Source organism: Stenella coeruleoalba (genome assembly GCF_951394435.1).
Source record: "Stenella coeruleoalba genome assembly, chromosome: 3".
Classification (NCBI taxonomy): Eukaryota; Metazoa; Chordata; class Mammalia; order Artiodactyla; family Delphinidae; genus Stenella; species Stenella coeruleoalba.
In genome coordinates, this window is record NC_137148.1 from 173780576 (window position 1) to 173912717 (window position 132142).

Consider the following 132142-nt stretch of genomic DNA (forward strand, 5'->3'; position numbering starts at 1 on the left):
CAGGAAAAGAAAAGCGGAAAAGAAAAACCTCAAGCCCAAAAGTGCGTCCACCCCTGGGCTTGGCAGCATGAGATTTGAGGTTCTTGGATCTGGATTTAAAGAGGAACCTATGTCCTAAGGCGGGGGCTCAGGACGGTCCGCAGTTCCCAGGGCCCAGGGCCCAGGGCCCAGGGCAGGGCAGGGCAGGGGGTGGGCGCCCGGCCCCAGGCTCAATCCTCATCCTCGCTGGCATAGATCTGGGCTTCCCAGCGCTCCGCCATGGCGTTCTTGTGACGGGTTACCCGTGTGGCCTCCAAGACCTGCAAGAGGAGGCACGAAGTCCCCATCGGGGTCCTAACGCCCCCAAAAGGGGGTCCCAAAAGGTCCTAGCTCCCCTCGCTGCTAACCCATAGGAGAGGCCTAGAGCAGGGGTAAAGCAGGACCATCCCCTCCTCTGTTCCAGACCCTCTACTCCTGGTAATAGTGCCAAGGAATGTGTTAACTCACGCTGAGCTCCACGGTAGGGAAATGCCCGGGTCTGGCATTTTGGACTCAGCTCAAAGAGGGTCACAAATGTATTCCACGAATCCACTGAGGTAGCTGGCCTTCTACGCATCTCAGATGAAATGCCTCCCTCAAAGAAAATGCCCCTGTCTTGGGCCGAGTCAGCCCCAAAACCATCTGGTAAAGAGGCGGCACATGGAACCTCTTTCCACAATCTATGCTCATGACAGGCATCAAAAGCAGGTCACAGAAAAATCCACCTCAGGCAGACACTATCAATCAAGAAGGTATCCAGGGAAGTCCCCACACCCAGAAGAAGGGCTTCTGAGGGCCCTGACGCAATAGGGCAGGGGGCACAGATGTGGGAGGGAAAGGCTCAGGTCCTCGCCCCCAGGAGCACACTCACCTCCGAGTTGACTTGGTCAGTGGGGTTGAGGCCGGCATACTACAGGAAAGGAACATATGTCAGCCCCCAGGGCCCTCTAGCCCTGCCCACCCCAGAGCCCCCCTGGACTCAATACACAGCCCCCTCAGTCACCACTTGGGGCAGAAGGGAAGGTCTTCCCTGCCCACCGTGGTCCCCCCAATCACCCCAAACTCAAAGCCATCCACCATGCTGCTCTCCTCAGTGAAGCCTCGGTCCGTCATTTGCACCTGTTTTCTCTTTGTAAACGTCATCGTAATAAAGACAGTTGACATTTATGGAGCTCTTGCCGTGGCCAGGCCCTACTCTAAGGTTGGAAGGGCGCTGTTCTTATTATCATGCTCATTTTACAGAGGAGGAGACTGAGGGTCAGAGAGGAGTAGGGTCTTGCCCATCACACCGCTGGCAAGCTGCAGGGCTGGGCCTTGAACCCAGGCCCCTGGGCTCCACTCTGCCCCAAACCTCTGGGCCAGTCTCTGAGCACCAGATTGGCGAGGCTGGAGCTGGTGTTATTCTCCATGGTGTCAACAGTACCCGCCCAGGGAGGAGAGGGCCTCACGGTTAGGAATGTGGGGTTTGGAGTCGGGCCTGGGTTCAAGTCCTGGCTTGGGAGCTCAGACTGTATGACCCTGGGCATAGGCGACTACGGCTTTCTCCAGAGAACGGGCCACAGGACATCCCTCCAGGGTGTTAAAAGCACAGTGCGTGCAGAGCTCTGAGACATCCCTCATGAGGTGTGGATAATAATCAGAAATAACAATGATGGTAATAACACATGAAAATAATAAGGGTGATTTTGATAGATTGCCACAGCTCTCCTCCTCCAAGCGGAGCTGCCTCTCAGCCTTTGGCTCAGGGGGACAACCTCATGGTGGGGACCCTGCTTATGTGGCCCAGACATGAAGAGAGGCCCAGTTTACCCATCGTGCACCACACGTGTGGGGGACACAGGCGCACAGTCACGGGCAGGGCAGTGAGGGAGGCAGGTGTCAGACCCAGCTCACCCTTGAGCCTTACCTGACCTTCCCTGGCCCTAATGGGGAGCGTCAGACCTTGTCCAGGCCTCCAAGTGCATGGCAGGGCTCGAGACTCACCCACTGCTCATTCTTCTTTCTCTGCCTGGGGGCATCCTCAGCTGAGGCCTCTGCCGTCCACGCCAGGCCGGAGTGCAGGTGGATGGGGGTGAAAAAGTGTGACTCAGACACCGAGTAGCTGTCCGTGATGCCTGGGGTAGGGAAGGAAAGAAAGGGCATCAGGGAGGATCCCGGGGTCTCCTGAGGGCAGAAAATTCGTCAGACCCCAGCCCAAGGGACACAGAGTCTGGCTAAGAGGCTGGACCAGTTAAGGAGATGGGTGAATGGACAGACAGAGCAGACAGCAGGTTGCAAAAACTGATAGACAGAGTGACCAACATAGCCAGTTAGGAGAAACTGGATCGACAGATGAGCCGACCACACAAGGAGAAAAACATTAAAAGTCACACGGGGGGTATTTCGCCTTGACAGAAAAGGAGCAATCGACCAAGAGGCTAGGACATCTGTAAACCTTTATGCACCTAACAACAAAGTGTCCAAATGCATAAAGAAAAAGCCCAAGGCCAAGTTATTTCTCCAAAAGCTACTGCTTAAGCAGACAGACCAGCCGACCGGGGTAGTAGACGAAGTCCCCCAGATGCCCCCCAACCCCCAGCCTCTCCTGGCACCCTCACACTCCTCATGCCACCCTCCTCTGCTCCAACCTTTGAGACTCTGAGCAAAGCAGCCCTTCCCAGGACCCTGCCTCACCAGATGCGCGGGAGGAGCTCCTGGAATCTTCGTCACAGCACTCGTCCGGAGGCAGGGAGAAGACCTCAGGGTACAGAGCGCTCCGCCGCTCGTCAGCCACCTCCCGCTCCCGCCGCAGGACGCTCTCCACCTCCCTCTCCAGCAGCTCTGATGACTGGGACTTCTGTAGCCTCAGTGCCGGGGCCCCAGCCACCTCCCAGCCCCAAACTCGGGGGGCCTCAGCTTTCTCAGGCTCATCCGGGACCCCGAACCTCAAGGGACGCAGGCGGAAGTACTCCCATCGCACGACACCCCTGTTGGCACACAGGGGTCCCCGGGGAGGCTCCTGCTTTGTGCTTGCAGGCTTTGCAGAGGATCCCGAGGGATGCCTCTGAGACCCCGTGGCCTTTGGAGAGCCCACAGGCCTGGCCTCATCGGCAGAGAGACCGCTGGGCTTGCGGTAGGTGTGGAAGGCTGGGGGTTCTCCCGGGGGCGTCCGGGGGCTCAGAAATGGCTGGTAGGCATCAGGTGGGATGCGGTTCACCTTCCTCACCTCTGGTGTGGGGCTGGCTGCACTGGCATCTGGGGTCGCGCTAAGGATGGAGTCTGCGCTGTGGACTCTCCTGAGGATGGGCTGGGGGCCTTCGGAGAACCAGTCGGATGTGGACGCCCGGCCCACCTGCAGGCCCTCGCGCCGGTGGTCCTCCTCGCGCTGCGACCCCTGAGCAATGTCCCGCTGCACGTAGAGCGACGGGCGCCCCCTGTGCGGCCGCGGGGCCGTGGCCGGGCTCGCCCTGCTCAGCAGCGGCCTGGCCGGGATCTCCAGCAGCTCCTGCTGGCTGGCCGCCCGTTGCAGCCCCCGCTGCTCCCGGAGGTCTGCCTCCCGCTGCTGGGCCAGCCGGATCTCCCGCTCAATGGGCGTCTCCTTGGTGGGTTCCGGGGACCCCTCTTGGGACCAGGAACCAGGGTCATCCGAGGCTTGGGCACCAGAGCTGGCGTGTAAACCGTGGACCCTCTTCTCCTCCGTGACCACCTCCTTCTCCTGAGGCTTGACTGGGACGACATACCCATTGACCAGGGGTGGCCCGTTCAGGGCCTTGGAGGCCTGGCTGGCCCCAGGTGGTGGGATCCGAGGAACCCCCGCACGGGCGTGGGCCGCCCCGGGCGGAGCGCTCCTCTGCTCCAGGCTCAGGAACTGCCGCCTGGCTGCCAGGAAGTCGATCTGCTCTGTGTCAATCATGTTCTCCTCCAGGGGCGTGGACTGCGGGCGGCCGGGGCTCCTGGGCTCCCCGTGGTCAGGGGTGCCATGGAGCATGGCCACCGTGTCGCTCTTCCTGACCGCCTGGTCCTGAATGACCGCCCGGCGTTCCCACTCCAGGTCACGTGGCCGCCAGGGCGGGGTGTCCCCAGCCTCCAGGTGGTAGGCCTTCATCTCCGTCTCATCGTCCTCCGGGCAGGGCAGCTGTGGGGCCAGCCGGCCGGGGAAGACATGCAGGCTGAGGGGTGTCCCCGTCTGCACCATTTCCAGAGAGGCCTCGTGGTCAGCAGGCCAGGCCACTGGCTCATCCTGGCCCCAGCCTCTGGCCACGGACCTCACGTCCACCAGCTCAAACGAGTAGCTGGTGTCGCCTTTGAAGGCCATGCCGGCCACACGGGGTGAGTGGGGGATGCTGAAGATGGGGTATCTGGTCACTCGGTCCATGTTCTTGGGGTCTCTGCCCACCAGAGGATCCCAGGGTGGAGAAGATCTGGGCTCACTGAGGGAAGAGAAAGACATGTCAGCCACCAGGTCAGAGCACCTGGGGGGAGGTGCAATCCCACTCCCTTCAAGGGCAAAGTCCTGGCCAAGTGGCCTCTGTGACTGGCCCAGGGAAGGGTAGGTGACCCAGCCCTGCCAATCAGAACATTCCACCCTTTGGCCTCTGCGATTGCTTCAGGGATGGACATGTGACGCAACCTGGCCAATGACGTGAAATTCTGGGACTTTGCAATTAACGTGGAAAATTGGACCCTCTTCCCGCTGGGCTTATTAGGCTGGTTGGATGAGGCCGAGAGCTGTTGGGGGGCCATATGTGTCCTCCTGTGGACGCACCTTGCTTAAGAGCACCCCCAATCCCAACACAGCATCCTAAAAACTTTGTTTGAGCTCCTGGATCCAGCCACACCTGAATCCCTCGGTGCCCCCGTACTGACCCAACGACTCGGCCCCTGTGTGTCTAACATTTGCAGGTACCCCTCCCACCTCCTCTGCCAGACACTGCACACCCTGCAGGGTAAGCCTTCCACCCAGTTCACCGCTTCCAGACCCAGGGCCACCCCTAGACAGCCTCTCTCCCAGGGCACACACACCCTGAGGTTCCTTCTGTGATTTTTTCCATCTGACCTTTACAGATGAGCCCAGTGGGCCTGCCCCTCTCTTGGGGATGTCAAGTGGGGAAACTGAGACCCAGAGAGGGGTGGTGACGAGCAGACTCCCACACCCTCGTTCTCTCTCCTGCACCTGTCCAGCAGGACACCTTGTCCCATCCCAGACAATCCTTCTCAGCACCATAAAGCCAGGCTGGGCTAAGGAGCGCCTTGGACCTTGTCCCGCTGGGCCGGGCGACACCCTGACCCAGTGCTCCAGGGGGCCCAGCCCCCCTCCCAAGAGTCCCGGCTCCCTCTGAGCACAGCTCCAGGAGCCGTCGTGAAGGCCCGGCACTTGCTCTCACACCTCTGTGACTCCTGGCACCCTCACACCCTGCCCAGGGCTCTCAAGACCGCCATCCGGCCTCAGGCCAAACCCCCAAAACTCTGCAGGCACCAGACCCCAAGGTCGACCCTCTTCCTCCTCCCTGTGCCAGAACGACCCTTATTTTTGTTCCTCCACAGCCTTATTAGCTACAGCCTACAGGACACCTCCTCCAGGGAGCCCCCCGCCCGCCAGATTGTCCCCACCCTCAGAACCTGTGGCCTGATCATCCTGTGTGTACCCAGCCCGGCACAGTGCGGAGCCACCGTTTTACAGCTGAGGAGAGGAACTCAACACCTCAAGCGACCATGGTCCCCCGGCCTTGGCCCCCCGGTGCCACCAGAGCTATTGGGTCCATCGCTGCATTTTTACACCAACTTGCTTGTGAAAGCTAAACATGGTTTTAAAAAGAAAAATGCAGACCCTCCCTGAACATGAAGTCGATCATGGGGAACCATGTTACACCTAACGCAGTATCACGCAATCTTTCAAATATTGAGACTATAATTAAGAAAACAATATTAAAAAACAAGCAGGCTTGGGTAATAAATCCCAGTCAAGTGGGCAGAGCCTCTGTCCCAATGATGAAAGTGGCTGGGGGTGCACATCTCTCTGAAGGGAGAGGGTTCTATTTAAGGCCTGTCACCTCCCACCTGAAGCCATCAGCCAGGACCCTCTCGCCCTCCCAGTGGGCCAGGTGAGCACCCCCTCCCCCAGCCCGGAGCTGGTACACAGCAGGTACACAGTGGCTGGCTCTCACTCTGGGTGCTCAGGGCCCAGGGTTTGGGCTCATTCTAGCCCAGACCCGGATGCCCCTCCAAAACAACCCTCCAGCCCCAGCCCACCCTGGACGGCAGGTCTGGTGCCCGCGCCCTGCAGCTCCCCTCGGGGGGCAGGTGTGGCAGGACTGACTCAGAACCATTTGCCTAGTGCGGGGCCAGAGGCTCACCCAGCAGGATTTATAAGCCACATTCCGGGAAAAAGAACCGCACGCCCAGAGGGTGTCAAGTCTGCCTGTGGGTGGGGCAGTGTGGGGGACTGCTCCTTCCGCAGCCCATTCCTTCTGGGTGATTCACTGAGGTCAGCGGGGCGGGGTCCCCCTCGCCTGCGTCCTTGGGCAAGTCTCCCTTCCGACCTCAGTGTCCACACCTGGACAGTAGGCAGAGTCCAGAGCACGCAGCTGCCACCACGAAGGGCTGCCGTGAAGACTCGGCGCCCTGTCCCTGGTATACAGTAGGCGCTCGATAAATGCTTTCACGGCAGTGGCTGATGTTATTATTTATACCCTGGATCCACCACCGATCTCGAAGTGACCTTGGGGCAGGCATTCCCTCTCAAAAAGCCTCAGTCTCCCTGTCTGTAAAGTGGGACGTTGCTGACCCCACCGCCGGGTGTGGGGAGGATCAAGGAGGCCTGAGTGGGTGCCTGGCGCAGAGAAACCCTCGGGGAGAAACGCCCTCTTGGAGGCTTCGTGGACTCCGTGCAAATGAGTAGCAATAGCGCTCAGAGCCTCCCAGCTCCTGGTGGGGGTCCTCGTAATTGGGCATCTCACACCGGCAGCTTTTTTGCCTCTCATAAGAGCCTGTGACGAGGGGAACCATTCTTCTCCCCAACATATAGCAGAGGAAACCGAGGCCCAGAGAAGGGTCACACCAGGGAGTGACAGAGCAACAGGTTCTGAAGCCAGGGAGTCTCCACCTCCTCCTCCAGGAAGCCCCCCTGGATGGCTCCTCCCCAGCCCCAGCTTTGTACCCTGTTGATACCAAAACTGAAACTGGGTTTATGGTCCCTGGTGCCACACACCTGCTTCCTCATCACCGCGACTGGCCTCCTGCCCTTGGGCAAAGGCCTGCTGGAGGGGCCTGGGGCTCAGCAGGGATGGGCTCCTGGGCTTCTTCTGTCCCTCGGGGCTACGGTCTCCGGGACCCTGGCTGGCAGAGGCCCAACCCCTGGACACACCTGGACACTGGGCCAAGTCTCTGAACCGGCCCCACAGGATCCCAGCTGCCCTCCCAGAGGCTGCACACCTCCCCACGCTGACTGCCCCATCCCCCTCCCAGGAGCCCTCCGATCCCACGGGAGGGTTGTAGGCTGTTCAAGGCCTCCCCAAGCAGGGCGCTGGCTGGGGCTAAGCATCTCCCCAGAAAGCTCCAGAATTCCCAGAACCAGTGGGGGGCCCTGTGCCTCTGGCCCTGGGGGTGCCGGTCAGGCCCCTCACTTAGAGGGTCAGAGATCAAGGCCCCTTGGATTTGGGGTCCTGAAGCCCGGGGTGGAGACTGGGGACCTGGCAAAGTTCAGGGATGGGGCTCTGCTCCCCTGGGCGGGTGCAGCGTGGGAAGGGCACAGACCTGGCCTCAGAGCCAGCCAGCGGGTACAGAGCGAGAGGAGGCCCCCGCCAGCCCCTGGGACCCCACTGAGTCTGGAGGGGGCTGAGGGTGGGGCTGGGGGCTCCCTCCCTGTACCCTGAAGGCCCCGCCGGTGAGCAGATGGTGCTGCTGGCACACAAACGCCCATGCCCAAAGAAGAGCCCACCCCACTCAGGACCCCCGCCCCCCCATTTCCCCAGACTCACCTCTCGGCTCTGAGCCGCAGCAGCCTCCAAGCCCGGCTCTGACTCTGTGGACGGCACAGGGGCCTCCCAGCCCCGCCCTGCCCCAGGTTGCCAGGGGACAGAGCCCCGCCCCGTGAAGCAGGTGCACCCCCTCCTCCCAGGCCCCACCTGGGCTCAAGAAACAAAGTCCAGAGGAGGAGGAGAAAGACGACACCACAGAGTAGAGGGCAGGCACCACGCCCATGGTGCACGGCCCCTCGGGCCCCAGGGGCCCCCAGCCCACAAAGTTGCAGCCGGAACTCACCCAGAAACCTTCCAGCTGCCGTCTGGCTTTCCCATCACCTCTCAGCATAGCTCAGAGAGACGCTGTCCCTTGCCCGGGGTCACATGGCTGGTCCACGAACCAGCTGCTGTTTCTCGGGGTGGGGGGTGGGGGTTCAAGTCCAAACCCCCACTGTGCCACCTGGCTTAACCCACCCTTTGGGGCCATTTCCCCAGAGAGCTCCTTTCTGGGACCAGCCCAGCTCCCTCGTCTCTGGGGGCGTTAAGCTGGGCCTAGGTTCAAATCCCACTTAACCATTCTGAGCCTCTGTTTCCTCCTCCGGGAAATGGGGACATCACAGGGCTGGGAGATGCCCCCAGCCCACTTCTACATAAAGGGCCAAATGAGGACATAAAGGCACCAGAAAGCGTTGGGATGGGCAGGGCCCGGGCCCCACTGACAGAGGGAGGCACGGAGGCTCGAAGAGGGTGGTGGGTGTCCCAGGTGCTTGGCTGTCCTGATTCTTGGTCGAGGTGCAGAGGACCTGCCAGAGCCACGGAACCCAGTGTCTGCGGGAAAGTCAGGCCACTGGGCACAGTGGTCAGTCAACGGGGGAGGGGACACAGTGGATGGGGCTTCTGTCCCCCGGGCTAGGGCTCTGTCCTGACCTGCCCCTTGGCTGACTGTGGGACCCCTCTGAACCTCAGTCTCTTCTTCCATCCAGTGGGCCCCCAGCTCCAAATCTGGCAGGGCTGCTCACGGGGGGAAAGGGCAGACTGGGTCATCCAGCATGTTGAGGGGCACATGTTGAGAGGTGAGGACTCACTCTCCTGCTCCCAGACTGGGGTGGCCTCCCCCTCAGGGTTCACACAGCCCACTGTACAGGTGGGCAAACCGAGGCCCAGAGGGAGCAGCCACTCCTCCCACCCAGATCACATAGTGATAGAAGCAGGGGTGGCAGCCCCCATAAATGCTTCCTCCCCGTGTCCCCACCCATTTCCCAGGGGCTGACTTCTCGGCAGAGCTTAGGGGTGTCGGCCCCCCGGGGGCTGTGAGCCCAGCAAGGGGCAGCCTCAAAGCCAAAGGATGGGGTGGACCAGGTGTGGAACCCGAGGACTCCACAGGAAACAGAAAGGAAGGCCTGCCACCGGAAGCTGCCCCCTTACCTCCAGGCCTTACCTGCCCAGGTGCAGCTCAGATGCCCACAGGTGCCGGTGGGAACTCCACCAACTCCCTCACCCACAGCACTGGGGTGAGTCTGAGGGATGCGTGGGCCGCAGACAGGAGAAACCAGCTCCCTGGGCTCTGTGAGCCTCACACCGGCGGCGCCCTACCCGCTGGCCTGGCCGTACCCTCCCCACGCAGGTGAAATCCAAGAACTCCAGGCCCTGGGGCTGTTCACACTGTTTATTTGCGTCTCTGGGAAAGTCAAGAACATTGGGGCCTCATCACACATTGAAAGCAGAGCGGGCAGCAAGGGCACTTCAGCGGAGGCTCACAGCTCGAGGACTCAGGTGGAGTCGAGGAGGAAGGGGGGGTTCCATGGCCACTGCTCAGGGTCACCTCAGAGAGGGCCTCTCATCCCAGCCACCCAGGGGCAGAGCCGAGATGGGGACCCAGGCTGAGGTCCAGGGCGGCCCCTGCACCCACCCTGCTGAGGTGGGAGGCGGCCTGGGCCCTGGGCACCAGGCTGCAGGTCCCTAGGGGAGGGGCCGAGATGGGGCCTGGTCATCCACAGCCCACACGAGAGGGCCTGTGAGCATGTGCACTAATGTGCCTCTGGGGACGAGTGTGGCTGCAACCAGGGAGATGTGTCTGTACATCTAGGTGTCAGCTGCCCCCAGGAGGGGAGCCCCTCGCCCCTCACCGCTTCCAGTGAGAGGGGGGCAGGCGCACATCAGGCTGGGAAGCAAATGGGGGTCTCCAGCTGCAACCCAGGGGAAGCTCCCTGTCCCAGGTGGTGTGCCCCCCTCCACTGCCCAGAATGAGCCAAGCCCAGCAGAGCTGGCGGTGGGCCTGATCTCTGGGGTACGGGTGGGGAGACCCAGGACCCTGGTCCAAGCAGGCTGGAGAAGGGGCCAGGCCAGGGGCAGTCCCCCAGGGTCCCTGAATTAGCACCAGGAGGAAGGAGGGCCCAGAGGGGGTGGGAGCTCAGGACATAAAGGGGCTCACGTGGCCCTGCCTTGTTCAGGAGGCAGCTCGAAGACCCCCGGCCCAGCCCGGCCAGAAGACAGCACAGCGGTCACGGCCCTCCTGAGTGGGTGGCATATCCTCAGGGCTCCCCCTTCCCAGGTTGCATCGTCCACTGGCTGCGCCCACATAGAGCATTGGGGGGAGGGGCACATCAGGCTGGGGTGTCCAGCGGGGCCCGTACTCCATTCCGAGACCTCGAGCTTGGGCTCCCCAAAGAGGCACAGCCTCAGCCCAACTGCCCGAGATCTGGACCCAGCGCCTTGGCCAGGGAACGCCCCCCCACTTCCAGAGGCTGAGCGGAGACAGAGCAGGCCCCCAGAACCCCTGGCTCCCGGGACCCCTCTCCGGCAGGGTGTCCCCTCAGGGACCTCATTGGAGGTGGCAGGAAGGCACAGGCAGGAGGCCCAGAGGGAGGTGGGCTGGCCTGGGGCTGCTTGGAGGCTCCAGGTCACACCAGCCAGGACCGCTGTGGGCAAGAGCCGCATCTGTGGAGCTGCCGTGACATGGGGGGGCCCTCGTTTGGGGAGAAGCGGGTGTGTCCGTGTCTCTCCTACCAGGCGTGGGTACACGGCTCAGTGGTTTAGGGTGTGTGGGGGGGTGACGGGAGGGGGGAACCCCTGTCCCTCTCTTTCCGGTGAAAGAAAACTCAGAAGGAACGTGTGAAGACACAGCATGTCCTGGGCCCGTGACTGTGGGTGGAGGGTGGACGGGCGCCAGGAGGGCCGGGCCGTGTGGGTGTCTGGTGTGGAGGGCGGGGCCGGGGTCTGGGGGTCCGGGTGGGTCACATAATGGAGCAGCATTTGCAGCGCTGCTTCTTCATGTCGAGGTCCTGGGGGTCGCTGGCAGGGGCCTCGAGCCCCACCTGGTTCTCTTCCCTGGAGCCCTCGGTGGCAGGGGGCTCGGCCGCACTGCCGTTGGGCGGGGCGGGCTCCTTGGGCTCGGCCGCGTCCTCAATGACCACCAGCTCTGCGGTGATGGTGTCCTGCAAGCCCAGCACCTTCTGGGTCTCAGCCTCATCCTCCACATTCTGGTAGCCCATGAAGATCATGGTGACCGGGGGCTCCTGGCCCGGCTGGATGCCAGGAGGGCCTGACGTGGCCTCGCCGGGCTGGGCCTGAACTCCAGTGATCTCCCGCCTGGACGGCGTGGTCCGGACTGCCTCCTCCGACGGCCCCCGGGGCTCTGCTGACCCGGCCGCAGACCCTGCCTCGCTCAGCGTGACCTCGTCCGCCTTGTGGATGAGTTCGTCCACCTCCGAGGAGCTCAGCGGGTGAATCCCATTCTCCGCCGTGCCGTCCACGGCGTGGACCACTGGCATGTGGGGGGAGAGAAGGAGAGAGTGAGCTGGTTCCCAGACAGGAGGGGAGGCCTGGCAAGGCTAAGAGCCACCTCTAGGCTCAAGGGGAATCATAAACTAAATTACACCTTTGGAACCAATTGACAATCAAAGCTCCTGCGGGCATCTGTGGGCACAGGCAAATTGGTGCACAGAGGAAAATGTATAGGCACAAAAGCATGTTAGAAACCAAGCAAGAATAAATGAATCGGGATTTTATTGTCTCGCAGTTTGAAGCATTTCCCTATTCCCCAGTCAACTTGCTCCCAGGTGATTACCTTGCAAAGTAGGTCTGTTTTTTTCCGTCGCAAAGACGGAGAAAATGGAGTTCAGAGAAGGGTAGTTAACGAGCCCCACGTCACACAGCCGGCTGCGGCCGGACCCTGCTCTTTCTACCGGTCTAGGCATTCCTTTCATGAGGACTTGCGGGGATTCTGATTTCCTCCTTCCTTGAGCTCATGTGGACGATCTTGAATTAAAGTTTAGTTCATTCACCCATCTTTCCTGTTTTCTAGTCAATGCCCCAAAGGCTATGCATTTTCCTCTGAGCTCTGTTTCGGCTGCGGTTCATGGATTACTTTACGTCATTCTGTTTCAAGTGTAAATATCTTATAATTTCCATTTTGACTGATTGCCTCTTTAAGCCAAGATTTATTTAGAAGAGCGTTTTTCAATTTGGGGGAGCGGGGGACTGTGGTCCAGGAAAACAGAGTGTAAGACACAACCTTGTAACAGGACATGGTCACTTTCCGAAAATGCTCCACCCTTGTTTGAAAAGAATGTGTATTCTCCACTGGGCAGAGTTTTATGTGTGCAGTCAAGCTTGCTAAGTGTATTTTCCAATCTCTCCGGCTTTTGTCCCCCGTGTCCCGCTGATGTGTCATTTTCTAACCTGTGTTACAGTCTCTGAGGACCGCACTTCGGCACCCGGGAGGAGTCCCAGCTGTGGTCTGATGCCAGCCTCAGATCACAGCCCTTCTAGAAACACAGCTGCCCAGCTGCTCAGCATGGAGGGAGGGACACACTGGACACCCCGGGGACTCGCCTCCTCCCAGGCCAAGGTTCAGGCTTGGCCAGTCTCTGGCTTCTGGCCAGAAGGAAAGTGCTTTCCACTCTCAGTTTCCAAATCCCTGGGGAGGGGCGTCCATGCATCAAGGCCTTGCAGTGACTTCGGGCTCGAGGCCCAGAGGGTGGGGTGTGCCCAGGTCACACAGACCCAAGCTAGGTATTTCCCACTGGCCACTGCCCCAGGGTAGGAATCCGAGCCCTTGGTTGCCATGGAAACGGATCACCTTCCCATTGCTAAGCAACAGAGTCCAGTCTGGCGGGTCCTGAATCCCCAGGGGTTGGGCCAGGCGGGGCTCAGCGGCCAAGGTGAGGACCTTCTGTGAGCACAGACATCTCTGCTCCTTGGCCCTGTGCGGTCTCACCCTTGTCCAGGAAATGGGGCAGCTGGGACGTGCCCGGGAACCACACAGCCCGTGAGAACTGGAGCTGGGATTCTACTTGGGTCGATGCCCCCAAATTACAGCACAGCTGGGCTGTGACAAGACCCCTTTGATAGCATCCTGGATATCCCAGAGGCCTGAAGCTCTAAGAACACGGGGCTTTGGGAATCAAAACCACAGTGAGATACCACTTCACACCCACTAGGATGGCAATAATAATAATAACAATTTAAAAATGGTCAATGATGAGGGTTGTTGAGGATGTGGAGAAATTGGAACCCTAACGCACGGCTGGTGGGAAAGTAAAATGGTGCAGCCACTGTGGAAAACACCCCAGCAGTTCCTCAGATGGTTAAACCTAGAGTCCCCACGTGACCCAGCAGTTCCGTGCCTAGGTATCACCCGAGAGAAGCGAAGACATACGCCCCCACGAAAACTTGTACAGCATAAAACCGAAAGGTGGAAACATTCCAAACATCCATCAGCTGATGACTCGATAAACAAAATGGGGTCCATCCATACGCTGGAATATTACTCGGCCATAAAATATAAACATGGATGAACCCTGAAAACGTAATGCTCAGTAAGAGTGGCCAGACATAAAAGGCCACACGGTGTGTGATTCCATAGACGGCAAAGGTCCGGAACAGGCAAATCCACGGATGGAGAGTGGATTCGTGGTTGCCGTGGTGGGGATGGGGCAGGGGTGGGGCTTCTATCTGGGGAACAGAAATGTTCTGGGATCAGCTCGTGAGGGTGTACAACATGGTGAATATTCCAAAACCCACTGAGCTGTATGCTGAATTGTACGGGTGTCCTGCATCCTCTCTCTCCAAATTCCATAGTCTCACGAGGGCAGCATGTACAGACTCACTAATGGACCCTGAGGCTGAGCTGTGCTAATTCTATACTTGACTCAAGGGACCAGCTCTGGGGACCCCATGTCCTGAAGAAAGCAAATGTTTGCCTTGACTTCAAATGTACTTTTAACATCTTCTTAAAATGTTATCTTTACTAAGGTAGGTTTGCCTCTATCCCTGGCATCACAGCAAACGTTGCCCCAGATGTCCCCTCCCCCGTCAGGTCATGCCGAAAGTAAACAAAAGTTTAAGTGCCAAGATGTTTACGAGATGGCTGTCTAAATTCTGACAGATTTCACAGTTTAAAGGAAAGTTTTCCTTAGTTAAAAAAAAAAAAGTGAATTTTACGTTCTGTGAATTATATAGAGAGAGAGGCAGGCACTCAGGAGCTTCTGCGGAAGGCTGCCCTCTCCTGCCGTTCCCAGCTTCCTTGTGGGTATTTCCCACAGCCTGCTCCCCTCCCAGCCGCTAGAGGGAACCCTAAAAACCAAACCAGATCTCAGCACCGTGGCCCCTGCCACCCCCGCCAAGGCTCACCATCCCCCTCCACACTCCGCATCAGCCGCATGGGCTCCTCTCGATTCCCCAGCCCAGCAAACTCCATCCCACCTCAGGGCCTTTGCACATGCTGTGTCCTCACCAGGCGCACTGCTCCCGCACGCCCACTGTGCCCCTTCTCACCTCCTCTGCCCCCTCCCCGCACTGCTGGACCCTCACTCGGCCCCCTCCGCACCTCTGGGGTTTTTTTTTTTTTTTTGTAGCCTTTACTACAACAGTAACTATTTAAATGAGTTATCTGTGAAATCGGGGTTGAAGGGCTGGGCCCTCTGGCCGGGAAGCACCCAGGACAGCAGGCGCCACTCAGGATGGGCCTCCCCAGCCCAGCCTGGCGCTGGCCACGCCTCCAGGTGGGTCCTTGGATGGAGGGAGGACTGGGCCTCAGGCTCTGGCGGGGCGGTGGCGGGGCGGGGGAGGGGCGCGTACCTTTGGTCTCGTCCTCGTAGACCTTGATGCCCTGAGGGAGGCGCTCCCGGGGGAGCACGGTGGTGCTGGACAGCACCCGGGTCTCCCCTGTCACCTTGTCCTTCTCCACCGTGATCTCCACCGAGTACATGGCTGGCACGAGAGGCACGGGTCACGCCGCGGCCCACCTGCCCATGTGCCCCCCGCCGGGCTGCAGCGAAGCCAGGAAGGGGAGCCGGCAGCGCACAGCCAAGCAGCAGGTGCCCTCGACGCGGCCCCCCCCCCCAGCTCAGCGTCCTTCCCTAGCTCCCCAGTCCCGTGGGCGAGGGGTCTGAATTCCTGTGCTGGTGATCCGAGGACACCCCGGCCACCCCGCCCCGTCTGCAAAGTCTTGAACTGTCCCAGTGACTCACCCTGGCCCACTCCAGCCAGGGCTGGAACGCGGGTGAGCAAGCTCGCGCCCCACAATGTTCTGGACTGCCGCGTTCTCTGTGCTGCACGTCTAAGTCGACTACTGATATAGCGATATTCTCATCTGCTCCACTGTGCAGAGGGGATGATTCCCTCTGGACGCGAATGCAGTCACAACCCGTTAAGGCCATCGCTCAACAGCCAGCATCTGACCCCGTTGTGCAGACATCGTCTGCCCGGGGTCCCCAGCCCTCCTCCATGAAGGGGCCCACATCACCACGGCCAAGACCCCTCCCAACCTGCCCCTCCCAGGTCCTCCCATTTCTCACAAGGACACCTCCGTTCTCCCTCCTCCCTCTCTCACCACTCCCACACCCCCTCCTCGGTCCATCTGCAAATTCCTGGGTGCTGCCTTGAGGACTCCCAGAACCCGCCCACTTTTCGTGCCTCCGCAGCCCCTGCGCGGGGGGGGGGGGGGGGGGGGGAGAAGAGCTGCATCCGCCCCCACCATTCCCCAGCCCTCCCCCATCTCCCCACTGTCCCCCACAGTCCTCCTGGACCATCTGCCCCACCATTTCCTCCTTCATCCCTTCCCTTCATCCCCCCACCATCCTTCCCCCTCCCCGCCATGCCTACCACTTCCCCCCACCATCCCTCGCCATCATCCCCCCATCCCCCACACAATAACCCGCCATCCTCCACCATTTACGCCCCACCTTCACGCCCCCCCCACCCCTCCCGGACCCCCGCCGTCCCCTCCGCCCTGTCTCCCGCCGCCGCCCACGGCCTGTTCTCCCCGAAGCCGCCAGGGAGCGCCTGTGAGAACGCAGCGGGGCGCGTCCCTGCTCTGCCAGCCGCCCTGAGGGCTCACACGCCACCCCCCACCCCCACCCCTGGCCCTGCATGGCCTGACCCGCCCGGTCCCCTCCTCGCCCTCATCTCCTCCCCCTCCCCGCCTCACTCAGGCTGCTCCAACCAGCACTGGCCTCCGCGCGGTCCTACCCACCCGCCAGGCGCAGTGCTGTCCCAGAGCCTTTGCACTGGCGGTGACCCCTCCTGGTGTGACCTCCGCCCCACCTGCATGCCTCGCGCCCTCACTTCGAGTCCTTGTTCAAATGTCACCTCCTAAGTTAGGCCTCCCCTGAGCCCTTTAATTCAAATGGTCCCCTCTCCAGCTCCCCGTGCTCTGCTGTATCCTCTCTGTAAGTTAACCATACAGGCTCTCACTCCCGTCAGAACCCCTGCTCTCCTGGCTGCGTCTCTCCTGCCTGGCTCACAGCAGGTGCTCAGCAAGCATCATAGAATGAATAAGTGGGTGAAGGATGCTCTGTAATCCCACATCCCTCTGAAGCCTGACACCCCACCATCAGACATACAGTTGGGCAGGTTGTGCACTGCTCAAGGTCACCGGCTGGGGGCCTCTGGCTTTGCTCTTGGGCAGGGCTGCTCTAACTGGCACACCCCCTTCTGTTGGCCACCCCCGGTGTCATCACGCCCTGGTCTTCGCTGCCCCCCTTGGTTCTGTGCCTCCAAACTAACTTCGGGGACAGCAGCAACAGGGTTCTGCCGTTCGTCCTGACTTCTGCTCACTCTCGTTACTGGGTTTGTGCTGGGCCCTGGGCACGAGGTCACTACAATCCCCCCCCCCAACCCGGTGCCAGCCGTCATGTGATCAAGCAGGGATGTGAACCTGACCTTGTAGAGCGCTGAGCACTAATTCGGACTGCCCTGCTTGGTTACTTCCAGGGACAGGGTGCTCACTCCCTCTCCCAAGGTGGGCCGACGATGATGAAGGAGGGAAGGTTTGCAGTGAGCGTGCGAGCCTGTGCCCGCCTCCCTCCTCCCGGGTCCCAGGAGCGAGCGGCGAGGTTGGGGGATGGAAGCCAGGAGGGGCATCAGGTTAGAAATGCCATGCGAGGGGGCCCATCTTCTCGGGGAAGCTGAGCTGGCTTGTGACGGATGTGCCAAAGCAGAGGGGGCGCCCGGCCCCACCCAGGCTCAGAGCTGCGGCCTTGGTCCAGCCACCCACCCATAACCACAGCCCCCACCAGGTACTGCTGAGGAAGCGTCTGCATCCGACCTGGCCCCCTGACCTGGACCCCCAGGCCCCCCAGGGCTGACACTCAGCCCAGGACAGTGGCTGGACATGGGTCTGAGCCTGGGGCCAACCCACCGGCCTTCATCATGGTGGAGCCTTCAACCGTCCTCAGGGGGGTGTTGGAGATTCGCTTCTCTGCTCGGGGGGGCAAAAGGGAGAGAGAGAGACAGATTCAGATGAGAAAACACACAGATTTCCCCCCCTGCAAGACATGTGGACACCCCCCGGATACATGGACTCCCCCCAGGCACGTGGTAATCCCCCCAGGCACATGGACACACCCCAGACACGTGGACACGCTCAGGCATGTGGAGACACCCCCAGACACTGAGACCACCCTCCCACACACTCACCCAGACACCTGGATCCTCCCCCTAACACGTGCATGCACCTGGACCCCTCCGCACATGTGTGCATGCCCAGAACCCCCGAACACACATGGGATCGCTCCCCCCAAAGAAAACACACTTCAGCCCCACAGTCCGTTGCCCATCTCTTTGACCCAAATGATTTTCACAAAATCCCTGAGAAGCCTGCATGGATTTTTTTTTTTAATTATTAATTTTTAATTCCACAGTAAGACAAGGAGACATTCTCTCCTCATGAATAATTAACTCATGACAAATCAGGCCAAAGACACTTCTGGCTACCACCTCCAATCCTGGCTGGTGGCGCTCTTTCCATGCCTTTACACACAGAAATAGAGACGCTCAATATATATTTTAAAATACAACATGTTAAAGAAATTTAATATACTTAGTAATATAGTTAATAAACTGTTACAGCTAACTGTATGTATTTAAATGTCATGTGAACATGTGAAGTGTTTGTAGATGTATACACTATATACCTGTAATAAATCGGGGCGGGGGGGCTTTTTTGTTTCCTGGACGGCAGTCTTCTGCACCTGTGTGTGTGGGACCACTGTCTTTTTATTTTATTTTACATTTTGTTTTATTTATGGACGGCAGTCTTCTGCACCTGTGTGTGTGGGACCACTGTCTTTTTATTTTATTTTACATTTTGTTTTATTTATTTTTTAAGGCTGTGCCACGCAGCTTGCAGAGTCTTAGTTCCCTGACCAGGGACTGAACCCGGGCTCCATCAGTGAAAGTGCTGAGTCCTAAACACTGGACCGCCAGGGAAGTCCCAGGACCCTTGTCCTTTTAAATAGCGCACTATCTCCAGGACAGCCAGGACCCTGGTGTCTCAGCCCCACCAATCCAGTTTTACAGATGCGAAAACTGAAGCCCACCCACCTGCCCTGGAGCCCAGAGCAAGTGGGTGTGGAACAGGGGCAGGGCCGGCCAAGGGCAGGTACCCCGCGTGGACAGGATGGACCCACCCCAGGGCTAAGACCTCAGCCAGACACGCCCCGGCAAAGCCAGTTTCCTCACCTGTAACACAGGTGCTGCAGCAGCCCCACCCAGGGATGTTGTGAAAATTCGATGAAATGATATTAAGGGGCACTGGGCCGGCTCAAAGTCGGGGCTCGCTGAGAACAATGACAATGCGAGTCATTGTGCTATTATTTTTACTTTTTAGCAACAATAGCACCTTAAAGTCACCCTCCCCTGCCTGCCATCCCCCATCTGGCCAGCAGAGGGCGCCGGGGCTCGGCCCGCCCCTTCCCGAAGACGTACCTTTGGGCGTGCCCACCGGGGCCTGCAAAAAAGAACGGAGAGGTCAGGGGTGCCGGCGCCCCCTCCCACATGACCAGTGTCCCACCTGCCGAGGCCGGAGCCTGGGGAGGGCCTGGCTGAGAGGTGACCCCATCACAGGGGCTGTCTCCTCCTGGACCGATCCCCCAGACAGCCAGAAAGGTCCCAGCCTGCTCAGAAGCCTCCCGGGGCTCCCAGAGCTCCCAGAACAAAGTCCAACCCTTCCTGGTGAGCCCCAGGGCTTGTGCCAGCGGAGACCTACCCACCGGCCTCTCCTGCCTCCTCCCATCCCTGGCCAGCGTCCCTGGTCTCCTCGCTGTTACATGAGCAGTGTCCCTCCGCTTCGAAGGCCCTTCCTGGATTTCCACTTGGCTGGCTGCTCGCTCAGCCCCCTGACCACCCAACCTAAAGGTGGCTCCCCGACCCCATCCTGGACTGTCCCTCAGGTTACCATGTTACTTACCTAGCCAGGAGGTGGGCATCGTGAGGGCAGAGACCACTCCAGCACGCAGTCTGTGCTCAATCAACCTCACGGAAAACCCCCTCTCGAGTCCGAGCCTGGAGAACTCCTACTCAACCTTCAAAACCCATCTCTGGGAAGCCTGCCCAGCCCTCCCATGAATCAGACACCTCAATGGGGACTCCACAGCACCCCATGCTCCCCCACAATAGGTCCGACCACCTTCCTGTGCTTGCAGTTGCCTGATCATGCCCGTCTGCCCACTCAGCAACAGCTCAGGGAGGCCAGGGCCTGGGTCTACGTCCTCTTGGTCTGCCCCAACCAAGCCTTGGGAAACAGTGAGGGTAGGTCTGTAGGCTCCAGACTGAAGCTATCAGAGCAGCAGCTGGAGAAGGACTGGGGCACACAGCAGGGATGTCTCCCCAGCTGCAGCTCATCTGGGGTGGGGGTAACAAGGGTGGATGGGGGCAGAGGAGGCGTGTCCCACAGCCCCGAGTCCTGAAGACAACAAAGGTGGTTGGGAGGCTTCTACATTTGCCTTAACACACTGTGGCAACCACGAGCTCGGGGTCCAGAGTTCCAGGGTCTGGTTTCACCTGAACCTGGTTGGATGTCACACCAGGGAATCAATGGCTGAGCCCAGGAAAGACCACTCCTCAGCTGTGCGGCCTTGAGCCAGTCTCTCAACCCCTCTGGGCCTCAGTCTTTCATTTATTTTATTTTTTCTGGCTGCACTACGTGGCATGCGGGATATTAGTTCCCTGACCAGGGATCAAACCCGTGCCCCCTGCAGTGGAAGCGCTGCACTGGACCGCCAGGGAATTCCCCGGGCCTCAGTCTTTGCCTTCCATCTAATGGGGACGCTGCTCGCACCTGAAAGGGCTGTTGTGGGGATTAGACAGGTGATGCCTGCTGTGCTCACGAACGTGAGAAAGATGCCAAGCAGGGAAAGACCCTTTACCCGTGAAATGCTGGTTTTCCACTGACTCACTGACCCCCCCAGGACACCCCCGCACGGCAGGGAAACCGAGGCCCAGGGAGGCAAAGCAAAGCATGCTGGTCACGCAGCTGGGAAGTGGCCAGGCTGGGATCTGGATGCGCCACTGGCCACAGCCCCAGAGGCGGCGAGGGCGTCTGGATCTGGGCCAGCAGGGCGGCGCCCCGGGAACCTCTTACCTGCTGAGAATTCAGCACAGCCTCGGCCCTCTGGTCCTCCTGGGCGGGGCGTGGGGCCGGGGCGGGGGCGGGGGTACGGGCAGGGCTCGGGGCTGCCGGGCTCTCCTTGGCGGCGGCCGGCAGCGCATCCGCGTTCTCCAGCTCCTCGATCTCCTGCTCCAGCCTGGGGAGGGCGCACGAGGTGACCACCCTGCCGGGCACTTACGGTGCCTAGCACCGCCCGGCACATCCCAGAAGGGCCTCCTTAACTTGGATGTTTCCTAACGACCTTGCGAGGTGTCCTCCTTCCCGCTCATGGCAGGGGAAATGGAGTCCTGGAGCAGTGCCATCAGGCCGCAGAGCGGGGACCCGAACCCAGGGGCCGGCTGGTCCCTGGATCCCTGCACCGCCCGTGCCACTGGTTACTCCTGTTTTTGCTTCCAACAGACTCTCCTTTTTCCCACTCAAATACATTTATTTTTACAGGAATCTTCATCTCTCCAGGGAAACTGGAAAAACCATGTTACTTTCCAAGTATTAGAAGATAATGGTGCACATAAACCCAGTGAAAACAAGACAGGCATATTCAATCCCGCCTGAAGTGTCACCTGCCTGAGCCTTTGGGCTGCAGACGTCAAAGGCACTCAGCACCCGGGGTCACGTTCTCCTTGAAGACTCAGGACAGACCGCGGGTCAGTCTGCAGCCCCCTAACAAAGTGAGCCCAGGTTGGCAGGCTAGACACAGCTGGGGTCAGCCTGGAGGGCTTCCAGGAGGAGGTGTCCAGTGGGGACACTGAGCAGGCAAAATGCAGGTGATGGAACCACCCGAGGAGTGGGTTGCCCCGTCAGGAAGAAAGCCAAGGCCCCCGAAAGCCAGCCACACAGTAGGCTCAAGGGCAGGCCCTCCCCTGGCACAGGGCTGTACCCAGCAGGGTGGGAGGGGCAGGAGACCACCTGGCCCAGCCCCCGGTGGCCGGTGATTCCCATCCACCTTCCATCCCACCCGCAAGAGCCTTCGGCCTGCTCAGTCCCTACCACCTCTCCCGGGCCCATTTCAGCCCCGCCTCCATCTGGGCACACAGGTCACAGGTGGGAAAACTGAGGCCTGGGGAAGGGAATCCCAGCCAATACTCTCCCACTTTCTTCCAGATGAAACACATCCAGACAGGATCCCAAGGTCCCCGCTGCGGGGCCCGCCTCAGCGTCCGCTGGCTGGCGGGCTGGCCCATGCCTCTAGGGCCTTCCCTGGCCCAGCGGACACTGGAATTTTGGCTGTCACTTCCCTCCGCATGACCCCGCTGCCCCGGGAGCTGAGCCTGGGCCGCCGGCCTGCCTGCCCGGAAACTCCTCCGGGCCTTTTGTCCCAGCCCAGGGCGATGGTCACTTTCCCCGGCCTGCCCCCTCCCCCGGCTTCCTGCAGGCCCAGCTGCAGTGCCTCCGCGGCTCCATCAGCGCCGGGAAGAGCCAGCTGGGCTGGCGCCAGGAAGCCTAGGGGGAGGCCGCATCTCCCACGCTCAGAGATGCACCGTCGCCCTGCCTCCTCACGCCCCGCTGCGGGGTGGAGAGGAGGAGGGGTCACACAGGCAGCACACCCCCCTTCCCCGAGCCTGGGTGGGAGGCTCCTCCCACAGCGCCCCCTCCACCCGGGCACAGGGGCCCGCGGGTGGATCCCACTCCTTGGGCATCTCACCGAGCCCTCCGCGGCTGCCGCGGCCCCACCCACCTGGAGATGGATTCTTCCAGCAGTCGCGCCTTCTGCTCGTCCTCCTGCATCTGTCTCCTCATGTCCTCGTCCCCCTCCGAGGCTGAGGACGGCGTCCCCGCCAGCAGCCAGCGTTCCCGCAGCGCCTTGGACTGGGACAGTGGGGACCAAGGTCAAAGTCAGGGTCGGGGCTGGGGTCAGGTTGAGGTGGCGGTCAGGGTCAGGTTAGGGTCTGAGTCAGGACTGGGATCAGAATAGGGGTCACCTCAGCCTTCCTGCCCCCCTGCTCCGGCCAAGGCCGGGGTCCCTGGACGCTGCCGCCCCCTCCCTGGCCGAGGCTCCGCCCGGACCTTCAGGTGCTGCAGCTGCCGCCGGTCGTCCTCCAGCTGCCGGCGCCTGTTCTCGATCTCCGCCTGCCTCCGCCGCTTCTCCTGACAGACGGACCACGCGGTCAGGGCGGGCGTGGGGCGCGGAGACCCCACAAACGCCCAGTCTTTGCCCACATGGATCCCGCTTTTTCTGTAAATGGCATCCCACTGGCCCCCCCACCTATGCCCCAGACTGTGCCATCTACCTGCCCCCCTCCTGTCCCCCTCCACCTCCCCGCAGCTTGTCCCCCCACCTTCCCCCCCCCCCCACATGCCAGCACAGTCTCTCCCCTGCAGGTGGGCTGCCCAGGGGCTCTGCGAGGGCTCTCGGCCTGAGAGTCCACATTCTGAGGACTAAGGGGATCTCGACATTTTCATTTTGTGGGGAAGTACCAGCAGGCACTCAAGTTTCCCACTCCACACTGGGGTTCTGCGTCCTGGAGCCCCAGGCTGGGTGTGGGGAGCCCCTGAGACCCCAGGTCCCCCCAGCCTGCCCCCACTGGCCACACCATCCTCGGGACCAGGAAAAACTCACTGCAATGGCCTGGAGCCGCTCCTGCTGGGACGTGGTCTCTGCCACCAGGACCCTGGGGGGACAGAAAAGGTCAAGTGAGGTAGGGGGTCCACCCCAACCCTGCTTTTGGCAGATCCAGTTCCAATCCCCACCCTGTGTCTTCCTGCTGGGTGAGCCGGAGTTTCCCATCCGCGGCATAGGGCCATTACCCACCCCCCTCAGAGGCACCAGCCTCCTCTCCCTGCAGCCTTTTTTTTTTTTTTTAAGTCTTTATTGAATTTGTTACAATATTGCTTCTGTTTTACGTTTTGGTTTTTTGGCCAGGAGGTAAGTGGGATCTTAGTGCCCCAACCAGGGATGGAACCCTCACCCCCTGCATCGTGTTGACTTAAAAAAATATATATGCACAATGTGAGAGTTGCAAGTTTTGGTTTTTTTTTTCTTCCCGGACCGGGGCACGAACCCGTGTTCCCTGCATCGGCAGGCGGACTCTCAACCACTGCGCCACCAGGGAAGCCCGGGAATTAAGTTTTATTGGGGGCAAAATGAGGACTGCAGCCCGGGAGACAGAGCTTCAGATAACTCTGAGAAACGGCTCCGAGGAGGCGAGGGGGGAAGCCAGGACATCTAGGAGTTTTGCAACAAGGGCAGGTAGTCGGGAACGTCAAAAGATTATAGTTAATTACAGAAAACCAGGACTTCCCTGGTGACACAGTGGTTAAGAACCCACCTGCCAATGCAAGGGTCACGGGTTCAAGCCCTGGTCCAGGAAGATCCCACATGCTGCGGAGCAACTCAGCCTGTGCACCACAACTACTGAGCCCGCGCACCTAGAGCCCGTGCTCCGCAGCAAGAGAGGCCACCGCAATGAGAAGCCCGCGCACCGCGATGAAGAGTAGCTGCTCCCGCAACTAGAGAAAGCCCGCGCGCAGCAACGAAGACCCAACGCAGCCAAAGATAAATTTTAAAAAAACCTACGTGTCGTAAAATAACCTTTAAAAAAATAAAAGATAAAGAAAATCAGATATCTCAAGTTAAGGAGTTTAGCGCTTTTCCGTGTATGGGAAGATGCAACAGTCTGGGCTCACTGAAACCATTCCTTTGATGTGCACCTCAGCTCTCTGGGGCCAGTATCCTGCCACATCCTGAGCTTCCTCAGGGCTCACCGCAGGGAGCGGCTGCAGTCTGACGGCTGCTAGATGGCAGGTATTCTTTTTAGCCCTGAGTTTCCTGAGGGCTCACCGGCTCACGCTGGAGGGCTGCGATCGTTGATGACTGTGACATCCTTTGTTTATTGATATGGCAGGAAATATTCCATTTATACGTATTCCATTCCATTTATAAATATTCCACTTATCAATTGGAAGGAGGGAGTCCCAACCACCGGACCACCAGGGAAGTCCCCTCCAAGCAGCCTTATTCCCGCATTAATTCCTCCCAACAAACCCTCCTGCCACCCCTCGGGGCAGGGCCAAGGGACATGAGGAGTGAGGCCCAGTCTAGAGACCTAGGAAGGGCATTGAAGCTGGGCTTCTGAGGATTCATAGGAGTTCCCTGGGAATCAAAGCCTGGAGAAGAGTGTCTCAGGAAGAGCAGTATCACCTTTCCGCTCAGACGGAGAGCCTGACCGAGACCGCCCCCTCCTCAGCCTCAGCATTCTCCAGCCCTGGGAGGGACACTTGGGGGAGGAAGGACCCTGAAGCCCCACCCCACAACCTTTGGCCGGCAAAGTCCTCGATGCTGTCCTGGGATTTCTGGCGCTTCTCACACTCGCCTCACCTGGAGTCTCCCAGGACTCCAAAAGGCCCAGAGACAGCTGTGAGCCTCCCAAAAACACACAGCAAAAAAGCAGCAAAGCTGAAATTCAACCCCAGGCTCCCTTCTCATCCCATCCACATTTTGTTTGTTTGATTTTTTTGCTGCGCCGCACAGCTCGCGGGACCTTAGCTCCCTGACCATGAATTGAACCTGGACCCTGGCAGTGAAAGTGCTGAGTCCTAACCACCGGACCACCGGGGAATTGCCCCATCCATGTGCAGTTTTAGCCTTAAACTGGTATGCAGTAGGAGCTGGATAAATGTAAGGTGCCCTTAAAGGGACAGGACCTCACGCTGTTGAGGCTCTGGGGCCTTCTGTGGGGGCACGGGGCCAGCAGGAGGCCCAGGACCTGGAGGATGAGTCATCCCTGCTCTCCTGCATCCCCCCTCCCCACCTGGTGGGGGAAGAGGAGCTTTCAGAGCCTGACACTTCCCTTCCCAGTCTCCGGTCTGGAAGCTGCACACAGTAGGTGCAGTGAAATGACTGGACCCCTGAAGCCCAGAACATCCTCTCCAACGGGCCTCAGAATCACCTCACGCGTCCAGGGCCGCTGTGACAATGCAAAAGGGGGGTGGGGGGCGGAGGGTCTCAAGCCCAAGCGGGGGGCTTTGGGACCGTCCGCCTCAAATCCCCAATGACCACAGGGCCACTCTTGGACGCCCCGTCTCATGGGCGAGGGCCTGGCGGGCACGAAGGGGTTCTGAGCATGGGAGCCACAACCCCCCGCCTGTCCCCCCATTTGCCCCGAGCCCCTTATCTTCACGGGCACGGCAGGCACTGAAATTACAGACCGTGTTTGGGCCCCACCCACTCCTTGGCCTTGTATCAGGGCCACCCCGAGGCCTCCACAGACCCTGTGGGTCTGGCCTCGGTTTCTCCATCAGCACACCCCAGCTCCGGACGCTCCTGTATGTCTCCCGCCTGCTGTGGCTCGGAAGGGAAACAGGCCCCAAGTCGCAGAGCGCTCGGGGTCTACCCCGACCCAAGCCCCCGCCCCCGCCCTCCCCCCCCACCCCCCGCCGGGCGGCTGCCAGGTGGACATCCATCCCGGGCTGCAGTGCCCCAGCCGGCCGCCCCACTAGGGTTCGGTGGTTTCCTGGCCTTGCTGAGACCGGTGAAGTCATCAGGCTCCCACGCCCCAGCCAGGTGACCCCACCCAGCTCCTCCCTCCCGAGGAGGCACCTCCTCCCCTCCCAGGGGCCCAGCAGTACCAGCTGCACCCTCTGCAGTTTCCCCCGTCCTTCCTCAGGGAGGCTGGGTTCAGCTGGGTGGAGTTCAAGACAGGCTTGATCCAGCTATCTGACTCAGTTGCCCTTCCTGAAGGGCCAGGCCAGCTGGATTTCTGGGTCTGCCCCTTCACCCTGTGTGACGCCGGCAGGGTGCCACCCCCTGAGCTCCCCACACAGGCCTGTTTCCTCAACTCTTGCAGACGCCACACTTCCCATCCCAGCCCAGGCCTCCACCATCACCTGCCACCTCCCTGCCCCCCTGACAGCCCACAGCCAGAGGCAGCTTCTCCAAATGAGAATCCAAACCGGTCGCTCTCCTGCTCTCAAGTCCCCCAGGCTCCCACCACCCTTTGCAAAACACCACAAGGCCCAGCCCGCACCCCCTTCCCTGCCCTGGCGCCCTCCACTCTCCCTCCCGCTCACTCTGTTCCGGCCACCAGGACCTGCTGGCTATGCCTGCCCTGCACCAAGTTCATCCCTACCTCAGGGCCTTTGCACTTGATGTTCCCTCTGCCTGCTACACGCTTCCCATAGCTGGAAACTGAGGCCCACAGAGGGCGAGTCACTTGCCCAAAGTCACACAGCTAGGAAGTGAGAGCTGGGGTTCAAACTACAACTGCCCAGCTCCAGGCCACACCACAGGGCTTCCCCTTTCCCAGCCCCAGCGCGGCCTCCAGGGACCCACTCAAGCAGGAGGCAGAGTTGGGGGAGGGGGCATAGCCGCTGAGACCCTAGTGCAAATAGGGCCATGGCGGGCAGAGTTACCAAGCCGCCTAATGCCGGGTCCCCACCCTGACAGGCAGGTGGCCATTCGGGCCAGACACAGGGACACAGGGATGGTTGTGAGGTCAGCTTTCCAGGTTGGAGACAAGGCGGGCAGTGTCCTCGCTAGGGCGGCCAGTCCCTGCCGGGCCAAGCGAGGGCAGGGGAAGGTCAGGCGGACACACGAAGGAGAGGCGCCGGACCAGGCAGAGAATTTCTATCCCTCCCCATCCGCCTGGCTGTCTCAGCCCAGACAGCCCGAGGGGCGCAGGCTGTGAGCCCCACTCAGGTGCCCTTCCCCGGGCCTGGGGGCGCCAGAGCCGCCCCGGGCGCGGCCGCCGCCTCTGGTGATGGATGGCTGGGCCCACGGGAGGCGGTCGCCCTGGCAACCGCGCCATCCCCATGGCAACGCCGAGGCCTGCAGGCGCGCGGGGGTGGGGCCGGCGCCAAGCATCTCCAGTCCCCAGCCCTGCGCTGGGGGCCTGAGGGGCTTCCGGCCTCGGGCGTCAGGGGCTGCCTAAACAGGGTGGGACTTGGATGGATAACAGGGTCTCCCCGACCCCTGCTGCAGCGGGGAGGGCTCCCCGTTCTGGTTTTAGGTGCGTCTGCCCAGGGAGGGGCTTCTACCCGGGAAGGGTCTGAACCCGCCCTCGGTGTGAGGCAGCCGAGGTCAAGCGAAGATAATGTTCAGCATCATAAATCCGAAAAGTAAAACAAAATAGGACGATGGAACCCTAATAAAACAGCAATACAATAGGAACACCTTCCCCAGCGCTAACCATCTTCCGCGGGCGGGCCTCAGCCCCACTTTACAGAAGGGAAAACTGAGTCTGGGGAGGAGCGGGGTCTGTACACATTTGCTCAGCGTCCAGTCTCCTGAAGATCCTGTGAGGCACGTGGGATAATTATGGCTGTTTTATCAATGAATGGACTAAAGCATCTAAATGGTGAAGTGGGGACCTGGACCCAGGCAGGGTCGGGCACACGGAGCGCAGGGTCTCCCTGAGGTCTGGCGCGGGTAGGGGTGGTCAGTGGGATGGTTGAGATGCTCACTTGGGCTCGGTGAGGGAAGCAGAGGCCAGATTACAAAAGATTTTACAAGCTGGGCGCAGAAGCTGAATTTTGGCTAAAACGCATGGGGAGGGTTTAGCGCAGCATGGCGGCTGCCTCCGCTGGCTGTGTGACCCGGGGCAAGCCACGAGCGTCTCTGAGCCTGCACCGGCTCCTCTGGGCAATGGGCCGCAGCTCGCAGCTGCTGGTGGAGGGACATGCCCTCTGTCAGGACGCCCACCATCAGCACGCGCAGGTGTCTGGTCCTTGCGCGATTATTTTTATGGCGCGTGGAGAAAATTCTGGGCTCGAGCAGCCTTGTGGGCGGCTCAGGACTCGGCGAGGGCGTCGGCTGGGAGCGCGTGAGATAATCCTGCTCCAGGAGATGAGCTAATGAGACCCAAACCCAGCGAGCCAGGCAGAGGCCTCAGCGTTTCGGGCGTTTATTTTTTAAAGGCCCAGAGAGGTTACACAACCAGCTCAAGGTCACCCAGCGGGCAGGAGGGACCAGGGGAGGGAGGTGGGAGGCCGGTGTGTGTGTGGGTGACACTTGTCTTTCCAGAGCCCACTCCTGGGCAGCTCCAGCAGGAATGAGGGGGTCCCAGTCCAGACAGGCGAGGAGCCCAGCGCTGGAACATTCCTGTGCTGATTGAAAGGAAACAGCTGACAACGACCTTGGCCACAGGTGGGGGGGTGGGGGAGAGGCAGAGTCACGCGGTGCCGGGTGTGGGGGGTGAGAGGGAGCCCAGCGGCCCCTTCCCCCATTGGGTGGGGGATGGAGTGGGGGGAGGCTGGTTCCCAGCCCCAGACTGGGTTCCTCCTAAGCGCCAGCACCTTCCTCGCTCCAGACCCTCCCGCAGTCCTGTCACCCTGAGTGAACCTCAGCCTCTCAGCACGCAGTTCAAGCCCCTGTGTTTGTCCCTCACCCTTCCCCAGTTCCCTGCCTTCCCCTTTCTCTCCTCCACCTCCAATCTCAGCTCAAACACAGCTGCCTCTTTCAGGAAGCCTTCCTAGGTCTCTCCCCTCATCAGGAAGGAATCCCCCTTCTCGAAGCCCCTCAGCACTCAGCACGAGTGGGCCCCCGGGAACACGGCTGTCATTGGTGAGGTGAACAGCCCATGAGGCGTGGGCTTTCTAGAAGCTTCAAGGCAGAGAGACATCTCCACTCCCATGGTGGGGACCAAGGTTGGAGCAGGTCCCAGACCCAGGGGAGCAAATCTGTTGCCTATTAACCTGGGATGGGGAGGGGTGAGCTGGACCCTGCCCTGGGCCCTCACAACAGGATGGGGCAGCAGGGAATGAATGCGGGCCCTTCGGCTTCAGGCAAATCCAGCAGCAGAGACCAGCCCCAAAGTCCCAAGGTCCCTCCCACCCCTCACTTGGCTGCTCCCACCACCTCAAACATTCCAGGCACGATCCCACCTCAGGGCCTTTGCACTGACCGTGTCCCCAGGCCTGGGGCACTTCTCTGCCAGGTCTCCAAGGGGCTCACTGACTCCCTCGGGCCTGTCTTCAGATGTCACCTCCTCACTCAGGCCTCCTCTGACCCTAATTAACCCCAGCACCTCCCAACACCGCCCCCTAGCCCTCACCATCAGGAAACACCTAATAATTTAACTTATTCTGTTGATTTCTCCACAATGACAGTGACTGTCTCTTTTTGTCCCTGCCGTGTCCCCAACAGTTGGTACACAGCAAGTACTCAATAAATGTCCACTGGGCCAGCACATCAATTAGGGTCCTTCCATTTCCAGTGGAGGAACCCACCTAAGGGTTCCCCACCCTTGTCACATTCCTGCCACCCCCAGGGACCATCTGTACTGTGATCACTTCCTTTTTTTAAAGAAACTCACTGTCACATCTTACATTTATCTAAAACAGGACCTGGGCGCCTCACATCCAAGAAAGGACAGAGGACATGCCCCAACCACCTCGGACGTGACTTACAAATTAATATATAAAGCGATCCAAATGCCCATCAACGGATGATGGATAAACACAATGTGGTCCCTCCAAACATGGGAGCACCACTCAGCCCTGAAAACGGGCAAAGCCCTGACACTCGCTACAACGTGATGGACCCTGAGAACACGATGCTCAGTGAGAGAAGCCAGACACAGAAGGACACACAGTGTGTGATTCCATTGATGGGAAACGTCCAGAACAGGCCAGTCCACAGACACAGAGTGGATTCGTGGTTGTCAGGGGCTGGGGAGGGGGTGGGGAGTGACTGCTGACGGGGACGGGGTTTTCTGGGGCTGATGGAACGTTCTGGAATTAGCAGTGATGGCTGTACAACTCTGAATGTGCTGAAAACACTGAATTGTACACTTTAAATAGGTGAATTGTGTGGTGTGTGAATGATATCTCAAAAAAGCTGGTAAGAATAAAGATATACATAGATACAGCAGAAATGCTGGCCCTCTCACCAAGGGCCTTGCTGGGGCCAGAGCTGGGGTCCTGCCCACCCCACGGGGCATTGTAAGGCCCTGCCAGCCATGCCCCGAGGCTCTGCAGGGTCAGAAGGATCTGAACACAAACTGACCTGGTCATCACCTGCCCGCTCCCTGACAAGTGTTACCAGAAGCCTCCCGCCAAGCCAGCTGCCCTCCCCCCACCGCCCAGGCTGGGCTCCCAGGCCTGCCCTCACTCTGGTCCTCGTGTGTCTTGCCCACCACGGGGCTTGGCTTGGGCTTCGCCTCCCAGTACCTGTCCCAGTCCAGACTGGTCCAGTGATGGGCTCTGACTTGCCCTGAGTTTCTGCTTGAAACCTGTCTGGCAGGAGACAGACGCCACAGCCCAGTTCTCCACTCCTCAGGCACCATGACCTCCACCCAGCCATCTCGTGCCGCGTGGAGACCCCTCTGAAGCATGGCCAGGGTGCACTCTAGCCTCCCAGCACATGCAGGGGCTGGGCCATCTTGCCCTGACCAGGACACCGTCCCTGTGGGCAGCTCTGACCACCACAAAGTTCTGAAGTCAGCGGACGCCGACCCAGACATCAGGTCCTGCCGCCCCTCCCCCGGCTCTCGCTTTTCTCCCCAAGTTGCTCACACTGTCCCTGTCCAGGCTGAGATCTGACTTGCTTCTCCCTGCTCTGGACCCTCTGCTGCCAGAACCTCTTTCTGGTGCCTGGGTAAGAACCTCACTCCTCCCCTGCTCAGATACCATCCATGGCTCCCTGGGGCTCCCCAGCTGGGCACTGTAGGCCCAGAAGGACCTGGCCCCAAGAGCACAAACCAAAGAACACTGCCTTCTCCCAACACATTTCCCACCTCTGGTCCTTTGCACAGACCAGTCTCTCCACCAGGAACACCCTTCTGCCTGCCTGGGTAAGCCCTTAAATATATTTCTCAGAAAAGGTCCATGACAGAATGGACAGGAAACCTTCCCCACACCTCAGAGAAGACCCTCCATGGGCTCCTCCAGACCCAGACCCCTCTGATCCTGCACAGGACTAGGGTGATCAGCAGGGTCTGTTTCTTTTCTTTTCTTTCTTTTTTTTTTTTGCAGTACGCGGGCCTCTCACCGCTGCGGCCTCTCCCGTTGCGGAGCCCAGGCTCCGGACGCGCAGGCTCAGCGGCCGTGGCTCACGGGCCCAGCCGCTCCGCGGCATGTGGGATCTTCCCGGACCAGGGCACGAACCCGTGGACCGGGGCACGAACCCGTGTCCCCTGCATCGGCAGGCGGACTCTCAACCACTGCGCCACCAGGGAAGCCCAGGGAGTGTTTCTTAAAGGAACAGAGGAGGAAATTCCCTTGTGGGACAGTGGTTAGGACTCGGCCCTTTCACTGCTGGGCCCCGGGTTTGATCCCTGGTCGAGGAACTAAGATCCTGCAAGCTGTACGTTGTGGCCAAAACCAACCAACCAACCAACCAAACAAACAAAAACCCAAAACAGATGACAGGCTTCCTGGGTAGAGACAGGATGGAGGGAATAGGGTCCCAGACTTGGAAAAAGGTGACGTGATACTCTTTAAGAAAATCAACCCATTTTCCTGCATCAAAGCCCGAAGCCCTTGAAGATGGGCCCTCCCCATGGGGCTGGGACAGAGCTGTGAGTGGTCCTTACAGGGCCCGATCCCTACAGCACCCACCCTCCCCTAGCTGCACCCCACCCAGGAGGGGCCTGGGTGGGCTCGTGTCTCCATTCACCAGATGAGAAAAGTGAGGCCCAGAGAAGGGGGGTGGTATGACCGAGGCCCATGGGGGGTGAGAAACCCCCTCTCCATGCCCCACTCCAAAGTCAGCAGTCACAGAAGGGGTCCCTGGGGTGGATGCAAGGGCAGATGGCCCCTGGAGCCCAGACCACAACAAAGGCCACCTTCTGTGTAGCCCAGCCAGCCAACCAGGCTGAAAAGCCGATGTCAGGATACCTGGGAGCCCCACAGCCCACAGCCCCCGGATACAGGAATGTGCAAAGACCCCCTCCCCAGCCTTCCCTGTCACCTAAGAGGATGGCCCAGGAGCAAATGCCAACATCACCCCTTTCTGGCTGTGTGGCCTCAGGCATGTCGCGTCACCTCTCTGTGCCTCAGTTTCCCCACCTCACAGGGCTGCTATAAGGACCAAGTATGTCCCCGTGGACAAAGCACTCAGAACAGGGCCTGGTATACAGCAAGCGCTCAATGACTGTTAAGTAAAGAAATCACACCTGCACATCTCAGACCACCTTCCCGCATTCCTGCCACCACCTCTAGTATCAGCTGCCTGTCCCTTCCCTTCAAATCCACTCACTGTTTAAATCCAACCCCTTTGTTTTCAAAGGCAACAAAGTCACATCGTTACCCAGACTGAGAAAACCAGAAGCCACTACCACACACATCAGAGTAAAAACATAAAAAAAAAAAAAAAATAGATACACGATGAAAAGAAAAACTTGTTATTAAGTTCAATTATCACTGGGTACTGCTGCCTTTTAACTGGTTCTGCTTCTCATTAAAGGGAGATTCGCAAGTGTGAAAGCAGCCTTAAGAACCCACTTAGCACCCAGTGGAGACGTTCTCCTTGAAACTGTCCAGGCCTCAGGGCGGTCAGGGCTCTGGGAAGGTCCCGACCCAACTCTGCTCTCCTGCTCTGCTCTCCTGCTCCGTCCCGGGGTCTGAGCCTTCCCCTCACCCGGGAGAGGGGTTTGGACATCTGAGGTGGCTGCTCCCAGCTAAAATATCTTTATTTACCAGCCGGGGCCTGAGGGTCCCAGAGGAGAAGCACCTCACCCTCACGTGGGCCACACAGCAAATCCTCCCCATAGCACATGCACCCAGCTCCGGATCCCCCACCCAGGCCCCACCCTTGTCCCACCTTCAGAGCACCACCCAGCGCCCACGCGGCCTGCCTCGTAAGAATCCTTTCATTCTTAAGTTAATGAAAATTCGTTTAATCCTTAAATCAACGAAAAATTGTCAGAGTCGTAAACGTCTCTTTAAAAGAAACTTTCCAGCACCACCATAAGCCGCCACCATCTCCCGCGATGGCAAAATCCATGGAAACGGAAGGAGGTGGACGATTGCGTCCTAGCGGCTGCTGCCTCCGCGCCTGGAGCCTGCTCTGCCCTCGTGGAGAAGGACGGAGAGCCTGGGCAGGTGTTCACGTAGGGCGGCACCAGATGGAGCCTCTCCCCACCCATCGTCACCCCGGAGTGCTGGGGACTGGAGATCTCGCACGGCTATTTAGGCGGTTAACGCCAAGTCCTGTCCCACGCCTGCACCCAGAAAAGCCAGCGACCTGCCTAACGGTGGACCCACAGCACCATATCTGACCCATGACCAAGAAGGCCTGGGGGCAGGGCAGCAAGCACCCGGGGGCCCTCCGTGTGCTGTGTGACCATGGGCCAGCAGCTGCCCCTCTCTGGGCCTCCATAACCTCATCGAGAATGAAAGGGGGGCTCGAAAGGAAACAATGGGGTCCATCCGGAATATCTCACTCCTCTGCTCTGAGTGGGCGTTTCCTCCCTCTTCACCCCTCCTCCCCCAGGCAGCCCCCTCCCCGGGGCCACACCCTGCCTAGGGCCTGCTGTGGGCAGGCCCACAGGCTCCCCTTGGGCCCCAAGAGCAGATAAACAAGTGAGGGGAACGCAGCAGACTGGTCTGGGCCCCGGCTCCCCTGAGCCCCTGGCTGGGCTCCCGGGGCCGGGCTGGGCCTTTGTCTGGGTTTTCAAAAGCAGAGGACATAGGGTGTCGCCTTCCTGGGAGGGGGGCAGGCAGGAGGCAGCGGCTCCCACCCAGCTGAGGGTGTGGCGGGTCACGGGTGAATCCCTGGAGGAAAGTTGCAGGCTCAGAAAACACACCCAGTGGGAAGGGCAGAGGAGCCGGGCCGGGTGGGCTGGCTGGACCTCCATGTCCGGCCCCAGGCAGGGTGGGGACCCGGCCCACAGTGGGGCAGCTGCTGGCCCTGGGACAGGGTAGGTGGGCTGCGGGACACCAGACACCCCCTTCCCAGCCCCCTGCCCACGTAAACGCACCCCACAACCTCCCTGCATCCACCTGTGGGAGTGGGGGTGTGGGGGGATGCCCTGACGCCAGGAAGAGACGACCTGCGTGGGAAGCGACCAGGCACACTCACTGGGCACCTCCTGGTGCAGGACCGGCTGCCCGGCAGCTCCTCACCCAAGCCCCCAGACCCAGGCTGCCCACCGCATTCGCACGGGGGCCAGCGGGCTCTTGGCTACATCATTTGGGGCCCCACCTCGGGGGACACTTTCCCCAGGAAGACATGAGACCCAAGCTCCCCTGCTGGAAAGCACCTGGTCCTCTGGTCTCACACACATCCCAGACCTGGAAGCCTGGAGAAAAGCCCCCTACAAGCCGGGACTTCGGGCGGGTGGATCCCCGCCTTAGCAGGGGCTCCGGACAGCACTTGAGGCCCTTGGGGAGGGCAGCCAGGCGAGGGAGGACCGGCCGGTGCGCATGCAGGGTGCAGGGCACGGCGAGCTCAGGCTGGGGGTGGGGGAGTGAGCTCACGGCCGGCCGGGGCAGTGGGGAGGGTCGCCCCATCGCCCCAAGTGGACGAGGGCCTGCCCCGGGGGCGCGGGCCGAGCGCGGGCGGAGACACAGCGCATCCCCTCCCCACCCGCGCGCGCGTCCCGGGCCGCCCCCAGCCGCTGCCGCCCGAGTCCCCAGGAACCCGTGGGCCGCCGGGGCCGAATCGTGGGGAGGCCTGGGTCGGGCACGACCCAGCCCGAGTCCCTCCCGGGCTGAGCGGGGATCCCGGAAGCCCCGTGTCACCTCCCTGCCCGCGCGGTGGCGGCGGGAGTGGGGGCCTCAGCCTCCCCGGCGCCCCCGGCCCGAGCGCGTTACTCACTCCATCTCCCCGCCGAGGTCCGTGGGTCCGCGAGGCCGGGCGGCGGGGGCGCGCGGGGAGTACCGGCGGGCCGGCGGGCTAAGGCCTGGCGGCCTGGGCAGAACGGCGCGGGGGCGGCTGCACCGGCGCGGGCATCGCCCCGCGCGCGGCTGTTTATTGTCCGCGCGGCGGCGGGCGCGGGGGGTGGGCTGGGCGCGCGCGCCGCCGCCGCCGCGTTTCGCTCGCGCCCCCTCCCGCCGGCTCCCGCCTCCCGCCGCCGCCCGCCTGCGCCTCCTGCCGGCCGCCGCCGCCGCCGCCGCCGCGCCCCGGTCGCCAGGCGTCTGCCCGCCCGGCCCGCCGGAACCTCCGGCCGCTCCGACCCATTCATTCCATCTCGGCGCGGGGCTGATTCTCCGGCCGAGCCAGTCCGGAGTCGGCCTGGGACGCAGCCTGGCCGCCATCCATCCCACCCCTGCCCGGCTCCTGGTCCGGAGGGTGAGCGAATGGGGACAAATAGCCCGGGGGAAGTCCAGGAGGCCGCTCCGAGGACCACGGCCCTACTGCGGGCGGAAGGACCCGCAGACTGCCTGCGGGAGTAACTGGGGAAGAGCATCAGGGTAGCGGGCACTGCAAGCGCAAAAGGCCGGCGGTGGGACCGAGCCAGGCCCGTTTGAGGAGAAATAATCATAATAGAGCAATTGCTGGTCTTCTGAGCAGTGGCTGGGCTCTGGGGACGGCCCTACAGTTGGATGAGGGTTAAGGAATTGAATCTGCTCCCACGGGGCAAACAGGCCTGCGTGCTCAGAGTGAGAGGGGTCCGTAGAGGGGGCAGGGAGAACTTAGACTTTGTCTTGAGGGCACTGGGGAGCCACAGCAGAGTTTAGAGCAGGAGAGGGGTCACCCCGGTTTATGTTTGTGAAGGCCGCTCGAGCTGCCAGGTGGGGAGTGGATGAAAAGGGGCTAAGGGGGCGGGGGGGGCTTGGGGGCCAGAAAAGGCTGAACTGGGGCCCCCAAGGACATGGCAGAGGCTGGACCAGCGTGAGAACCAGGTGGATTCTGCATGGATCTTGAAGGGGGAGGCTGCAGGATTGCTGCGGGATGGGATGAGGGGTGACAGGCATCAGGGTTCCCCTCTCCAGCCTGAGCTCCTAGAAGGACATGCGGACATGAACGGGGCCTGGGAGATGACAAAGGGGCCTTGGTCGGGCAGCTGGATGCCCAGGTTGGAGTTTGGGGTCAGGCCCAGCCTGGGCTAGACGGGGGGCTCCCCAGGGTGGGGAGCAGGTTCAGGCAGCAGAAAGAGCAGACTCGCTCCCCTGCCGTCCCCTCGATTCCCTGTAGTCCATCTTGGATCCTTCATCTGTGCAGACCCCACAGAGCAGGAGGGAGGCAGGAGCTGTCCCCACCAACGTGTTCTTAGAAGGACACTAGCCACCGGGCCCCGAACACACTTATTCCATGGGGTGGGGGAGGGGGGGTGCAGAGAGGGAGGTTCTTCCACAGCCCTTAGGGTTTCTGTAAAACTGTTCTGCTCAGCTGGTGCTCAGTAAATGGGTGTGTAAAGGGAAAGAGGCTTGGATGAGCTCTGGAGAAAAATGGGGCACGATGCACCCCAGACGGGGGAGGGCGTGGCTGCCTTTCCTCTCACAGGCCTTTGCACCCTCCTTTTACAATGAACATGTACCCATTTAGCAGGAAAACGATGAAATAAATTAGCAAACAGAACAAAGAAAAAGACTCAGAAACATCAGGGGGCCTGGGTTCCAGTTCCAGCTCAGCTCTGTAGGTGCTGTGTGACGCTGGGTCTGTTTCTTAACCTCTCTGAGCCTCACTTCCCTACCTCCTAGGGCTACTGGAAGGGTTGACAGAGCAAACATACACGAAGGACTTGAAACAGGGCCCAGCATACACTCGCTCAGGGATTGGCAAACTTTTTCTGTAAAGGGCCAGATGGTAAACATTTTCAACATCGCGGGCCGGCCGCTCTCCGTGGCAAGGACTCAGCTCTGCCATTGCGGTGCAAAAGTGGCCGGAGGCAGTACATGGCCACATCGTGTGGCCATGTGCCAATAAAACTTTAGTTATAGGGACTTCCCTGGTTGGCGCAGTGGTTAAGAATCCGCCCGCCAATGTAGGAGACACCGGTTCAATCCCTGGTGTAGGAAGATCCCACATGCCGTGGACCAACTAAGCCCGTGCGCCAGAACTACTGAGCCTGCGCTCTAGAACCCGCGAGCCGCAACTACTGAGCCCGCATACTGCAACCACTGAAGCCCGTGTGCCTAGAGCCCGTGCTCTGCAACAAGAGAAGCCACCGCAATGAGAAGCCCTCGCACCGCAACGAAGAGTAGCACCTGCTCGCTGCAACTAGAGAAAAGCCCGCGCGCAGCAACCAAGACCCAACGCAGTGAAAAGTAAATATAAAATAAATAAATAAAATTTATTTAAAAAAAACAAAAAAAACTTTATTTACAGCAGCTCCGGCTGCTCCCGGACATCCTCTGGGCGCTTGGACTCCAGGGGGGTCTGACACTGGGCTCTGTGTGGGCCCCAAGAGCCCACTCCTCCCCTGTCCCTGAGTCGCAAACCCCCTCACCTCTCCCAGCCCTGACTCTAGCTCAGGCCTTGTGTCCCCCACTCCAGCTCAACCACAGCCTCCCTGTCTCCCCACCTCCTCTCTCCTCTCCACTCTCACCAGAGGATCTGCCCCCACCTGCCCTGCTCAAGCACCTTCTATGGCTCCCCAGTGCCCTGCAGTCTGGCTCTCGAGGCCCAGGTGAACACTGAAAGCACCCTTACTTCCCCTGCCCCTGCCGCACACCCCGCTGGGCTGTCCAGACACCTTCTCCGCACCCACCCTGGGCTCCTCCTGGATTCCCCTCCTCACTCTACCAGGGTTACTGGGTTTCCTTCTTGCCCTAAAATCCTACCCCCTCCCTATGCTTCTTGCCGACTCCGGTCACTCCTTCCCCACTTAATTCTGCTGCAGACGATGTCAATTCACTGTCTCTCCACCAGGGCAGGGGTCTGTGTCTTCCTGCTGCTGTGTCCCCTGCCCCCCCTTGCACTCATGCAGTGCCCGCACGCAGCAGGCACTCAATAAACACTCATGGAATGAAGGGCTGCATACCTCTCTCCATCTCCTTTGACGTTCCCCGCAGGAAGAGTGGCGCTGGCGTCCAGTTTGCAGACGAGGGGCGCCCAGGGCACCCAGCCCCCCGCTGAGATCTCGCCACACCCTCAGAGATGCTCTGGGGTCACCTGTTTCCCAGAGGAGGAGACCGAGGCCCAGACAACAGTGGCCAAGCCGCATCCCCACACCCATCCTCCCCCTGTGGAAATCCTGGAGGCTGCAAGGGCAGACGACGTGGACAGCAGTGGTGACGCTCTGCCCGCCACCTCAGTTCACCCATCTGTGGAATGGGCTTGCTCAGGGCCCCCACATGCCAGCCACTCACACCTACTTGTCGCTTCCTCCGTTCTCTGCCAGGCCTTTGGATGCGGGTCCAGGAGAAAGTCTGTGAAGGGCAGTGGTGTCTGTCACCACCCCACACTGGCCAGGGCTGGCATCCAGAGGAAACCTGGCTGGGATGCAGGATGCAGGATTGGGCTGTTTATTCTGTTTTTTTAGAGATTTATTTGCTTCCTTTGGTTTTTTTTTTTTTAATTTTTGGCTGCGTTGGGTCTTCGTTGCTGCACCTGAGCTTTCTCTAGTTGTGGCGAGTGGGGGTATTCTTTGTTGCGGTGCGTGGGTTTCCCATTGCAGTGGCTTCTCTTGTTGCAGAGCACGGGCTCTAGGCACACAGGCTCAGTAGTTGTGGCTCGCGGGCCCTAGAGCACAGGCTCAGTAGTTGTGGCGCACGGGCTTAGTTGCTCCGCGACATATGGGATCTTCCTGCACCAGAGATCAAACCCGTGTTCCCTGCATTGGCAGGCGGATTCTTTTTTTTTTTTTTAACATCTTTATTGGAGTATAATTGCTTTACAATGTTGTGTTAGTTTCTGCTGTATAACAAAGTGAATCAGCTATACGTATGGCAGGCGGATTCTTAACGACTATGCCACCAGGGAAGTCCTGGACTGTTTACTTTTAAGGCAGTTCCGTCCACTCAAGAAATAAGAAGCTGGGACTTCCCTGGCGGTCCAGTGGTTAAGACTCTGTGCTTCCATTGCAGGGGGCACGGGTTTGATACCTGGTGGAGGAACTAAGATCACGCATGCTGTGCAGCGCAGCCAAAAAATAATAAAAAATAAAAAGGAAGAAAGAAAGAAAGAAGAAGTGATTTCCTTGGAATGTGAGTTAACGAGGTTAAAAAGTAAAGTGTGGGGTGTAAGGGAGAGCGTCACCAGCTGACACCTGCCGGGCCTATGCCCCATTCCAAGGACCAACCCTATTCACAGATGAGGACACTGAGACACACAGGGGCCAAGTGGGGTGGGCTCCCTGGGCTCCAACACTGAGCCCGGGGGGTTTCCTGGGAAGATTTTGAGCTTTTCTCAAATTCTCAGGGGCTCCTGACCAAGCCCCATAACCTCTCCTGACTTCTTGAACCTCTGCTGCTGCTTTGGGCTAGGGAAGAGGCTGTGCACTTTCTGAGCGCCGACTGCATGCCCCACTCAGGGCTGGGTGATGAGCACCGACTGCATGCATACCCCACTCAGATGCTCAGGAACTGTGAGCTAATCTCCTCAATATGTAAAGAGCTCTAACAAATCAATAACAAAAGTAAGAGTTCAGTAAAGGGAGCTATTATTATCATCGTCATCAGAAGCAACATTATTATTGTTGACTTGCTCTGACTTGGAAAGCCACCCAAATCCTCCATGGAAAGACCCTTCAAGGATGACAGTCCCGGAGTTCTGGGTTCAAGACCGTCTGCTGTGCAGCCCCAGACCAGCCAAGCTCCACTCTCTGGGCTTCAGTTTGGGAAGTGGAAACACTGAGCTCCACACAGTCCGTTCCTCAGGACTTGGTTACTTGGATCCTTGAAGGACAGTTGCTGGTTTCACAACTGCTTGCCAGACAAGAAGGAAAATACAACGGGCTGTGGGAAGAATCGTCCCTCGGCAGAGGCAACAGGAGCTGGCCTGAGGCTGCAACCCTGGCCCCATTTCCCCCTCGCTGTGCAGCCTTAGTCAAGGTACTTAAACTTTCTGTGCCTCTGTTTCCCCATAGGGACAGAAACAGTACCTACAGCCTTGGTTTGCTCTAGGACTGCACGAGTTCCACACATCTGCAGCTTCGGGTAATACCAACCCCCAGGGGCATGTGGCTGGGGGAAGTGACTGAGGCCTTGGGGCACAGACGAGACAGGACAGCCCCAGGGAGCCAGAGTGGACAGGAGCCACCAAAGTCTCCCGAAGAATCATCTGCTACCGCCTGCATTGACTTCCGAGGGAAATGCGGGGTCCAGCTCTGGCCGAGACCCCGGAAACGACTTTCGCATGGACGTTTCCCACTCGCCTCCATGTTCAGGGCCTGATGGTTTCCCGCAGCTGCAGTAATACATCACTGCAAACTTAGTGGCTTAGAATGACCTTCTCTTACCTGATCAGTGGGCCTATCCGGGCTGAGATCTAGGAGTCTGCATGCCAGCACGGCCGGTTCCTTCCAAACCAGCTGGTTCTACCCCCACCCTGCAGCTTTCAAGGCTGTGCCTCAGTTTCCTTGTCTGTGAAATGGGTGTGATAACAACATAGCAAACTAATTAACACAGGGGACTGAGGTTGGCTAAATACGGCCCCACAGCCTCCGCATCCTGGTCCTGGGACCTGTGGGTATGTCACCTGATGGGGCAGAAGGGACCTTGCAGGTGGGATTGAGTTAAGAGAGATGGGGACGACTCTGGATTCCCGGGGGCCCAGCATCATCACAGCGTCCTTATAAGAGGGAGGCGGGAGGGTCAGACGCAGAGAGAGACGGGAGATGCTGCGCTGCTGGCTGTGAGGATGCAGGAGGGGCCGCGAGCCAGGGATGCGGCGCCTCTGGAAGCTGGAAAAGGCAGGAACCGATGCTCCCCTGGAGGCTCCGGAGGGACCAGCCCTGCCCACGCCTGGATTTAGCCCCATGAGACCCATGTTAGAGTCCTGTCCTGCCTCTATCTCTCTGTCTCCCTCTGTCTCTGTGTCTATCTCTCTGTCTCTGCCTCTCTTCCATGTCTCTGCCACTGGGTCTCTCCCACCTCCACCTCACCTTCTCCGTCCATCCCACGCCCTCACACCCTTGTCGCAATGCTGAGTGATGGGCTGCGAGGACCACCCTCCCCCGCCCCGGCACTGATGGAGCCCACCCTGGTCCTCCGGGCTGGGCACTGCGTTCTGGCGAGGTACCCTCTGTGCCTCCGAGGCGTGTGTGGGGTGAGCCTACTGTGAGCAGCGGCCACTGAGCCTCCGTTCCCCTTCCTGTGACACTGGCCCCCTCTCTGCACAGGGCTGCCCCTAGCCCCAGTCGCTCTCCTCCATGCTGTGCGGGGTCCCCTGCCTCCCAGATGTCCCTCTGCGTCTCCACTTTAGTGACTGATGGCGGACGGGCACGGGGTCTCAGCAAAGCCTCCGCAAGGCAGCACAGGGCCTCTGACCTGTGTGTCCCCTGTGTGTGGCCCCTCACCAAGGCCCTGCTGCCCCTTCCCTGCTCTGAAGCCTCCATGGCTCCCCGGTACCCACAGGAGAAGCCCCCGCCTTCCAGGCCCTGAACTGACCTGACAAGCTCGCTGTTCTCTGGCCACCAGAGCCTGTGATTCAGCCATGAAGCCGGATCACCTCATCTGTACCCACAACCCCGAGAAACGCCAGCACCGCGAGGGTGGGTGCCTTTGTCACATTGGGCTCCATCTCCAGCACTTACCGGAGGCTGGTAATGCCGTAGGCACTCAATACCTCAATACATGCAACCAAGGCAGCAGCAGTCACAAGGCTTTCTGGAGGCTGGGGTTGCAGACGGGGAAACTGAGGTTTGAGGCAGTGACGGGCAGGGCTGGACCCGGACCCCCTTCAGCTGGAGAGCTGGTCCCCAGCCCTGAGGGGCAGCGAGGGCTGTTGTGCTGCCAGCTGAGTACCTGGGAGATGCTGGGTAAGCCGGGGTATGGCCCGCATTAGGGACCTCTGGGGTCACATGTCTTGGCAGAGCCGGGAGCCCCCCAGAGCCCCCGCGCCCACTCCACTGCCCTGGCTCCTGGCTTCCCGTGCCATTACGATTATCATCAACGACCCCGATGCAGGAGAATCATCAGGCTTTCCGAAGCACGGGCTCAGAACTGGGCTGGTGGGGCCTCTGACCACAGGCCACAGCCCAGTTCCCCATTTCCGGGCCGTTGGGCGGTGGGTGGACCATGGCCCGCAGAGCTCTCCAGGGAGAGGCTGACCTGCAGCAGCCATGAGGCCCGGGGAGGGGAGCTGGGCCTGCCTGCTGCTGACTCTGACCGCCTTCCAGATGCTGCCCATGAGGCCCCCAGGTGAGGACCCCCGAGTAGCCCAACCAAGCCCATCAGAGCCCCGTACAGGGGCCCCACCCAGGAAGCTCCAGGTAGCACCACGTGGTCAGTTACTCAGCCCCCTGCATGGCTGTTCCTCTCGGGTCTCCGCTGGGAGGCGGGCATGAGGCCCAGCTGGGGTCTCGGCCAGGCCCGGACCCAGCTTTTAGTTCACCCGGCCCCTCTCCCGGCAAACTCCACGTCCTTCTCTGGGCATCTCTGTGTCTGTCTATCCTGCCCAGCCTGACCCCTACCCCACACTGCCTCGTCCCTGACTCGCTGCCCACCCTGCCTGCAGGCTCCTGGGCGTCCCGAATCATCGGGGGCCACCAGGTGACCCCCCACTCCCGGCCCTACATGGCGTCCGTGAGTTTCCAGGGCCAGCACCACTGTGGGGGCTTCCTGCTGCGGACCCGCTGGGTTGTGTCGGCCGCCCACTGCTTCAGAGACAGGTGAGCCAGGATGAGGGGGTGCCCTGGTGTGGGTGGGGTGAGGGCTCGTGCAGACAGGCCTCTCAGCTGGGGGGTTTATCAGGGATGGGGGGGCGGCAGGAGAAGTAGGGAACGAGCAGCCGCCGTGACCATAAGCCGATGTTATAACCGTTACGCTTGTCCTGAGCATATTGTTATAACGATTACTAACCTTCATATTGAAATTATTGGAGGCGATACTATAATCGAGGTGGGAATTAGAATGAATATAATGAGTATTATATTCATTCTAAGTATATTTTTATAAGTATTAAAATTAATATTGCAGGGGCTTCCCTGGTGGCGCAGTGGTTAAGAATCCGCCTGCCAATGCAGGGGACACGGGTTCAAGCCCTGGTCCGGGAAGATCCCACAGGCCGCGGAGCAACTAAGCCCGGGCGCCACAACTACGGAGCCTGCGCTCTAGAACCCACGAGCCACAACTACTGAGCCCGCGTGCCTAGAGCCCGTGCTCCGCAACAAGAGAAGCCACCGCAATGAGAAGCCCGCAGGCACCCCAACGAAGTGTAGCCCCTGCTCGCTGAAACTAGAGAAAGCCTGAGCGCAGCAATGAAGACCCAATGCAGCCGAAAATTAATTAATTAATTAATTAAATTTTTTTAAAAAAGTACTGCAGTGGGAATTCCCTGGTGGTCCAGTCGTTAGGACTTCATGGTCTCTCTGCAGGGGGAGCAAGTTCAATCCCTGGACGGGGAACTAGGATTCTGCCAGTCACGTGGCGTGGCCAAAAAAAAATTAAATTCAATTCATATTGCTGCGATCGGAGTTAATACCATAATTGAGGTGGAACGGTAATAAACGTGACGCTTATTATCACGGGCTGGCGTGAGGGTGACATGGATTTGCTTGGCCCGTGCCGGGTGGCCCTCACCCCAGCCTCGCTCACAACCACCCTCCCCACCCCGCAGAGACCCCCAGACGGGCCTGGTGGTGCTAGGGGCCCACGACCTGCGCACTGCAGAGGCCACGCAGCAGGTGTTCAGCATCTCGGCTGTCTTCACGCACCCCGACTACCATCTGGCCACCCACACCAGTGACATCTGTCTGCTGCGGGTGAGACGCTGCGTGGGGGACGAGGGCCAGACGCGGGTCCCAGGCCCCCCCACACCAACGATGGCCTGATTTGTTTAAAATCAGCTGTTGGGATCCTGTGAGCACCCGTGCTCAGAGCAGGGAAGGAGAGGCTCGTTAGAAAGACCCTTTGGGCAGCTGAGGGGTTGAGACTCGAGGCCTGGAGGCTGGGGAAGACCAGAGTCCTGGTCTGAGGCAGTTGAGGCCTGACGGGCGGTGGCGCGTGGTGGCCTTCCGACAGCCTAATGACGGCTGCCACTGACTTCTCTCCATGAGGCCAAGAAGAAACCCAGAAAGGTGAACAGGCAGGAGCAGTGGTGGGTGGCTGCGGTGGGGGGGGCCTAACCTCAGTGCTCCCCCTGCAGCTGAACAGCTCTGCCATCCTGGGTCCTGCAGTGGGGCTGCTGGGGCTGCCACGGAGGCCACCCAGGGCCGGGGCACGGTGCCAGGTGGCCGGCTGGGGCTCCGTGTCCGACTTCGAGGAGCTGCCGCCTGTGTTGATGGAGGCCGAGGTCCGCGTGCTGGGCCTGGACATCTGCAACAGCTCCTGGAAGGGGCGGCTGAGCCCTGCCATGCTCTGCACCCGCAGTGGGGACCGCCGGCGACGTGGCTTCTGCTCGGTGAGACACTCAGTCTCTGTCCTGCCTGCTTACTGCGTGGGGAAACTGAGGCCCACAGAGAGGGTCAGAGCTGGGCAGAGCCTTGGGAACTAAGTCCCAGCTCACCTTTGACCAGATGGGCCTCGCCTAAGGCCCTGGAAGGGCACGGAGTTGCCCAGGGTCACAGGGATGCCATGTATGGCTGTGCGGGTTGCGCACTGCACAAACAGCTACAGATTTGTGTCTTTAAAAGCAGTGTCAAAAAAAAAAAAAAAAAAAGCAAGGTCCAGATCTCAAGGAAGGAGCTCCTGCTCCTAAGCCCTTGTATGGATTAATGGCAAATTTGGCCCCGGTGCCAAGGAAGAAACTCAGCCCAGGTGTGGGGTGGGGGTGGGGGACGGTGTCTTTTGTTCCAGCCACGAGAGTGCAGTGGTTCAGATTCTGGAGCCCAACTGCTTGGGTCCAGGTCCAGACTGAGCCACTTCCCAGATGTGTGGTCTTAGAAAACTCACCTCACTTCTCGGGACCTCACTTTCTCCATCTGTAAAACTGTCACACAAATAGGACCTACTTCTTAGGGTCAGAGCTGATTCCAGGTGACAATTAGGGTGATAGGTGTGGGGAGGTGAGGGGAGAGGAGGAAGCAGGAGTTTTACGGTATTCCGGGAGGTCTCTCTGAGGAAAGTACTTTTGAGAGTTGGCGGGGCCTTGAGAAGATCTGAGGGGAGGCATGCCAGGCAGAGAGACCAGTCACAGAGCTGCTGTGTACAGCTGCGCAAGTTGTGCACTGCACAAGGTGCTGCCGACTTGTGTATTTATACAAGCAGTGTCCAGCAGGGGGCAGTAACGGGTCTCAAGAATATGCAAAAGCCTAGAGGTTGGAGCTTGCTTTGCTGCAGGAAGAGCAAGGTAGGCTGGCATGGCTGGAACCAAGCAAGTCGGGGGAGAGGAGGGCAGACAGGTGGGTGGGGGCTGGATCCTCTAGGCCTTAAAGGCTGAGGTGAGGAGCTTAGTCTTTGCTGTAAAAGCTCTAGGGAGCCATGGAAGGATTTTGAGGCAGGGAGGGTCCTTCTCAGATTCACCCGTATGAGCTCCTTTAAGGAAAGTGAGGCCCAGAGAGGGACCCCTGGCCTCACCTTTGCCTCCACCTCCAGGCAGACTCTGGGGGGCCCCTGGTTTGCAGAAATCGGGCCCATGGCGTCGTCTCCTTCTCCGGCCTCTGGTGCGGCGACCCCAAGACCCCCGACGTGTACACACTGGTGTCCGCCTTCGTGACCTGGATCTGGGACGTGGTTCGGCGGGGCCCGCACGGCCCCCAGCCCAGCCCCCCACCCAGGACCACTGGGGGCCCAGCAGGAGTTGCCTGAACCACAGCAGCGCACAAGATGAGGTTAGCTCCGGCCTGGAAAATTCCGTGGCTGGGGCAGAGGGTCCATGGGCCCCCAAACCCCAGGAAGCCTGGTGTGTGTGGGATGGCAGGTGGGATAGGGGGGAATCAGTTCCAAACAAAAAGGGCAAAATAACACAATAAAGTGTTAACTGGCTCACCAGACACGATGGTCTGCCTCCAGGGTCCACGCATGTCTTTGAGCTTCTCCTTGGCCTCAGCGTGGCCGAGGGTCCAGTTCCACCACTCCCTCCCGGAAGGACCTTGAGCCATAGGACCTGGGCCCCTCTCCACCCTCCCACACCCTCCCCGCGCTGACCCCTCTGGAGTTTCCCACCCTGCCTCACAGCCCGAGCTTGGGACGGCCTCCCCGCCTTGGTCCCTACCTGGACCGCCACTCCTCTGCCCTCCAGCCAACCCCACACAGATGGGGAAACCGAGGCCGGGAGAGGGTAGGGTCTCAGGTTGGCCTGGCTCACCCTCTGAAAAGCGCTTTGAATGAATGGTGCCCGGCTGGCGGCAAGGCTGGGCGAGTCCCAACCGGTACTTTTACTAATCGTGTTAGTGTCACTATGGTACCTCCAACCCTTCCAGGCCAGGCCTCCGTTTCTGGACCCTAAACCAGGTGGCCTCTTGGGGCTGCCCTAAGCCATCTTGACCCCCTTCTTCCCCTCCCCTGCCCCATAAAGGCCAAGACTCTCCCACCCACCCTCACCCCACCTGCCCCAGTTCTACCTCGGCTGCCGCCCACGGCCTGAAGGTGGGCACTGAGGCCCCGAGTCGGGCAGTGGCCGCCCCAAGGACATACACCTGTGTTTCTGCGCTGGATGCTTCCAGAACACACTATGCACCAGCATCACAGCACCCCAGGACCCAGGCTGGTAACCCCCTACCAAAGTGGGCGGCGCAGAGGCTCAGAGAGGTGGCGGGCAAACCGAGGCCTGGACATCCAAAGTGGCTTTTTCAGTGTTTATTTCTTTGGCAGGCGAGGCAGGACCCCAGGGCGGGGGAGGTTGCCTTGTCGGGGGCTCGGGCGAACCCACTGCTCAAGGGCACTTTTCCAGGTGTCACAGGTAAGGCACTTCCTGGAGGCTGGGAAGGACACGGACGAGCCCCACTGCCCTGTGCTCCTCGCTCCAAACTCGGGGAGCTGGGCTCCTGCCCCGCTGGGCCCCCACCCTGGTCTGAACCTCCAGTCTACACACAGGCACAGGGAGGTGACAAAGAGCAACAGCCCAGGAAGATGGAGGGAACCCGGCTGGCAGGCAGGGGGGGCTCAGCTGGGAACAGGGCTAAGAGGCGTGGCCAGGGCAGGATGCGGGGGACAGAGGGTCCCGGGTCTGGACCTCACTTTTGCACGGGGCAGCAGGCACTGGGGTGCCCCTCAGACACACGGCTCCAGGATGCCAGGTGTGCAGTGGGTCTGGGTGTCTATTCTCCGTCCTGGGCCAGTGGGTGAGCAGGGACCCCACCGGGTCCCACCCTAAGTGGGCCGGGCACCACCGGACATGATGCCCTGTTCTGGGCAGATACGGCCTCTCCATGCCCAAGTCCTGTGTCCAGAGGCCCAGATGGCACCCTATCCCTGGGGACAAGCTGGGCTTTTCTCAGGGGCCTTCACAGAACACACTGGGAGCTGGAGGGAGAGGGAAGGTAAGCCCTTTGGTTACCCTGGGGCTGATGGGGGACAGTGGTTGCTTCCTTGGCCTGTCTGGGGTCTGGGCATGTTCTGAGGCTCATCTCTACACACCCAGGCCGTGGACCCCCTCTCACCCCCTGGTCCCTGTTCTATCAATAGAGGCCAGGGTGCCTCTTCATTAGTTGCTGGCAGGAAGTCCCCAGCCCTCTCGGTGGCAGCGACAATGAATAGAGTTATCCCCGAGGAAGGAGAAGCGTGGGGTCCTCCTGGGCAGTAGGGTACCTAGGTCTGGGGTGGCACCCCACCCACCAGCCCTGCTCCCAGGCCTCCTTCCCCCAGTCCTTCCAAGGTATCGTCGGGGGGCAACAGGGCTCCCAAAATGGTCCCGGTCCAGGCTTTGAGGAGTGTCCGTGGGACATAAATTAGACTCTGCTGTGGCAATAAATAAAACGGGGCTGCCTTGAACGCCAGGCCCAGGCCGGTCCCTCAGGCTCACACAAAGTTCTCCTCGTCCTCCTCCGACTCAGCATCTAGCGGCTCGGGGGTGCCTGCAGAGTGGGAGGGACCAAAAGAGAAATGCGGGCGCGGAGAGGGGCTGGGGGCTAGACCCCGCCGCTGCTCCCCGCCCCTCGCCGCACCTGCACAACTGCCCGGGTGGCGCACGCCGATGGAGCGGCCCAGGAAGCAGGTGGCCTGGCGGAGGTGGCACGAGGACATGTAGGTGACGTTGTTGTTGCCACAGAGCTCCTGGCCGGGGCTGGAGGGCGCGGGGCAGGGCGCCGCGCGGCACACCACGCAGTGCGCGCTGCCGGTCTGGTCCACCACGCATGACTGCGGCCGCAGGCACACAACGTGCGCGCACGATTCTGCCGGTGGGGCGTCGGGGAGGGTCAGGGGCGCTCCTCTGCCGGTGGGGCGTCGGGGAGGGTCAGGGGCGCTCCTCCCGTCCCCGCCGCGAGCCCGCCCTCAGGGTCCCACCCTCAGACGCGGCCCCCTTGTTGCACTAGAAGCCACACCCCTTCCACGAACCGCGCCCACACTCCAGATCCACCCTCAATCCCTCCCCCCTTTGATTGCACCAGTAAGCTTCTCTGACACACACTCGTATCTCTCACCCCATATGAGCCCCAGAACCCCCTTTCCAAACCTGCACCCAACTCTTTCTCATTCATGACCCCACAAAAGACCTAATCCAGTGACACTCTCGCGGGACAATAGACTCCCTCCGCTAGGCCCCGCCCACGAGCTCCCATCTAAGCCCCGCCTAGCACAAGGCCTGGGAGCAGGGCTGGTGGGTGGGGTGCCACCCCGCCTAGCCCGCCCAAATCCGCAAGACATAATAGGACACCCTGGATTTCAGACCCCGCCCCTTCCTGCCAAGACCCCGCCCCCACGCGTTGCGGCAGCGGCCTTACAGGATGCTCAGGCCCGGTGGCCCCGCCCCTCCCCCAGGCCCCGCCCCTACGTACTGCGGCAGCGGCCCCGGTACATGACGCGCAGGTCTGGGTGGCCGCGGCAGCGCGCGGCGCGCAATTCGCACTCGTCGCGGTAGGTGGCGCCGTCCGAGCCGCAGACCTGAAGGCGCGCTGGGAGCCCCGAGCAGTCGGGCGCGCACTCGCAGCGCGGACGGCCCCCCAGCATGCGGCAGGCCTTGCCTGGGCCGCACGCCACGCCCTCGCACGAATCTGTGGACAGAGGACACACACGTGTGGGCTGGGGCGCGTGGCCGAGGCCGGAGGCCCTCAGAGCCCCCCGCGCCCTCGCCCCCTCCCTGTTCCGAGGGATAGAGGCCGGGCCGGAGTCGGGGCCCACAGGGGAGGAGACTGATTTGGGGGTCTGGGGGCGGGACCGTTAGGGACGAGATTCAGCCACGGCCCGGGTGGACACGGACTCGACGCTGCTCGTGGGGCGGGCTTCTGTCGGGGGGCGGGGCTCAGTGTGGGCGGGAGGGGGGGGTCTCTGCCCGGAATCTGGGGGTCCGGGAGGAACGGGCTTCCGCCCCCGGTCCAGCTCTCGCTCCGCAGCTGGGCCACCCGCTCGGGCTGACGTCTGTTCCCTGATTTACGCGCGTTTCTGGGAAGGCCGGCGGGGGATCGGCTGCGTCAGCCCGCGGGGGGAGCGGGGGGCTCCACCCCGTCCAGGCGCGGGTATGGGGAGGACGGGCAGCGTCTGTTCCCCGTGCCTGCCAGGACCTCCCCGGAGGAGGTGTCAGGGAGGGCGGGGCGTCGGCCTGGTCTGAGCCTCATTTCCTGAGGAGGGGGCCTCCCACAGCCCGAGCCCTCCGAACCAGGGGTTACCGCCCCCCGCAGCCCCATTTCTCAGGTAGGGAGACAAGTCTCTCTCTGAGATCCCCGCCCCCACTCGGGCCCGGCTAACGGCTGCTTCTGGCCTCCCAGGCCCAGTGCAGCCTCCCATCTACCCCCACAAGGTGGTGCCGTTTTGTCGTCATTTTACAAAAGGGGGAAACGGTCACAGCTGTGAGTTGGAGACAGCCAGGGCACTTCGGCGTGAGAACTCCAGGCCGGACCCGATGGACCCCCCAGCTCTGTGGCTTGTGGGTCTGGAGGGCCGTCTCTGAGCTCGAGTTGATGTTTCAGCTTCAGTTTCCCTGTGTGTAAAGTGGGGCTGATGGGGAAACCCACCTTACAGGGTGAGCAGAAAATGATGGATGCTCCTAAGAGACTAGCTGGCGTGCCCCACGTCCCTGTGCCAGGGCATGTGGGCTGCACCTGGGCGCCTCCCATGCTGCCCGCCCACACGCACATCTGGAAACGCTCTCCCGGGTGGCTTCACGCAAGCAAGAACAGAAGTGGCAGGGCTGAGTTCCTGTCCCCAAGGCCAGACAAGGTTGGGGGGCGGGGGGGAGGAGGTCCTGGACCGTCTCATGCCCAGGCCAGGCACTTTTTGAAGTCTGTCCTCCTCCCAGAAGCCAGAGGGGCTTCTGGAGGGAGCCAGGGCACATGGCAGTTGAGTCTGGGACCACCCAGCCAGGCTGATCTGGGATTAATCACACCCCAGCGGCCAGTCAGGCTCCTCAGTTTGGCCTGCAGGTCTGCAGCCCTCAGCTCCAGCCTCCTCCCTGTGCCCCTGTCCTGACTCCACCCACCAGGGTCTGATCCCAGGCCATGGTCTCTGCTGATGCTCTCCCCCATGCTTTCTCCAGCTGGCGAACTCCTAATCATCCGCCAGCACCCTGGCTCTAGAGCCCACCTCCTTCAAGTCATGCCCCCCTGCGCCCTCTGGGTCCTTGCAGGTTCAGCCTTGCACAGGGGGCTGGGAAAGTCCCCAACCCCTTCTCCAGGGCAGAGACGATGTCTTGACTTAGTCATTCACTCATTCTGCCTTCAGAGAGCCCCTAGTCTGATGGGGGAGGCAGCATTTCGCAGAGCATGGTGCAGAGGCACACGCTTGTTTAACATGCAGCTGTTTAACCACAGCTAAGCCCAACCCCAGACCCTGGACTCTGCGGGGTCAAGGGCAGATAAGTGTCTGGAAACACTGAGTGTGGGGTCACGAACCCTAATGGCCAGTCGGGGAAAATCCACCTTCCTAGGAGCTAGGTGTGAGCACATCCACCAGGTGCAGGGCAAGTGGGAAAGGCCACCCTGGCAGAGGGCTCCTCGTGAGCAAGGGCCTAGAGGCTGGAATCCAAACTGGGGACTCCTTGGAGCTTCCTGAACCCTCACCTGCAGGTGGCTAAGCTGGGAGCCTGAAGGCCCGCAACCCCTCTCTGAGCCTGGGATCCCCGTGCCGGCAGCCTCAAGCTTCTGCCTGCCCCCAAGACGGGGGGCTCACTCTCGGCTGTCCCGCCTCTGACCCTGTGACCCTGGCCTGCGGCCGACACCCAGGGTCTCACCTTTGCAGGGGAGGCAGTGGACGAGGCCCAGGAAGCCCAGGAGGCTGATCTTGTTCCCCGGGTGCGTGAAGTTGGACCAGGCGGTGTCGATGTTACCAGACGCACAGCACTCAGCCTGGCTCACGTCCGTCCTCAGCACCAGGCTGCAGGTGGCCTCTCGGCCCTGCTGGAGCCAGCAGACACCACCTGCGGACGAGCGGGCCAGTCCCCACGTGGCCAGAGGCGCCCTCCGGTGCCCCCCCCCCCCACACCCAGGCCTTGGCCTTCCAGCCAGCTGCCGGCCCATGGCGATGCATACAGTTGGTGCTCAGTAATTATGGAGGGGATAATCTGCCCCTGACCTGGGAAGGAGGGGCAGAGAACCGCACAGGTGTCCCCACCCTGGCTGCAGATTCTTTGGGGACCCTTCCTCTCTGGGCTCCAGCCCCAACACTGCTCCAGCACCCACCCCACCCCCTCCTGGGAACCTCTCCCCCCCGGGTCCAGGCCCCCAGCCCGGGCCTGGCATCCTGCCCGAGCAGGCAAACGCCCGGAGCTGGACGTGTCAGGGTCAGCGGGCCCTGGAGCCGCCTCTCCCGCCTCTGCCCTCTGTCTAGACAGCGCCCGAGGGCACGCGGAGCCCCCTCGCCCAGCAGCCCCCCCTCGCCTGGCCCGCCTCTTACTCACTCCAACTCGGGAACATTCCCCTCGCATGAGCTCACTGTCTCCCCGGGGATGCGGCCTTCGGGGAGGGGGCTTGGCTCTCCCCTCACTGCGGGGCTGGGGTGGGGCTGCAGGGTGGGGTGGGGGGCAGATGGCCCTCGGTTTCTGCACCGTTAAGTGGGGGCGGGGGTGGCCACGGCCCCCATTCCATGGAGCTCGCAGGCTCTGTGCTGAGCGCCTCCCAGGGACCAGCTCTGGGCAGCCCAGCACATTGGCACCCCGTATAAAAGGGGAAACTGAGGCCAGGAGTGGGGATGTGACTTCCCCGGCACCTCCGCAAGTGGCAGGTGTGAGATTCCAATGACCTGTCTGCCTGAACCAGACCCAGGGAAAATCTGAGACCCCAGCAGGAGGTCCTGAGTCCAGCCACCCAGCCCTGCCTTTCTGGAGCATTGGGACCCGGATGGTCGAGGTTCAAATCCCCGCTTTGCCACTTACAAGCTGTGTGACCCTGTGCCTCAGTTTCCCCACCTGGAAACCGGGCAGAAGAGTGCCCACACTACTGGGCTGTTGCGTGGATTCCAGGACGGAAGAGGCAGACACTAGGCGCCCAATAATTGTCAGCAGCTCTTGTGACTAGATTCTTGATAAATAAATTGTGAAGGAGTCACATCTGCTCTCCTGACCTCCTGGTGACCCTCCTTTGGGCCTTTTGGGGCTGGGGGAGGGGAGCCTCAAGCCCTCCCAGATTCAACCTGCAGCGGCCACGGGTCACCACGGGTCACCGCTCTCTGCCACCGCCGCCGCGCCCCCCGACCTCGCCCCCAGGCCCGCATTCCGGGCAGGCCCACGTGGGTGGCCCGCCCCGCCCGCCCCTTCCGGCCGCCCCACTCACCGGGCGCGGGGTCCCCAGAGCCCACGGAGCCAACGAAGCCCACGGCCCACGCCAGGGCCCCCCAGGGCAGCGGCCACAGTGGCCCCGGCGCCCCGGGACGCATGGCGGACGCAGACACGGCGGCGGCCCCCGCGTCGGACGCGCGGGCGGCGGGCGGGCGGGCGGGCGGGCTGCAGGGAGGGCGGCGGCGGCACCACTTCCAGCGCGCGGCCGGCGCGCCCTATAAAGGTCCCGCGGGCTGCGGGCGGGGCGGGGCGGGGCGGGCCGGCCGGGGCGGGGCGCGGGGACGGCGGGGCGCGGGGCAGTGTCGCGCGCGATGTGGGCGGCAGCTGGTCGGGGGCGGGGGCACGACCCGGGAGCCGGGCTCGTGGCTGTGAGTTCGAGGTGTCGCCGTGCGTTTGGGGGACTGGCCGGTGAACCAAGGGGAGCGCGTCTGCGGATCCGTGCGCGTCGTGTTCTGCATGTGGTCGCTGGGGTGGCCCCAGTGTGCTCTGGCCTCCTGGCCTGTCCTCCCCGTCCCTACACGCCCCAGGGACCTCAGCCCCAGCCAGTTCCCTAATCACACACCCCCGGCCATCCGCCTGGCCACTTGGCCCCTAGAGCCGGTGGGCACGGCTGGGTGTGAGCGCGTGGAGGGATGGGGAGGCTGGTGGGGTGGGAAACAGAGGCAGAGAGGTGTGGCAGAGACAGACCCCAGAGACACGATGGTCCTGACAACATCGCTGACAGCAATAATCATACCACAAGAGTTACACTGTGGTAAAGTGCCCACTGTGCCTGGCCTTTGCCCCTCACAGCTGAGGTTGCACCAAACACCCCAGGCCTTTGCAAACCGTGCCCCCAGGCCACATCAACAACCTGCTGACTTCTCTCCTCCAAGGGTCAGTGCTCCCTGTCCTGGGACACCCTGGAATCCTGGGTTTTCCACAATTTATGATGGCCACATCAGCGTGGGCCTGGGAAGCACTGAGTCCGCTGGGGCCTCAGTGCAGCAGGATGCTTTTCCTTTTTTTTTTTTTTTTTTTTGCGGTACGCGGGCCTCTCACTGTTGTGGCCTCTCCCGTTGCGGAGCACAGGCTCTGGACGCGCAGGCTCAGCGGCCATGGCTCACGGGCCTAGCCGCTCCGCGGCATGTGGGATCTTCCCGGACCAGGGCACGAACCCGTGTCCCCTGCATCGGTAGGCGGACTCTCAACCACTGTGCCACCAGGGAAGCCCCTGCTTTTCCTATTTTGGAGCTGATCTCTTCAATCTTGGGGGCCTCCCAAATTGTTAGGGCACCCCAACAGGCTCATGGGTCCTGTGCAGCCCCTCTGTGTTTGTGCTTCTGGGAAATAATTAGTGACAATCTGCTGGTAGCAGGGACCTTTGGGGGATGCTGGAGCCTCAGGTTGACCAAGGCAGACCCAGTCCCGTCCTCGCTGAGCTCATGGTTTGTCAGAGTCATAGACAAGAAAACACATAGAAAAACAAACTAATGTATAACTTTTAAGAGTGCAAAATGCTTTTAGGAAAAAACAAAAATGATTGAGGGCAATTGGTCATCTCCCAGGGCCACCTATGCCTCATCGCCCCCCATCCCTGCATCTGCCCCCACCCCGGGTGTAGAAACAGGATCCCTGAAGGCACAGCCCTTCCTCTGCATGCACGAGATCTGCTGCTGGCCGACACCATGCCCAGACCACTTACTCCACCTTAGCTGCCCAGCCTGACCCGTGTCCCCAGGGCAGTGCCAAGGGCCGCATTACTTCCTAGCAGCACTGAGGGAGGGCACCCAGCTGTCTCTACCTGGCCTTGGCCTCTGACAGTCCAAGGAGATTCTCCCCTGTTGGGAAATGGGGCAGGAATGAGACCCTGTGTTCTCAGCAAGGGTGTGCGGGGGCTGGACAGGGTGACCTTGGCCGAGACCTGACCCTACCATGGCTCAGCCACCCCGTCCTGAGCTGTGCAAATAAAAGGGCCATTGTCGGCCTGGCGTGGGTTCGAAACTGAGGCCAGCGGCCAGTGGCCTTCTGCTCCCCAGCCTGGCGTGTCTCCCCAGCCCAGAGGCTCTGCACTGGGTGACCTCAAAAAAGTCATGGCCCTCTTTGGGGAGCCCTCTTCTGAGTATCTCCCATTTGTGCGCTCCTCACCACCCCGACCCAGCCTGCAGCCTGCTTCCTACCCCAGGCGCCTGCCATAACGTTCCCCTAGCCCATACCCATCATGACTCCCCAAGGTCCCTGCTCACCACCCCAGGGAAACCGACAGTGACAGTCCAACATAAACAGAGCTGTGATGGAGGATGCTGGACCTGACCCAGCCTGGGGAGATCAAGGCAGACTTCTCAGAAGAGGAGGACATTTACATTGTTAGATTGAACAGTGGGGGAGGGAAGGAGGGATGGGAAAAGAAGTCATGGGATGTGTGTGCTACAAGTAAGAGAAAGCCCGAATACAGCCCCCTGAGACATGTGGGTCCCTGGACCCTGTGAATATGTCACCTCCCACGGCAAAAGGACTTTGCAGATAGGATTAAGTTGAGGCCCTTGGGATGGGAGATGATCCTGGGCTATCCAGGTGGGCCCAGTGTCATCACAGGATCCTTGAAAGTGGAGAGCTTCCCCACTGTGTTTGGAGAGATGCAACATGAGAAGGACTTGATCTGCTGTTTTTGGCTTTAAAGAGGGAGGAGGGGGCCTCCGGCCAAGGAATGTGGGCAGCCTCTAGAAGCTGGAAAAGGCAAGGAACAGATTCTCCCCTGGAGTCTCCAGAAAGGAATGCAGCTCTGTCAGTACCTTGATTTTAGCTCAGAGAAACCCACGTTGGACTTCTGACCTCCAGAACTAGAAGAGAAAAATTTGTGTTGTTTTAAGGCCCCAAGTTTGTGTCGATTTGTGACAGCAGCTAATACAAAGGGGTTGGGTGTCGCAGTGACATGGTCCCTGCCTGGCTGGAGACAAACGAGGGAGTGAGCCCTGGTGGAAAACGGTCGCAGGACAGAGACCCTAGGAGCAGGAAGGTTTCCAAGGAGGTGACTGAGGCCTGGAGGGAGAAGGAGGCATCTGGTGGAAGCCCAGTCCAGTTTGTGCCACCCTGGCCAAGCCACATGTGACATCTCCATGCCTCCATTCTCTCATCTGTAAAATGGGCACAGATCCTAGTACTGCAGATTTCAGCCAGGACACCAGGGACAATGCCTGGTGCAAGGTAGGGGCATGACATGGTGCAGAGATTCTTATTAATTAAGAATGGGTAAGTATTTTGCCGTTCCCCACAATGCTGTAAGGCAGGCATCCATTTTACAGAAGGGGGAAACTGAGGCTGGAGGAAGGAAAGTGACTTTCGGGTGGATGCGTTACAAAGCCCCACAAGGTCGGGAATGGAGCCAATACCAGGTAAGCAAGGTTCCAGGACCCATGTGCTGAGCCCCGAGCAATCAGGGTGAGCCCCCAGGTTGTGGCTGGCATCCCTGCTCCGGTTCCAGCACCAGATTTTCCTTTGGGAGATCATCTCCTGCAATCCCAGCTCAAATGTCCCCAAGAGTGGGCACCAACCAAGGCCCAACCACTTAGAATCATCGGACATTCAGCAAACCAGGAAGAGTCAGCTCTGAGACTTCTGCTGGGAAAGGGACACCCACTTCTTGCCTGAGCTAGAGGGGTGTGAGCCTGGAGCTGCAGGTGGCTCCTGCCAATGGCCAGGGAGAGGCCGGCGCAGTGGGACACTGAGCCAAGAGAGGCAGCAGCAATGCCCTGTGCTGTTCTTGGAGGTCCTGGATCCAGCTGTGCCTGAACTCCGCCTCCCCAATTAGATAAAGCTGGTTTAAGAGGCGTTTCTATCACTTGCTGTGGACAAAACCAGCTTACAATAAGCCCGTTTACATTTTATTCAAGCGGAGCCTTTAGAATCCAGAGCAGCGGGTTCTGCAGCGGCTGTAGGAATCACACACACCCTGATGTGCCACTGCGTCCAGGACGCAGGTCATGCGTGGCCTGGTCCGGAACGCTCAGGGTCACCCGATCCCATATTACTCAAGCCAGAAGAATGCTTGTGATAGACTCCACATGAACTTAGCATCTGCAGCCCTTGGACTAGACGTGAAACGCTCCAGGCTGTGGGAAGCAAGGCCTTGCTTGTTCCCTAATGGGGCATATGATGATAACCAAGGCAGCACTGAAGACTCGGCCACGGTACATAGCATGGGAGATCTCTGAACAGAGCTGGGCATTATAACGCCCCCATCGTACGTACGGTCCCTGCTCCAAACGCCACCCATGGCTCCCCATAGCCCCTGGATGGAGTCCAGTCTTGCCGGCCTGGGTTTGAAGCCCTTGCTTCTGAGCCTGCTCACTTCATGCCCCTTCCCGCAGCTACTTTACCACGTTACCCCCGAATGTCCCCACCCCATCCCCTTCCCTACAGCAGATAACGGGATTTTACGCAGGAATCTGGCGGCCACGTTTGCGGCAGAAGGTAGGGCCCGCCCTCAGCGCAGAGGTGAATTCTGATTGGTTGAACAGAGTTGACGGGCTGTCAGGCACAACCATGTGATACAGCACTGGCCAATGGCCTGTTGGGGGTGGGGTTTCAAGGAAAGTCACAAATGCCCAGGCGGACTGTGTCTGGAGGTGACCCAGTATAGCTTGACGTATGAGTTTCCTGTTTGCTGCTTTAACAAAGTGCCGTAAATTTAGCTGCTGAAAATAGCACACATTTATTACTTCTGGAGATCAGGAGTCCGACAGGAGCTGAAATCAGACGTATTTGGGGGCCTTTATTCTGCGCATCACGGCGCTCAGTATTGTTGAGAGCGTGGCTAGTTTCGCAGACATTTGTTGCTGCATCCCGGTTGTGTTCTTGCTCCTGGCTCACAGTCGATCCTCCACCAGCATCTTGATTGAGGGATTGCATGGTGGTCTCTGTCCCTGCCAGGCTGAGAGGTGGAGGGGCCCCACCCCCTTTTCCGGGGGTGGGTGCGGGTGTGGGGCAGCCTTGGTAAAGCCCTGAAAGCTGATTACCCAATTTGGTAAACGTGCTACTGTTTCAGGTAAGAGAGAGGCCTGCTTTTGGAAGTACGCCTGGTCGTGTTTGGGATAAAGGGGCGTGGGGGCAGTAACGTTGCCTGAAATTCCACACAGACACAGAGAGAGAGCAAAAAATGTCAACCACTGGGGCGTCTGGGTCAAGGACGCCCGGGTCAATAATACCCTTTGTATTATTCTTGAAACTTTTCTGCAAGTTAGAAATTGTTTAAAGTAACAACTTTTGAGCAGCGCTCAAGGGACATTCATCAGGAGAGAGAGAATGGAGGCATCCATCTTCCCCACTGGCTTCCCCGTCCCTGTTCTGACGGCTTATTCCTGAAAGATTCTTTGAGCAGCTAGAAATGAAGGAAGTTTGATCTAACATGATGGTGACTACCCTCCTGGGGAATAGCTTGGGGAATATCGGAGGTTCTGGGGCTGCAGGGTCCTGGGTCCTGGTCTGGGTATGGGTGACTCAGGGGTCCACGTCAGACCATTTGAACAGAACTCTGAGGAATTACTGTGTGTTTATATCTGCAAACCAACAAATAAAAAACAAAGTTAAAAAACAAACCCATTCCACAAACTAAAACATATGAATTAAAAAGTGGGGCTTCCCTGGTGGCGCAGTGGTAGAGAGTCCGCCTGCCGATGCAGGGGATTCGGGTTCATGCCCTGGTCCGGGAGGATCCCACATGCCACGGAGCGGCTGGGCCCGTGAGCCATGGCCGCTGAGCCTGCGCGTCCGGAGCCTGTGCTCCGCAACGGGAGAGGCCACAGCAGTGAGAGGCCCGCGTACCGCAAAAAAAACCCCAAAAAAGTGAAAAAAAGGAAAAAGCACAACTCAAAAAGTATCAACAGAAATCAAAATCAAACAAACAAAAAAGCAAATGGGGCTTCCCTGGCGGCGCAGTGGTTAAGAATCTGCCTGCCAATGCAGGGAACACAGGTTCGCACCCTGGTCCGGGAAGATCCCACATGCCGCGGACCAACTAAGCCCGTGCGCTTGCACTCTAGAGCCTGCGAGCCACAACTACTGAAGCCCGCGCACCTAGAGCCTGTGCTCCGCAACAAGAGAAGCCACCGCAATGAGAGGCCTGCGCACCACAACAGAGTAGCCTCCGCTCGCCGCAACTAGAGAAAGCCCGCGTGCAGCAACGAAGACCGAATGCAGCCAAAAATAAATTAATTTTTAAAAAGCAAATGAAAAATAGAAATAAAAAACACAAACCAACAAATATAAAGAAAAAAAGGACATAAGAAAATATTTAAATAAAAGAATAGAAAGCAAACCCCCAAATGCATGAGCAGATAGCAGTGTACTCATACCTGTTGAAATAATGCTCGGTGGAGCGGTGGCCTGCCTGCAAGGTGGGTAACAGCACTGCTTTCTCCAGCTCCAAAGCCTCCAAAGGTCCCTCCCAGAGGCTTGATTTGAACCCAAGTCAGTGACTTGGGCGGGGGGTGTGTGTGACATGGTTCTGTCCTGAGGGGTTACCTCATAATCCACTTTCAAAGACTTTTCAAGAAAATACTGAGAACCCATCAGGAGGCACCTGTGTCTCGCTGCACCCCGCAATCAGAGAGCCCTGGGGTGGCCAGGGCACCCCTCACAAGTCTGTCCCATCAGTGGCAGCAGCAAGGTGGCCACCAGTCACAAATGGATGCCTGAGGCCCAAGAACCTCAGGAACACTGGATCACATGCAGACAGTGGCCCGATTTCTTGAATTCAAATGCCCCAGTCCCAGGGTGACCAGCAGGGCAAGTAGCCCAGACCCAGAGGTCCAATGGTGGAGTCTGCTATATGACCATGTTTGAGCCTCAGTCTCCTCATCTGTAAAATGGGAGTCTTCATTTTTCCCACATCATGGTGCTTGTGTGAGGATTAAACTTCAGGCCTGGCACATCCTGAGCTCTTAGTTTTATTATATACAAAACCCCATATTCTTGTTCCCACTGTATCCCCAGCACCCTGTGCAGGCCTGGCGCTGAGGTGCTTTTGAGCACCTACTATATGCAGGGTATTGGCTTCACATATTGGGAGACACCACTGATAACTCCTGGATCCAGGAGTGGCCGTGGCAGGGGGAGAGGGAAGAAGGCACTGGGCAGCCGGGTGCAGCAGGAGATGTGGGCTCCCCGAGGATAGGGTAGGGGCAGCCTCATGAGAAGCAGGTAAAGAGAAGGGAAGGTAGGAATGGCACTCCCAGCAGAGGGCATGACCAGGCAAATGCCCTGAGGTGGGATACAGATTGGCCTACCCATGGGGGCCAATGAGACTGGGCTGGGGAGGGGTGGGAGAGGGGCAGATAAACTCAGGGCAGGCAGCAGGGCCCAGTGAGGAGGTGTTTTGGGTACCCACAGGTGCCCCAAGCCTAATCCAATCTCACAACCCTGAGAGGCAGTTTCTGCCGCCTGCCCAGAGAGGTTATGCGAGTTGCCCAGGACCACAGAGCCAGTGTGACTTGGTGGGATTTGAACGCATGCCCGCTAACTCCAAGGCCTCTTGGGCAGTACCTCATAAACTTCTGCAGGATGGGGAATGCCCTGGCAGTCTAGTGGTTAGGACTATGTGCTCTCACTGCCGAGGGCCCAGGGTTCAATCCCTGGTTGGGGAGTTAAGACTCCACAAGCTGCGTGGCAAAACAAACAAACAAACAAACAAGAAAACCCACACTAAAAAAACAAACTTCTTTAGGATGAATGAATGAATATATGTCTTCGGTGCGAAAAAAGCCCAGGGCTAGGCATTAACGGCCTGAGGCAAAAGGCCCATCCTGGGGGGCGGGGCAGGGGTGGGTGGGTGTTGCCTGGTTTCCCAGCAACAGGGTTGGGGCGCTCTCTGGTGGTCAGAGCAGGAATGGCTTGGAATCACTGAGCCTTGAGGGGTACAAAATGGTGGCTGGCAGACAAGTCCCTGTTCCTAGTCTCTTGACATTCAAAATCGTTTATACACAGGCTCCAATTTGTAATTCCTTGACACTCGTGCTCCAATGCTCCCTTCAGCAGGAAGCGCAACTCCAACCAACTCCTATTCGTTCTTCAAAGCCCTGGCTCCAATGTCCTCTCGCCTGGGAAGTCCTGTCTGTCTCCCCAGGCTGAACCAAGTCTACTCTAGGGACTCATCCTCCGGCTCAACCTCACGGGGCTGGAGGGTATCTGCAACCAGCTCTGTCTCCTCCAGACATGGAGTACTTCAGAAAACCGCTTTTATTGCCTGTTGAGTCTGTGATTGCCCCTGCTGTGTCCTTGCACCCAGCAAAGGGTCTGGCATACTACAGGAGCTCAATGAAAGTTTGTCGAGTGGATAAAGAAATAAGTGCATGATTGGCCTAGAACTAACCTCAGAAATGACCCTGGCCTGCTGATTAATTTTTTGGGGGGTTTAGGTTTTCTGCCCTCTTCTCACCCGAAGACATCATGGAAACAAGGCCATACCTGGCAGGCCTCAGACTCTCTTATCCCATGTGCCACACTGAGACATGGGAGGGCAGCTCTCCTTGATTCAGGAATGGGTCTCCTGTCTGTATGCATTCAACGAATGTTTATGGATTGCCTGTGTGCCAGGCACTGTTCTGAGTCCAGCTGGGAACAAGATACAAAAATCCCTTCTGTTGTGGAGCTGACCCTACAGTTTATCAGGCGGAAATGAGTGCTATTGCGGAGGGCGCCTCAATAGATGGACATTTGAGCAAAGACTTGAAACGTGTGGGTTAGGAAGCCACGCAGGTGTCTTGGGAACGGTGCACCGGGTAGGGGCACAGCCAGTGCAAAGGCCCGGAGGTGAGAGCGCTCAAGAGCGTCCCAGGTACAGTGAGGACAGAAAGGTAAGAGAAAGGTGGGACTTGGCAATAAGAGCAATAATGAGGGAAGCGGGGACCTTTGTAGATTTGTAGAAGAGGAGGGGCTCAGACCCGCCCAAGACCCGCCTTCGGCCTTTCCCGCAGCCTTCGGCCCCGCCCCCAACCCCACCCCGGGCCCTGATCCAGGTTTGCCAAGGGTACTCGGCCTCGCCCCCTCAGGACCCGCCCCCCTGCCATCCCCACAGCCTGGCCCCGCCCCGGCCCTGCGCCCGCTCCTAGTTTGCCCCTCGGCAGCCACCGTCGCCCGGGCCACCGCCCGCCGCGTGCGCCGCCTGCTCCGCTTCCGCCGCCCTTCCCTGTCTCACGCCGTGCGTGCCCTGCGTGCCTTGCGTGAGCGTGCGCGGGAGCGTCGGCCGGCGAGGGAGCAGCAAACGGCCGGCGGCGGGCGGCGAGTGCCGCGCGGGGGGCGGGCGGCGCGGAGGAGGCGGCGGTGGCCATGGCCGAGGCGTCACCGCAGCCCGGACGGTACTTCTGTCACTGCTGCTCGGTCGAGATCGTGCCGCGCCTGCCGGTGAGGCCCAGGCCAGGCGGGCGGGGGCCTTTGCCTCAGCCCGAGGCGAGCTGGCTCGGACGGGGAAACTGAGGTCCCCGCGGAGGGCCCGGAAGCGGGCGGCCCTGGTGGCGCAGCTGGGCCGGCGGCCGGGAGGGAACGGGGCCGGCCCCGAGCGCGGTCGGCGCCGCGGCCGCCTCGTGGGAGGGAGTCGCCGCTCTCCCGGGCCCGACGGCGGCCCAATCCTGCGTTCTTCTGCCTCCCGGGGGTGGGGGCCTGCACCCAGGTGGGCCCTGCGCCCTCGCCCGGGTGGAGGCCGCGGGAGGGCTGCTCGTGAAAGGCTCGGTTTCCAGACCTCTCAGCCCGGAAGTTCCGAGTCGGTAGGTCCAGGATGGGATCAGTGCCCCAGCTCCCGGCCGACCCTCCCCCGCTGCACGGGTGGAAGACTGAAGGCACGGCGGCCCCGCTCCCGGCATTTGCCGCTCGGCTAGCTCCCGGGGAGCAAGAAGCGGGCGGTGCGGTTGACCAGGGGAAGGAGCTGCAGGTGGCAACGATTGATAGAGTACCAGCTCTCCTTGGTCACCTGGTTGATTTTAGAGCCAGGCTCTTAGTCCTGCCTTTGCAGCTGTGGGCTTTCGTGGGGGAGGCAGGAGGAGTTGGTGGACATAATCCCAGCTTCAGAGGAGACTGAGCTAGAGTCAGGGTTTGGAGGGGAGAGGAGTGCCTGGGCCCAGGAGGAGAGAAAGGGTAGAGGTGGTGTGGCTTCCAGAGGCAAGGGGCTTGGCGGGGGTGCATAAATCGAAACCCTGGGTGCATGAGCAGACTTGAGGAGCTGAGACTTGCCCCACTCCCCCACTCCAGCGTCCCGGAAGAAGTCCTCCTTCTGCGTCTTCCGGCTCCCTGCACGCCCCAGCAATGGGTCTGGTTTCCTCGACTGGCAGGAAGGGGCTGGTCGCAGGACAGTCCCCAGCCTGGAGGAGCTGCACGCAGCCCCTCGCAGCTGTTGTGAGCCCTGGACAGGCCCTGGGTCTCAGGCTTACCCCAGAGTGGCCTGTCCAGAGCCATCGGAAGCCTGGGGCCGAGCAGTCTGTGTTGCTAGCTGTTTTGGCCTCCCCTCCTGGGGCCAGCCTGGGGCCCGGGTCCTGGCCCCGAAGGACCCTGATCTTTTCCGACTGTCACTGGGCTAGCGAGGTTTTTCCTAGTCACAGGATCCAGTGGTGACAAGGTAGCCATGACCTTTGCCCTCCCAGTTTATAGGGAGCCAACGCTGAACAAGCGATTGGCAAATATTTGATCGGGAACTTGGTAAATTCTGTTAAGCGCAAATAATGGCAGGGAGGGGACCGGCGTGGAGTTTGGGACGGGATTGGAAGAGGCCCAGTAGAGTGGGTGTCTGTTTATGAGTAAGGGGCGCACTTGGTGTTCTCGGGGGCAGGAAGGTGGGCTCTTAACGTGGTGACGTTGGAAGTGCCCCACCAGCAATTGCGCTCCCCGCCACCACCACCACCCCTGCCCCCCAGCCCCGGCCGCCCGCCAGCACGGACCTCTGTTCACGGGAAACCGGCCCGAGGTTGGTGTGCAGTGAGACGCTGGCTGGTGTTGAGCTGCTCCTCCTGACCTGCTGTCGCGGCCCTCTGCCCGCAGGCTTCCTCCCAGCAGCCCAGACGCCCTGGGCCTCGGTCTCCTCGCCTGTCAGACGGGTTGGCGGGGGCACCCCTGTGCTTGACGGGCACGCGTGGGCAGGGGGGGCCCGGGAAGCCGGGGAGGGGCTGGTGCCTGCCTGGAGCGGGCGTGTGGGAGCAGGAACCGGACCGGCTGGCCGATCCGGAGGCCTCTGCGCAGGTGCGCAGGCCCAGACTCGATTCCCCCAGGAAACGGGAGCACCAGGGACGAGGTGGACATGGGGCGTCCGCGGGCGGGCCCCGCGGGTGGGCGGACCAGGTGGTGTTTGGGGTTTGGCCCACCACCACGGGTGGCCTTGTTGAGGCCTGCTGTCCTGTGGATGACCCCTGTCTTCCTCTCAGAAGTGTCCCTGAGCAGGGTCGGAGGACGGGGACAGGACCTGGCAGCTGCCTCGGAGGGCCATCAGGGTGAGGAGAGAAGGCCCGTGTGTGTCCCCAGCCTTGTGCACCCGCACCTTGTCCTCCACACAGAGCCGCTGGGGAGCAGGCTGGGCCCCCACCCACCCGGCGTGCTGTGCTGCTGCCGAGGGCGCCCATTTCCCCCGCTGCTGCCGAGGCCCAGGGAGGCTCAGCCCTGCGCCTGGAGTTGAGACCCAGGGGCCCAGAGATGAGGGCTGCCCCACAGGGCGGGAGTCTGGGGGTGCAGCAGGGGGCTGAGCCCCGGAGGGGCGGCTGGACGAGGGGTGCCAGACAGAGCCACACTGTGGGGCTCCCCGGCTGCACCTCCAAGCCTCCCGGCGCCGTTGGAGGCTGAAGTGAGGCGCACCCCCGGCAGGGTGGGCCCATGTGTCACGTCGATGGGTGCTTGCCGGCACTTAGCGGGCCCCAGGTGATGCGAGGCCCCGGGACGGTGCTGCACCCCAGCATTCAGCAGCATGCGTGGGGCTCACGGACGCTGGGGAGGACAGAGGGGCGTGAATGCGCTTTGTGTGGCAGCTGCTAAGACGCAGAAGAGAGTGCTGCGGGGCAGGGGCACTTGCCCACGGGGTCTGGGTGGGCCCAGTGACATCTGAGGAGGGTTGCCCCTGGGGTCTGTGGGCTGGTGAGGTCAGGCTGGGAGCACGAGGGGCTGCAGGGGCGTGGGGAGTCTCGTCAGGTCTGTATCTGGACCTGAGCTCACATACCCCCTGCAGCTCTGCGCCCCAACCCTTTCTGGGGGCCCTGGGCCCGCCGAGGCCAGCATCTCTCCAGCTCCCACCTCAGCGTCCCCGGCTTCACCACACGCGCCTGGCCGGGGACCCTGGGTCTGCACGTGGTGTGAAAGGGCGCGTGAAGGGTGAGGCCTGTCTCTGAGGGCCCCAGCTGGCCGAGCACAGGGAGCAAACGCTCAGTAAACGTAGCACTGTAGCACTCGTCTGCCGGTCGGCGGCTGTTGCCGTGGTGATGATGACTGGATGGCCCTCTTGCCGGCCATCTCCTCAAGATGAGGAGTCTTCGGCTAGGAACAGGTGCTCACGAGCTAGGGTTCTGCGAGGGAAACAGGCCCTGCCCTGTGGGGGGCGAGCACTCCATCCCAGGGTTTCCACCGCTTTTATTACACAGTGATGTAATAAAAATCTCAGGGACACGCCCTTGGAGGAGAGCATTGGAAGATCAGGGTCTGGGCCTTCCCCACCGCCTGCGAGCAGAGCCCGGGGCCCTGCCTGAATCCCTGGGTGCGGGGCGAGCACTGCTCAGCCAGGCCACTCAGTCTCTGGGCGTGGGGCTCTCCAAGGATGGAGGGCGCAGAGCAGGGCCTGACCACAGCCAGCACTGAGCTGCAGGACAGCCGCGGCTGCCGGATTCCAGAGCCTGGGGTTGAGGCCACCCTCCATTTGCAGATGGGGAGACCGAGGCTTGCAGCCGGGAGGTGATGTTTGAGCAGACCCAGCTTCCAAGAGGGAGCAAGCCAGGTAGATATCTGCTCGGATCGAGGGGACACAGGGGACAGGGGATGGCAGAGGCCCAGAGATGGGCGGAGCTGGGAGTGGGCGTGGCCGGGCTGGGTTGTTCTGGGGCTGCAAGGTGAGGTGGGGAGCACTTGGGCTCAGGGAGACACAGGGACTCCAGAGAATGGCGAGGTGACAGGCTCTCAGGCACCCAGGAGCAGTGGCGAGCCTCAAGAGTGGAAGAGGGGGTGCCCGATCTCCAGCAGGGTGTGGCGCCGGCCCCGCCCTGGCTCTTCCAGGCTCACCCTGGGGCAGGGTGCGGGCCTGGGGCAGGCAGGGTCCCCAGGAGAGAGAGAGATGCTTCTCACGGAGGTTCTGCCAGGCTCCAGTGAGGTTCTGGACCTGCCTGCTGACCTAGATCAGACCCTGGTGGTGTGGGCAGGCCAGAGTCCTAGCTTGCCTGTGAGCTTGTGTTCAGGGGCCGTCTGGTTCCCAGCTTCCTAACCTCGGTCACCACAGACTCACCTGCAGCCACGTTTGCCTGTGTCCATTGCCCTCCCCCCGGGGGCTGGGCAGAGGGGGTGAGAACCCTGGTCACCCATCACAAAGCCTCCTGTGGCCACGTTTTGCACCCTGTGAAACGTTGAAATAAACAACAGGTTGAGGGCTGGCTGGGGGGCCTTAGGAGGAGCCCCTGAGTGATGTCCCCGCCGGCCCTGGAAATCCCACGCCAGTGACTACTGTCATGGCCACTCACTGTGTAGGGGAGCCTCCCCTGAGCCCCTCGCCCCTGCTCAGGAGGGCAGAGCACTGCCATCCCTGTTGTTTCTGGCTCAGCATTATTGCGATACACCACCCACTTAAAGCATACACGTTGGTGTGTTCAGTCCACTCAGAGTCCTGAAGCCAGCAGTCACCTCTGTCCAAGTCCAGAACATTCCATCACCCCAAACAGAAGCCCTGTGCCCATCAGCTGTCACCACGGCCCCTGACAACCACTAGTCCACTCTCTGTGTCTGTGGATTGGCCTGTTCTGGACGTTTCCCATCAATGGATCACACACTGTGTGTCCTTCTGTGTCTGGCTTCTCTCACTGAGCATCCTGTTGTCAGGGTCCATCCACGTGGTAGTGAGTGTCGAGGCTTCACCCCTTTACGTGGCCGAGTGATGCTCCCGTGTGTGGAGGGACCATGTGGTGTTTGTCCGTCATCCGCTGGTGGACACTTAGGTTGTGTCCACCTTTGGCTGCTGTGGACGTGCGTCTCCGTTGCCTCTGGTGGGCACCTGGCTGTGGAATCAGGGTCGTGGGGTGACTGTGGCTGTTTTCCGAGGACGCTGCCCCGTTTCACGCCCCCACCGGCCATGTAGGGGCTCCGATTCCTCCAGCTCCTCCCCGCACTGGTCCCTGCTGGCTTTGTGGGTCCAGCCGTCCGGGGCGGGTGTGAAGTGTGTCCTGCTGGTTTCGGGTTGCGTTTCCCTGTTGCCTGTGTTGTGTGTCTGTTCTTGGCTTGTTGCCACTTGTCTATCTTGGGAGAAACGTCTGTTCTGATCCTCTGTCCGGTTTTTGTGTTTGTTTTGAAGTTTTGAATTTTATTTTTATTTTTTTATGCAGCAGGTTCCTATCAGTTATCCATTTTATACATGTTAGTGTACGTATGTCAATCCCGATCTTCCAGTTCATCACACTGCCATTCTGTCTGGCCGTTTTTTAACCAGGGTGTTTGTCTTTTCGTTGTTGAATTGTGAGAGTTCTGTAGGTATTCTGGATACAAGTCCCCATCACCTGTGCAGCTCCAGCCGCCCTCCCCGTGGCTCAGACAGCGTCCTCTGATCCTCGACCTTCCTTTGCTTTCTGGAGCGGGGCACGTGGGGGGACACGGTATGCACCGTGATGGTCCCGCCGTCCGCAGGGTGGGCCGTGCCCGCTGCACCCCGGCGTCGCTCCCTGCAGAGGGTGGCAAGGCCAGCGGTGCCCTCTGCCCCCAGGAACCGCGCCTCTCCCCGTGGGTACGCGGCTGGCCTCGGGTGGAAGGACCTCACGCTCGCGGCTCAGCCCTGTTTGCGTGGCTTTGGGACACGTGTGGCCTGGGCCCGGTTCTGGGCCAGAGTGGCGGCTTTGGTGCTCAGACGTCTTGCTGTCCCTGGGGCAGGTCCCCCTCTCCGCTGCCTTGGAACATCATGGTCTCTGCCCGCTGGCTGTCCGGCCTGGGGAAAGCAAGGGCTGGGAGGGCAGGTGGCCGGTGTGGATGGAGTCGAGCTCCAGCCTGGTGTCATGGGCTGCATGCTGGGGCTGCCAGAATGTTCCGCAGGCCGGTCCCTCTGCCTGGGTGGTGCCTCCCGCCCTTGGTGGCCACCTTCCTGGGAGCAGATCTGCTCCGAGGCCCAGATAGTCCTGGAGCCCCGCTAGTCACTCTCCCCGCCCTCCTTTTTGTGCGAGTGTGGGTGAGGGTGTCACAGAACACTCTCGTGTCCCCCAAGTTGGGAGAGTTTGCTGAACCCACGTCAACTAGCTTGTTGATGGATGCGGCTGACTGGAGGCCCTGAAACTGTGACTTCTGTCACTGTGGGGAGCACCGGCTGATGGACTCGGGGACATGGGAGGTCGAGGAGGCCACCTGCGAGGGGAGCATCGGAGGCCGTAGCCAAGGGCAAGGGCGTCTGTGCGCCAGCCCTGCCCGGGGCGGCCCGGCCGGACCTGGCGGGTTCACACCCAGGGCCTTGAGATGACGCCCATGCTGGCCCTACCACAGCCCAGAGATCACGCTCGCTGCCCTCTCCTCCTGCAGGATTACATCTGCCCAAGATGCGAGTCTGGCTTTATCGAGGAGCTTCCAGAAGAGACCAGGTAAGGCTGCCCCCGGCACAGACCCCTGGCCCGAGGGTGCGCTGGCCGAACCTGGTAGGGGGGACGGGGGGGGGGGGGGCCGTGACGAGGGCCAGCGGCTGGACCTGGGTGGGGGTTGGGCTGGACCTCCGCCCTTAGGTTCCTCAGCCTCCTGCCTCGGGCCCTGGGCAGGGGCTGTGGAAGGCGGCCTGAGGCCCATGGGTAGGGGGGGTCCTGCTTTTGTCCCACTGCTGACGGCGCCTGTCCTCCCAGGAGTGCAGAGAATGGCTCGGCCCCCTCCACAGCCCCCACGGACCAGAGCCGGCAGCCGTTCGAGGTGAGCGGTGAGCAGTGGCCTCTCTCCCTGCCCCCGCCCCCTCCGCGCCCCCATCCACGCGGTCACGGCCCTCCTCTCCGCAGAACGTGGACCAGCCCCTGTTCACGCTGCCGCAGGGCTACGGGCACTTTGCTTTCGGCATCTTTGATGACAGCTTCGAGATTCCCACCTTCCCCCCCGGGGCACAGGCCGACGACGGCAGGGACCCCGAGAGCCGGCGGGAGAGAGAGCAGCACTCCCGGCACCGGTACGGCGCCCGGCAGCCCCGCGCCCGCCTCACCGCGAGGCGGACCACCGGCCGGCACGAAGGCGTCCCCACGCTGGAAGGGTGAGGGGGCCCGGGGGCGGCCGCGGGCGGGACGCTCGGGGCTTCGAGCCCGCCCCACCCCGCTCAGGCAGAGCAGCCAGCTATCCTTCCAGGAGGTTCTGTGGGCACGGAGGTGTGGGTGCTGGCTCAGGGGCTGTCCCCTGGGCAGGGCAGTTCCCCGGTGGGTCCGGCTGGCCCGAGGAGCTGTGTGCCCACTGCCTGCCTGCCCTCCCCCACCGCCCCCGCCCCCAATCGTCCTTCTCAGAGGGGCCTCCGCCCCATGGGCATCTTCATCTGCTGAGATGCGCTGGTCCACGCCCAGACGAGCCGTCCCGGGTGCAGGCGAGCAGTGGTATGCGGTGTCCGGTGTCCCTGCCCCTCCCGCGTGCGGGGTCATGAGGACAGGAGGACCTAGTAGGCCCGTCCCAGCCCTGCAGGAGTCGGGGCTGAGCTTCCGTGGGTCTTTGTAGATGGAACTTGACTGCAGGTAGGCCGAGGCCTGTCCAGCTCAGGACACAGCCTTGGCTCACTGTGACCTCAGCCGGCACTCTTCAGGGCCGCCGCGAACAGCCGGGCTGATCCCACGGTTCCTCAAGCCCCTGGGATCCCCCACGGTGCTTTCCCCAGGTTGCAAAATGAGAGTTGGATGCAGTCGTGCATTGACAGGTGCCATGCAGCCCTCAAGGAGACACTGCCTTTGGGCGCCTTTCGTGTTTGGTTCTTATTATTACCAGTTGAAAAGCCAGCCCCTTGACGCCGGCCCCTCCCTGGGAGGGCGCTAACCTTGGGCCTGGCTGCTCTGTTCCAGGATCATCCAGCAGCTGGTCAACGGCATCATCACCCCGGCCACCATCCCCAACCTGGGCCTGGGCCCCTGGTGAGTAGGTGGGGGGGTCCCCCTGTGCCCTGTCCGGCCCCTCTGCCACTTGAACCCCAGACTTCTTTGACCAGGGGCGTCCTGCATTCAAACCCAATGGACTACGCCTGGGGGGCCAACGGCCTGGATGCGATCATCACACAGGTACAGGGGCCTCCCTGGGGCTGGCACTGGGCACGACGACTTTATAGGCCCGTGCTCCCTGGAGGACGGGGTGTCGTCTCCCACGTCCGCGTCCCTGGTGGCACTTGTGAGGTGGGGACGTGACCACCTTGGGGCCTTCCACTGAGCATTTTTGTCACTGGCGCCTGGTCCCCTGGTTGTAGCCGCGCGAGGATTTGGGGAGGTGCCTCGGCCGTGGGAGGTGCCTGCCGGCCCCGGCTGTGAAGTGACGCTCACTAGATGAGAAGAGTGGGCAGAAGCCTGGGGCTGGGCCTCCTGGGGGCAGCTGACCTCTGACCCCTGAGGGGGTCGGGCCAGGACAAACGGGGCCTCGGTGCTTTTGCAGGTAACCCAGACTTGCATTTCAGAGCCCCGTGGGGCGAGGGCCCTGCCCGCCCGCCAACAAGCTCCCGGCACTCTGGCCTCTTGTGTTTCAGCTCCTCAATCAGTTTGAAAACACGGGTCCCCCACCCGCAGACAAAGAGAAAATCCAGGCCCTCCCCACCATCCCCGTGACCGAGGAGCACGTAGGTACGCGCCTGTGCCCAGCCTTCTCAGTGGTCCGGAGGCCAGTGTGCCCTCCATCCCCTGGGACACCTCTGGCGGGGGCTGCAGAGAAGCCCCCCTGAGAGCCCCATGGCCTGCCCGCTCCCACAGGCTCCGGGCTGGAGTGCCCCGTGTGCAAGGACGACTACGGGTTGGGCGAGCGCGTGCGGCAGCTGCCCTGCAACCACCTCTTCCACGACGGCTGCATCGTGCCCTGGCTGGAGCAGGTGAGCGGCGGGCCGGCCCGGGACCCTCCCCGCCCCGCCCACCTCTGAACAGCTCCCCTCTCCCCTCTGTTCCCACAAAGCACGACAGCTGCCCCGTCTGCCGAAAGAGCCTCACAGGACAGAACACGGCCACCGACCCCCCGGGCCTGGCGGGCGTGAGCTTCTCCTCCTCCTCGTCGTCCTCCTCCAGCTCGCCCGGTAACGAGAACCCAGCCAGCAGCTCCTGAGCGTCCCAGCCGACCCCCAGGGCGAGCACCGGGCTGCGGGTCGGGACTGCGGATGCCGCGGACTCCCGCACCCCTCGCGCCCACGGACTGTGGTGCCGCCGGGGGGCCCCCCCCGCGGCACAGGCTTGGAGGACCCGCCCCTCCCGGCTGCTGAGGGAGCCCGGCCTCCCCAGGGCCGGGCGGGCCAGGCTAGGCACATGCCGCCTGGGGCGTCTGACTCCCTTCCTGTTTGTCTCTGACCTCACCCTCTACGTGTTCGACGGCAGAAAGGTTTTTATAATTTTAAATTATTACTGCTTTGAAATAAATGGACGTTTGAGCTCACTCGCGGCCCTGCATGATCTGTGGAGAGACAGGGTGGAGTCGCTCGGCTGGGGTCCCAACCGCGTGGACAGGCCGTTGCGCCCCACTCCAAGCTCGGGGCCCCGGGACCACCAGGATGACCAGCAAAACAAGGACGAAACTGCTCTGACAGACGTTTTTTAAAGGAGAAAATATGTGTATCTTGAAAGCTATTTAAAAATACATCTACTTAGAAAGAAAAGCAGGTGGTTGGCGTGTTACTTGTGTGCGTCGGGGGGCGCAGCCCCGGGCCGGGGAGGTGAGCCGGCCGAGCCCCCGCAGCTGGCGTGTCATCCACAGGCTGTCCCCCATCAGGGTCACACGGCTGCCTCGGCCGGTGAGTGTCCAGCCTGCGCCCTGGGAAGTGCCCCCCATATTGGTCTTCTGTCTCTGAAGTGGAAGCTGGCTGCTGGGAGGGGTGGGAGCCTCCCCTGCACCCTCTTGGCTCCACCCCTGCAACTCGGAGGAAGATCAACCCCCAGGAGGCTGATCACGCCCCATCCCCACCCCAGCCTGTACACCCTGCCGGATCTGAGGGGCTCTGAGGACACCGTGTTCGCGTCTCCAAGGGCAGCTGTGACAACTCACCAAAACTTGGTGACTTAAAACAACACGCTTATCATATCAGTCCTGGGGTCACAATTTGCATCTTAGGGGCTAAATGCAGGCGTGGGCAGGGCTGGTTCCTCCAGAGGCTCCAGGGCAGCATCGGTTCCGCCTTTTCCAGCTTCTAGAGGCGCCGCACCCCTGGCTCGCGGCCCCTCCTGCATCCTCACAGCCAGCAGCGCAGCATCTCCCGTCTCTCTCTGCCTCTGACCCTCCAGCCAGCCTCCCTCTAATAAGGACCCTGGGATGATGCTGGGCCCCTCAGGGAATCCAGGGTCGTCCCCATCTCAGGGGCCTTAACTTAATCCCACCTGCGAAGTCCCCTCTGCCTCATGAGGTGACACGTGCTCGGTGGCCCAGGACCAGGCCCTGCCAGTCTGTGGCGGGTCGGTGTTCCCCAGGCTCCCTCACCTCCTCGCTGCCCCAGGCACCCCAATGAGTTCCCAGGTCCGAGCCTTTGCTTGGCTGTGCCCAGCCTGCAGTGCCCTCCCAGACCCGGCCCCCGCGTGGCCGAGTCCCCGTCTCCCGCCTGGCAGGTGCTTTTGTCGAAGCCTCCCTGACCCCAGCTTGTGACTGGACTCCTATGGCCCCTGCTCAGCTCAGTGTCCCCTCAGACTCAGGGGCTCCCTGAGGGCCGGCCGCGTCTGTGGGGTCCGGCGGTGTCCCCAGTGCCCAGCACAGCAGGCGCTCAACGCATGTGAAACCACTGAGTAACCAGACGCGGGCTCGCCCGGATCGGGCCTTCCCCGGCCACGGTCTTCAGCTGCCCGCCCGGCTCGCGCGCCTCCTGGAATCTCGGTCCAGGCGTCACTCATGGATCCTGGGCCTCAGGAGACCAGGACGGGCAGGAAGTGCGTGGACGGGTGGTGTCGCTGCGTGCGGACCCCGCGCCCCGGGGCCCCCCGCCCGTCCAACGCCGGGAACATGGGCCGGCCGCGGTGGCGCCAGGGCACGGACTCGTAGGTGTAGCCCTTCTCCTCGATGCGCTCCCGGAACTTAGCGCAGACCCGCTCACATTGGCCCTGACCACGCCCCTGGCCACGCCCCCACTCGGGCGCGCCCCACGCACCCCAGCCCGCCCCGCGCACTTGCACTCACCGACCCGGAGTGGCGGCCGCGGCGGTTCATGGCCACATAAAAGCCGGTGTTCACGGCCTTGAGCGCCACGACGCCCACGCGGATGGAGCGCATCTCGAAGAAGACGCCTGCGGGGAGGGGCTGGGTCAGGGCCCGCCCACCACCCACTTGCCCACCCACCCCGCTCTTCATTCATTCATTCGTGTGGGGAACATTCCCCAAGTACCTACCGTGCTCCTGGTCCTGTGCTGGGCGTGGGGATGCACCAGGGACCACGCAGGTCCGTGGGAGTGGCCGTGGCCGTGGGAGTGACAGGGTGGGGGAGGAAGGACACCAGGCCTGGGGGAAGGCCTGAGGCAGGACTGGCCCTGATGGGTCGGGGGAAGTCATTGGGGAGAGCTCAGGGTTTTCTCTGGAGGGCAACGGGGAGCCCAGGGGAGGGCCCCGTTAGTCAGGGATGAGAAAACCAAGCCAGAGGAGGTGAGTGCCTGCCAGGTGAGCTGCTGCTATCAGATGTAGACCCCCGGCAACGACCCTGACAGCTCGGCTAGCCACGGCCGTGGCCAGTTATGGGGGAGACAATTCCAGACAGGAGGTATGGCCCAGGCAACGGCCTGGGGGTGGGACACAGGGTGTTTAAAGCACAGTGTGTTCGCATCCATGATACCCGCTAACACTGCTTGAGTGCCAACTGTATGCCAGGCATTGTATCCCACCAAGCCCACACAGCAGCCCCTGGAGGGAGGTGTGGACCGTGCCCACAGGGGAAAACTGAGGCCTGAGAAGTGGCAGAGCCAGTTTCTCGGGCCCTGTCTGTGGATGGATGACCCTGGGCGAGCCCTGCCCCATCTGAGCTGATGTTTCCTATCCAGTGAAGCAGAGCTGGGGGACAAGCCCCAGCCCACACTCTCTGAGCCACACCCAGGCACTGGGGCCTAATCTGGAGTCAAGGCCTTGCCCTCTGGTGTTCACTCTGGACTTGGATGCCTCAGGTGACGGGCAGCTCAGCTCATGTCCCACAGGACATTTGCACCTGCTATTTCCTGGGTCAGGCACTCAGCTCCTTTTGTGCATGGCCAGCTCCTTCTTTATGAGGCTCAACTCAAGCCCACCTCCTCATTGTCACCCTTATCGCTGCCCAGATGGGGAAACCGAGGCTCAGAGAGAAGCACTGACTGTCCCAGGTCACCCAGCAGAGCCAGACCTCACCCCCAGCCTGAGGCCACCCTTCCTGGCCAGGCCCAGCACTGAGCAACCGGCCCAGCCACTCCCCCTGACCTTGCCCTCGTCCAGTTAGCCTCATGAGGGCCTTGAGAGCCCCAGATGAAAGCAGGTGGGAAGGGCAGGGGTGATTATCTGCCCTAATGGTGGTGATTCAGGCAGTGGCCGGCAATGGCTCAGCTCCCCCGCTCCCCTACCCAGCCTCAAAAATGTGGGGAGACTGAGACAAGCCTGGGGTCACCGACCGCCCTGGTCTCCCACTTATCACCAACCTCCTCCTCCTTCTTTGTCCCTTCATCTCCTCTTGCCTCATACATTCCACAAACACTTATTGAGCACCTACTGCTTGCTGGGCAGGGCAGCAGGGATATGACTCCAACTCGATGAGGTTCTGGGCACTTTGGAGCCCTAGCTCCATGCCCCCACCTCCCACCTCAGGCAGGTCATTTGCCCTCTCTGTGCCTCAGTTTCCTCATCTGCCAAATGGGTGTCTAGGAAGACATAGAGGGGTCCCCAACTCTGGCAGGTCCTGAGTTTTGTTTTGCAGGGTGGGGAGTTCAGAGTTCAAACCCAGCTCTGCCCCCATCTCATTATGTACTGGGCCCACGGGGGACCCTCCGGGAGCCTCAGCTTCCCCTCTGTAAATGGGTCCTGTGACCCCAACGTCAATTATCTCACAAAGACCCTTCTGCTGAGCCAGGACCAGAGCTGGGAGCTTCCCCTGTGACCTTCACCCCAACTGTCCAACCCTCCTTCCAAGTGAGTTGGACCCCATTTTACAGTTGAGGAAACTGAGGCCCCAGTCAGGAAATGACTTGGCTGACGCCACACGGCCAGAGAAGCCTCCGGACCCTCCCTCAAGTGAGAGAGGGCCCAGTTCACTGCTGCTACTACTGCTGCCTTTGCTGTTATTGTCCGCCTATCTGCCCTGTACCCCTGCCCCCGCGCAGCGCCCCCGGCTACTCACTGTCAGGGCTGTCGCGCCAGCGGGTGCCCTGCACGTGGCCGCTGGGGTCCACACACAGGAAGAAGTGGGTGGAGGAGAAGAGGCGCCGTCAGCGCACGTCGCCCTCGAGATGCATGTAGCTGCGTGGTCTCCGCGGACTGTTTGGGGTCCCCGCGGCGCCGGGCGCCCGTGCCAGCAGTAGCCACGCCAGGCCCAGCCACAGGCGGCCGCGTATGGCCCCGCGCCCCGCTCGCCGCCGCCTGGTCTTGACTCCCCGCGCGCGTCCGCGGCTCTGCCATTGCGAGATGGGGGGCAGAGTGCCCGACGGGGCCAATAGGGCGCCTCGGGGGCGGGGCCAGAGCCACAGTGGGTGGGCCAGGATGCGGGGCGGGGCCGTGGTCAGGGCGGCCTGACCGCCCTGCAGAGTCTGGGACAGGCCAATGCGGCTCCTGGGGGGCGGGGCCAGAGCCGCAGGGGGCGGGATGACTCCCCACGGGGGTGGGGCCAGTACAAGGGCGGGGCCCATTCGGGAAAACACTCCGGCCTCCACGCGTGTTTGTTTGCCTTACGGGGCGGGGAGGGCGGTGCTTGTCCGTGAGTAGCCAGATTGGCCTGCAGGGGCTGCGGGAGTGTGAGAGAGGCGGGCCACAGAGACACGGCGGGAGTCAGAGCCAAAGAGAGGGAGAGACAGAGCCAGAGACAGAGAGATATAAAGACAGAGCCAGTGGGCTTCCCTGGTGGCGCAGTGGTTGAGAGTCCGCCTGCCGATGCAGGGGACACGGCTTCGTGCCCCGGTCCGGGAGGATCCCACACGCCGCGGAGCGGCTGGGCCCGTGAGTCGTGGCCGCGGAGCCTGCGCGTCTGGAGCCTGTGCTCCACAGCGGGAGAGGCCACAACAGTGAGAGGCCCGTGTACCGCAAAAAAAAAAAAAAAAAAAAAAGAGCCAGGTGTACAGCACAGGCCTTTTAATAACCTATAATGGAAAAGAATCCAAAACAGAATAGTATATATGTATAACTGAATCACTTTGCGGTATGCCTGAAACTAACACAACATTGTAAATTAACTACACATCAATTTTTTAAAAGGGTAAAAAAAGAAAGAGCCAGAAACAGAGAAAGACAGAGACAAGAGACTGAGAGGCAGAGATAGACAGAGACTAAGATGGAGGGACAGAGTCTATGAGACTGCACAGGCAGAGATGGCTGAGACAGAGACAGAGACAGACAGATGTGTGAGAGACAGAGAGACAGGGAGAGACGGAACTGCCCAGGGGTCAGAGGTTGGGATGGAAGTTCTGGCCCGAGTGCCTGTCCTTGCCAGCCAGGCCCCTGAACAGGGAATGCCCCGGGGGGCTTGTCTACCCTTCCAACTAGAGCTTCCTGAGAGCCAGGTCCAGGGGGCATGCGGCTTTGCTGAGGGGTGGGCCTGGGGGAAAGTGTGGGTGGAGGGGCAGGGGAACTGTTGGAGCATATGCTGTGCACACAGGTGTTGGGCAGCAAGGTGGCCGATGGGAGGATGGACAGTTGGGCATGTCCGAGGCCAGCTGATGGGGACCGGGTTGATGACCAAGGCCAGCACCCTGTCCCCAGCATCCGTCTCTGCATGTCCAAGGTGGTAGGAATGGGGCCACCCTGTTACAGACACACCCACCCAGTGCCCTGGGCCCTGCGAGGTGAGTGCAGTAAACCTTCACAGACTCAGAGCCAAGCGACATCATTGACAGGTGGGGGAGCCAAGGCCCAGGAGGGGCAGGGATTTCCCCAAGGCCCCACACAGGACACATCCCAGGCTCCCTGCCTTTTGGCTCCTGGTGGCTCAATTCTACAGCCATGGATGCAGGTGGCACCTTTAAGTAGCACCGGGGTGAGGACAAGGTGACAACCCTGCCCTGATGGACTGCTGGGGGGCCAACCGGTCCAGCCAGACGGTGTCGCTGGGATGCCTTCCTGGTGGCTCCAGGGATTCCCCGATCCCTCTTCCTGGCCCCAGGAGGGCCACGCAGGGGGTGTGGCAGACATCCAAGCCCAGGACCCCAGGACTGAGATAGGGATCCAGCCCGGACTGTCTCCCCACACTCAGAGCCCTGAGGCCAGCACCCAGGGGACTGGCCTGCAGACATCACCTCCCCAAGCCTTGCCTCCTCCTGTGGAAAATAGGCCAGGAGAGGGAAGGCTGGAAGGATGCAATGAGATAATCCACAACCTCACTGGGTACTCGGAATAACACCTCCACTCCCACCAGCTAGAAGCTTGGTCTTCCCTTCATAGACTGTCCCCACCCCACCTGCCAGGAGGACAAGATCCAGGGCCCTGTATGACCGGAGGGGACCCACGCCTGAGGAGAGAGCTGCGCCCCAGGTGCTTTTCGCAACAGCTTCACTGAAATATAATTCACATGCCACCCAGTTCACCCAGGAAATTGTGCAATTAATGCTTTCAGTACAGAGTTGTCAATGCTTACCTCTGTCTAGTTCCAGAACATTCCATCACCCCAAAGAGAAGCCCCGTCCCCATCAGCAGTTACCCTCATCCCCTCCCCAGCCCCTGACAACCACGAATCTACTCTCTGTCTCCGTGGATTTGCCTGTTCTGGACGTTTCCCATCAATGGACTCACACCCTTTGTGTCCTTCTGTGTCTGGCTTCTCTCACTGAGCATTGTGTTCAACTTCCATCCACATTGTATCAAGTGTCAATGCTTCACCCCTTCGCATGACTGAGTGATGCTCCCATGTGTGGAGGGACCATATTCTGTTTACCCATCATCCATTGCTGGACACGTGGTTGTTGCTGCCTTTTGGCTGTCGTGAATCATGCTACTGCGGACGTGTACGAGTTTAAGTGTGAACATAAGTCGCCATTTCTCTCATGTATATACCCAAGAGTGGAACTGCTGGGTCACATAGTGATTCTATGGTTGGCTTTTTTTTTTTTTTTTTTTTTTGCGGTAAGCGGGCCTCTCACTGTTGTGGTCTCTCCCGTTGCGGAGCACAGGCTCCGGATACGCAGGCTCAGTGGCCATGGCTCACGGGCTCAGCCGCTCCGCGGCATGTGGGATCCTCCCGGACCGGGGCACTAACCCGTGTCCCCTGCATCGGCAGGCAGACTCCCAACCACTGTGCCCCAGGGAAGCCCGGTTGGCTTTTTGAGGAGCTGCCAGAACGTCTTCCACAACAGCTGCCCCATCTCACATTCTCACCAGCTGTGCACGAGTGCTCCAGTGTTCTCACCTCTTCACCAGCAGCTGTGATTGGCCATCGTTTTGACTGCAGCCATCCTAGTTGGGTACAGAGGTATCTCCCTGTGGTTTTCTGGAAGACGTCAAGCCTACAGACAAGTTGTGAGAACAGCACAATTAACGCCCTGTTGCGGGAGTCCCCAGTTCTACATATTATTTTTGATTTCCGTCAGCTGGAGGATGGGTAAATACACTGCAGCAAACTCACGGGGGAGTACTATGCAGCCATGAAAAAGAGTAACCCACTGAATACAAAACAATGTGGATGACTGAGACAGAATGAGGAGAAGCAGTCAGACACAATAGATGTCCATCTATGGGACATTCTGGAAAACCAACCCATGGTGTGAACTGTCCGATGGGTGTCGCCCTCAGGGGCAATGATAGGAGACATGAGGGGGTTTCAGGGGCTGGGTGTTCTTTGGCTGTGCCATGCGGCTGGGGATCACATTTCACCGACCAGGGATCGAACCCGGACCCTTGGCAGTGAAATCGAGGGGTCTTAACCACTGGACCGCCAGGGAATTCCTGGACGAATCTTCTAATGTCAAGGTCCTCCGTCATAGCCAAGCGGCAACCTCATTCCTCATCCACGCTCAAATGCCCCCTCTTGTCACCGTTATGTCCTTGAATACATTTTTTTCTCATGCCAAACCTGGGTAGGGCACATGCAGTGCCTTCTGTTCTCCCTTTGTCTCTGTGATTGGCTGAATAAAGACCCACAAACATGTGTCCACATTCTAATCCCCAGAACCTGTGAATCTGACCTTATTTGGATAAAGAGTCTTGGCAGCGGCCATTACATTAAGATTTTCAAATGAGATCATCCTAGGGGCCCTAAATGCAGTCACAAGTACCCTTATGAGAGACACAGACACGGAGGAGAGGCCACGTGAAGGCGAAGGCAGAGACGGGAGGGACATGGCCACAAGCCCAGGACGCCTGGAGCCCCAGAAGCTGGAAGAGGCAGTAAGGACCCTCCCTGGGAGCCTCCAGATGGGGCACGGCTCTGTGCACACCCTGATTTCATCCTAGTGATACTAATTTTGGATGTCTTGTCTCCAGAAATATGAGAGGATTAATTTCTGTTGTTAGGCACCAAGTTTGTGGTCGTTTGTTACGGCGGCCCCCAGAATCTGATGCCGTGTCTTTCCATTTAGAGAGCATTCCTTGCCTTCCTCAACACGTCTCCTTTTTTTTATTATTATTAATTTTTTCTTGGAGTATAATTGATTTACAATGCTGTGTTAGTTTCAGGTGTAGAGCAAACTGAATCAGCTATACATATATATATACCCACTCTTTTCTAGATTCTTTTCCCGTATAGGTCATTACAGAGTACTGAGTAGAGTTCCCTGTGCTACATGGTAGGTCCTTACTAGTTTTCTGTTTTATGTATGGTAGTGTGTGTATGTCCATCCCAGTCTCCCAGTTTATCCCTCCCCTCCCCCCAACATTTCTGAAGTCTCACAGAATGTCTAAGTTCACCCGATCGTCTCTTGGTTCAATTTGGGTGAAAAGTTTTGGGGAAGAACCCAGCACACGCAAACAGCTTCTGAAACACAGTCTTGCCCAAACCCCAACGTCTCGATGCCATGACCCCCTCTTAAGGACATCTGTCTCCACTTGTCTCGTGTGTTATTCGTATTTTCATGCTTAAGTTTTACAAGGAAATTTGATATCCCCATCAGGAGTGGAAAACCAGTGCCATACGTTGACACATTGACAATAAGCTGCAAGAAGAAATACAAAGAGAAGAGACCATGTGACAAAAGTCTCCGATTGGCAGGACCCCAGCCCGGGAGCTGAAACGGGGTAACACGCAGGTGGCACCAATTGAGACCGCCTGTGTTTGAGCAGGGACTGAAAGGAGAATGGCTTCCTCACCGTCAAGATCCAGGATCCAGCTCTTGGGAGATACTTGTTTAGGGAATCTGATGTCCCAGAGAGTAAAAGAGGAAACTGAGGCAAAAGAATTCAGAAGTCTTGGCTTCCAGTCCAGGCTCCTGGCTCCGCCAGACTGCAGGGATACGAGGGGATGTCTCTAGGTCTTGGGGGAGCCAGGGCCAGCTGATTCAGTGACCCCCTCCCCCACCAGGAAGGAAACCCTAGATATGAGCCAGGTCTGAGGTCACGGCCCCCCGGGGCATCTTGGGGTGGATTGGGGCGGTTTCGGGAGGATGCTGCTGTCTGTTGAAAACAGTCCCAGCTCGTGGCATCACAGTGCACAGGCCCGCGTGGGCAGCTGCATCTGGAATGTGCTGGCGAGAGGCGTCCAGACCTAGGAGTCTGGCCCTTCCAGAGTACAGGTCCGGCCTCCACTCTGGGTAGTGGGGAGACTGAAGTCTGAGCAACTGGGGACAGGTGGCAGCTTGAGCTGAGGCCCCTAAGGCCCGCCGTGGTCTGGCCCCTGAGCACCCTTCCACCTTTGTCTCTGCTTCCTCTCTCCCAAACACTGCTCCAATTCCAACTTTCCTGTCTCTCAGGCCTTTGTACTCACTTTGATTGCTGCCTGGAGCGCAGTTACATCATGTGTGCCTATTCTCACCCTTCACATACCAGCCGATCCCAGAGAAGACGCTCCCTCCCCTGACCTCAGTTTCCCCAACTGAACGATAAGGTGAGGCATGCCTTCCAGGTGTGATTCTAAAGTTCTGGCTCTGCTTACTCCTGAGTGGGATCTCCCTGGAGACCAGGGCTGAGATGCTCCAGGCATTATTTCATTCCATTTGTCATCAAGTCAACTTAGTTAGAGGTGAGTCTGCGCTCTCTGCCCCACTCCGTCCCTGGCCTTGGGAACTAGTGGGTAAACTGAGGCCAGAAAGAGTGAATGAGGGAAATGTCCAGGAAACACAATGATCCAGCTGACCGTTGGCTCTGCGGCTTTGAGTCAGACGGATGTGGGCCTTCATTCCAGTCTCTCTGACATTCGTGCTGTGTGTCTTTGGGGAACCTGATTGACCTCTCTGAACCTCAGCTTCCTCCACAATAAACCGGAGATAGTAATAGTTCCCTCCCCAGAGCTATCTTTGGATCAATGAAGATCGCGGATAGGAATCTCTAAATTGCAGAACGCTGTCCTAATTATTTGGCAACTATTCCTTAAACAACAACAACAACAAAACCCAGGTTCCGGGTCCTCCCAAAGATGGCTTAGATTCTCGCAGTGTTGCCCAAGCAACGGCTCTGTCCCGCCCCACCTCGACAGGGAACAGCCAATCAACGGGCACCACCGGCGCATGCCTCCCGCCTCCGGCGCCCCGATGCCCCCTGGGAATTGTGGTTCCTCCCGCGCTCTCCAGGCGCGTGGTCCCTTCGCGGCCGCCGTAGGCCATAGGACTACAACTCCCGGCGGGCGCGGGCGGCGCATGTGCGTTGCGGCGGCGCGGTGGTTCCGCGTGCTGGCGGCATGTCAGCTGTACGCTGGGGCCGCGGCGCGGCGGGGTTCGGGAGGGCCCTGTGGCCGGCGGGAACCCCCGGCCTCCTGGCCGAGGAAGGTAATGAAGGGGAGTCCCGGAACCGCTGCCCTGCCCCCCCCACCCGCGGCCGTGACCTCTGGCTTCTCGACCCTCGGGATCCAGCTTCCTCCGACACTTGCCCTTTGATCTTGGGAGTTCTGGGGAACCCAGTGACTCGACCCCGCTTTCACGCGCCCTTGGCCCACTCTCCGGACAGGGGTCGGCGGGGCACTTTGATCTTCGACCCTTGATTTCTTTTGGAGCCCCATGACCCACTATTTACGGTTTAGGGTTTTTAACCTTTGAATTGTCTGTGCCTTAGTTCGACGAACCTTTTATCCTGTACCCCACGCCCCACTTTTCTTTTTTCCTTTGCCCGTGGTGTCCCCTTCACTTTTGTCCTGTTAGTTTCTTTCCAGTGTGAGACCGGTGACCACTGACAGTTCCCACTGCCTTTAGGGTTCCTTTGCCCCTGTCAGGGCCCTCCCTCCCCCACCCCTGATGCCCGCCTCCTTCAGCCTCCCTGGTCTCTCCTGCAGGGGCTCTTGGTGGCGTCTGGGGCCGTAAGAGGAGCTCGACTGCCAGCCCTTGTGAGCAGGACCGCCGGAAGGACTGGGGCCATGCCGAGCTGCTGGAGGGTGAGCCTGACCCCCGAGGTTTGGGGCCTGAAGCCCCTTCCTCGCTGTCCCCCCGTCGGCAGCGCTGCTGGGAGCCGCCTCCCTGGTTCCCCACAGGGACCCCGGTGAGAAGGGATGTCAGTCTGTAAGGTGGGGTGACTCATGGGGTCCCGCTCTCTGGTGGTCCGAGGGCTCCCACGGTGAAGCGAGTGCTGTACACAGCGAGCTCTTGTAGTTCCCTCGTCCCAGCAGGGGCTCCCCCTTTCCAGATGAGACAGTCGAGGCCCAGATCTGTGGCTGGAGAGACTGGCTCAAGGCCACCCACCGCTGCACGTGCAGAGCTGGGCTTTGAGCTGTGACATGACCAAGCTCAGTGGTCCTGGCTCAGCTTCCTGGGCTTGGGCGCACGATGGGGTCTACTCGTGGTCCTTGTCACCTGGGATGGACAGCCAGGTCCTGGCGGCCTCTGTAGCAAGTGGGGGGGCATCTGTCCTTCTCGCCGCCTCACTGTCCTCTCCCTCCCAGACGTCCAGTGCCTCCTGCTTCCCCTCCTGTCCCTTGTCCAGTGTGTGTCCAGCAGCCAGGAGTGGGGTGGGGGAGGCTTTGAAAAACAACACCTAATTTCAGAAAACCCCAAACACGCAGATCTGAAGCCACAGGTCCCATGGGCTTCAAGAGCAACCTTCTTTCGTTTCTCACCCATCTCATTATTTTAAAGCTAAGCCCAGGGTCTGGAAATCTGAATCACTTCACCTCACTCCCCAGCCTTGAACCATCCAACCGTTTCCTCTCTCACAGAATAATCTCCAGACCCCCACTGAGGGCCGTAGACCTCCAGGCCTTTGCCTACCTCCTCGGCTTCTGGCATCAGGAGCTTTGCACCTGCCTGTCCTGGGTCAGCCCCCAGGTGGCTTGGATGCGGCCGCCTCCAAGGGAAACCTGTGCCCACATCCTGCTTCTGCCTCGTGTCCTGCCCGACGCTTTGCCGCCGGCCACTGTCCCACACGTGCAGAAAGGGTCTGCTGAGTCTCCGGACACGGAGGCTAGGGCTGCGCCTGTGTTTCTGCTCTGGGCCAGCTCTCTCTGGGGCCGATGTTGTAGTGAGACAGGTGCAGGCAGGAGGTGGATACCCTTGGTCCTCACGTTCGCGGATTCTGTGTTTGCAAAGTCTCCTACCAGCTGAACTTGTAACCCCAAAGCCGATGCACACCTTCCCAGCTGAGGTGGAACCGGGCGAAGCCCTGTCAACAGGCATCCTTTTCAGGGTGTATCTGGTGCCACGTTTTTGCATTTTGTGCTGTTCGTTGGTGTTTCTGCAGTTTAAAATGGCCCCAGACCTGGTGCTGGGGTGCTGTCTAGTTTCCTCAGCTCAACGGGGCTGTGACGTGCCTTTTGTAGAAAATCTGCATGTTCGACAAGCTTTGTTGAGGGGTGAGATGTAGGAGTGTTGGCTGTGAGTTCAATGTTAGTGAATTAGCAATACATAGGAAATAAGATATCTCAGATGAGAACTCACAAAACAGTGTTATGTGTGGACCTGTTGGTGGAAATATGACCACGGGCTCTCAGGAGCCCCGTGTTTGCCTGGGAGTGGTGGTTCCCTGTTCACCAGCTCAGTGGCCTGAAACTCTGTAGAACAGAACTGCCCCAGGTCCTGAGAGCTGACTGTCCTTGAAGTGGCACAGGGCGGCGGCGGGCTGTGAATTGTCTGTGTGTGGGGTGGTGGGGTGTGGGGGTAATGGCACGTGCAAAGGCCTGAGGCCATTACGGATGGAGTGGGGGTGGGAGGGGCAGGGAGGCGCCGGCACCCGGGTGGATTTTGAAGGCAGAGCCCTGAGGAGGCGCTCACGGGCTGCATGTAGAGGGGGAGAGTCACAGACGACCTGTGACTTTTGTTCAGGCTGGGAAGGACAGAGCTTGGCGGGGGTGGGGGAAGACGCAGAGAGGCAGGTTGTGGGCAACACCGGGAGCCTGTTCGGGACGTTGGGTTTGAGTGGCTCGGGTGGATGGGTGCTGGTTGGGTGGGCGGGGCGTGCGTGGCCAACGAGGTAAGTCTAGGGACGTTGTCGGTGGTCAGCAGACACACGGGGCTGAGGTCTGTCGCCTCCTGGGCAGCGGGGTCCCCTGACGTCTCGCCCTCTGCCCCACAGTGCTCAAGGCGCGGGTGCGGCAGCTGCAGGCCGAGGGCATGGCAGAGGTGACGGTGAAGAGGGTGGCCAAGAGGGTGGCCGTGGCTCGAGCCCCGGAGGCTGGCGGCGCCCAGCCACCCAGGCAGGCCCCGGCCGGGGCCAAGGGGGCCGGGGCCAAGGGCGCCGCCGCCACACTCAGCAGCCGCTGGGCGCAGAAACTGGACAGCGATCAGCAGCTGATGGAGAAGCGCAAGCAGCGGCTGGAGGGGAAGCTGCAGAAGCGTGTGGAGAAGGGGGCCTGGCAAAAGCAGCTGCGCCTGGAGCCCCGGCTGCTGAGCAGGAAGCTGGCGAGCCAGCTGCAGCACTGGGAGCAGGGGGCGCCCCGGAGCCCGTGGGAGGAGCAGCTGGCACAGCTGCTGCAGGAGGCCCCACACAGGCTGAGCAGCGAGGCGGCGGCGGCTCCGGCGGACAGAGGCCCCGAGTCGCGGCTGGAGGGCCAGCAGCAGAGGCTCCTGTCCTTCTTTGAGTGCTGCCTGCTCACGGGCCACCTGCCCCTGGCCCACCACGTGCTGGTCACCCACCACAGCAAGTCCCAGCAGCAGCGGCTGCTCACGCTCTCCATGTACAACATGGTCATGCTCGGCTGGGCTCGCCAGGTGAGTGACTGGGCCCAGGGAGCGAGTGCCCCAGGGTCGGAGGCAGAAGCCAACTTGAGGGCACTTAGATTCGAACCCTTGTCTTTTAGCTCCAGGGCTCAGGCCTTTGTCTTTTATTGTTTTAATAATTCTTTAGGCTTGTCGATTATGAGTCACACGTGGCCTTCAAAGCAAAGTGTGAAAATGACCAAAAGGTCAGGAAGAAGCTGTGCTCTGGTTCAGAGCATTTCCTTCTGGTTACTTGACCACGGCTCTAGTGCGAGGGGCGCTGCAGACCCTCCCTGGGGCTGCGACCTCAGTGCTTTCCATCTGGCTTGTTCTCGTCTCGAGGTTCCTAGGTGGGCTCCTTCTTTTTAATGCAGACATTCACAGCTGTGAATTTCCCTCTGGGAACAACTTTAGCTGCTTCCCTCTCCCACGTCTTCTGTTTTCACCTGCGACTCCTCCTCTGACCTGTGGCTGCTTAGGAGTGTTGCTTAAGCGCCCTTGCTGTGAAAACTTCCCCAACGCCCTCCCTCCCGTGGGTCTGCGACCTCATTTGAGGAGCAGCAGGGAAAGCGTTAGTGCCGGGCAATCAAGGGAAACAGTTGTGTGGAGACACAGGTGCAACTCACTAAGGCAGGTTGGCGGCAGGGACTTCGCTGTGCTGACTCACGCACAGAACGCGGCCCAGAGCTGCCTGATAGCGCTGGGAGGCTCCCAAGGCCTCCACAGCGACAGTCACGGGGGGCTTCTTGCCTGCATTGTCTTTGCAGGAGGGCACTCAGTTCCAGGAGTTAGTCTGCCTTCCCAGGTGTCTGGCCTCTGCCGTCCCCCCCACAAAGCGTCCTGTTACAGCAGCATATTTCTGATTAGATGAGCTTCCTGGGGCTGCCGAACAAATGAACAAACTGGGAGGCTTAAAGTAGCAGAAGTTTGTTTTCTTTTAGTCCCAGCGGCCAGACGTCCGAGGTCAGGGCGTGGCAGGGCCCCACTCCCTCTGGAGGCTCCAGGGGAGGGCGCTTCGTGCCTCTGCCAGCTCCTGGGTCTGCGATGTCCCTTGGGCTGTGACCGCGTCCCTCTGATCTCTGCCTCAGTGCTCACACGGCCTCCTCCAGTGTGACCTCATCCTAACTGCACCTGACCTCATCTAACTGACCTCATCCTAACTGCACCCTGCACCTGCAGGGACCCGGCTTCCAAATAAGGCCCTTTTCTGAGGTTCCAGGTGGATGTGAGTTTGGGGGGCCCTAGGCAGCCAGCCTATGTCGGGCAGGCCCGGCTGCCACCCAGACCTGAGTTTAGTCCCGTTCTGCCACGTGCTCCCTGTGGCCACACCCCCCTTCCCTCTGAGCCTTGGGCTTCCCATCTTGGGAGGAGTGAGGGCTGTGATCCAGGGCTCCAGCCTCATGTATGCGTGTGCTTAACACTGTGAAGGTTCGAATGCACGTTTTCATGGTGGTGGTGACGTTACTGTGAGTTTTTTTTCTTTTTTTTTAATAAAAGTTGTTTCCACTTTTTATTTATTTATTGGGCTGCATCAGGTCTTAGTTGTGGCTCGCGGGATCTAGAGCGCAGGCTCAGTAGTTGTGGCGCACAGGCTTAGTTGCTCCGCGGCACGTGGGATCCTCCCGGACCAGGGCTCGAACCCATGTCCCCTGCGTTGGCAGGAGGATCCTTAACCACTGCGCCACCAGGGAAGTCCTCCTACTGTGAGCGTTTAGAGGTAGGATAGATGGGCTGAATCTGGACCAGCAGCGTCCGGTAGGCCTTTCTGTGACTTTGCCAGTGTTCCTCACCTGCTCCAGCGTCCTGTCGCTGCTGAAGCGAGTGTTTAATTTAAACTAAGCTAAGTGGCCGCTGTGGTTGGTGACCACCGGACTGAGCAGCCCCCCCTTCCTGCCCCCCACCCCGGGCCGTGCAGGCAGGCACCTAGGACCCAGTTGCTGGCACGTGGTCTGGGGTGGCAGCACCTGTCAGACAGGGTGCAGGACACATGGCGGGGTGCTGGGAATGCCTCTCTCTGGAAGGGTCTGTGCCACCTCTCCTGAGCCACCAGTGGGCTGGAGGAGAAACCACAGGGGAAGTTAGCGGCGAGGCCTGTGTGGAGGGAGGCCCGGTCGCCGGGAAACTGGGTAGAGGAGTGGGCGGGCAGCAGGGAGCACTGTGGGCCGAGCTGGGGCCTCCCTTCTGTCCACACCCGGCCCCCCCGCAGGCCCTCACCCCGCTTGGTTCCCCCAGGGCTCCTTCAAAGAGCTGACGTACGTGTTCTTCATGCTGAAAGACGCCGGCCTCGCCCCGGACCTGCAGTCCTACGCGGCTGCCCTGCAGTGCATGGGGCGCCTGGACCAGGATGCTGGTACCATCCGAAGGTGGGTGGATCGGTGTAGGGTGGCCTGGCTGAGCTGGGGGCTGGGATCCCTGGGGCTCCCCGGGCACTGGCGCTGTGAGCCGGGTGTGTGTGCCCTGCAGGTGCCTGAAGCAGATGGCGCAGGACGGGCTACAGCTGCAGGGGCTCTTCACGGCTGTGCCGCTGAGCGCCGAGGAGCGGGCTGAGCTCCTGCGGGCCGTGCGCAAGGCCAAGCCCGCCTTCACCCCCCCGCGGCCGCCCGTGCCCCCGCCCCAGGTCAACACCTCGCCGCTGCTCCGGGAGATATACGCCAAGGTGAGCTGGGGCCTGTGGCCTGGCACCTGCCGGGGGCGGGGGGCGGGGGGGGGTTGTCGTCTCCGGGTGCCTTGGCCCCTTCCCGTCTCTCCTGGCGGGGTCGGCCCCACCCACCCCCATGCTGGCGGGAGGGAGGCTGCTGTGGGGGGCCCATGCCGCACCGTCCTCGGTTTCCACGTGGCGATGCAGCTGTGGGCCGAGTGTCGGGGTGTCGCAGGGCCTGTGTGCCCTCTCTAAGACTGGACAGCTACCTCCGCAGGCGGCAGGCAGCGGGCAAGGCCACACCTACCTCCCAGGGTGGAGTAGGGCATGACATCTTGAGGCACTGGGTTTTTTATTTTTACTGGGACATAGTTCTCCTATTCTACAGTTCACCTTTTAAAGTGTAATTCAGTATTTTTTTTTTTTTTACTATATTGATCTCTATGTAATTCCAGAACATTCCATTATCCCAAAAGGAAGCCCGTCCCCATCAGCAGTCAGTGCCCATTCCCCCCGCCAACCCCTGACAACCACTAACCACTAACTCTCTGTGGATCGGCCTGTTCTGGACGTTTCCCATCAGTGGAATCACACACCGTATGTCCTTCTGTGTCTGGCTTCTCTCACTGAGCATCGTGTTCTCAGGGTCCGTCCACGCTGTAGCGAGTGTCAGGGCTTTCACCCCTTCTCAGGGTTGAGTGATGTTCCCGTGTGTGGAGGGACCACATTGTGTTTATCTATACGGACACTTTGGTCGTTTCTAGCTTTTAAGCATCGTGAACCGCGTTGCTGTGGCTGTGGACAGGTCTTTGTGCAGATGTATGTTTTGGATTCTCAGTGTGTGTGTTGGGTTTCGCTATTTTTAATTTGTCTATTTTGGGAAGGGTCACACGCTCACACAGTGGCGAGTTTACAGAGAAAACGGCAGCACCCGGGGACTCGCACTGGCTTCCTGGGCACCCTGCCCGCCTGGCAAGGCCAGCAGATGCTGTTACACCAGCATCGTTGTCTTACTGTCCTGGGCCCTGCTCCCCCCGCAGCGTTAAGGATGGATGGTTTTCAGAAGACTTGGGGAAATGACTGAGATTCTGCCGGGGGGGCGGGCGGGGTCCTGGCATGTGTACGGTGGACAGCTGCTCTTCTTGACCTCGGGTGTGGATGGAACCCTGGGGGACTCAGGTCGAGAGGTCAGGCACCGGCACCTCACCACCAGCCTGTTGCCACCAGCAGGATCCCGCTGTGTCCTACCCGAGGCTGCACTTGTCCCTGAAGGAGCTGCAGGGCCTCTTCCAACAGCAGCTTCGCGTGGAGATGGCCACCACCATCACCGTGGAGTCCGTGGAGAAGGTTCCACTGCTGACCAAGGAGGTCCTGCATGCGGTAAGGGGCTGGGGGGTGGTCCGCTCCGACTGAGCTGGGCGTCCCCTGCCTGGGCAGGGTCGCGTGGGGGAGGCCGGCTGCACGGCAACCACCCCCCCCACCCCCCCACTGAGCCAGGCACTGCCAGGCATAGGGCTGGGGCCTCGCGGGCTGCAGGGTTGGGTGGGCACGGTGATGACTCCTTGTGTACCCCCTCCCCCCAGCGGAAGACCCTGGCAGGCCTGCGCACCCGATGGAGGACGGCGCTGTACCGGGAGCTGCAAGAGACCAAGGAGAGCGAGGCCCACGCTGCTCGAGAAGGCCGCCTCTCACTCTTCCCGTACCTGTGCCTGCTCAGTGAGAAGGAGGTTGTGAGGATGCTGCTGCAGGTGCGCGCGGGGCCGGGGGGAGGGGCTGCTGCGGGTGTGCCTGTGGGTTCCACACGGAGCGCGGGGCTCATGGCGCTCGCTGCCCTCCAGACCCTCCAGGCGCTGCCCGCGCAGGGAGAGTCACTTCTCTTCTTGGCACACGAGCTGGGTCTGCGTGTCTTCAAGAGGAAGCAGCTCAGAAACGAGGTGCAGGAACTGGAGCAGCGCTACTCCAAGTACCTGCACCTGCTGGCCTCCGACACCCAGGTGAGGCCCAGGGAGCCCGGGTGGGGAAACCCAGGCGTTGAGCGGAGGTCCCCTCCCCTCTCTCCTCTCCCCTTTCCTGAGGCGGCTGGATTTGCCCCCAGACTCCACCTCATTTTCCTCACCTAACCCTGGGATAGCAGTCAGCTCACCCCTCCCTGGGGGTGGGTGGGGGTCTCCAGCTCTGCACCCAGACTCTCCTCCCCCTGAGCCACCCTCCCGCTCGCAGGTGGCGGAACCGTGCCTGCCACGGCAGCATTGGGAGGCACTGGGGGTGCCTGAGGCCCCCCACGAGCAGCCCTGGCCCATGTCAGTGGTGGTGCAGCTGGGCAAGCAGCTGGCGGAGGTGCTGGTGCGGGCCGCGCAGATGCCCAGCAGCCTGGCAGCGCCCCGGAGCCCCGGCACGCTCATCCCTGTGCTCTACCATGTGTACTCCTTCCGCAGCTTCCGCCAGGTGGGCCACTGTGGGGACGGGCGTGCGAGGAGGCCGTGGGCTCTGGGTGGTGCAGGGCCCCTGGGCCACGGTGGGATCCTGCCAGAATTGTGCTGTGGCCCCAGACCTGGTCTCAGGGTCAGGGCGTCTGAGGGGACCCCGGGGCCCTCCTCCACGGCCTTTGGGGCAGCCCCCTGACCTTCTCTGCCTGCCCCGCCCCCAGATCGGCATCCTGAAGCCTCACCCCGCCTTCACGCAGCTGCTGGAGACGGCGGCAGAGCGCACACTGACCTTTGAGTCGACGGACGTGCCCATGCTGTGCCCACCGCTGCCCTGGACGTCGCCCCACTCGGGCGCCTTTCTGCTGAGCCCCACCAAGATGATGCGCTCAGTGGAGGGCAGCCAGCAGCACCAGCTCCTGCTGGAGCGCTGCCCGCCTGCCGAGCTGCACGGTGCCCTGGATGCCCTCACCCAGCTGGGCAACTGTGCCTGGCGGGTCAACGGGCGCGTGCTGGACCTGGTGCTGCAGCTCTTCGCTGACAAGGGCTGCCCTCGCCTGGGTGTGCCCGCCCCGCCCTCCGAGGCCCCCCGGCCACCCGAGGGCCGTCGGGCTCCCAACCGCTGCTTGCTGCCCGAGGTCTCGCCTGCTGAAAAGGCTGAGATGCGGCGGGAGCTGGCCCGGCGCCTCAAGGTGGCACGGGAGATGCAGAGCCTGCGCGCCGATGCGCTGTACCGCCTGTCGCTGGCCCGGCACCTGCGACACCGTGTCTTCTGGCTGCCGCACAACATGGACTTCCGCGGCCGGACCTATCCCTGCTCACCGCATTTCAACCACCTGGGCAGCGACCTGGCCCGCGCACTGCTGGAGTTCGCCCAGGGCCGCCCGCTCGGCCCGCACGGCCTCAACTGGCTCAAGATCCATCTGGTCAACCTCACGGGGCTCAAGAAGCGCGAGTCGCTGCAGGCACGCCGGGACTATGCGGACGAGCTGATGGAGGACATCCTGGACTCGGCGGACCGGCCCATGACGGTGGGTGGCGTGGGGAGGACAGCAGCTGGGCCCTGACCCTTGACCCCTGACCGTCTGGCTCTCCTGGCCGCCGCGGCACCCACCTCAGACCCATGCAGGCACCCCCCGCCCCCTACTTCTTCCCAGGCACCCCTCTGCTTGTCTTTCCCTCTGTCCTGGGCCATCAGCAGCCTCCCATGCCGCAATAGGCCTCCCTCCAGGCTGGCCCCTCCCTGGTCTGTCACTCCTGTTCTCTGTCCACACCTGTCCCCACGACACCTGGACCCGCCCGGGAGGTGCCCCCAGGCTGGCTCTGACCCCGCCGGGGCTGGCCTCACCCAGCCCGCTGCTTCCTGCAGGGCCGCAAGTGGTGGATGGAGGCGGATGAGCCCTGGCAAGCCCTGGCCTGCTGCATGGAGGTCGCCCGGGCGGTGCGCGCCCCCGACCCCGCCGCCTACGTCTCCCACTTCCCAGTTCACCAGGTGAGCCAGGGGACTCTGGCGTGGAGCACCCTGCCCTGCGGGCCCCTGCCCGGGCTGAGGCGCCGCGGGGTGGCCCGGGTGTCTGGCGCCTGGCCATCCCACTGCACAGGCTGGTGCTCCCACGGCGAGCGGCTTGTGCAGGCACGCCGCCCCCCTTCTGCGCCTCGGTTCCGCTTTGTGGGAGGTCCAGGGAGCTCGCCGTGAGCGGAGCTGGGGAAGCCTGGAGCTCACCGTGCCCCGCCCCTCGCTCCCTGCGCCTCACTCTTCCCCCCTCGCCCAGGACGGCTCCTGTAACGGCCTGCAGCACTACGCCGCCCTGGGCCGGGACAGCGTGGGGGCCGCCTCCGTCAACCTGTTGCCCTCGGACCTGCCGCAGGACGTGTACAGTGAGGTGGCTGCACAGGTGCGCACCCACCCCGCCCCCGCTTGCTCTTATCCCCCAGCCCCACCCGGGTCTGTCTGTCTGTCGAACATCTGGGTGCTGTCGACCCCACTGCCACGGCCGCCAACTGTCAGGTGACCCGGCAGTCAGGCAGGGTTCCTGGGGGACGTGTCAGAGGGGGCAATGGTGAGGTCCAGGGGAAGAGAAGGAGCCTCGGGGTGGGAGGCTTCTGGGTGGGCAGGGCCCCGCCCACTGATGCCCCGCCCACTGACCCCTGCTCCAACAGGTGGAGGTGTTCCGCAGGCAGGACGCCGAACAGGGTGTGCAGGTGGCCCAGGTGCTGGAGGGTTTCATCAGCCGCAAGGTGGTCAAGCAGACGGTGATGACTGTAGTGTACGGGGTCACCCGCTACGGGGGCCGCCTGCAGATCGAGAAGCGCCTCCGGGAGATCCACGACTTCCCCCAGGTGCGCGGGGCCGAGACTCCAGATCCTGCCGGCCACTGTCCTGTAGCAGGTGGCCGCTGGGCAGCAGGCGGTCCTGACACAGGGTCTTGTCTCTGCCCACCGTGGGGTCCTCCAGCGGGGCCCATGAGAGCGAGCCCACCCCCTCAAGAGTGCGCGAGGTCACTGGCCCAGGGCCATCAGGCGTTGTAGAGGGAACCTGGGCCCCGCCCACGCCCTCCCCTCACCCTCTCCCCAGGACTTCGTGTGGGAGGCTTCTCACTACCTCGTGCGCCAGGTGTTCAACAGCCTGCAGGAGATGTTCTCGGGCACCCGGTCCATCCAGGTGAGGCCTCATCCTCCCCTTGCCCCCCGTCGGCCGTGGCTCCCCAGACCCGGCCCCCCTGAGCCCGGTGTCCGTCCCTGCAGCGCTGGCTGACCGAGAGCGCCCGGCTCATCTCCCACACGGGCTCGGCCGTGGAGTGGGTCACGCCCCTGGGCATCCCCATCATCCAGCCCTACCACCGTGACTCCAAGGTCATGGTATGTGCAGCCCCCCCGTCCCCCCCGCCCCCCGCCGCTGCCGCGCCAGGCAGGACTCAACGCCCCTGCCCCTACCGCCCCTACCCTGCAGATCAAAGGCGGGCTCCAGAGCCTCACCTTCAGCAGCAGCGTGGACACCAGCCAGTGAGTGCACAGGGTGGGGGGCGGGGCCAGGAGGCCACTGGGGTTGGGCCGGGCCGGGCTGAGGCTCCAGAGTCCCCCACCTTGCACCCCGCCCCCAGGAAGCCCAACACGCTGAAGCAGAAGAACGGCTTCCCGCCCAACTTCATCCACTCACTGGACTCCTCGCACATGATGCTCACGGCCCTGCACTGCTACAGGTGCACCAGGGCTGGGGACGCCGCGGTGGGTGCCGCCCGCTGGGGATGGGGTCAGGCGAGGACCGAAGCTGTGGGGGTCTGGGGGACCTGGTGCCCCAGAGGCGACAGGCCTCGAGGCAGGGAGGGGTTGGGATGTGGCTGACTGGGCAGGGGAGGGACTCCAAGTGTGCAGCTGGCCGTCGGAGGGTCCGCGGGCCCAGCCTGCTGCGTGGCCTGCTCTTGACGTGTGTGCACCTGCCGGGGCAGGCAGAGGGTGTCTAGTTTCTCACGGTTCTGTTAGAAACGGCTGCTCCTGTGGGGGGGGGTGTGTGTGGCCGCACTGAGCCAGACTGCTGTGGGAGTTCTGTGTTCTTCCTGTGCCCCCCTGGGGTGGCTCGGGGACCCCTGGGATGGAGCCCTGTGGTGGAAGGGGGCCCAGCCTCAGCCATCCCCTACGGGAAGCTGAGAATCAGTTGGGTGGCAGCTGGGGGTAGGGTGGCAAAGAGGCTTCTTCCTAAGAGGAGAACTTGTCACTTGCCTGCTGAGGGGCACGTGTGGCGCACAGACAGCTGCTGGAGTGTGCGGGGGTGAGGGGCGAGAGGAGAGTGGGCGTCACTGGACAGTGGGCCCCCCGGCTGAGCGGTGGGGAGGGGCTTGAGGTGAGAGCTGGGCCAGTGCTGGGCAGCGGTGGGGTGTGGATTGTGAGGGAGGGGACCTCAAGGCGTGGCCTCTCCACGGGGGCCCCTCACTGCTGCCGCAGGAAGGGCCTGACCTTCGTCTCGGTGCACGACTGCTTCTGGACCCACGCCGCTGACGTTGCGGTCATGAACCAGGTGCAGGCCCACCCCCACTAGGGCGGACACCCCCGGCTCTCGCGCCCCTGACCTCATCCCCTCCTGACCTGGGAAGCCCGGTCCCCCTGCCCCTTGGGCCTGGCTCCTGGCTGCTGACGCCCCCCCCCACCTCCCCCCCCCCCATCGCAGGTCTGTCGCGAGCAGTTCGTCCGTCTGCACAGCCAGCCCATTCTCCACAACCTGTCCAGGTTCCTGATTGAGCGGTTCTGCTCCGACCCCAGGTGAGGCCCCCCCCAGCCCAGCACCGCAGAGGCCGCTCCCTCCCCAGGCCGCCCCAGCCTTACCCCCACCCGGCCTTTGCCCTCAGGACCTCCAAGAGCATCTGGGTCTCCAGGCTGATGGACACGCTGCTGTCTGTGCCCAAGACAGGTGAGGCCCAGGGCTGGACGGCCCCTCACCGGGCTGGGGCGGGGCCTTCCCCAGGGCCCGCCCCCAGCCTTCTGCTCTGCTCCGCAGGGACATTCAACCTGGAGCAGGTGAAGCACTCCACGTACTTCTTCAGCTGACGGCCCGTGCTGCCTCCCTGTACCTTAGTGTGAATAAAGGTCTGTCACCACGTGGGGGCTGCTTGCCTCGGGGAGGGGCGGGCTGCGCGCTGGGTCCAGGCAGAGCGATCATACGCGGCAGGCTGGGCGCCAATGCTGTCGTTTATTGCGCGGAATGGGGGCGTGGGGCTTAGTGGGGCGTGGGGGGCGCAGTGGGCGCTGCTGCCTCGGCTCGTCAGTACATTCACCATGACGGCAGGGACCCCCCCAGCCTCGCCCCTACGCTGGGGTGCTGGAGGGAGTGGTATGTGCCCACTCCGGGGCGGTCACCGCGGACGCACGTGGACAGGGACCAGGCTGGTTATTGCGTGAGCGCGATGGGGGCAGCGGGAAGCCGGCGGGCTAAGTATTGCACTTAAAAACAGATCCTCATTGGAGGGCGAGGGCGGGCGCGGGCGGGGCTCCACGGCCCTCTTCCCCTTGGCCCCGGCCGGCCTGTCCCCGCTTCACAGTTGGGGGAACTGAGGCACCGAGGTGAAGGGAGCCCCCTCGCCCGCGCGTGCGCGGGGCCGCCGGGGGCAGGGGCAATGTGGGTGGGCTCAGGGCGATGGGTGGCTTGGCGGGGGTGTCCCGCCGGCCCGGGTCGCCCGTCCGACTACGACTACCTACGTCTCCTCTATGGCTTCTGGGGCGGGCGGCCCGGGCTGCGCAATGGCATGGCTTTGGTCTGAGTGACAGCCCCGCCCCGGCCTGGCTGGGCCACAGGGCGGCGCGCAAGGGTCACAAGTTGGACGAGAGACGTGAGCGCGCGGAGTCCAGCGGGTCGGGTCCGCCGGTGGCGCCAGGTGAGGGTGAGGGCGAGGCCGAGTCCCTGCGGTCCGGGCTGGGCCCTGCAGCCCGGGCGGCAGGCGCAGGCCCCAGGCGCGGCGTGGAGCTGCTGGCCGGGCGCACCGAGGCTCCGGGGCCGGGGCCAGGGCCGGGTGCGCCGTGGGGCAGCGAGGGCTGCGAGGCGGACAGCGGGCGCGAGGCGCGGCTCAGGCGGCGCGCGGGCAGCGCGGGCCCGGCGCAGGGCGCAGCAGGTGAGCCAGGCACGCCGCCATAGGGCGAGGTCCGCGGTGCCCGGGGGCTGGAGGGCGCGCCCGGGGGGCTGGCAGCAGGCCCGGGCCCGGGCGAGGCGGCCGTGGGCGCGGGCCCGGGGGGCAAGCGGTGCACGAGGCGCGGCGAACCGAGCGCCAGGGGCCCGACGAGCGGGTGCGCCACCTGCGGGCAGAAGCTCATGGCCACGGCCTGCTGCAGCGTGGCAATGGCCGAGGCGCCCTGCGGTGGCGGCGGCGGCGGTGGCGGGAAGAGGCCGACGCGCTGGCCCAGCTCGGCCTGCTGCACCATCTCGCGGTCGTACTTGACGATCTCCTGGATGATGGCGTTCTCCTGGTTGTTGAACACGCCCGAGTTGAGGTCGTGCTGCACCTTGTGCAGCAGGATCGAGTTCTTCTTGCCTGGTTTAGGGGAGGGGGGCGCGTCAGAGTTGCCTGCTGCCGTGCGCTGCACACACGTGTGGAGCGCCTTCTGCGTGCAGTAGGCCTGCATCTGAGTGCCTGCCCTGAACAGCCAGCACGAACGGAGCCCCTCCTGCACACAGCAAACATGCCAAGTGTCTGCTGTGTATAGGAAGCTGAACTAGTACACCTACCGTATACAGCAAGCATGAATCAAGCACCTTTGTGTGTAGCAAACAAACACGTCAAGCACCTGCTTCACACACAAAGCAAGTATGAGACACCCGAATCCTGCTGGCATGCAGGGAGCACTTCCTGTATACAGCAAGCATGTATCGTGCACCTGCTGTGTACACCACGCAGGTATCAGACACTTACTGTGCACAGCAGCCCACGCAGACTCCTGCCTGTGCACGGCTGGCATGCTGAATGCCTGCCGTGTACGTAGCAAGCATGGGTTGAGTGCTTACTGTATATAGCAAACACATCGAGCAAATACTGTACAGAGCAAAAATTGAAGCGCCTCTTATAACATAAACACGTTGAGTGCTTTCTGCGTACTGGGAAGTCTTAACAACTCTTCCCTACCGCACCCCATTTTGCTTCTGCAGCCATTCGCTGTCTTTATTCCCGCACATAGCACCAAGGGCCTCTACCTCTCTGAATCCTGCTCTAGTCTTCAGCAAGTCCTTAGCCATTTCTAAGGTTCCCCCTGCCCGGCCACCTCTCCCTTTACCCAAAGCCACCCCCCCCCCACACACAGGCCAGGCCACCAGATTCCTCCATATGCCCACCCTCATAAAGTGCACAGGTCCTGATCAGGTCCTCCCCTGCCTGGGATCATCCATGGCTCCCCAATGCTTCTGACCTACAGCCCAAGCGCCTTCCTCTACAGCCCTGTGGCCTCATGTGCCTGGTGCCCGCCTCCCTCCCAGCTTCCCTGAGTCCCTGGACTCCAGGCCTCTTTCCCACCTCAGGGCCTTGGCACATGCTGTCTCCACTCCCAGAACATGCCTCTGTCTTTCTACCGGCAACGCCTACCCATCTGGGTCTCCACTTGGAGTCACAAGGACATCCCCTCCTCTGTGACAAGCCTGAGGGCAGCCACCCCGTCAGCCTCATGGGCCACATCTACACCTCCCAGCACACAGCAGGTGCTCAAAACATTTGCCTAGGGAGCAGAAACACCCATTTCCCCATCCTTGGGAAACCGGGGCCGTGTCTGGCCAAGGGAGAAAGTGGGTCAAGGAATCTGGTCCGGGGGTCAGAAGGGGCCCTGAGGGTCAGCTGGGCCATGCCACCCCACTCCTCAGGCGGCCCCCCGACAGCCACTGAGGCTGACCGCTGGGCCCACTCACCGATGCGGTCCAGGCGGTCAATGGCGACCGTCTCGAAGGCCCGCCGCATCATGGGGTACTCCTCCAGCACCTCGTTGAAGTTGTCCACGCTCAGCGAGTAGAGGCGGCAGTAGGTGTCAGCCCGCACGCTCGCCGTGCGCCGGCCCCGCGTCAGCAGGCAGATCTCTGCGTGCAGCCGGGGCAGCGTCCTCACTGCTGGGCCACACCCAGCGGCCCAAGCCAGCTGTCCCCAGGGCCCTCCCAGCCAGCAGAGCAGTCCAGCCCCGCCCCCCACCGCCCCAGGGCCTTCCTGCTGCTCGGGTTCCCCACCCTGACCTCCGTCCGCCGCCAGCACCCCCGCCCACAGACACTCACCCCCGAAGTAGGAGCCGTCGGACAGCTTCATCTCCTTGTTGCCCTTGGTGAGCACACTGACCACCCCATGCTGGATGAAGTACATCTTCTTGCCAACGGTGCCCTCACGGATGATGTAGTCACCCGGCTGGAAGACCTCGAACTTGAGCTTGGTCAGCATGGCCGTGACGAAGTTGGGGTCGGCGTTGGCAAACAGTGGCATCGAGGCCACCAGCTTCCGGCAGTTGAAGTTGACGATCTCCTGTAGGGGTGGGAGGCGGGGGTGACGGCAGGGCGCACACCCGATCCTCCATCGCACCCTACCTTTGGGACTGTTGCACCTCTCAGACCTTCGGTTTGTGAAAGGGATTTAACACGTTAGCCTGAAAGCCAGCATCTTAATAGGCAAACACTGGAGGTTTTGCCACCAAAGACAGGATCAAGAAAAGATTCCCAAGATCCTCTACTGTTGAACTCTGTGTTGGCAATACTGGCCGATGCAGTTAGACACGAAGAGCATTCAGAGACGTAAGAATTGGAAAGGAAAAAGTAAAACTATCTCTTTACTATCTGTATTAATGGGATTGCCTGAAAAACCCGGAAGAGTCAACGGAAAACTGTAACAAGGGAAATTTGTCAAAATAGCAAGTGGTTAAAAAAACCAACATGAAAACCAAGAGCCTTAAAACGAATCCACGGGGGTAGAAGTCAGGATGACGGTTATCCTTGGCAAAGAAGCCTCTGCGGGATGGAAATGCTCCGTATTTGATCTGGGTGGGGGTCATGGGGGGATTTCACCTGACGGAGCATCCATCGGGTGTGCCCTAATGACGGGGCACTTTGCTTACCTTACAAAGAAAATCGGGCTTCCCTGATGGCGCAGTGGTTAAGAGTCCGCTTGCCAATGCAGGGGACACGGGTTCGTGCCCCGGTCCGGGAGGATCCCACATGCCGCGGAGCAGCTAAGCCCGTGCGCCACAACTACTGAGCCTGTGCGCTAGAGCCCGCGAGCCACGACTACTGAGCCCGCATGCCACAACTACTGAAGCCTGCGCGCCCTAGAGCCCATGCTCCGCAACAAGAGAAGCCACTGCAATGAGAAGCCTGCGCACTGCACAGAGTAGACCCCGCTTGCCTCAACTAGAGAAAGTCCGCGTGCAGCAACAAAGACCCAACACAGCCAAAAATAATTTAAAAAAAAATCCACAGCTTTTGTACAGGCAAACGAAAGGCACTTCGAAGAAGACGTAATGGATGAGAAGACCCCATTTCCACCCACATAAAGAGCTAAGTGAGATGCCATGGCACGAGTTTACCAAGACATGGCCAAATCTATATGAGGAAACGTTGAAAACCCTCCCAGAGGCACAGAAGAGCCTTGAACACATTGTGTCCTTAGAGAGCGCTGCTCACCATCTTCGAGACGGAAGACACCCGTTCTCCCCGGGCAGGGATACAGGACACAGAGCCCTGTGGAAATGCCGCCCGGCTCACTTCTCGATAACCTGGGCTAGTCAAGTGCATTTAGAACAAATGAGCAGAAGTAGCAGGAAGCCCGTGACAAAGACAAGCAGGGAGGGGGAACTCACCCTCTAAGACACCGAAGCACATCGCAAACCTCTGCGATGCAGAGTGGGTTTGGCGCGCACAGAGCAGACAGGCCGATGGGACAGATGAAAAGTCCAGAAATAGACCCAAGCAGGAGGGAACTTCAGCCTAAGGTGCCCCTCGCCCACCAAGTCTCGGGGCAGAGCCAGATGGTTCAGCCCCACACAGCAGATAAGACTGGATCCCTTCCTCACGCCAGATTCCACGATAAATTCCAAAGGCATAGGGGGTCTACATGCCAATAATGAAACCCTACAAGTATGAGAAGAAAACGTGGGCAAGTTCCTCTAAAGCCTGGGTGTGTACAGCAAGCAGGTATTGGGCACCTGCTGTATACAGCGAGCATGTATTGTGTGCCTGATGTCTGCAGAGAGTAGATATTGACCTACTGTGTACAGCAGTCAGGTGTTGAGCACCTGCTGCGTACAGAAGGCAAACACTGAACACTGTAACACTTGCTCTGTTACACAAGCACACATTGAACACTTACTGTGTACAGCAAGCATACATGCAGCACCTGACGTACAGGGCATAAAAATTCCACACGTGGGGGAATAAAACCACAGTAAGCAAGTTTTAAAGATAAAATGGCCAGGGACCTCCCTGGTGGTGCAGTCGTTAAGAGTCCGCCTGCCAATGCAGGGGACACGGGTTCGAGCCCTGGTCCGGCAAGATCCCACAGGCCACGGAGCAGCTAAACCCGAGAGCCACAACTACTGAAGCCCGCGTGCCTAGAGCCCATGCTCTGCAACAAGAGAAGCCACTGCAAGGAGAAGCCCGCGCACCGCAACGAAGAGTAGCCCCCGCTCGCCGCAACTAGAGAAAGTCCGCATGCAGCATCGAAGACCCAACGCAGCCATAAATAAATAAATGAATAAATAAATAAATAAATCGCTCCCAATTTTCAAAAAATAATAAAAACAACAAAAAGACCAAAAGTTCTGTAGGAAAACAAGCAAAAGTTATAAACAGTTTACAGAAAGAAATGCAAATAAGCCCCTGATGGCAGGAAAATAAGAGAATCGCACCTGAGGGGTGCACCTCTCACCTGGGCGTTTTGGGACCGTCTCCCTCGTGGCGCCCTCGGAGGGGAATCTGGACAGACCGGCAGGGCCCCGACCCCACCCTCGCCTCTGCCCTGTGCCGCGAGCTCCTCCCACAAAGCATAACAGGACCCAGAGAGGGAGCGCCAGGCACGGACACCCCGGAGGCCTGCCCGCCTTTGTTTTGTTAAAAAGGCAGAAAATGGACGGAGAGAGCAGGAGGAAACCGGGCAGAGGGACAGGACAGAAGACGGGCATTTTCTGAATATATCTGGTTTTGTAAATTTGACTTTATGTAAACACCTAAGTAATGATCAAACACAGGTCGCCAGGGGCTGGCGGGAGGGGAATGGGGAGTGAGGGCCGGGTGTCCTGAGCAGCCAGGGAGGCCAGGCCGCGGGATTAGGCGGCAGTGGTGGCACCACTCTGAATACACTCGACACGGCATTTCATGCATGTTGTGGTCTGTGACGTGTTTGTCTGTAAATGAGTGAATGAATGAAAATAATTACCCAGCGAATATTTTCATTGCAGGTAGCCACAGTGCTTGCCTGCTGGGAGGCACCTCCACCCTCGGGAGAAATCCTAGCGCCCGTTCCTGTCCCTCCTCAGGGCCACGCAGGCTCACACTTGCCTCTGTGAGTCGCCCCAAGCCCCTCCCCACTCCGTCCCTCCCAGAGCTTCCCCTCTGGCACCACCTCCCTGGAAACAGGGCAGGGCACACGGCTGGCGCCCAGTAACTGCTTGCTGAGGGTCACGGGTTGAACTGTCCGCCCACCACCGTCATACGCTGAAGTCCTGAGCCCTGGTACGTGTGAACGGGGCCAGATGTGGAAACAGGGTCTTTGCAGGTGTGATTGGTTAAGATGAGGTCGTGCTGAACCCAGTGGCTGGTGTCCTTACAGAGGAGGGGACACAGAGACACAGGAACAGGCCACGTGAAGATGAAGGAAGAGGCCAGGGTGACGTGTCCACAAGCCAAGGACACCGAGAACCATGGGCCACAACAGGAGCTGGGAGGGGCAGGAAGGACCCTCCCTGGAGCCTCTGGAGTGGGCACCCCGCCCCTCACCTCCTGCAGGGGCCCGTGGGGCTCCCCCAGGACCCTCCTCCGCACGCGGACCCCCACCTCACCTCCCGCAGGGGCCCATTGAGCTCGCCCAGGATGCTGTCCTCGTCGAACATCTTGCCCTGGTAGCGGTGCTCGTAGTAGTCATGGATCTTCTGGCGGAAGTCAGCAGGCAGCTTGTGGAAGGACATGTACTGCTCCACCTGCTTGTACTGTAACAGGGCAGGGGGGGGCCCGGGTCAGCGGCCGCCGCTCCCGAGCCCCCGCCCCGAGTGGGCCTCGACTTAACAGTAACACAATACGAGATGCCCAGGGCGATCTGAACTTCAGATAAACGACCAAAATGCCCCAGATAAGGATATCCTGGGCAGGGGACTTCCCTGGTGGTGCAGTGGTCAAGAATCCGCCTGCCAGTGCAGGGGACACGGGTTCGAGCCCTGGTCCTGGAAGATCCCACGTGCCGTGGAGCAGCTAAGCCTGGGGCAGCTAAGCCTGTGCGCCACAACTACTGAGCCTGTGCTCTAGAGCCCGTGCGCCACAACTACTGAGCCCGCGCTGCACAGCAAGAGAAGCCACTGCAATGAGAAGCCCACGCACCGCAACTAGAGAAAGCCCACGTGTAGCAGCGAAGACCCAACGCAGCCAGAAATGAATGAATGAATTAAAAAAAAAAATTATTGCTATGTCCTGAATTTCCTTTTTTTTGGCCATACCACACGGCATGCAGAACTTCCCCTACCAGGGGTGGAACCCGTGTCCCCTACAGTGGCAGTGTGGAGTCTTAACCCCTGGACCACTGGGAAGTCCCGTCCTGAATTTCATCTGGCAACCCTTTCCCGCCACCAGCACCCCACCCCCAGCCCTTAGAGGGGGCTGTACTGGCCCCCGCCCCAGAGGTCCCAGACCCTTTGGTGGCCCTGGCTCCCCTCCCCAATGATCTTTCTAGAAATCAGCCCAGCCCCGCCTGGCCACAGCTGCCCTGAGCTCAGCGGAACCCGTGACGGCAGGCGGGTGGCGGCACCAGTTCATGTTTGGGTAGGAGGCTGGTGGCTTCCGGACAGCCGGGGTGCCTGGCACCAGGCCCAGCTGACCCAGCCGACCCGACTGCTGGGCACTGCTTGGGGGCTTGCAGCTGCCTGGCCAGGGCCAGCCACCGGATAGCAGTGCAGGGCCAATGGGGCGATGTCCCAGGGACCAGGCCCCCCTTGGCCTTAGGGAGGGGAGACTGAGGCTGACCTCCAGAAAGGGCTGGCCTGTGGGGTCGCACCCGCCCTCTCTCGGCCCTTCCCGGCCCACAGCCCTTGGATTGGCTCCACGGAGGCTCCCCCACCAAGGCCAAGTGCCAGGACATCCTTGCTCCCCCAGAGGCTTCCCCCGTGTCCTTGAGCGACCCTAGGACCCCAGCCCCTCCCGAGACGGCCCAGAGACCTTCCCCCCCGCCTGGAGCCCCCTGATGCCCCTTGGACTGGCCCTGTCCTGTTCGGACCCCTCTGGCTCCCGTCCCCTCCCTTGGCCTGTGTCTCCCTCAACCCCTCCTGCCCTGTCCCCCTCCAGGCTCCAGACTTCCTTCCTCCACAGAGCTGGGGGGATGTGGGGTGCCGCCCCCTCTCACCTTCTCCTGGTACTGGCGCCGCGAGGAGTCCAGCGACTGAATGAGGGCAGTGGCGTGGCCGATGAACATGGCGTAGCAGGTGGCACCCACGATCATGCTCAGCATCGTCAGCCAGATGTCCGTCATGCTCTCCGGTGCCTGCCGCCCGTACCCGATGCACAGCATGTGGCTCATGGCCTTGAAGAGCGCGAAGGAGTAGAGCTCACTCCACGAGTGGTTCTGCAAGGCCACGGGTGGGGGGGCGGGTGGGTGGGCGCTCGTGGCCCCCAGGGAGCCCCTTGACGCACACCCCCCCCCCAGGGCCCCGCCTGCCCGTCCTCCCCCAGGCATCCAGGTGGTGAGCTCCGTGTCTTCCAGAGGTAACCAAGGGACACTGAGACTCAGGCAGCTGACATGGCTGTGCGCACACGTCACAGCCACTCAGCAGCAGGTGCGGGTCTGAAGCCGCCTCCCCACTTCAGTCCTGGGAAACTGAGGCTCGGAGGGGCCAGAGTCTAGCCTTGGGGGCTCAGGAGCCCCCACCACTTTTCAGCCTCTGATGAGAGTGTCTGTGAGGCCAAGAGAATGGGAAAGTTCCAGGGACCCCGGAGACAGTGAGTTGGGGACACTGGCATCTGATCAGAGGGGCGGAGAGGGGGGAGGCATCAGGCAGGACCAGGAGCCCTTCCCAGTCCTCAGCTGACCCGGCTAGGGGAGGGGGCAGCGGGCCCCGTTCAGGAAACAGGACCACATGCCTGGGTGTCCGGCCAGACAGTGAGCTGCCTCAGCCAGGCAGCTGTGCCAGGCGCCGGCTGGGCACCCACGGGTTTTCCCTCCGCTGCTCCCGCCCGTCAATGCCCACCTGCCCTGTGCCCCACGTGCAGGAGGAAAGCTTTTAACACTCAGCGTCTCAGCCAGGAAGTAATAGGTGCTTGTGAGTCTCCAATTTTTATCTCTCACGGCCCATGATACCACTTTTCCATTTGAGGGCTATGATATAAAACTGTCTTTTAAATACATGTATGCAAATTAAAAAGTGGAATGCATCGCAAAGCACAGTAAGCAGATGATGCGATCCCTGGGGGGCAGAAACTGTCCTATAGCCCTCAAACGGTCAAAGATCTCCATGGTCCCGGGGTCTGCAAGGCAAGGCTCGAAGTCGGATAGCAGCCCACAGGGGCGCTCACCCCCAGAGGAGTGTTTCAGGCGCCGTGCGCTCCGGGAGCGGATGTGGGGTGGGGGGCTCGGGGCTCACCACCATGCCGTTGATGGAGACCCAGCAGTTGCGCGGGAAGTCCTGCAGCATCGGCACTAGGAACTGCAGGCAGCCGTCCCAGTGGCACAGGAGCAGCATCATGCTGATGAGGTTGCAGATGCGCATGACCGCGCTGGCCAGGTCATAGGTCATGTGGAAGATCTGGCGGGTGGGGCGGCGTCCGTGAGAGTCCCGCAGACGGTGTGAGAGGGAGAGGCCTCCGCCCACGGCCTCTTGCGACCCGGGCAGTGGGAGGACGAAGCCCTCCGCAGGGCCCACTCCCCTTGGGAGCCGCCCCACCTCACCACGCCCCCCACGCGGCCGGTGGGGCCCCCGCTCCTGTGAGACCCGTTGCCTTTCAAGGTAATGCAGCACCCTAGACTAGAGCACATGGCCCCCTGCTCGGCCTGCCGCCCCGGGCGCCCAAATCTCTCTGCCTGGTCGCCTGCCCACTGCCCTCTCCCAGGACCACGGCCTCTTTCCGCAGCCTTGTCCCCACCCACTCCCCGCCTCGGAGCCTAGCTGCTGTCCTGGACAGTGGCGGCGACTCTGAGCCCGCGTGGTGGCCGCGGGCTTCAGGAATCAGGTCACACTCAGTCCAGAGGCGGGTCTGAACTTGGGGGAGAGGGGCGTGATTTCGCTTCTCGGAGCCTCAGTTTCCCCGTTGCCACCGGGGCTGTGGAGTATGCCTCTTACAGGGTAGAAGGAAGGAGAGCGGTGCGGATGCGTTAAGCGTCCATGCTGCGCTCCCTGTGACCCCCCGACCCTCCACCGGGTACAAGCTCCTGTGACCGCGCCCCGTGCCCCCCGCCCCCGCCCCGAGGCCCAGGTTCCACCCCTAAGGTTCCTAGGCCCCTCACTGCAGTCCCTGTAACTCCGCCCAGTGCCCCACCCAATGACCCCGCTCGTTTGCCTGTATCCCCACCTGTCCTCTCACTGTGACCATGTCCCTGGACCCCGGTAGCCCCGCCCAGAGTCTCCCATCATGGCCCCGCCTTTTTGTTCCTGGTGCCTCCTTGCCCCCCTCCTGCAGCCAATGGCCGGGTCCCATCACGGCATCCTCACCCATCACCACCCCCTCGCTCATCACAACCCCGCGCCCCTACATCCTAGCCCCGCTCCAGCCCATCACGACCCCACAGACCCCACGCCCGCATCCGCATCACCACTCCTCCTCGCTCATCACGACCCTGCCCACTCCCACGACCCCGCCCCTGCGCCAACGTGCAGCCGTGCTCACCTCCTCCCATTGGTGGATGTAGCGGATGAGGCGCGACAGGCGGAGCAGGCGCAGCAGGCTGAGGATCTTGGTGAAGCGCACGATGCGCAGGGCGCGCGCCGTCTTGTAGACCTCGGAGTCGATGCCCTTCTCTACGATGAGGAAGATGTAGTCCACGGGGATGGAGGACACGAAGTCTACCACGAACCACGTGCGCAGGTACTTCTTCTTGATCTTCTCGGGGTCCAGGATGATCTCCGTGTTGTCCTCGATCACGATGCCCGTGCGGAAGTTCAGCACCAGGTCCATGAGGAAGAATGTGTCCGAGACCACGTTGAACACAATCCACGGGGCCGTGGTCTCGTCCTTGAAGAAGGTGATGCCCACGGGGATGATGATGAGGTTTCCCACCATGAAGAGCAGCATGGTGAAGTCCCAGTAGAACCTGGGGGCGAGGTGCAGCCGGTCACGCGGTCACACCTCCACCTTTGCGCGGGGCCCTGCGCGGGGCCCTCCGCGGAGCCTGCCTGCCCCACCACACGCGCATGCGCCTTTGAAGACCAGCCCAGCGCTCGCCTCCTCCGGCAAAGCTGAGACTTTGGCCTCGGCTACTGTGGACCCCGCCTCCAGGAAGCCCTCCCAAGCCCCAGACAGCACTGCTGGGCTCCCCCAGCCCAGGTCCCTCTCTCTGGCCCAGCCTGACCTTCTCTCCTTGAAGAAGCCGGAGACCTGGAAGAGTCCAAGAGGCCGCTCAAAAATTGACTAAATGTTTCCCAGGACCAAGAAGGCCCAACGTGCCTGGCACAAGGCTGCCGTCCAAAAAGCACTAGGGCCGAGCCAGGAGGGGAAGACAGACAAGCGGAGGAGCTGGAGGGGCGGGGGGGTGGGGGGTGGGAACTGCAGCCAGGAGGGTTGAGTGGCTGGGCGGCCGGGGGCTGCAGGTGCCGGGTGGGCACCGGACACCCACAGTTTGACATCCAGGTGCAGGACCCCCACCCTGGCCAGACTTCCCAGTGGGGCACCGGAAGGCTGAACAGGGGGCACTGGCTGTCCATCCATTTCAGGTAGCAGCCGGGGGGGCTGGGGACCGGACAGAGGCCAGGGTGCCAGGCCGTCTGGGAAAAAGGGAGAAGCCAAGGCCTGCCCGGCAGAGCGCAGGGCCAGGTGGCAGAAGAGCCTGAGGGACGGGACTTGGCCACGGCTCGGATGTTTCATGTGATAAGTACACCTGAAAAAGGGATGACTGGCCAAACATGCCCAGGACCGATACAAGTCCTGGAGGTCCATTCCAAAACTCCACCCGGGAATTCTGTGCTCCCAGAAAAAGGCCCGTCCATCTGAGGAATATTAACGGCCAGGCACAGTGTCCTGAGTCCAGCATTTACCCACGAGGACAGACAGATGCAGCAAAGGCCACATGGAGAGATGCCCAGCCCTGCGGCAATCGACAAAATAGGAAAGAAAACCACTCCAAGAGAAACCTGTTGGTTCCTGAGAAAGTTAGAGTCACCATGTGGCCCCGCAATTCCACTCCTGGGCCTTCACCCAAGGACTCAAAAGCAGGGACTCAAAGAGACACTTGTGCACCAGTGTCCACGGCAGCACGATTCACAATGGCCAGAGTGCGGGAGCAACCCGAGTGTCCACCAGCGGATGGACATACAAACACATGTGTCCCTCCACACACGGGGCGTCACGCAGCCACGGAAAGGAGAGAAGCCCCGACACCCGCTACCACGTCGGTGGACCCTGAGACCACGATGCTCAGTGAGAGAAGCCGCACACAGAAGGACCCACGGTGTGTGACTCCACGGATGGGAAACGTCCAGGACAGGCCGATCCACAGACACAGAGTGGGTTTGTGGCTGTAGGGGCTGGGGAGTTTCTGTTTGGGAAGATGAAGCAGCTCTGGCGAGTGATAAGGGGGATGGATGGCTGCACCACGCTGTGAACGTACTTAATGTCACTTGGCGGTACACTTTTAAATGGTTAAAGGCTAACTGTTATGTTATATTTCTGTTAACACGTATACATAAAGAGAAAACCTCGGAGGCCCGGGGTCTCAGTGATGAGTAGATGCCCCAGATGGGGGTCTAAGCCCACAGCCCCTGTCTAGATTCGCACGAAGGAGGGTCTCAAATTCTGAACAGAGTCATGCGTCTGATTTTGCCCCTCACGGTGCAGGGAGAAACGCCCACCCCGCGGTGGGTTTCCAGGGCTCTCCCGTAGGCCCGGCGCCCTCCCCATTATGGCCGGAGTCCCCATGTCCTCTTGGAGAAGGCTCTAGCATGTGTAGGCAGGACAGGCCTGGGGGACCCTCAAAGCCTTCCACTCTCTGGGCTCCTCCTGGATGGATAGAAGAAGAGACTGAGGTTCCCAAGGGCTGGAGGGACTCTCCCAAATTAGCAGAAAGCCTGGCCGCACTGGGCTCCCTGTTTTGGGACTCACTGTGAATTGGCTCTGTTCTGAGCAGCCCCCCGAGGGAAGAGCTACAGCACCGCGCCTGCCGGGTGACCCAGGCCTTCCACTTCGGGGAACTGATCCCAAGGAAATCATCCAAGAGGAAGAGAAAACAATTAAAAAGTGATTTGTAACAAGATGTTCACAGCAGCTTGGTCTTCCAGAGCCAAGGTTGGAAGGGACCCAATGTCTAAGACCGTGGTGACAGCAGCCAGACCTGGGCTCCCGCCCACTGGCAGGTGTGACCTTGGGCAAGTCCCTGCAGCCCCTGGGAACCTCAGTCTCCTGTCTGTCCGGGAGGAGCCCAGGGAGTGGCAGGCTTTGAGGTTCTCCCCCACCCCTGGCTCTGTCCGCCCACATGTACTGGAGCCTTCTCCCAGTGGCCATGGGGACTCCAACCATGATGGGGAGAGCCCGGGAAACCCATCTCGGTGTGCGGATGGAGACCTCGAGAGCTGAAAGGGTTGACATGATCTGGGGTGAGTGTTAAGGGCAAAACCCAAATGACTGCTCCAAATTCAAGACCTTCCTTTGCCTGAATCCAGACAAGGTGTTGGGCATCTACTCATCCTCAAGACCCCCAGGGGCCCAGCCCCAACCTGACTGAGGGGCCGCACCCGCCTAGTCCCCATTTCCACCACCAGAGCTTCCACGGCAGTGGACGCTCACGCCCAGGGACAAAGCAAGCAGGAAGGCCAGGGGCACGAGCCTAGAAACCACGGAGGGGGTGGTTAGAAACCATCTAAATCGGGGGGCCTAGAAACTACCAGGGTCGGGTAGCCACAGCGTAAACGGCCAGGATGAAGACGGCCTCCTCCTTCACAGGCGACTCGTCCTAGACGTTCCCTCCTTTTGTTCTGGGGGTGGGGGTGGGGGTGCAGGCACCACACTTCCCCACTGACAGACCAGAGGGGTGGCCCAGCCAGGGAGGGGTGCAAAGACCTGAAAGCCAGCCTGCCGCCCCCAGGCCTGTGGCCCTTGGTCCTCCTGGAATTGGGTAGGAGGAGGGGAAACTGAGGGCTGGGGCAGAGGATCCAGGTCCCTCTCCCCAGCACCCCCTTTCCTCGCCCTGCCCGCCCCCTTGGGCTGTGCATCCCAGGGCTAATCACTGTCCTTCTCTGAGCCACAATGCTTCCTCTGCCCAACTTTGGCAGCCCCTCCCGCATCAGGCTGCCCCAGAGACCCCTGGGACCCAGAGACCCCTGGGACGGGGTCGGGGCCTGCAGGGGCCTGAGTCAGCCCTCAGCCACCCAAGGCCTTCAGGGACAGTAATTAAACCTCGTATTGAAAAGTCCTTCCTAACAAACAACGGGCCCCGTCGGGAAACACTCAGATCCCGCTTCCTGCCTGTGCCAGGACAGGAGCTGGGCCCTGAGAGACCAGCAAGGCCGGGGCTCCCGGTGGGGTGCGGGGGCTCAGCGGCAACGACCCCCAGCGCCCTGTGGACAGGAGAGCCTGGAACCCTCTCCCGGGCGCCACACCCACATGGCTCTGATGTCAGCGGGGCCCCCACTGTGGGCCCAGCTCCCGCTCCAGCAGCTGCCCCGACCCTTCTCTCTGCGCAGACGGAGAAACCCAGGTGGGAAGTGGTGAAATGACGGAACCCAGGCGGCCAGACCTCCAGGCCACAGCTCAGGACCATGCTGTCACCCTCCCGTCTCCAGCACTTGGGGCCCCTCCAATTCCAGAAGCTGACAAGCAGCCCTATTCTTCCAGGACCGGGCAGGGCAGGGCCGGACGAGGGGCAGGGGCGTCCCGGGAGCTTGAAGTGGCTGCTCAGGGACGCTGTTAACAAGGGTAGCGGCTCCCTCCCTTCAGGGTCAGAGAACCAAGAACCAGGCTGGAAGCAGTCCAGGAATTACCTATCGGATCGGGCAAATCCTAGGGGATTAGGGGCCGGGAAGGGAGGGGGGGTCAGGGATTAAGGATGAGCTAGGGATGGATTATTAGGACCTGAGCCCTCGGATGTGAGTTACGGATCCCAGGCAGGTGTCAGGGATTGGGAAACTGAGACTCCTGCAGGGGAAGATTCCTGAGCAATCCCAAGACAGGGCAGGCTGTGGGGCTGACTGTGTGCAGGCCTGGGGGACATGTGGTGACCAGACAGACCCGGCCCTCCCTCAGGGCCCCCAGCCCAGGGGGGAGACAGGCGTTCCACACAGACAGATAAATGAGTGGGAGGCTTCAGAGGGGCCACTTTAGCCAGGGTGGGCTGGGACGGCTTCTCAGAGGAAGTGACGTGTGGGTGGATAATGGAGAAGGGCCGCTAGGCAGAGTGCGGGCACTGCACCCTGGGCGGATGAAACGGCAAGTGCAAAGGTCCCGTGGCTGCGTGGAGTTTGCCTTCCGGGGCGGCCAGGAGGCCTGGGGCTGGAGCAGGGGTGTGAAGGGAGGTGAGAAGGGGTGAGAGGGGGTGGGAGCCGGGCTCTGCAGGGCCGTGGAGGCCACGGCCATGGAAGGTTTTAAGTGAGAAGGACGAACATGAATCTTGAGATGCCCCTGCCGGCAGCCGGAAGGCAAGGAATGGGCAGAGGGCGGCGCCCAGGGAGGAAGTGGGGTAGCCTGTGCTCTTTGCATGTGGGTTGGGCTTGCTGATGGGGGAAGGAGGCAGGGTCTGTCCTGAGCAAGTGGGTGGCTAAGGAAGGCCCCCCAGTGTCCCCCTGAACCCCCAGGTCATGGATGTTGAAACAGGGGGTGTGGGGGTGTGACGTTTTTAAAGCAGTTAATTCAGGGGCCAGAAACCCCAAATTCTGGCAGGAAACCAATGGAGAGAGGAGAGGGGCCTCGGCCACCTCAGGCCCCTGACCCCTCACAGGGACCATGGAGCGTCCTTCCTCCCAGCCGGGTGGGCCCTGGGCCTCAATCCTCCCACCTGGGAAATGGGCATGTCCACCAACCCCCCACTCTGAGTGTCTTCATGCTGGATTCAGAACCGGGGAAACCCTGGCCCCCGCCCCTCACCACCACCCCAACTTGGGATCATTCAGGGTTTATTCTCATGAGCTGATGCATCCTGATCTCGCGCTAATCCGTAGGGCCATCTGGGGCAGGAGAAGTCCTCCAGCCCCGTTGGCTCTTCAGGCCAGCCCCTCCACCACCCCAGGTCCTCAGGGACCCCACAGGATGTCACACAGATACAGGTCAGCATCCACCTGTCCTGGCTTTGTCTAACCTCCGCTGAGGGCCAGGAAAAGGACCCACTTATCTTTTCCCCACAAACCAGGCCTCCCGGTGGTACACAATTCGGGAACATTGAACTGAGATTCGGCAGCAGCAGCAGGAGAGACTCAGGTCAGACCTCAGAAGCACTTACAGACTCGGGAACGGGAAGAAAGGCCGTGGGAAGCCACTTGCCCACACTGTCTCTAGGGAGATGAAGCCTCTACCCCCCCCCCCGACCTGCCCACGCGCCCACACGGCCACGGCTGCCTTGACCACCAAGTGACCACCAACTAAGGAGGTGTTGGAAGTGGCAGAAGAAGCGGACTGTCCAGAACGGGCGGTGGGGAGTTGCAGCCGGGCCCTAGCTGCCTGGGGCACCACCACCCACACCCTCCCCTCTGAGCTCTCCTCCTTTCCGCGAAGCCCTCTCTCTGGCCTCTAGAGCCCGGGGTGGCCAGGTGGAAGAGTTAACTGTATTTCTTCGTCATACATTTTTGGGGGCAGGGGCAGAAGATCCTGCCAGGGCCCCAGGACCTCCGGGAGGCAGTGGCCCAGGCTGTGACCCTCCATGCTGGCCCCTTGGCCGCTCTCCCTGCTTTGCTCTGGGGTGGTCTTCATGCTTGTTCTGACTCAGAAATGGACCTCAGGGTGCAAAGAAGGAAAAGCAACCCTCCTGAACCTGAATCCTTCCTGCTGTCCCTCGAACATGCTTCTCCCCTCCCCCACCCCCACAGAAGCTCCTAGAACATCTGTATCCGGGCGCCAGCTGCAGTGCTACTCATGGCCCCATGAAGAAGTGAAGACATGCCTCAGAAAGGGCTGGGGCTCACGACCTGACTGGCCTTGCCGGGTACCCATGTGTGCCCCTCGGCAGGTTCCCAAAACCATCCTGGGCCCCGCCCCCGCAACGTGCCAGGCCCCAGGACGCCATGGAGGTGGGGGGGAGAGGCAGGTAAGCGTATCAAGGAAAAAAGGCCGCTTCTGAACGCACGGACCGTGCAGACATCGACCGGAACGAGAGAAATGGGGTGCACCACACATTTGGGGAAACCGAGGCAGGGAAGCCCGGAGAGGACTCCAGGCCATGCACAGCGGGCGCAGGCCTCGCTGCAGACTGCCGCAGCCCCTCTGCAGCCCGCTCCTCCGGCCTCGGTCCAGTCACCTTCCTCAAGAGCCCCCCTCCCCGAGGACTGTGCAGACGCCTGCCCTCCCTGGAAGCCCATGTGGCCCGAGGAGCTAGGCGTGACCAAGGCTGTCCCAGTTGACCAAACATGAATTGCTCTGTGCTCCATGCCAGATGGGTGCCGTGCCAATCTGAGCAAAGCTGCAGCTCAAGAAAGTGGAGATGCCATGGCCCTGGGCAGGACCTGGGGCTGGGGGAGAAGCCTTGGTCTCACGGCCCAGTTTCCCTTTTAAGTCATGTCCAGGGCTTACCCGGGCACCAGCGGGGATGGTGTCTGCACCGTCAGGTCATGAGGACAAACGGAGCCAAGTGTGGACAAGCAGACCCAGAAAGGCCTCTCCCTACTGCTCCACAAATGGGTCTTAAAACTAACACCCACACGAACACAGAGATGACCCACGGCTCCCCCTGGGCAGCCCCCTTATCTTGAACAATCCCCAGGATGCCTTTCTCCTCCCACTTCTTCCTGGCCTGGACAGGACATGGCCAGGGGCCAGCTTGCCTGACAGTCCAAAAGTGGAGACTCAGGGGCCAGCCTGCCCAGGAATGAATCCCTGCTCTGCCGGGGACTAGCTGTGTGGCTTTGGGCGAGTGGCTTTACCTCTCCGTGACCCCCTCTCCTCGCATGTAAATTTGGGGTAGCTGCGGCAGCCACCTCACATCTGACATGAGGATTGGATCTATATTCTTAAGGTGCTGTGGCCCAAGAGGGGCTCAGGAAGCACTTCTCCGATCATGTGCTTGGGGGGTCTGTCTCCATATTGAATCCGAGGGGTCTAGAAGGGTTCCCAAAACGTGTGGGGGGTTGTAGAGGCCCCGCAGCACCCCAGCTTGGCAGGGTCTTAAGGTTTTTACTTTGACTGGCTCACCTAGTCCCAGCTACAGGCCCCACTCATCCCTCCCTCACCCCCATCCCGTTGCTCACCCCCAGTTTACAGTGTATCTGCCCAGGGACCCACGGGCAACTGTGCTGGACGCGCACAAGGCTGGGGACGCCCAGCTCCTTCTCCCAGCAGCCCCCACCCCTTCTGTAGCTGAGAGGAAGCCCAGGGCCACCCACAGCCCTGGATGCTACAGGCGGATGTGCTGGAGGGGACAGAGGAATGGCTACTTTCTGCAGCCGCCTCCCCCTGCCCACATGGCCCCCACGTCCCTTTCCAGCCAGCTGACTTTAGCCCCCATTCACAGAGGGGCCAGGTGGGCCAGGGAGCCCTGGAAGTCAAGTTCATCCCCATTTCACAGACTGGAACCATCTGCAGGGGTGCTGAGCCCCCATGCCGGTCGGGCCCATCCAGAGGCACCCCATCTGGGCCCCCGGCCTCTCCCAAAGCCGCCGGTCAAGGCTGCATTCACCTCCCAGGACGGTCTGAGGGTGAGGAGCTGGACTCCTGGACATTCTTCCACCCTCCGTTCCTGAGTTGTGTGCCCCTGGGCCTCCGTTTCCCCAGTTGTCAGGCACAGGGGATATGGAGGGCCAGGGAAAGGCAGAGTCCCACAGCTCCGCTTTCCCAGCTCTGGGGATCCAGGAATCCGACCTCAGGCCTGAGGGAGGCGAGACCCGCGGCGTCATAGGATTCGGAGGCCGCTGGACTGCTGTCCGTGGTGCTGAAACCGTGCCTACCCTGAGATCGTGGCCCGGAGGCCTGGGGAGACCCTCTGCACCCCAACTCACACACCCCAGTCACGGACACATCACCTCACACACACACCATGCACACACCTCACACCCACTGCCCGCTGATGCGCACACACTCCCTCTCTCCCCAACACACACCAGTGATCCGCCATGCAGACACACCCCCCAGAGCACTCGGCCCCTGCCCGCCGCAGTCACATGTTCGTGATCACACACACGGCCTGCAATGATGTGCATCGTTCACACTCCCAGGCCACACAGCGCTCACCCGGGAACGGAACTGCAAACATACGCGGCGGCGTGACACTGCTCCAGCCTTGCTCCGAGGCTTTCCACGCACCAACTGGCTTAATTCACATCAGCATCTACACAACTACTGACACCTGGGCACAGCACAAACACACGCGGCTGAGCCTGCTCCGGGCCTTGCTCTGAGCCTTTCCACGGATCAGCCAGCTGAATTCACATCAACATCACCACCACTGACACCTGGGCACACCACCCAGCCGCTGGAGCTGATGCGGCTCAGAGTAGACACAGCCGGGGGACACCAGCACGAACAGTGTCCCCTCCTTGCGCAATACCGAGGCCCAGGGACCCGGAACGCGCCTCCCTGCGGCGTGGGACGCAGGTGGAGACCCTGGGACCCGGCGTGTCCGCTTAACCCTTTCTCCGCCAGCCTCTACGGGGTGCGTCCTTCCCGGGCGCCCTTCCTTCCTCCTTCCTTCCGCTCCGCTGCCTCGCCGGCGCCCACGTTCCCCTCTATTCGTCCTCTCCGCCCCTCCGCGCTCAGACCTTGGTCCTGCGGCCCGTGACGTGCGCCCACCCGAAGGGCGGGGAATGTCAGGCTGCGTGGGAGGGGGCGCGCGCCTCCCAGTGTCCCTCCAAGGGCGGCGCCTCGAGCGCCCAGGTCATTCCGGGGCGGGTCCCGGACGCGCCCGAGGTCACCGAGGGGCCCCGAGGTCACCCGCGGGGCACACCGCCCCGCCCTCTCCACAGCGCTCCCAGGACGACCCTTGTGCGCGTCCGCTGGCCGTGCCCCTCCGCGCTGGCCGGCCGGCCCTCCGGGCGGCTGTACCTGAAGTCGCTATACGGGTGGATGATCCAGGCCCCCGCCGACTTGACGCGCTCCTGCTCCCGCTCCACGGCCTTCTGGCTGCCGAACATCCGCAGCGAGAACTTGTTGACACCCGGCTGCAGGAGCGCGCCGAACTGGCGCTGCATGAAGCTGGCCTGGCTGCCGCGCGACTCCCCCGCCGGGCCCGCCTCCTCGCTGCCCGCCTCGTCCGCCGGCCCCGACCCCGCGCCCGGCTCCGGCGCGGGCCCCGCGGCCGCCCCGCGACACGAGAACGACACCTTAGGCCCCCGCGCCGGGCCCTCGGGCCCCGCGGGGCTGCACTGCGGCTCTCCGCGCCCGCACTCGCCGTTCGGGCTGCCCTTGGCCGTGCTCGCCGCGCCCGGGGTGCCCGGGCGGCCGCACGAGCTGTCTCGGCTGCGGAGTCGGGCCCGCTGGCCGCCCTCGTCCGCCGCCTCCGGGGGCGCCGCCTCGGTCCGGGGCGCCTGCTGAGGGGGCGCCGGCCCGGGGCCCGGAGGGGGCGCGGGCGGCGGCGGCTGCTGCTGCGGGGGCGCGGGCGGCGGCGGCGGCGGCGGCGGCGGCCCCGGCGCGGGGGTCGCGCCCGGGCTTTCCCCTGGCCGCCCGCCGCCCCCGCGCGCGTCCATGGCGAGGCGGCGCCGGGCAGTGCGGAGCGGAGCCGCCGCCGCCGCCGCCGGCCCGAGCCCGAGGGAGGGGGGAGGCGGGGGTAGGGCGGGGCGGAGCCGCGAGGGGCGGAGCCGGGGCCGCGGGGGAGGGGAGGGGGCGGGAGCCCCACCTCTGCCCGCGCACACTCCCGGCGCGCCCCGCACGGGTCCCGCGCCCGGGAAACTGAGGGCGCTGGCTCTGGGACGGCCCAAGGTCACGCGGCTCGAGGCCTCGGAGATCCGATCAAGCCTAGTCCCAGAAGGGGAAACTGAGGCCCGCGAAAAAGAGGCACGCGCCCAAGGTCATCGCCGCCGCGCGCGACCTTGACGAGGGGCCTTCTCCTGGCGCTTCAGTTCGCCTCTGTCCAGAGGACACAGCGGGGCGGTAACCACTGAAGCTGGGGCTCGGAGAAGTGGAGCCGCCCCCATACTAGCCTCCATCCTTTCTATAGGTTTGAGAATTTCCATAATAAAAGGCCACACGAGCCCTTGCTTTGTCACTTGAGCCCCCGGACAAAGACGTGTTGTGTGGGGAGCGGCAAAGTGGGGTCAGGCCAGGAGTCTCCAGGTCCCACTGTGGTCCCCTCTCCCCCACCTCCTGCATATGAGGAAACTGAGGCCGAATTGGGCCAATAGGAAGAGCCACCCAAGGGTTCTGAGGATCCCCACCTTCAAACAAGGCCCTAAAGTACAGTGGGGGGCGGGGGGGCTCTCCCAAAAGGTTGGTGGGCTTTAAAGTGGGGAAGTGCCCAGGGTCACAGGGGGACCCAGGGTCTGCCACCCCTTCCCACCGGATGCCCACATGTGAGCCCCATTGGGCTACCCCATTTCTCTGCCCCTTGGGCTCAGGCTCCAGCCAGCCCCCGCCCCATAGGCCCCCAGATCTGGAAAAACACTCGAGGCTCTGCTTCTGGGGCTAGAGCCAGGCTGGGGAGTGATTCCTGGCGTCAGGTGACATAGGCCACAGGCCCAGGATTCTTCCCAGCCTCCACTCCCCACCCCAGCTCAACCAGCGCATCCTGCACAAAGGAGAGATGGGGAGCAGAGATAAGGAAAGGCCTGGAGATACAGGGAGAGGGATGGAAGACCACCGCTGGCCTCCAGGGACCCTCTGGCCTTCTTAGCGCTTTCAGGCCTGACATCATATTGGGTGACTTCACCCACCTGGAGGTCAGGACCATGAGGGTGGAGATGTGACATGTCCCTGTGCACAGTAGGTGGGACTCAAGGGCATTGAGGGATGGGCCCATCTGAACAATGGGTGGGCTGAGCCGGGCCATCTCCTGTTCCCCTGCAGGCTGTCCTGAGTCCTGGGGGTCCTTCCAGCGGCCACCTCTGCTGTGTCTTCAGTCAGACCCTGCCAGACCCACAGCCAGATGGGTGGACAGGCTGGGCCGCCGTCTGCCCTGAGTCTGCGAGAGAGAGAGAGAGAGAGAGGCTGGGCAAGCAGCAGAGTCGGCAGTGCCAGGCTGTGGCCCGCCCAGGCAGCTGTGTGTTCCAGCTGAAGGGGGATCTTTCATGCTCGCCCTGGGAAGATGTCAGTCCAGGCAGGCCGCCAGAGCCCCAGGGCTCTCGGCTGAGAGCAGGGAGGTGCACCCGCAGCCCAGCCCAAGGACCCACCAGGCCTGGAGAGGCAGAATGGCATCCCTCCCCCAGGGACCTGGCCTGGACCTTCAAGTCACAGAGGAGGAGAGGGTCCCAGCCCCTCTCCTGAAGACTCCTCCCCAACACACGGGCTCCACCCTGGGCCAGGCAGCCACCAGCCTCTGTCCCTCCCACCCCGTCTCACCACTTGCCCTGGGCCAGAGCATTCTTAGCATTCATTCATTCATTCACTAAATACTTATGAGGCACCTGATGGGGGCTGGGATTCAGAAGTGAACCTCTCAGGCCGCCCCCACCCTGGTGGGGTGACAGTCAACACAGCACGTGTGATGTTTAGCAGACGTTGTAGTGTCCGTTAGAAGGGGCTGAGCTCAACCTGAGCCAGGACAGGGGATGAGGTGTTGGGGGGATGTCTGAGCCTCGCAGAGTGGGTGGTGTCAGAGCCAGGACCTGAGGGGAGGATGGAGCCCAGAGCGGCCGGCAGGTGTCGTGGCCTGTGCAAAGGTCCTCAGGCAGGACGGTGCCTGGTTGGTGTGAGGAGAAGGGATACTGAGGACCTGGCGGGTGGGGGGTGTAGGAGATGAAGACCCAGAGGTGGTGGGGGTGGGGTGGGCTGGGGACAAGCCTGGGCAAACAGGAATAAAACCCCAAGTCAGTTCACAGTGAGTGGTCTGTTACCCAAAGCTGCTGGACTCCCACTTCCCGTGGAAGGAAGCCCCAGTCCCTCCCCACCCAGTTTGCCCCACCTCTTCCTCCCCAGCGCTGGGCTCTGGGCACAGGGGCTTCCAGCAGGCCCAGCTGGCCTGGGCCCGAGGCCTTTGCCCTGCTGTCCCGCCCGCAGCTCCCCTCCCCAGCCTCTCAGCACCTCAACACATGGCCCGTGTTTCCTGCTCAGCTGGGGCGGGTCCAGGTCCAAAGCCCTGGAGCCCACAGTTTGGAGGCCCTCTGACGGCAAAATAGTTAAGAGACCAGGGAGACAAAGCCAGGCCAGGGTCTTGGCAGGCCCCGGGCCAGGGAGGGTTCTCAGAGCTTAAGCACCACCGCCAGACTCGAGCAATGCTGACTGTCCCCTCAGCCTTGTGTGGCGGCCCGAGTGCCCACATGCGCCGCTGACTTCGGAAGGGGGATGACATCTCCCAGTCTGGGCTGCCCGCATGAGCGCCGTTGTACCAGGCAGCGCCCCGGTGTCCAGCCCCGACTGGAGAGTGACCTTACGTAGGGAGCCCCTCACCCAGGCCTGAGTTCCCTGGCATCTGTGCGATGAGGGTGGGGTCCTCGGCGGACCTGGGACTTCCTTTCCCTGTGGACCTCACTCCCTCTGGGACCCCCACACCTCTGGCCCATTCCTCCTCACCTCTGCCCCCTGCTGCCAGGCGAGACCCCTAAATTCGTCTCTCGCTGCCAGCCACCATGGGACCTTGGGGTGCCCCCGGTGTACAACAGAGATGCTCTTCGTCAGGGCCCCAGAGTGGGGGAGGAACGAGGCTGGGGCTTGGGAGGCGCCCCCCCCCCGATGCCTCCAGCGCAGGCCCCATCCCCGTCCTCGAAGGGCTCCCAGTCTGGAGGGCGGTGGGCCCAGGGAAGGGGTGGGCAGCCTGTGCCCCAGAAGGAAGGCACGCCCAGCCCTGCCCCTCTGCCTCAGCGACTGGGACCCCGAGACAGACCCCGGGTCCTGAGCCTCCAGGCGTTTGCCAAAGATGATATCACTGGATCCGGTGACTTCCTGTCCCACCCCTGGGGAAACTGAGGCAGCTCCAGCGGCTGCATCCAAGAACAGCCCCCAGGGGCACAGGGGGCCGAAGACTTGCCAGTGCTCATCAAATGCTCGGGGAGGGAGACATGCAGAGCCGTCTGCCCAGCGGCCCTGTTTGCTGGTCGGGCTTCTCCTAAAAGCATATGTGGGCAGCGTCCCTCGCTGGGGGCCTGGTCCCCTCTCCACACCACATGCCACCCCCTCCTGTCCCCCAAGGCGCTGCCTGCGGACAATCCCGCACTTTCTGTCTAGACAAAGAAACCAGCAGTCGTTCCCGAGCCCCAAGTGTGTGGGCGCCAGGGGTGCAGCAGGAAGGTGGGCGGAGCCCCAGCTGGGGTGCGGGTGGGGACACACACAGACCCCGAGCAGGGGACACCCTCACGTGCCCTCCAACATCAGGCCCCAGCCTCAGCAGCGTCCCCGGAGAGGAACCAGCCTCGTTGTCACCTTCTTCTGTGCTGGCAGAACCCCCGGACCCATGTACACTGTCAGTGACAACCACATGGCCCAGTGAACAAGCAGGGATGTACATCCTTTGGACCAGAGAAGTTTAGATGGGTGCCCAGGACCGAGGGCCCAGCGTGTCCAGCTAGGGGGCACGAAGGACAGGCAGGGTATCCCAAGACCTCTGTAGACAGGGGCTCCCCTGACTTCCTGGGCCCCAGTGCCCTCAGGGGTGTGCACGTGGTGCCCTCTGGTGGTGGCTGGAGGGAATGGCTGGCCAGCCGCAGCCCCTAGCCCCAGCCCCAGGGCTTCGGGGCCCAGCGGCCTCAGTTCCTGTGAACTGGGAGGCACCTCCTCCAGGTTATGCGGTGCAAGGTCCCCCTAAAGGAACCCCTACTCTCCCCGTGGGCGCTCAGGGAAACCAGACCTGCGGGTGACTCCGGGGACACACCTGGTCAGCGGACAGGGGGCAGCCTGGTCCACCCCACCCCCGCCCCTCCCCAGCCCCCAGCCCCTGTCCCCGGGCTGTGGGACTTGCAGGGAAGAGGCCCTCTCCGTCCCCCCTCAGAACCCACTGGGCCTCGAGCCGGTGGCCAGTGGGCCAAGTCTGAAATCTGTCAATTCTTGAGGCTTTGGTACGTTGGGATTTGTTTTCGCCAACGTTGAAAAACGCAGACTTCACACGCGGGCCCAGATTTCTGGCTTCTCTGGAGAGTTAGGAAGAGCTGGCCCAACACTCTGAGACCCCTGCCTCCCCCGAACAGCAGGTGGCTTGAGACCCTCACCCAGACCTGCAGGTCTTGCAGGGCTCCAGGGGGGGACATGGGGTGACCACAGCCCCTGGGTGTGGGAAAAGGGTCACCCTGGACAAGCCCTTTCCCCTCTGGCACTGTCTCCCCAGGTGTGCCCAGTGGGAGGCCTAGGTGGTACTTACCGAGTCCCAGGGCTCCGCCCCACCTCCTAGGACTTCCTGTTCCACCCCCACCCCCACCCCCACCCCGCTTCAACCCCACCTACGCTCCCCCATTCGGCCCAGCTACTGGGATGCAGGCTGGGTAAGCAGGCAACCCCCTTCTCCCCGCGGGGGCTGGTGCACAGCTGCTCCTGGGGTTCTCTGGGCTGCCTCCCACCCCCAGCTAGGGTCCCAAGAGGGGCAGCCGCGCCCCCACCCCAGATGTGCCTCGGGACAGACTCCCAGCTCCAGAGGGAGGCCCCAGCTGCTCACCTGCCCCTCAGGCCCCCAAAGGCCCCGGGAGCGTTCTGACCAGGACAGCCGGGTGCCTGGCGGCGGTGGCTGATGGCCGCCCATCCCGACCTGGGGGTCCGCGGAAAGGATGCCCTGGTTTTGTCCAGATACCCTTTGAAGGGCAGAAGCAGGCTTAGAAGAACTGGAGAGCCGGACCACTTCTGTTGCAGTGGTCCGTACACCACTCCCGGCTTTACCCGTCACCCAGCCCCCGTGCACCCTAACCTCGTTACGCCTCACCGGCTGAACCCCCCCCCCGAGCTTTCTTGGTGAGACCCAGGCTCGGCGCAGACAGGAGCCGGGAGAGTATGAGGGGTCAGACTTTATTGGGGAGTAGGAAGGTGGGGTGGGGAGAGAGGCCCATCACAGCGGCTCCTGCTCTGAGAAGAGCAGCTGACACCCTCTTCCCAGGGCGGCCACGTGCTCAGACCTGCAGTGACCCCACAGCACTGGCTTCTCACGGCAGGATGCTTGGCACCGCGGCTCCACCTGGACCTTCTGCAAAGGGCAGGGACTTGGCTCCGGCCCCACACAGCCGAGCAGTCTCAGGAGGTGGACCTGGGGCGGGAGCCTCAGAACAAGGGCCGTCTGGCCTCCACACCCAGACCAGGAGACCAACAGCCCAGGGGACGCGAGGGGACGGATGGTGGGGGTGGCAGGGGCCTCACACAAACCTCACGACTCCCCTGGGGGGCTCACGAGATGGTTAAAAAAGAAAAGCAAAGCCCTAAGGGACAGAATTCTACACACAGAAAACCCTAGTTTCGTTTTTCTTTAAAAAGGTGAGAAAACGTGTGATTTGAATGCACAACACGGTTTGCTTTTGTCAGGTGGGTTTCCGTGGGGTTGTGCAAACGCTGGGATGGGCGCCTACAGACTCGTCCTGGGGGTGGGGGGGAGAGGGGCGGGGCGCTTGGACCAGCCTCAGGAGGAGCCCCGCGCCCTCGGCCGGCCCGCCCTCCCCCCCTCACCTCTCAGCTGGAGTTCCTCTGGCGAACGTTCTTGTCTTTGTCGTTCACGTGGTGCCCGCTGCTCTTCCTGGTGACAGGAGGACCAGACAGCTGCCCCTCACGCCTCCCAGCTCTGCCCAGTGACCCGCCCACCCCCAGCAAGGCAGGGACTTACAGTGGAGCAGAGCCGGCGTCCTCATCTGTGCAGGTGCACAGCCACATGCAAGAGAGGAGGACGGGCTGTCAGCGGCGGTCTGCACGCCAGGCCATGCACGGGGTGGCCCCATCCCACGGGGCGCCGCCCTCAGCCTCCCCGACTGCAATGTGGGGGCTAGCCCGCCCCAGGACACGCACCCTCACGTGAGCTGTCTAGGGTCTCAGTGTGAGAGGCACCTGGGGGCCCTGCCTGGCCCCCAGCCCCGCACCCCAGTGGCCCCATCACACAAGGCCAGGGGTTTACTTGGTGCCACAGCCCTGGGCCCAAAGCAGTCTCCACAGGCGGAGACCAAGCCCATGGAGGAGCACTGACCGCAGAGGACGCCCGCTGGCAGCCCAGTGAGGAAAGAGGGGCAGGTGAGGCCGTAAGGGCTGACACACACCCCCAGCCAGGGAAAGGGGCGGGTGCCCCAGGGAGGCCCCGGGACACGGTGGCCAAGGGGGCTAACCCTCAGGCCCACACTCCCGGACAGCGGCCCCGGCCCCAGGGGTCCCCCCGCCGGGAGGGGAGCAGAGGGCGTGTGGGGCCGGCTCACCGTCTAGGACCTCGTCCGGCTTCCGCCGCTTCTCGTAGATGAAGATGATGGTGACCAGCACGAGCACCTCGGCCACGATGCCCAGGAAGGGCCAGAGGGCGGCGAAGCGGTTGCGCACGCGCAGCGTGATGACCGCCTGGCCAGAGCCCTCTGAGCTGGTGCCGTTGCACACGTACTTGCCGGGGTCTGAGCTCAGGTCCAGGTCTGGGATATGCAGCTCCGTCCTGGTCTCCGAGGAGACCACGAAGAACTTGTGCTGGGAGCTGTTAGTGATGGCCTGGTCCCCAGAGTCGGTCATCTTGGACCACTGCCAGTTTGCGACGGGCGGGAAGGAGTCTGACTTGCAGGCCAGCACCACAGTCTCCCCCTCGGTGGCGTGCTCCGACTTCTTCACCGCCTTGACGCTGGGGGGCCCTGCCGGGAGGAGGGCGGGCTGGAGCCTGACCCTGGGGCAGCGGGGCCGGAGATGGAGCTGCCCTGCCCGCCTCCACCCCAGCCCCTCAGGCCCGGGGCCCCCAGGAGCCCACCCTTCACTTGCAGGTCGCTGCGGCCCGCATGTTCTGGAAGGAAGATGCAGGAGTACTGGCCCGAGCGGTCGTCCGAGTCCACGCTGCAGGCAGAGGCCGTGAGCGGGGTGTGAGCCGAGAAGCTTCTGTCCAAACCCTGCCGGGCGGGGGCGGGAACGGGGGGGGGGTGCCTCCCCGGGGAGGAGGGACCAGGAGGTGCAGGGGCGGCAGGCAGCTTACCCCACAGCCACATCCAGGAGCCCTGGGCTTCCAGAGCCGCTCCTCCCCCCAGACAAGGCTCCGCAGTGGCCCCGGCGGTGCTCAGAACCCAGCGAGCCAGGGACCGGGGTCCCCAACGCGCCGGAAGGAGGGACGGGTCTTGGAGGTGGTCACGTCTGGCAGCCACTGGACCCTCCCTGCATCCCGGGCCTCAGCTGTCTCCAAACCCCCGTCTGAGCCAGTTCCCAACTTCTGTCCAGAGCCAGCCCACCGACTACAACCTCCGTACTCGCTGACCAGAGGCCCTTGGAGACCAGGCAGGCCCCGCCTTTTGCTGCTGGGGCAGCCTCACTCACTCGTACTCCGTCCTCAGGCCGGGCAGCGCGTCCTCCTTCAGCACCTTGCCCCCCTTCACCCAGCGGTGGCCCACGATCTCGGTGGCGCTGTGATTCAAGGCGCATGTGAGGCGGGTTCTGGAGCCATCATCATCGATGGAAGTCCAGATCGTGCTCCCTGGGCAGCCAGAGGAGAGAAGAGAACAGTGTCAGGGGAGAACCCAAGGAGCCTGCCACTTCTCCCAACCCCAGCTCCCCAGAGGGAGAGAAGCCAGGGCTGGTACCCAGAGTGCAGAACCGCATGGGGCTCCTGGAAGGCCCTCCCCTCGGGGTCTGGGGCAGGATTCTGCCAGGAATTGTCCTAACTGGCTGGGCCTTGGGCGTGGGAACAGCAGCAGCGCCCACCCCGGCCCCAGAACAAGGACCAGGGCAGCGACTGCCGGGTCCAGCCCCGCAGCCCCGAAAGGCCTTTTCGGAAAGTTGAAGTCCATCACCGCCCAGGTCACCACCCCCGCTCTGGGTAGTCTTGCATGCTCCCCCTCTCTCCCACAACCAAGGGAAGGCCACCGGGGTGGGTGGGACAGGTGTGCTCAGGCCACGGGGGCCAGGGGGCTGCAGCGGCCCCGTCCTGGAGGTCCCTGCTTCTCAGAAGGCCGCATGTGCCCCAAACCTCCACACAAATGACAGGCTGTCCTGCTGCCTGGGGCGCTGGGGCGACTCCCCGCAGCCCTTCCTCTCAATTTCCAACCAGGCAAGGCTCCCCATTCATTACGACCTTCTCTTGAGGAACCGAAACGTGAAGCCGGTTAGAAGCAGACAGTGAGAAGCACGCTGACAGTTCTGGAGATGGGAGACTGGGCTCGAGCTGGGGAGGGCTCCTCTCCAGGGACCAGGGGCAGGAGACCCCAGACCTCTGGGCGTTCAGGGAGGGGGCCGGGACGGCAGACCAGAATGAGGACCCCTTTGCTGGGGGTCAGGCCGCACCTCCAGGTGCTGACCTTCAGTGAACGTCCACACCAGAGCCCTATCCCAGGGCTGGGAGCAGGTGTCCTGGGGATACTCCTGTCAAACCACCCGGGATCCCGGGGCAGCTGTCCTTGGGGACAGTGGGGACTTTATAAAGTCGCGTCCAAGACACAGTGGTGTCCACCAGGAAGCGCCTGTTTCTCCAGAACCGTCACCCACACGCACGCACCCGAGGCAACCCTTGGAGAAGGCCACGCCCACAGGACTTGGGCACAGAGGGTGCAGGCCCAGAGGCCTCTGGCATAAAATCAGGCGAAAGCAGAATCAGGACTGCGCTGGAACGGTTCAGCCAGTAGGGACGCAGCCAGGCCGCGGGGCCCCAGCGCCCACCGGGCAGGCCGCCACCCCGGACCCCCGCTCCCTCACTGGGGTCACACGGTGACTTCCGACGGCACAACTGCGTGAGCACAGACTAAGCACGTGAAGCCGAGCAGAACGACCGCAGGTCACGACCCCCGGCTGGACCTGGCGGCAGGAGCCCTCCGGCTGACGCCCAGTGATCCAAACCGGGCTCCCCCGTCCTCACGGACTCCTCAGCCGCTAAGAAAAGTAAAGCTCAAATCCCAGGACAGACTTCACAGCTGGGCCGCTTTCTGGAACGACTGCGGGCAGAGCGCACATCTCCTTGGGCGTCTGAGATCCCGCCTGGGCCTGTGTGTTAGGTCCTGGGTGGGCTGGCCACACGCAGGCCCCTGCGCCCCGGCGGCATTCGGGTCCAGAGGACGCCAGCCTCCTTCGGGTGGAAGAGGCAGGACCCAAGGCCAGCCCGTGCACAGAACACGTGCAGGGCCCGGCGGGGCCTCTTCCTGAGCCGCCAGTCCTCACCACCCCGCCTCTGGCCACCTGCTGGCTCTTCCTTTAAAAGGGGACAGGACGTCTCAGAAGTCCGGGCCAGCAGGGACTGAAGCAAAGGAGGCCCCTCTGCAGCTCCAGGTGCTCCCCGCTCCTGGGGGCACAGCCGCGGCACTGCCGCACGTGTGCACGGACACATAGGTGTGGAGGCATACGCGGCACATGTGTGCGTACCGGCCGTGTAGGAGAGCACACAAGGCTGGCCACAAGGCCCCGGGGACAGACGGACCTTCACGTCCGCCCACTGGCCACTCAGGCCTCAGGCCAGGCGGTTACAGGCAGACAGGGGCGTGAGGATGGACCTCTGCGTCACTTTCACCAAAGGCCTCCAGAAACCCGCATTTCTCCGTCAAGATTTCCCAAGACTGCAGAACCAGCAGCTCCGTACAGAGCTGGGAGGTGAGTCAGGGCAGAAAGTAAGGCCAGAGGCGGCGCTTTGCCCAGACAGGGCCTGCCTCTGCACCCTAGAGCCTCGGACAGGGGTGCTCAGGCAGGTCTTACCCAGGCCCCACCCTGCCTCCTGGAGGAGAGACGAGTGCCCGCAGGACTCCTCCAGGTGGCACCAGGGCGGGGTGCCTCAGCTCTCAGAGAGGGGCAGAGGTGGGCCCCAACTCCACCCATCCCAGGTGTCTGCAGAGGCCAACGGGCTGGCCAGCCTCGCCCAGGAGAGCCCTCCCTGCCTGAGGCCCCGCAGGCCGACACCCCTGTCCTGGCCAGAGGGACACACGCAGCAAGGGAGCCAGCCCATCCGCCCCAGTGACCTGCCACATGCCGGTCACCCATCCTCAACAGGCCAGGTCACTCCAAGTGGGGTGCCGGGTTGTGGCCCCCAGGGCCACCACAGAGACTGCTGCCACAGGGGACGTAACATCTGTGACACTGACAGGTCACTGGGACAGGGCCATTAGAAAGAATGCCTCAAAATGCTCCTCAGGGGGCAGTGATGGAAAGAGGGTGAAAAGCCCACCCTCCAGAACCCCCAGCCACGCCCAGTGCCCAGGAGGCCCGGGGCAGCACCCCAAGAACTCACAGGGGCCCCGGCTGTGCACAGGCAGGCCCTCCCAGAGCCCTGGGAACCCGAGAGTGCCTGACCCTCCTTCCCGACCACGTGACTGCAACCCATGTTCTCAAGTAAAGTCACCTTCATCTAAAAACAGCCACCCCTCCTCTGTGCCCACTCGGCAGCCGGGCTGGGCAGGGCGCAGGGCCAGGCAGGCCTCGGGTACACATCCTGGGGGGAGCTCTCGGGACGAGGCGGTGGCCAGGAGAGACCGCCTCTGGGAGGCCAGCCCCGGGCTGCTCACCGCTCTAATCCTGCGGGCGGGGGGCTCCGGCCCCTCACCCGAGGCTCAGAGAGGGAACCAGCTAGCAAGCCCATGTCTGCCCGCCAGCCCCGCCAGGACCACAGGGCCCTGCATGGCCTGGAGAGCAGGGCTCTCCCAGGAGGAGGGACATCCTGGGGCCTCAGGCGATGGGGCCCCCCCCACGAAGACACCTGCCCCAGCAGAGTTGCCCGAGGCAGGTTTCTGGAGAGCTGACCTGGCCAGGAAAGGCGAACTCACTCACCCCAGGCAGAAAAAGGACACGAGACCCAGACTTTCAGGTCTTTCCCAGAGTCCCTGGGAAAGGTGGAAAGTGAAAAAGGGAGGACAAGGCACAGATATAGCCCCAGGGGGATTCAGACTCAGCATAAATAAACCAGGACCGCCCACGGCACACACCCACGTGGTGTGAGTGTGTAAGAGCAACCCCACAGACAAGGGTGATGGATCGGAGCTGTGCCCCCAGCAGAACACCGGGGGCCATCCTTCCCCGCTGGCTGGCGAGGGCTGCGTCTAAAGGGCTCACGCTGCCGGGCACTCACCTCGCCTGCCAGGGGCCCTGTCCAGAGGGCGGTCAATAAATGGCCGTTTTGATTATGAGGCAAAAGAAAGAGGCGAACTGAGATCTAAAAGTAGGTCAGCAGTAAGCCGGTGAAGCTTCTCTAAGGGGCAGCCCCTCCCACGCCCTAGGGCAGCTGCCACCCCTCTCAGAGCCCACCTGCTCCTGCCCCCAAGGTCTGCACTTTGTTCTCTACACGCTGGTCACTATAAATCGTTAACCCAGAACCAAACGGGAAGTCGTGCTCCATACAGGAAAAAAAAAATCTCTCTTTCAGGCAAAAGAGAGGCTGCCCTGCTTTCTCCCAGAAAAGCACGCCTTAACCCATTTTGCTGTGAGCATTCTCTAAACCACGTCTGCCCACCCAACAGGCTGCCCCTCCCGTGAGGAGCTCCGTTTGAGAGTCTGTAAAAACAGTCCCCCCACAGTTCCTGCTCTGAGCCGGGGGGGCTCACGGTGACCTTAGAACACCTCCCCTCCCGGCCGGGGCCTCTTTCCACCCCTGTAAAAACAGGAGGGCGGACCAGCCTCCACCTTCTTCTGGGCCCCGAAATCAGACAAAAACGAAGGAAGAAGAGTGTATGCCTCCCCACAAGGGTTTAAGTGTTCGGGCGACTCCAGGGACAAGTGCAGAGCCAGAGCGAGACACGGGACCTAAATCCCGGGAAGAAGGACAATCCCTCCGGCCGGAAAGCCGACCCGGCTCAGGGGCCGTCACGTGCCTGGGTGCCCGCGCCCCCGTGAGGACAAGAGCCCACCTCCCGGATGACAGCCAGGGCCTGGGCGCCCGGGGGCTCCCCTGCGGCCCCCGCCCAAGCATTCCGAGCAGGAAAGTCCCTCCTAAGCTGCCTCGCTTAGGTCGGCTTCAGCTCGGAGTCTCCCTCCCCACCACCCCCCGGGCTGGGCCTCCCTCCACCGGCCGGGCTCTCCTCCCTCTCGCCCGGGCTGGGGTCTCCCCTGGAGCAGAGGGCGGGCCGCCCCCAGCCAGGCCAGACCACCAGCAGGCTTCGCGCCCCCACCCCAAGGTCCTCACCTGCCCCGAAGCCGCCCTGAGCGCTCAGCAGCACAAGCCCCAGCATGAGCCGCACAGCCGCCATATCCCACCGTCCCGCCGTCCCGCCGTCCCCACGCAACCGCCGCCCGCGGCGCTATAAGAACCGGACAGCCGCCGGGTGCGCGCACGCAGGCGGCGTCGCGGGGGGGGGGGCGCACGGTGAGTCGGCCACCACCTGCGCACGCGCGCGGACGCATGTACGCACGCGCGGACCCGGCTGACTCGCGCTACGGAAGCTGAATGGGCGGCGCCACGTGAGAACCCGGGTGGGCCGCGCGCTGCGGCCAGGGGCGAGGCTACGTTGCTAGGAAACGGGGCGGGGCCTGCGAGACCGGGCGGGGGCCAGCTGTCCTTCCTAGTTTGACTTAAGACCTTAACTTTACGCTCAAAGTGTAAATTTCTCAACTTACGTGTAGTTTGCCATAGTGCAAAAAATTTAAAAAGAATCGAGGGAGGAAAAAAAAAAGAATCGAGGGAGGCGATGGGGATCCCCGTGAACAGGTGGGATGTGTCCCCTGGGGTGAGGCTGCCAGATTTAGCAAATAAAAATAGCTGGACAGCAGTTAAGTTTGAGTTTCAGGCAGAGAATGAATAATTTCTTAGTGTAAGTGTCCCGTGCAGTGTTTGAACACAGTTTTGCAAGGAAAGTATCACCATTTACCTGATTCAAATGTAACTGGCCGTCCTGTATTTGTCTGGAACACCTACGCTGAGGTCCCCGTGTTTTACAACAAATACTTCTAAAAATGACAAAATACTTTCAAACAAAACCAGGGTATGCAGTCTTTGTGACCTTGGATTAGGCAATGGTATCTTACACATGTCACCAAAAGCACAGGCAACAGCAACAAAAAATCAGATACATTGGAATTCATCAAAAATTAAAAACTTCTGTGCTTCAGAGAAGAAAGTGATAAGACAACCCAAGGAATGGGAGAAAATACTGGTAAATCATGTATCTGATAAGGGACTTGTATCTAGAATGTATAAAGAACACTTACAACTCAACTTTTCTTATAACTCAAGTTAAAAAAATATATATTTATTTGGCTCCAGCATGGGGATCTTCGTTGCTGCGCGTGAGGTCTTTGGTGCGGCGTGCAGGATCTTTTTTTTTTTATTGCGGCTTGCTGGCTCTTCACTGTCGCATGTGTGCTCTTAGTTGTGGCATGAGGGATCTAGTTCCCTGACCAGGGATGGAACCCGGCCCCCCCTGCATTGGGAGCGTAGAGTCTTAACCACTGGCATACCAGGGAAGTCCCTTAACTCTTAAAAAGGACAAATAACCCAATTAAAAAATGGACAAAGGATCTGAAAACACATTTCTCCAGAGAAGACATGCAGATAACATTAGCACATGAGAAGTTGCTCAGGGGAAGGTAGGCAGAAACCACAGTGAGACACCACTTCGCACCCACCACGATGGCCCTCATCAGAAGGGCAGAAAATAACAGGATGAGGAAGTGGAACCCTGGGCGGGGCTGGTGAGGAGGTGAAACGGTGCAGCCGCTCCTCAAATGGTTAAACGGAGTGACCACCTGACCCAGCAATGCCAGTCCTAGGTGTGTGCCGCAGAGAACTGAAAACTCACGTCCATACAGGAACTTCCACTGCAATGTTCACAGCAGCACAACAGCCAAAAAGTGGAACAGCCCAAATGCCCATCAATGGGTGAATGAATAAGGAACATGTGGTCCCTCCACACACGGGAACGTCACTCAGCCAGGAAAAGGGGTGAAGCCCTGACCTTGCTGCCACGTGGATGGACCCTGAGAACACGATGCTCAGTGAGAGAAGCCAGGCACAGAAGGACCCACGGTGTGTGATTCCATTGATGGGAAACGTCCAGAACTGGTAGATGCACAGGGACAGACAGTGGGCTGGTGGTTGTCGGGGCTGGGGAGGGGGAGGGGGGGACTGCTCATGGCGATGGGGTTGCTTTCTAGGGTGATGAAATGTTCTAAAACTGATTGTCATGCTGAGTGCTCAACTCTGGGAATGTACCAGAACTGTTTACGCTTTCATGGGTGAATTGTGTGGTATGTGAATCATCTCAATTAAAAAATGGGGTGATGTCGATCAGGAGGCACCGCTTTAGATGAGGGGCCAGGTGGCCTCTTGGAGGTGACGACATTGGAGGCGACACGTGTATGAGGAGGGGCAGCGGCCCCTGGAGGGCTGAGCTGTGAGTCCAGGAGCAGCTTGTCAGGGGCAGGGGGAGGCAGCTGGAGGAGGAGCCTGGGCAGAGCCGGCAGAGCCCTCTCTGCGGGGCCGGGGATCCTGGAGGAAAAGGCTAGAAGGGTGTGACAGAGGGGCCAGGACAGAGGCCTCTCCTCCTGCAGATGCACTGGCAGGCTCAGCAAGGCTGCACGGAGCGGGGTCGAGAGGGACGCGTGGGAGGAGGGGGGCAAGCGGGCAGCTGGCCTCAAAGCAACTTCGGGCTTGGGCGGATCTCTGTGCCCCCGTTGGCCCAGAGCCGGGCTGAGGGCGGGACTCGTGGGAAATCGTGGGGCTGCCAGAACACA

The 132142-nt window shown here is 61.4% G+C and overlaps 9 protein-coding genes across 22 annotated transcripts; 3 read left to right on the forward strand and 6 right to left on the reverse strand.

Moving 5' to 3' along the window:
- Window positions 1–209: 209 nt before the first annotated feature.
- Window positions 210–4372, reverse strand: MISP (mitotic spindle positioning; the record flags this gene model as incomplete). Its single annotated transcript, XM_079917075.1, has 4 exons — window positions 210–299; window positions 890–928; window positions 2002–2132; window positions 2692–4372. The coding sequence occupies 4 exons, from the start codon at window positions 4370–4372 to the stop codon at window positions 210–212; spliced, it is 1941 nt and encodes a 646-aa protein (XP_079773201.1).
- A 4748-nt stretch (window positions 4373–9120) lies between these two features.
- On the reverse strand, window positions 9121–35725 carry PALM (paralemmin). Of its 4 annotated transcripts, XM_079918188.1 has the most exons (9): window positions 35543–35725; window positions 23405–23456; window positions 22852–22932; window positions 22523–22653; window positions 20821–20983; window positions 19167–19188; window positions 17599–17658; window positions 15036–15167; window positions 9121–11718 (listed from the first exon to the last, which is right to left on the reverse strand). In XM_079918188.1, exons 1-9 carry the CDS (start codon window positions 35545–35547, stop codon window positions 11189–11191), a joined length of 1176 nt encoding a protein of 391 aa, XP_079774314.1. In that variant the 5' UTR covers window positions 35548–35725; the 3' UTR covers window positions 9121–11188. The 4 variants fall into 4 exon arrangements, with proteins under 4 accessions (XP_079774314.1, XP_079774316.1, XP_079774317.1 ...); XM_079918190.1 differs by lacking the exon at window positions 15036–15167; XM_079918191.1 differs by lacking the exons at window positions 15036–15167; window positions 17599–17658.
- A 7168-nt stretch (window positions 35726–42893) lies between these two features.
- On the forward strand, window positions 42894–46537 carry PRSS57 (serine protease 57; the record flags this gene model as incomplete). The annotated part of the gene is made up of 5 exons (XM_079918312.1): window positions 42894–42972; window positions 43289–43442; window positions 44390–44534; window positions 44918–45172; window positions 46306–46537. 5 exons carry the CDS (start codon window positions 42894–42896, stop codon window positions 46516–46518), a joined length of 846 nt encoding a protein of 281 aa, XP_079774438.1. The 3' UTR covers window positions 46519–46537.
- Window positions 46538–47499: 962 nt separating this feature from the next.
- FSTL3 (follistatin like 3) lies at window positions 47500–53774 on the reverse strand. 3 transcript variants are annotated; one of them, XM_079917956.1, is made up of 6 exons: window positions 53571–53774; window positions 52034–52219; window positions 50632–50785; window positions 49647–49862; window positions 48816–49043; window positions 47500–48725 (listed from the first exon to the last, which is right to left on the reverse strand). In XM_079917956.1, exons 1-6 carry the CDS (start codon window positions 53671–53673, stop codon window positions 48701–48703), a joined length of 912 nt encoding a protein of 303 aa, XP_079774082.1. In that variant the 5' UTR covers window positions 53674–53774; the 3' UTR covers window positions 47500–48700. The 3 variants fall into 3 exon arrangements, with proteins under 3 accessions (XP_079774082.1, XP_079774084.1, XP_079774083.1); XM_079917958.1 differs by lacking the exon at window positions 50632–50785 and having other exon boundaries at window positions 53571–53771; XM_079917957.1 differs by lacking the exon at window positions 50632–50785 and having other exon boundaries at window positions 47500–49043.
- Window positions 53775–62802: 9028 nt separating this feature from the next.
- On the forward strand, window positions 62803–72494 carry RNF126 (ring finger protein 126). 4 transcript variants are annotated; one of them, XM_079915958.1, is made up of 9 exons: window positions 62803–62950; window positions 69266–69324; window positions 69577–69640; window positions 69724–69968; window positions 70756–70824; window positions 70899–70968; window positions 71424–71517; window positions 71644–71759; window positions 71840–72494. In XM_079915958.1, the coding sequence occupies exons 1-9, from the start codon at window positions 62876–62878 to the stop codon at window positions 71984–71986; spliced, it is 939 nt and encodes a 312-aa protein (XP_079772084.1). In that variant the 5' UTR covers window positions 62803–62875; the 3' UTR covers window positions 71987–72494. The 4 variants fall into 4 exon arrangements, with proteins under 4 accessions (XP_079772084.1, XP_079772086.1, XP_079772085.1 ...); XM_079915960.1 differs by having other exon boundaries at window positions 69724–69887; XM_079915959.1 differs by having other exon boundaries at window positions 69757–69968.
- A 90-nt stretch (window positions 72495–72584) lies between these two features.
- FGF22 (fibroblast growth factor 22) lies at window positions 72585–76704 on the reverse strand (the record flags this gene model as incomplete). The annotated part of the gene is given in 4 exon segments (XM_079918727.1): window positions 72585–73956; window positions 74033–74139; window positions 76200–76287; window positions 76291–76704. Coding segments are annotated over 4 exon segments (804 nt in total). The 3' UTR covers window positions 72585–73761.
- Window positions 76705–82803: 6099 nt separating this feature from the next.
- On the forward strand, window positions 82804–102370 carry POLRMT (RNA polymerase mitochondrial). Of its 6 annotated transcripts, none has more exons than XM_079916113.1 (22): window positions 82804–82914; window positions 83415–83513; window positions 85643–86277; window positions 88498–88628; window positions 88729–88921; window positions 90131–90283; window positions 90487–90651; window positions 90742–90897; window positions 91124–91348; window positions 91551–92357; window positions 92696–92818; window positions 93099–93221; window positions 93487–93666; window positions 93902–93988; window positions 94072–94185; window positions 94277–94329; window positions 94428–94526; window positions 95266–95338; window positions 95489–95580; window positions 95667–95728; window positions 95816–95904; window positions 102217–102370. In XM_079916113.1, the coding sequence occupies exons 1-21, from the start codon at window positions 82827–82829 to the stop codon at window positions 95863–95865; spliced, it is 3708 nt and encodes a 1235-aa protein (XP_079772239.1). In that variant the 5' UTR covers window positions 82804–82826; the 3' UTR covers window positions 95866–95904; window positions 102217–102370. The 6 variants fall into 6 exon arrangements, 4 of the variants coding, with proteins under 4 accessions (XP_079772239.1, XP_079772240.1, XP_079772241.1 ...); XM_079916114.1 differs by having other exon boundaries at window positions 90134–90283; XM_079916115.1 differs by lacking the exon at window positions 94072–94185.
- Window positions 96246–116976, reverse strand: HCN2 (hyperpolarization activated cyclic nucleotide gated potassium and sodium channel 2; the record flags this gene model as incomplete). The annotated part of the gene is made up of 8 exons (XM_079916117.1): window positions 96246–97340; window positions 98699–98863; window positions 99053–99293; window positions 102817–102963; window positions 104364–104582; window positions 105598–105759; window positions 106838–107261; window positions 116336–116976. The coding sequence occupies 8 exons, from the start codon at window positions 116974–116976 to the stop codon at window positions 96625–96627; spliced, it is 2715 nt and encodes a 904-aa protein (XP_079772243.1). The 3' UTR covers window positions 96246–96624.
- Window positions 116977–122356: 5380 nt separating this feature from the next.
- Window positions 122357–129755, reverse strand: BSG (basigin (Ok blood group)). The gene is made up of 7 exons (XM_079918086.1): window positions 129597–129755; window positions 124826–124982; window positions 124272–124354; window positions 123745–124158; window positions 123168–123192; window positions 123014–123080; window positions 122357–122540 (listed from the first exon to the last, which is right to left on the reverse strand). The coding sequence occupies exons 1-6, from the start codon at window positions 129658–129660 to the stop codon at window positions 123017–123019; spliced, it is 807 nt and encodes a 268-aa protein (XP_079774212.1). The 5' UTR covers window positions 129661–129755; the 3' UTR covers window positions 122357–122540; window positions 123014–123016.
- Window positions 129756–132142: the final 2387 nt, after the last annotated feature.

Coding starts and splice junctions, on each gene's coding strand:
- POLRMT (XM_079916113.1), top strand. CDS start 82,827: ATGTCAGCTGTACGCTGGGGCCGCGGCGCGGCGGGGTTCGGGAGGGCC. Junction 82,915..83,414: donor CGGCCTCCTGGCCGAGGAAG/GTAATGAAGGGG, acceptor TCTCTCCTGCAG/GGGCTCTTGGTGGCGTCTGG. Junction 91,349..91,550: donor CCTTCCGCAGCTTCCGCCAG/GTGGGCCACTGT, acceptor CCCCGCCCCCAG/ATCGGCATCCTGAAGCCTCA.
- BSG (XM_079918086.1), bottom strand. CDS start 129,660: ATGGCGGCTGTGCGGCTCATGCTGGGGCTTGTGCTGCTGAGCGCTCAG. Junction 123,193..123,744: donor GCCGGACGAGGTCCTAGACG/GTGAGCCGGCCC, acceptor GCACCTGCACAG/ATGAGGACGCCGGCTCTGCT. Junction 123,081..123,167: donor GACGCCGGCTCTGCTCCACT/GTAAGTCCCTGC, acceptor TCCTGTCACCAG/GAAGAGCAGCGGGCACCACG.
- FSTL3 (XM_079917956.1), bottom strand. CDS start 53,673: ATGCGTCCCGGGGCGCCGGGGCCACTGTGGCCGCTGCCCTGGGGGGCC. Junction 49,863..50,631: donor TGTGACCGTTTCCCCCTTTT/GTAAAATGACGA, acceptor CTCTGTCCACAG/ATTCGTGCGAGGGCGTGGCG. Junction 48,726..48,815: donor CCACCCGGGCAGTTGTGCAG/GTGCGGCGAGGG, acceptor CCCACTCTGCAG/GCACCCCCGAGCCGCTAGAT.
- RNF126 (XM_079915958.1), top strand. CDS start 62,876: ATGGCCGAGGCGTCACCGCAGCCCGGACGGTACTTCTGTCACTGCTGC. Junction 69,641..69,723: donor AGAGCCGGCAGCCGTTCGAG/GTGAGCGGTGAG, acceptor TCCTCTCCGCAG/AACGTGGACCAGCCCCTGTT. Junction 70,969..71,423: donor TGGATGCGATCATCACACAG/GTACAGGGGCCT, acceptor CTTGTGTTTCAG/CTCCTCAATCAGTTTGAAAA.
- PALM (XM_079918188.1), bottom strand. Junction 20,984..22,522: donor CTGGAAGAATCCATCTCCAG/GTGGGTGGGGCC, acceptor CGCCCTCCCCAG/GCTGGAGCAGGAGATCGAGG. Junction 15,168..17,598: donor CTCCACCATGATGAAGGCCG/GTGGGTTGGCCC, acceptor CTCTCGTGCCAG/CCATGTACTCGGTGGAGATC.